This window comes from Perognathus longimembris, chromosome 12 (assembly GCF_023159225.1).
Source record: "Perognathus longimembris pacificus isolate PPM17 chromosome 12, ASM2315922v1, whole genome shotgun sequence".
Lineage (NCBI taxonomy): Eukaryota > Metazoa > Chordata > Mammalia > Rodentia > Heteromyidae > Perognathus > Perognathus longimembris.
The window spans coordinates 61,175,474-61,311,947 of NC_063172.1; the positions used below are offsets into that span (position 1 = coordinate 61,175,474).

The 136,474-nt window shown below is 41.9% G+C and overlaps 1 protein-coding gene and 4 long non-coding RNA genes across 6 annotated transcripts; 1 reads left to right on the forward strand and 4 right to left on the reverse strand.

Moving 5' to 3' along the window:
- Nucleotides 1-28,093: 28,093 nt before the first annotated feature.
- On the reverse strand, nt 28,094-48,473 carry LOC125361073. The gene is made up of 3 exons (XR_007212874.1): nt 48,105-48,473; nt 29,319-29,322; nt 28,094-28,146 (listed from the first exon to the last, which is right to left on the reverse strand). It is a non-coding gene; the product is annotated as an uncharacterized LOC125361073 (long non-coding RNA).
- Nucleotides 30,856-115,414, forward strand: Rab2a (RAB2A, member RAS oncogene family). Of its 2 annotated transcripts, XM_048359309.1 has the most exons (12): nt 30,856-31,164; nt 56,635-56,706; nt 65,257-65,324; nt 76,512-76,594; nt 77,198-77,290; nt 81,438-81,549; nt 101,702-101,770; nt 104,105-104,206; nt 113,031-113,040; nt 114,099-114,102; nt 114,818-114,820; nt 115,400-115,414. In XM_048359309.1, exons 1-8 carry the CDS (start codon nt 31,119-31,121, stop codon nt 104,198-104,200), a joined length of 639 nt encoding a protein of 212 aa, XP_048215266.1. In that variant the 5' UTR covers nt 30,856-31,118; the 3' UTR covers nt 104,201-104,206; nt 113,031-113,040; nt 114,099-114,102; nt 114,818-114,820; nt 115,400-115,414. The 2 variants fall into 2 exon arrangements, with proteins under 2 accessions (XP_048215266.1, XP_048215265.1); XM_048359308.1 differs by lacking the exons at nt 113,031-113,040; nt 114,099-114,102; nt 114,818-114,820; nt 115,400-115,414 and having other exon boundaries at nt 104,105-104,999.
- Nucleotides 60,426-61,290, reverse strand: LOC125361072. Its single transcript, XR_007212873.1, has 2 exons — nt 60,939-61,290; nt 60,426-60,710 (listed from the first exon to the last, which is right to left on the reverse strand). It is a non-coding gene; the product is annotated as an uncharacterized LOC125361072 (long non-coding RNA).
- On the reverse strand, nt 65,407-67,486 carry LOC125361070. The gene is made up of 2 exons (XR_007212871.1): nt 67,317-67,486; nt 65,407-66,595 (listed from the first exon to the last, which is right to left on the reverse strand). It is a non-coding gene; the product is annotated as an uncharacterized LOC125361070 (long non-coding RNA).
- On the reverse strand, nt 73,475-98,819 carry LOC125361071. The gene is made up of 3 exons (XR_007212872.1): nt 98,807-98,819; nt 86,761-86,766; nt 73,475-73,642 (listed from the first exon to the last, which is right to left on the reverse strand). It is a non-coding gene; the product is annotated as an uncharacterized LOC125361071 (long non-coding RNA).
- Nucleotides 115,415-136,474: the final 21,060 nt, after the last annotated feature.

Below are 136,474 nucleotides of genomic sequence, written 5' to 3' on the forward strand. Positions count from 1 at the left end.
CATGCTAGCCTTGAGCAAAAGAAGCTCAGGGACAGTGCCAGGCCTTGAGTTCAAGCCCAAGACTGGCAAAAAAAAAATTTTTTTAATATATATATATAAAGAAAAGAAAAAGATCTCTCCCAAGAAGAATCTCATGATATGAATATTATCACGTGCTGTACCTATTAAAGAAATTCATTTCATTTTTCAAAATCTGTCCACCAATCAAACTTCCATCCCAGGTGGCTTCTTGTAGGATTCTACAAACATTAGAGATCAAGAAAAATAGTAATAATACCATCCCCACTGAGACTTTCACAGAAACCCAGCTACTTCGAGGTAGAGATTGCAAAGTCGGGGTTCAAGGCTAGCAGGGGTGGGAAGCCCATGGCCATCAGCGGGGCCCTGAATCTGTCCCCAGATTCCCTCCTCCGAGAAAATGTTGCCATGATTGGATTGGACCCCCAGATAAATAATCCAGCCTCCGACCTGTTCACGCCTATATCCCAGAGGAACGGATCACCGTGGGAACGAGCTTAGGGGACGAGGCTATGACACACGGGAGGGACCGGGCAGGTGCGGGCAGCCCAGACTCGAACTGTCGTGAGAACCAAGGAGCCTGGAAGCTAAGGCCTGGGCGTGAAGCCCGATCAGGTCCAGACGCAGCGCTGACTGCACACGAAGCGGCTGGCTTTGACACGGAATGCTGAACACTGTGCAAAGCCCATGTATGTGCACACGAGTCTGGTACCGGCGCCATTGGCCACCACCTTCTTCATGGGGGATTGGAGAGGATTTGGAACAAATTGACACAGAAGCAAGAGAACAGGCACGGCGGGCCTCCTCCCTGGCGCGCCGGCCTCTCCGGTGTCCAGGTTCCACTCTGGGGGCCCTGGAAACTCTGCAGCGAGCAACAGCCCGATGCTTTGGGTGGGGCTTTGGCCTCCGTGTCAGGGCAGGGATACCTGCTCCCTCTTTTCTCTGGGTCCCCACGTGGCTCAGGGTCACAAATCCAATGTAAATAAAGCATGAGGGGGAAAAATTAGGAGTCTCCATCTCCACAACAGAAGCACGGTGGGGCACACCTGTCACCTGTCATCGACACGGGGATTATAGAAGCCCATGCTAGACCTGGCATAAAGACCCTACCTCAAAAGTAACCAATGCAGAAAGAGAATAGGGGCACGGTTCAGTGGTAGAGACCCTGTAGCAAGTCTAAGACCTAAGGTTCAATCTCCAGTACAATACCAAAAAATTACAATCATCTTTACCCATAGATGATATCATGCATATAGAAAATGCAATCAAGTCCACCACCCCCCCACCCGTGTCTCACGCTTGTAATCCTAGCTACTCAGGAGGCTGAGACCTGAGGATCAGGGTTCAAAACCAGCACAGGCAGAAAACGCTGTGAGACTCTAATCTCCAATAAACCACTCAGAAAACAGGAAGTGGCACTGTGGCTCAAGTGGTAGAGTGCTAACCTTGAGCTGAAGAGCTCAGGGACAGCATCCAGGCCCAGAATTCAAGCCCCATGACTGGGGGGGGGGGGAAGGAAAGAAAAAGAAAAAGAAAATTCAATCAGCCAAAAAAACTACTAAAAAGCATAAATCAATGTAGCAAAGCTGCAGGATCCAAAATCAGTATGCTCATTCTAATTGTTTTTCTACATACACTCATTGCTCAGTCTCCCTGGGGGATTGATTCTAGAACCCCTAAGGATACTCATATTCATTTGCTTGAATCATGGATATAAAATGACATAGTATTTGTATATACTCTGTATACTTCCTCCTAAGTGTTTTATTATTTATAATCCACAATAAAATGTAAATGCTATGTAATTAGTTATTATACTGCATTGTGTCAAAAATAATGACAAAAATAAGTCTGAAAAGAAAGGAAGCAAGATGGGAAGGAAAGAAGTCTTCTCATCTAGAGATGTAGGAGACATCACACCTCACACCACTGGTGTAAAATAATACAAAACACTAAACTCTTCACGATGCCTCTCCGACTTCAGGGCCCATCTCGAAGACAAGTTGAGCTGAAGCCACATTTTTACTAAGATTCTCAGGCTTATCAGAAAGAATAATATTATATCATTTGCAGGGGAAGTGGGTGGATCTAGAACAAATCTTAATAAGTGAGGAAAGCCAAGCTCAGAGAGACAAATGGCACATGTGTTTTGTCATGTGTGGAAGTTAGATCTAAAATACAGTGGGATATAATAAAGTATACAGGAGTCTAAGCATTCACACACAGTGAGACCAAAGGAGGCTACTCTTAGGGGAGAAATACCAAGGCCCAATTGAAATGAACTCCAAGAAATGGAAAGAGGAGGGTTTCTTTTCTTTGTTGTTGTTTTAGTTTTCTTTTCTTTTTGTCTTGTTTGTTCAGTTATCTGTCATTGGGGAGGTAAGAGGGGCCACAGAAATAGAGAGTCAAAGGGTGAACAAATGCAGCAATGGTACTTACCAGACACTAAGTTGAAAATGAACTATGGGGGCTGGGATGTAGCTCAGTGGCAAAGCACTTACCTAGCAAGTACAAGGTCCTGGGTTCGATTCCCAGTACCAAAAAAGAAAAAAACAAAACCTGAAAATGAACTATGTATACAACTTGTGGGTGGAAATGGGAGGGAAAACTGGGAAAGCAAGGAAATTGGTGACCTGGTCCAAAAAGAAATGCACTCTTTATCTGACTTAGGTAACTGTGACCACTCTGTATATTACCTTTAGAATAATAATAGAAAAGCTTTTATGTTTGTTTGTTTTTGTTGGTTGTGGGGCTTGAACTCTGGGCCTTGGCATTGCTCTTGAGCTCTTTCGCTCAAGGCTAGCACTCTACCACTTGAACCACAAGGCCACTTCTGGTTTTCTGATGATTAGATGGAGATAAGAGACTCATGACTTTTTCTGCTTGGGCTGGCTTTGAGTAGCTAGGATTGTAGGCATAAGCCACCAGCACCTGGCTTTAAAAAAGATTCTTAGGCTTCAAGCATTTAAGCATGTGAAAGACACTAAATTCCATCCCTAGCACCACAAAAAAATATTACTGCATGCACTTTCCATGTCATGGTTTATGGTTTACACAATTTTTCTGAGAGTACTAAAAACTATGGTATTTACATCTAGGTGTTCTCTTCCTATCAGGTCTGTACAGCTTAAGAAACAGAATCAAACACCTAGAATTGGTGCGAGTGTACAGCAGTAGTAGGGCTTGAACTCAGATCCTACACACAATACCTTGGCCTTGCCACTCAAGTCTGGTGCTCTACCACTTGAACCACAGCTCCACTTCCAGCTATTCTGTTAGTTCATTTGAGATAAGTCTCAGACTTTTCTGACCAGGCGGGTTTCAAACTGAAATCCTCAGATCAGCTAGGATTATGTCATGAGCCACCAGCACTTGGTTGCACCTGAAATTTTATTAGTATTTTTTAAATGTCTTTTAGGTGTGTGGTTCAAATGTTTGAGTCCAGAGTCCAATACTTCGTGTTTGACATCCAGTGTTATTATTTACTAGCTCTATTCCCTTAAAAAAAAGTTACATAGCCTTATGAATTAAGTTTTCTGCAAAAAAAAAAAAAAATGAAGGTAATAATGGCACCTCTTTCATAGGATTAAATCAGCTCAATCCAAAGTGCTAAGAACTCTACACATTAACTTGAAAAGGTGTTGTGTGTGGTGATCCTAGCATTCAGGAGGCTGAGGCAGGAGGATTGGCAACTCAAGGCCAGTCTGAGCTAAATAGCAATACATTGTCTCAAATATACAAAAGTGCTAACAAACTCAACACTGGCTTCTGGAAATCTGTACCTAATTGTCACACACACGAAGTCTGCAGGACAGTCAAGTGCGTGTGAGCTATCGTGATGTCTTTGGAACGTGACGCTCCTCCTCTTGGCTCAGCTCTTCCCAGGTGTCTGACGCAAGCTTCTTTAGTTGGCCCAGAAATCCAGGTTCAACCTTCTGCCTCGCAGTGTGAACACATCCAAGTTGTCTTCCAGACGGCTCAAAGCAAGGTCTGAGAATACAGTCACATTACGCCCATCCCAAAGGCAATCGTGGGACAGATACAATGTTCTGATTAACCCTCCCCGTGACATACCATCACCTGGAGGCATGCTCAGAAAGGAAAAGTAGGTGAAATGCTAATGAACCTATGAGTCCTGATACCAGGAAGGAGCAACACTAGGCCAGTAAGGCTACACACATCAAACTATCATTAATATACATTTTTATTGATGGATCTCCAATTCCTGGACTGAGAGGTTGCTTAGCTCCATTCAATGGTAGCGTCTTCTTGTATAAGGGCAGAGCTTGGTGCTTGGGAGCATTGTGGTTAGCTATACTGGGTGGCCATTACAGAGTCACTGAGGGGTTAACACTAACAGAGGGAGGAAGCAGTACGGAGCAAGGAGAGAGGTGAGGACACAGTGCTATCCCAGGGATGACCAGTGCAAACCCCCACCCTCCCCCCGTCCCCCACTGTAGGGATCTCTGGAGCTGAAATGGCTCTTCAGCCCACTCCCAAGTTGGCACAAGAATTTTTCTTTATATTCTGGCATGCACTAGTTAGGTGTGCAAAAACTACTTAGGGATGAGAACAAGATTTTGAGGAGGGCGACGGTCTTCTGTTGAGTAGATTTTTAAGAAGACATACAGAAAAGACTTTCCTGGAGACAGCAGGGCCAGTGGCTAGGGATTCAAACCAAAGGCATGGGTTAAAAACCACCCCAGGAGCACAAAGGTAGCAGTGAGACGGCGAAGCTTTGTCTCCACTACCAACATGCAGAGGATACCACTTTAAACAATCATTTTATGTTTGAATCTAATCAATAAAAATTGGAGGACAAGGAAGCTGAGTTGAGGAAAGCTTTGTACTTTTTGCCTCAAGAGCCAAAACTGCGACCTGGGCTTTGCTTGAGAGCCCATTTTTTGTTGTTGTTGTTGTTTCTTGTGGAAATTCTTAGTCATGATGGTAGCTGTCTGAAATCAGGGTACTAATTTCTAGGAGACAAAACTGAGTGGAGAGCACCTGCAACCCGGAAGTGTTCATGACTCTCCAGGCTGGAAGTAATAGCCAGCACGGAAGGCTTATGGGTGCAGCCATGCTATGTGGTCCTGGCTGGATCGTCTCTGGTTGATTGATAGGATATTTAGTCAGAAAATGGGCTCAATCGTTGCCACTGTGGTCTAGTGCCTGGAACTCGCAGATTCTGATTTCAACAGAAAGCCAGGCCTCCTCCCAGTCTGGGGATGGGGTAGGAGGTAGTGTCTCCCGTCACCTTCCAGGCCTATCAGGATTCATGATTCCCACAGGTCGCCAGTGGAAGGTCCTTACACACGAGAAAATGGCAAAAATCCAGAGCTTCGATGAAATGAGTCTGTAGAGGTAGGGGATAAACAACACCACCAGAACTTTGACATACTGGAAGCAGTGGTTGGCCAGAAGCAGAAGTAGAAAAAATACTCAGCTGCTGAGCCAGTAAGACTCAAAGTAAATAGTTTTAAAGGCTTAGAGTTCATGTATTAATCTCTAGCTGATTAAGTATTTGGGCCATTTCCAAGTACTGAACATCAGAGGTGAAAAAATGATTCAACAAGCTACCACAAATCTGTGGCACACCAACGCTTAGAATGTATTTTTGCTTAGGACAAAACTGTGCAACAAAAGAGGGTTTTGAAGATTAAGTGCTGGTTTTCTGGTCTTGTTTTTTGTTCTTGTCTTAGTTCTGGGGTTGAAGCACACACCTTATCACCCATCCCTAGCCCCTAGTTTGTTTTTCATTTTTAAAATCAGAAAATTCCAAGCACATATATTTTCTATTCATCTTACATTTTCATAAGAAAACCAGAATTTAAAATGAGTCAAGATTTGAATTCAAAGAATGTCAAAATGATCAATACCAGCCTTATGTTACATGCTATGTAATCACAATAGTTGAGGAGAAATAGAAAGAAAGGAAAAACAACTAGGTAAGAAGAGGATAGAACTAGAGTGATTTAGGCTCCTTCTTCAGCTCTGTCCCTTGCTACCTATGTGGCTTTAGGCGAATTTCTCAATCCTCTTAGCCTGTTTGGTGATCTGTGAAGTGGAGATAACAGGTTACTTTGTCTGGGGATGTAGTTCAGTGGTAGAGTGCCTACTTAGCATGCGTGGAATGCTGGGTTCAATAGGCAACACCATTGGTGGAGGGAATGAGGGGGGAAGGAAGGAAGGAAGGAAAGAAGGAAGGAAGGAAGGAAGGAAGGAAGGAAGGAAGGAAGGAAGGAAGGAAGGAAGGAAGGAAGGGAGGGAGGAAGGGCTATCTAAATGGGATGCTGTGAGTATTCAATAAGATGATATGGGCAAAATGTTAGTGTAGTGCCAGGGAAATAACTTTCTATGAAGACAGGGACTGCTGATACCATTATGTTGATGCAGTCCTTGTCAATGTCATAGAATAGACTAGAATATATAAAATAATAGGATAGAATCATATCTAGCCCAAGATAATAATGTCCTTGAATAAAAGGGGGCATGATGAACATATTTCAAGAAAATATTCTCTAGAAAATTGAGAAATAAATTAAAACAAAGATTTGTTAAGAATTCTACTTTTTCTTCCTTTCTTTCCTTTTCCCCTTCCTTTTTTTTGGGGGGGGGAGGCGTGCTTCAAGCTTGCTAAGCAAATGCCCCCATGCCACCATCCCCCCTTTTTGCACTGGTTGTTTTAAGAGAGAGCCTCAGTTTTTGCCTGGCACATGTCTACATAGTGATGCTATTCATTTATGCTCCCTTACATAGAGGGAATAGCAGGTGTGTATCACCCACCCTGATTCTTCCATTAAGGAGTCTCACTCACCTGTGGTCCAGGCTGGTCTGGAACTGCAATCCTCCGGATCCCAGCTATCTAAGCAACTAGGATGATGGAAGTGAGAAACCAAGTCTGCTCCTACCTTTGTCTTCACTTGCTTTCCTCTAGGAAATACCTTCACAGACACGCCCAGAAATCCACTACACTATGTCTTAGTTATCTTCACAATTCTATCAAGTTAATAACAAGATTAATCATCACTTGAGAGGCTGAGGCCAGAGTTTTCCAAGCTAGTCTCAGCCATATAGTGAAGGGAAAATATTACTGATTATATAGTATAATATAGTATAGAATAAGTGATTAAAAAAAATCTGTGCTCATTTTGTTTGTGTATGCTGGTTCTGTGCTGGAGCTTGAACTCAGGGCCTGGGCACTGTTCCTGAGCTCTTTTGCTCATGGCTAGCACTCTACCATTTGAGCCACACCTCCATTTCTGGACTATTTTTTGTATTTAATTTGTGATAAGAGGCTCATGGACTTTCCTGCCTGGATGGTTTTGATTCATTGCCCTCAGATCTCAGCTTCTTGAGTCACTAGCATTACAGGCGTGAGCCACCAGTGCCTAGCATGATAGATGAATTTTTACTTCGTATTTCTGATCATGACCATCTTCTAAATTTTCTCTACAAAATCATACATATATATGCATATATATATGTATATATATATATAGTTTTTATCAGTACTAGGAAATGATCTCAGGGCTTTCACTCTAATTCACCTTTAAGGTCATAACTGATGCTCTATTACTTGTGCCATGTCTCTCTAGCTCCGATATTTTGCCAGCTAATTGGAAACACTCATTTCTTGGATGTGTGTGTTCATGCTGGCTTCAAACTGTGATCCTCCAGTTTCAACCTCTTGAATCTGTAGGATTGTAGTCCTGAAATTCCAGAGCTTGGGTTTTGTTAATAATAATGGAATTGAGTGTTTTTGTCCTATTCTGGTGCTGAGGATTGAACATGTTTGGCTTTATGCACACACTCTTGCCTGTGACCTACATCCCTAGTCCTAAATTGAAGATTTTTTAAATGATGTAGCAGAAAGAATGGTAGAAAAACCATTGTCAGTTATTCATCTAAAAGAAGATTAATATCTGTACTATATAAAGAACTCAAAACATTAAAAACCTGAGGAATAAAATCCAACCAATAAATGGACAAATGAGCTAAACAGACCCTTCTGAGAAGGAGTACAAATGGCCAATAAGTACAAGGGGAAAATGCTCACATCTCTAGTCATCAGGGAAATGCCAAACCACACAGAAATTCCATCTCACTCAGTCAGAACACTATCATCAAGAAAATCCCAAGCAAGTGCTGGCAAGAACTAGGCAAAAAGAAATCCTTATGTTATATACTGTTGGTGGAACATAAATTAGTACAGCCTCTACGGAAATCAGTACAGAGGTTCATCAGAAGACAAAAATAAAGCTACAATGTAATCCAGCTATTCCACTCTTGGGTGTATGCCCAAATGACTCAAAGTCAACATACAATAATGGCATCAAAATACCCTTAGATGATAGCCAGTTTATGAAATCTGCATAGGTGCCTATCACCTGGATGAATGGTATGTACACACAATGGAGCATTATTCAACAATAAAAATAATAAAATTATGTCACTGGGCGTCAGGGGCTCAGGCCTGGAATCCTAGCTACCCAGGAGGCTGAGATCTGAGGATCATGGTTCAGAACCAGCCCAGGCAGCAAAGTCCATGAGACTCTTAGCTCCATTGAACCACCAGAATACTGGAAGTGGTGCTGTGGCTGAAGTAGTAGAGTGCTAGCCTTGAGCTGAAGAGCTCAGGGACAGTGCCCAGGCCCAGAGCTCAAGCCCCACAACTGACAGGGGGCAGGGGTGGAGGGGGTGGAGGGTGGAAATGTCATGTGTAGGAAGATAGCTGGAACTGAAATCTTTATGTCAAGCAAAAATAAATCACACTCAGGCAAGCACTGAATGTTTTCTCTCATAAGTGTCATCCAAAAAATAAAAAAAAATAAAAATTGTATAGAAACAGGATCGTATTGGAGGGGAGGAAGAGAACCAGGAGGAGGAGGAATAAAAGAGGATAATGGGGGGGGGATTAATATGATTAAAGTGCATCGCAACCATATATGAAATGTCACAGTGAAACTCTTTACTTTGTTCAATTTGCATACACCAATAGAAAACATTTTAAACAATCTACCATCTGAAGTAATAATATTTACCAAAGAATTACAAACCCATGCCCATGGCCAAGATTTAAGGAAATACTAAAGAAAAACAAATGTGCTTATTCTTAGAATTTAGTATTCCCATAGTAAGATGACAAGATTACAAAAGCATAATAGTTTCATAGTGAAAAAGGCCTATCCAAAATAAAATTTGGCCATACTTTTTTTTGCAGAATAAAAGTGTTGTGCAATGTAAGAGTATCAGAACTTACAGTGCATGTCACTTAGCATAAAGTTCTCAAATGTTAATTGTTTGAAATAAAAATGTTATTCAGAAAAAAATGTATTAGAAGTAGGAGGATCAGAGACAGAGATTCTAGCCTGTCGTGAGGAGCTGGCTACTTAGGGAGAAACTACTAGAAGGGAACAGAGTCAAGGATGAGGTTTTGGTTTGTTTGTTTTTAAATGAGTCTTTTCTAATCGGGAAAGGGCATAACAAGACACCCACACAATCCAGCACTGACACAATATACTGTGGAGACAGACCATGTCATAGAACGGCCTCTGAGCAAGTCCCATTATCTTTAGAAGCTTCCATGACTCATCTCTCTTAGAAAGGTGACTCCAGCATCCGTCTGCTGCTTTGTCCAGTTTTTCCTTGGCATGCACCCACGCATACTCCACAGTAGCCGAGGGCTTACTCATCATTGCAAGCACAGCATGAACTCTGCTGCTTCCCTTCGGCTGCTTCCTTTCAGTCTGGACTGTTGTGCAGCCTTTCCCTCCCCTCAGAACAGAAGCAGCTTAACTGCCTTGCACTCCTCCACCCCGTGCCACATGACTAGGACACCATCATCTAGCTCCATTGTCTTTCAGTTTCCTGTGACACCTCTCTCCCTGGATAATCTTCACTCTTTACCCAGCTTGGATACTCCACAGCAGTGAGCACAGTGCTTCTAAATGTTTGTTGACTTTCCCTGAAGGTGGCCGCAGACTGAAGGTACCAAATAGTCATAGATCCATAACCTTGAAGACTTGTGCAGTGGAGGGATAATTAAATTAACCCCAGATTCAGATGAGTTACAGAAAAGAAACCGCATTTGTGATCTGTTCTACAAAGAAATCCTTTGCACTTTGCAGTTAATAAATGATACAATACAGAAATGTCTACCAACACAGAACTCCAGTATAAATATAGCCAAATTAAGATGTATTTAACCTTGGCATAATGATTTGTACCTAGAGTCCCAGCACTTAGAATTAGGCAGAAGACAGAAGATGAAACAGAGGATGGGAAATTACAAAGAAGCTTGAGCTGTACACTGAGCCTATCTCAGAAAAAGAACAGATAACCAACTTTTGAAAGATCTATTTAAACATTGTTCACAGTTTCTTCTTTTTTTATTAGAATACATTCGTTTTTTTGTTTTTTCCTGGGGTGTTTCAATGTAACATGTCCACATATACAATGTATCAACCATACCCCTGCTATTGCTTTCTGCTGTCCCACTCCCCCCTTTCCAAAATAGATTCAACAGGCTTCTTTGTTCTAGTTCCATACATGTAAACTACTTCCACCATATTCATCCTCTTTCACCCCCAACACTACCGCCTGCCCCTGCCCAGCTCATCTTCTTTCTTATTGAAGTAGCACAACTTTCAAATCTATATGTTTTTAAGTTACGTTTACAAAAGCCAATTCTAGTTACTTTTTCATTTTACTACTAAATACCATATCAGCATACTCTGTGAGAAAAGGTCTGGCTATATGTATATATGTAAATATACGTACATACATACATACATACACACATACATACATACATGCATGCATGCATACATATATACACACACATGGGGTTCTGCGAATGACAAATTGGGTAACTATAAAAATATATGCTGGGTGCTGGTGGCTCATGTCTGTGATCCTAGCTATTCAAGAGGCTAAGATTCAGGGATTGCAGTTTGAAGTCAGAATAGACAGGAAAGTCTGTAAGACTATCCCCAATTCGCTACCAAAAAAAGCTGGAAGAGGTGCTGGCTATGGCTCAAGTGGTAGAATGCTAGTCTTAAGCAAAAAAATCTTAGGGGCAGCTTCTAGGCACTCAGTTCAAGCCTAGGACCAGCGCACGCACACACACACACACACACACACACACACACGTACAATTGTGATGTCTAATGCTTAGGCATATATACGCCGTGTCTATACTGCCTATACATCAGTGACCTGGAAATCACAAAATGTAGGCTATACAGTAAATGTTGTCTAACTGTTTGTGTAAAGCATTCTTCTTGCAATCATTTAGTATGTTGCAGCTTGCAGGGGTGGGGAGGGGGAGTGTCCAAGAAGTCATATACAGAGAGATCCTCAAAAATGTAATCAAGGCTGTCATGGCAATCTGAGGTTAGTTCCCAGTAGGTGGCCAGCTCGATCCCCTGGTCTTGTGATCTTCTAACTGTCTCAGCACCACAACCCACTCCAAGAGAATCAGGAAGCCCCTGATCAGTCAAAAGACTCATGAAAAAGAATCCCCTGTTATGTGGAGTGGTGTGGACTCCGCAAGGCAAGAAGACACAGCAGGCTACAAGAACAAAACCAGAAAAACCAACACACTGTGGAAAGTTGGAGAATCCTTTCCAGAGAAAATCTATTATTTGCATGAAATCTGAAAGAAAAGAAAAATACAAGGTAAATTCTAGGCAGAGAGAGGGAAAAGAGAGAGAGAGAAAAAGCCTTTGCTTGAAGGGAATATGTCTTTAAGAAATAAATGAAGATTATTTCCATGTGAATCTTCACCAAATTATGAATCATATAGAAAAGAAAAGCCTATGTATTATGCATACTGATGTATTTTGTATGGTAATAGTATAAGAAAATGAAAGCCCAGAGCTAAAACTGATGTCTATTCTTGCTTATTAATATACACTTGCTATTACGAGCCATCTGTGACACAAACACATTGTTCTGGGACCATCTGTATTGGTCTTAATCTAACGGTTTAAATAATGGCTTGTGCCCTCATTAGGAGATATTAGCACCTCAAAATGTATTTGCTGGAAATGGCAAGATAAGATACTACACTGTAAACTAATACACCTAACTACTGGAAGAAAAGGAGCCAACAGACCTTGAGCCCCTTCTGAAAGCCAGGACATTTTTTTTATCTACTGATCATCGGAGAAGTCTCATGAACAAGTATTATTCCTTCCTTACTAAAAGAAAGCAAGTTTTTCGAAGCTTCATTAACTTACTCATGATCACACCGCTCAAAAATGGCAGAGCCAAGATGTAAATCCCAGGCTCCCTGACTCCAAAGTCTATGGTCTCTGCGGAAGCTGCTGTTAGCTGCCTTCCTTGCACTGGCTTACCCTTCCTTCTAGACTTTGGTTTGAGCATTTACATCCTCTCATGAAGCTAAGTGAGGGAACTTCAAGGGTAGGTCTCTGGACTGTAGCAGAATTTCTTAGCAACAGGTGCAACTGGTATTGCAGGTTGGCCTGTTCTTTGCCATATAGGGAGGTCTTATGCATCTTTGGAGATTTAGCATTACTGACCTTCACTAGAAATCATTTTATCATCTCAAAATGCACAGTGCCAGCATGCTGCTTGAAAATGGCTATTCCACAGGGTGGGCCGTGCCTCGTGACAACGATGGGTTTTACCCAGGAATTTACCGAAGCATTTGAAAGGAATTTCTGTCCCAAATGACTAGTCCAGGAGTTGGAAAGCAGTTTGGGCCAATGAAATCTCTGCCCGGGACCTAGACATTTCAAATATTTGCACACACACACACACACACACACACACACACACACAAAATCTTACCCAACTTTCTGTTCACCATTTCAGTTTCTTTCTGCATCTGCCTTCCATGTTACTCCCTCCTCTCTGTCGAGGTTCCCTTTCGGGTTCAGGGTACATTTCTTTGCTCGCCTTTTTGATCCTGCCACTTCTCACTTCCAAAGAATTCTCTGCCTTAAGTATTTTCGCTTTTCTTAACTCTGCAGCCTCTCCCTTTCTGCTGCTCTCTCCCCAAACCACAGGAATACAGCCTGACTTCTTCTCTCAGTTACCAGTCTTTCTCTCCCTCTCTTGCCCTTCACAGACAAATTCCTACAAATGACATCTCCACCTGCTTCTCCTCAGTTAGACCTTACTGTTATCTCATTAAGGCCTCTCATTTGCCTAATGAAACTACATGTCAATGTTTACCAATTATCTATTTGCCCAATAAGAGTTTTCATGTTTCCACTACCTTCTACTGTGGTAGCCAGTTCCTCAGTTCTTTCTTCCTGTGGCGTCCGTACCACCACTGCTCTGCATTCGGTTAAGCAATAATTACAGGAGGCACTTCTTTGGGACTAAGCCCCTGCAGTGGGCCCCGGGAGACCAGGCTACCAACCAAAATGGAGTCCCTCATGCTAAAACTGCACATTACCAACTGCTCAAAGCATCTTCAGGGAAATCAGAGTTAGAAAGATAATAGCCAACTTCCCAAGTATCCGAGTTGGAATTGACTTGATAAGAATGTTTCCTCTACTTTAATCTTTTTCTTTTCTTTTTTTTTTTGCCAATACTAGAGTTTGAACTCAGGGCCTGGGCACTGTTCCTGAGCTTCTTTTTGCTCAAGGCTACCATTCTAACACTTGAGCCACAGTACCACTTCTAGCCTTTTCTGTGTATGTGGTACTGAGGAATCAAGGCCAGAGCTTTGTGCATGCTAGGCAAGCTCTCGACCACTAAGCCACCTTCCCAGCCCCTACTTTAATCTTTATATAGAAGTAATCTGGGGGGAAAAATCAGTTATTTTGCTTTTGTTCTTTTTGTTTGTTTTTTGTTTCTTTTGTTGTTGTTGTTGTTTGTGGTGGGGTTTTTTTTGTTTGTTTTTTACCAGTCCTGGGCCTTGGACTCAGAACCTGAGCACTGTCCCTGGCTTCTTTTTGCTCAAGGCTAGCACTCTGCCACTTGAGCCACAGCGCCACTTCCGGCTTTTTCTGTATATGTGGTGCTGAGGAATTGAACCCAGGGCTTCATGTATACAAGGTGAGCACTTTACCACTAGGCCATATTCCCAGTCCCCTTTGCTCTTGTTCTTTCTTCCTGCCTTATGGTAAAAGGAAAGTAACTTTGAAATGATCAGTTGTCTTTTGGGGGATGGGGAAAGGGGTTCTTTTGGTTTGTGGTGCTTTATAAAGCCAGTTTGTCTGTCACTTGAGCTGCACCACCAGTCCTTTTTATGCTGGTTATTTTTTATTTCTTCTTCCTTTCTTTCCTTTTTTTGGTCAGTCATGGGGCTTAAATACTGAGCCAGGACTCTGTCTCTGAGCTTTTCAGCTTAAGGCTAGTGCTTTACCACTTTGAGCCACAGCACCACTTCTGGTTTTTCTGGTGGTTAATTGGAGATAAGAGTCTCACAGACTTTGCTGGCTTTGAACTTTGACTTTCAGATCTCAGCATCCTGAGTAGCTAGGATTACAGGCACAAGCCACTGACACCCCGCTTTACTCTGGTTATTTTTGAAATAGGGTCTTGAGTTTATCCCAGATTGATCTGGACTGTGAATCTCCTGTTTATGCCTCCCGCACAGCTGGGATGGTAAGTATGCAACAAAGCACCAGCTATTTCTTTTAAGATGGATCTCTGTGGCCTGGAAAGTGCAAGGCCCTGAGTTCTGTCCTCAGCTCTGCAAATTAAAAAAAAAAAAAAAAGAAAAAAAAAAAGGGCTGGGGATATAGCCTAGTGGCAAGAGTGCCTGCCTCGGATACACAAGGCCCTAGGTTCGATTCCCCAGCACCACATATACAGAAAACGGCCAGAAGCGGCGCTGTGGCTCAAGTGGCAGAGTGCTAGCCTTGAGCGGGAAGAAGCCAGGGACAGTGCTCAGACCCTGAGTCCAAGGCCCAGGACTGGCCAAAAAAAAAAAAAAAAAAAAAGATGGATATCTGGAACTTTCCAGGTATTTTTCTTGTTGCTTTTTGGTCAGGCTTGCCTGGAAACCTTGATCATCCCAATTATAGAATGGCAGGTATGAGCTATGACATCTGCCTCTATTCAAGCCTTTTACTGTCTATAAAATCAACCTTTCCTGCTTGGCTCACACTTGTGTCACCTCTACCAAAACAAAGGAAATCAAGTAAATAAAACTAGGAAGTTTTGAAGGAAAGGTACTTGATTGCCTGATTGCAATGATCACAAAAGATGCTTCTAGAACCACAAGCCTGCACAGAGGCCACCATAACCTTATCTAAAAAGTACTTCTGCAAGGACATCCACCTAGTCACTGCTCCACCTCAGAGTACAGTCACCAGTGTGACCCAAAATTTCTATTTCAAAATACCTGACCAGAGGCTGCTCATTTTGTCTTTAACATCTTCCCTTAGGCTAAGGGTGTGACTCAGTGGTAGTGTTTGCCCAGCAGGCACCAGGCCCTGGATCTAATCTTCAGCAGCGAACACACACATACACACACACACACACACACACACACACACACACACACACACACACACACATCAGGCTGACATAAAATTTTATGTTTTGAACCATTTGATAATTTGAATATAACTTAATTGCCTTGTAATACTCTGGTTTTATTTGGAGCCTTAATTATGCTGAGAAGATATCCAGGGACTTCACCAGATTGCCGAAGGATCTGTTGTTAAAAGGGGGAAAAAATGAAATAAACAAAAATATTGCCTCATGTTTTCTGCTTTGTGTTTTCTTTGGTGCTGGGGATGGGACTCGGGTCTTTGCATGTGTTAAACATGTCCTTACCACTAGACTTCACCCAACTCCACTGCCTATTCTTTTAGAATAACTTGGATTACTCCTTCTTGATCCAGTTTTTTGTTTGTTTTATGTTTTGAGCCAAGGCCTCATCATGTAACCCAGTGGGGCCTGGAGCTATACATGCTCTACCTAAGCCTCCTGAGTGCTACAATTACAGGTGCACATCACCACCCCCAACTACTCCTACCAGTTTTGAATATGAGGCCCTTTGCCCCTTGCCTCTCCATCGTGTGCACGCGCACACGCCAGTTCTGGGGCTTGAATTCAGGGCCTTCATCTCTCACTTGGATTTTTTGCTCATAGCTAACACTCTACCACTTGAACCACACCTCTAGTTCGCAGTTTGGGCTTGTTAACTGGAGATAAGAATCTCCCAGATTTGTTTACCTGGGCTGGCTTCAAACCTTGGTCCTCAAATGTCAGCCTCCTGAGTAGTTAGGATTATAGATGAGAAGCACCAGCACCAAGCTTCTCCCTATCATTTTTAATTAATTAATTAATTGATTTACTTATTGATTTTTGGCCAGTACTGAGGCTTGAACTCAGGGTCTGAGCACTCTCCTTGGCTTCTTTTTGCTCAAGGCTAGCACTCTGCCCCTTGAGCCACCAGGCTACTTCTGGCCTTTTCTATATATGTGGTGCTGAAGAATCGAACCCAGGGCTTCATGTGTATGAGGCAAGCACTCTTGCCATTAGGCCATATTCCCAGCCCCTCATTTTCAAATCTTCAAAACTACCTGGGACTGATGTTATAGTCACTGTAGCTTACAGCAATGCTTGGGTTAACAACTTGAAAAAAGTTTGTATGTTCAGAATTAATGTTACAAAGCAGCATATGTGTGTATGTATATACACATACATGTTCATATACACACATATATGTAATGTCAGATATATAACTGCAGACTAGTGCTGCATGCTTCCCACACCCTAGGCACTGAATAGAAATCTTACCATGGATAAGATTCTGAAGGTTAAGAAACTAAGATACAAGCGGGGCACTGCAATCCTAGCGACTCAGGAGGCTGAGATCTGAGGATTGCAGTTTGAAGCCAGCCAGTCAGAAAAGTCCAACTTAGCAGAAAGAAGCCAGAAGTATAGGTATGGCTGATGTGGTAGAATGCCAGCCTTCACAGGAAAGCTAAGCAAAAAGCAGAAAAGTCAAGCAAGATTGCCCCTTGTTCAAGCCACAGTACTGGCACAAAAAAGGAAAAAACACAAGAAAGGAAAAAACCTGAGGCACAGATGGGATCCATGGCAGGTCATTTGGTCAATAATGAATGAAGTTAGATACCTAAAAGACAGCAAAATGAAGTTATGAGAAAGATGAAAGTTCCAGGTTGGCTTCCATGGCTAGAACTTAAGGGTAATTGGAGTGAATTTTTTTAAGGCATCTTAAATGTCTATGAAACAGTAATGAAGTTGTTCAGCCTTAGTCCTTACAAGAAAGATCTGAAGCCGGGTACCAGTAGCTCATACCTAGAATCCTAGCTACTCAGGAGGCTGAGAGACCTGAGGATCATGGTTGAAAGCCAGCCTAGACAGGAAAATCTATGAGACTCTTACTTCCAATTAAGTTGTGTTCAAGAACGCTCTCACCTTGAGCTTACGCTTAGGGAGACTGCCCAGGCCCTGAGATCAAGCAACAAGACTAGCACTAAAAAAATAATAATGGGAAGAAAAAAAAAGAGTTCATCTTCTGGGAGTGGAGGTCAATATAGAGCACTTGTTTAGCATGTTCAGTGCTGCGAATTCCATTCTCAGCATAGAAAAGTAAAATCGTTATTATCTGTTGAAACACAAGTCAGAAGAGGGCCTTTTCTCTTCCTTCTTGGCTCTAGGGATAGAAATACAGAGCTTCATCTGCAGCTCAGGAAAATATTTTATTCCTCCACCTATTGGGTACTAGATACACCTATAGGGCCAAAGTTACAAATGTTTTCAAAGGTCAAAAGAGTCAAAGTGAGATAATTGGGGCTAATCAATATTGATGAAATGAGAGAAGAAATGATCCAATTAAAGGCAGTGGCTTCTAGATTTTCTTCCTACAAAGGTCATCCAAAAGGGCAATGGCCCAAACATTGTGCTGCATGGTTTTAATCCCCAGCACCTAGGAGGCTGAATCAGGAGACAATTTGAAGCAAGTCTGGGCTACATAGCAAGACCTTGTCTCAAACATAAATAACAAATAAATAATTCTTATTCACTGCATTTATGGTTGTTAAATGTTCCATACACTCCACTCTTCTCCAATATAAGAAAGAGAAAGAGAGAGAGAGAGGTAGGGAGGGGAATGGAAGGGGAGGGAAGGGAAGGGAAGGGGATCTGGTTGTATGCATTTTGCCTATCTCTGTCTCTGGAACAGTGATTTTTCATTACAATTTGACCTTCTGTTTTGAAAATGCAGTCTCATAAACTAGGCTAATGTAAGTCCATTCCTGAAAGATGGATTTGCTTCTACTGTACAGAGAAATCCAGTTTTTAAGCCTGATTTACTGCATGTACCATCCTGTGAGTTCTCTTGAGAGACTCAATATATCCCTTCTTTTCTAACACAAAGCATACATCATTTCCTTCTGGAGGACAAGGATGTTCTTCTGTGCTGTGTGCAGATAACTTCCAAATATGTCTGTGGAGGTCAGAAGTTTCATTAAACTCACAGATCCAGCCTTGAATGCTGTCCTGACATGAGAAATTATTTAACCACCTTAAGCTTCAGTCTCTTACTCTATATCATAAAGATCATTTAATGTATCATTTGCTGCAGAGATTATATGATTTGGAGTGGTTTCTTACACATTTTAATCTATGTTAAATTTAGTGGCAATTTCTGGCATGGCTTATGTAGTACAGTGAATTCTTAGCAGACAAGACCCTGCATTCCAAGTGCTTATGCCAGTACCACCACACCAAAAAAAAAAAAAAAAAAAAAAAACCAGGGAATTTTTTAAATAGTTGGCAGAGGCTCAATAGAATACACAAACAGATAATCTGTAGTTGAGGGACTGCTAACATCTATCAGACTTAACATTCAGTCCCCACCAAAAAAAAAAAAAAAAAAAAAGTGGGCTGGGAATGTGGGTTAGCAGTAGAGTGCTTGCCTAGCATGCTCGAAGCCCTGGATTTGAATCCTCAGCACAACATAAACAGAAAAGGTCAGAAGTGGCGCTGTGGCTCAAGTGGCAGAGTGCTAGCCTTGAGCAAAAAGAAGCCAGGGACAGTGCTCAGGCGCTGAGCCCCAAGCCCTAGGATTGGTCTTCTCTCTCTCTCTCTCTCTCTCTCTCTCTCTCTCTCTCTCTCTCTCTCTCTCTCTCTCTCTCTCTCTCTCTCATAGGCTAGTACACCACCCCCAACTTGTTTATTGAGATAGGGTCTCCTAGCTTTTTTCCTTATGTTGACTTCAAACTGTGCAGCTCTTATCTGGACCTTCTGCACAGCTGGAATGCCAGGTGGAAAGCACCATGCACTACCTCCCTTTTACGTTCTCTAGCCACTGTCACCGCTACCACTAGTGGAAGAAGCACCCTGCTTCTCATCCACCTTTGCTATCCCTGTGCTTATGACCTTATGGCCACCATCACTACCACACCCTTCTCCTGCTGCTAGCTGGGATTCACCACCGACATCAGCAGTTGCTGCCAAGATGACTCCAAACTCTAACAATCACAGCTGCCAGCTCATGCAAATGAAGGCTGCAAATGGTTTCAGGGTCATTTAAAATTCCCTGTGTCAGCTGTTTGCTGGGTTAGTACTCTCAAGAGCAAGAGTGTGTTTTGAGTTCAAAGCCACCGGCACCAACACGGTTGCAGTCTGGATGCCTGGCTAAACATCAGTTCTTCACTTAAGGCAGGCATGGCCAGGAAAAGGTCTAACAGCTGTCAGGAAATCCAATGTGGCTGCCCGCTAACATCTCCATATATTTAAAGGAAAATATCTACACGAGGGTGGTTACCATAAAGACTTGTCTTTCACGTTACCAGTGTTAGGTTAGTCTTTTATAATGCTCTAACAATGTGTAATTCCTGCCCTAAAGCCCCAGGGAGATCTGGGTCCTGACCACCCGTATCAGTAGAACGTAATCTAAGCAGGTGTGAGGCTCTGGGGAAAATTCCTAGCATCAAAGCCCAAACAAAAACAATGGTTAAAAAAAACTAAGCTTAATGGACCTTAAAATATTAGGGTTACCAGAAATTTGGTACATGTGTCTGGCAAGAGAAGAATTCAGACAAGTCTAGAACATAGTCAAGGCGATAGGAATATAGGAATATTTATTAGAAAAACAGCGTGTCACAGAAAGAGAACACGTGGTATAGACATGCCAGAAGACAGCACTTCTGGCCATCTCAGCCATCTTTAAAAAAAATATATTTATATTCTCTCTCCCCCCCCCCCGCCACCCCCAGCTCCTGGATCTTGAACTCGGGGCCAGGACACTGACCCTGAGCTTCTTTTTGCTCAAGGCTACCACTCTACCACTTGAGCCACAGCACCACTCTGGCCTTTTCTGTGTATGTGGTACTGAGGAATCGAACCCAGGTCTTCATGCATGCTAGGCAAGAACTTTACCACTAAGCCACATTTCCAGCCTGATCTCACACATCTTGTATCATCGTTGGGATTGCAGAGATTGGCTTTGGGTTAAACAGGAAGAATTGCTTCCTTGTAGATGACACTGTGATGTGTCTCCTTTCTGTTCCTTAGATGTATGTGGCACCCAAGATTAGTGACCTGCCTTTATGTAACAAGTGTCTTACTTCCTCATTCTTTTGTAGTCCTCTGTCTGAATTTCCTTGATGGTCAGGTTTTGGTTTATCACCTTATCCTGCCATCTGCAAGTCTAATAGGCCTGACTGCCTGTTTGTCTACTAACTCCTATCATTTGCAACGCCTGGTCCCTGCTAACAAAGATAATCAACAATGTAGACTGCAAAATACTACTGATATTCTATGGTTCTGTATAACTCAGTGTTCCCATGTGGCTGTATTTTTTGTTGTTGTTATTTGATTTAAACAACAACAAAAAAAAAATCCATAAGTTCTTGCTATGTAGCTCAGGCTAGCCGGAAGTCTACAACTTTTGGCCTCAGCCTCCTGAGCGCCGTTAAGAAGTCTATCTTTAATGAACACAGACATAACTGAGACTCATATATACGACAACTTAGTGTAGATTTTCTCTTAGCAATATTGTGCTTTTCCAGGTGTCCTCATATATACATCTACATGATTCTATTATGTTGGCCTCTAGCATTCCTATCTCTACTGAGCAGAGGATAAAAAGTTTGGAGAGGATATTCTCAAGATCATTTAGTTAGTGGCAAGAAAGAAATTTCAATTCAGGACTCCTAGAATCCAATACTAGGCCTTCCTTCAGATCACTTTCACAGAAAGCACTAGGCAAATTGTAAGAATTCAGACAAAAATCATTTAATACTATTTTTTGGCCTGTTCCAGAATTCGAAGCTTGAACTACAGACTTGAGCACTATCCCTAAGCCTTTGTGCTCAAGGCTAGCACTCTACCACTTGAGCCACAGTTCTACTTTAGCTCTGTGTGTGTGTGTGTGTGTGTGTGTGTGTGTGTGTGTGTGTGTGTTTAATTGGAGATAAGAGTCTCACCGACTTTCTTGCCCAGGCTGGCTTTGAACAGAGATCATCAGATCTCAGTAGCGGATTACAGGGACCAGCCACCAATATACCCAGCACTATTCTGTTGTGTTGTGTTTTTTTTTAACTCTTGTCTAATTTTTTTAAATTATCACTTAAAAATATTTGATAAAAGTTATATTTTCAAGCACCTTTTTATACAAGTGTGCTTCTTGTTATTCCAATATCAGTTACTCTTCAGGCACCTAAGTCAATCTGCAGAACTTCCTAATGGTCACTTTATTAGCAAAAGGAATAGGCAACATTTAAAAGAAGGTTTCTAATACTAGGAGCAGACCTACTGACTAAGGACATGAATTTGCTAGCATTGATTTTTGTCTCTTCAAGTAAGCTTTCAAAGGAAGAGTGGAATGGAAAAGAGAAAAGTATTTTCTGGCTTTGATGACAGGTCACAATTAGGTCAGGAAAGGAGATATAAAGCAGGGAATGGCACAAATGGAATGCTGTCCAACTGCAACAGAAACTGGCAGATAAGGTGGATAGTTGAGGAAAACAAAGCCTATCAAGAGGGTGTTGATGTGCTTAGAAAGATTCGTGAAAGCCATTGCTATAAAAGAGAATGCTCTTATATGATCATATGTACATAGCTATTGAGCTATTGTGACCCTCTGTAAGGACTATCCTAGACATTTATTAATTATTACCAATGAGGGAAATCATGGAATCTATGTTTCTTTGGGTCTGGCTCACTTCATTTAAAATGATTTTTTTCCAAGTCTTTCCATTTTCTTATGAATGGAGCAATGCCATTATTTCTGATGGAAGCATAGAATTCAAGTGTGTGTGTGTGTGTGTGTGTGTGTGTGTGTGTGTGTAAATTTTTTTGTTTGTTTTTTGCCAGTCCTGCGCTTGAGCTCAGAGTCTGAGCACTGTCCCTGGCTTCTTTTTGCTTAAGGCTAGTACTCTACCACTTGAGCCACAGTGTCACTTCTGTTTTTTTCTATACATGTGGTGCTGAGGAATTGAACCCAGGGCTTCATGTATGTGAGGCAAGCACTCTACCCACTAGGCCATATTCCCAGCCCCCTCTATCTATCTATCTATCTATCTATCTATCTATCTATCTATCTATCTCACATTTTCTTGATCCCCATTGAGAGGCATCTGGGTTGGTTCCTTATTTTAGCTATGGTAAATAATTCTGCAATGAACATGGTTGTGCTGGTAGCTTCAGTATGGTCCTGTTTGTGATCTTTTGGGTAAATGCCCAGAAGTGAGGTTGCTGGGTCATAGGGGAGCTCTATGTTTAGTCATTTGAGGAAACTCCATACTGCTTTCCAGAGTGGCTGAACAAGTTTACACTCCTGCCAACAGTGTAGTAGTGTTTGTTCCCTTTGGGCCACATACTCGCCTAGCTGGCTCTCTTTTACATCCCACTCCCCCAACATACTTAAAATGCATTTCAGCAGACCTTGTCTTTGTTCAGATGGTTTGTTTAATGTTACTGTCAAATGTAGCATCCAATTTAGCAAATTACAATATTTCTAGGGAAAGAGTCTGATTGGCCTATTTTGGAATTAGCGATTCCTATTGGACTAAGCATCTAGCATCTCTGTCCAGAGTGAATAGGATGCATCATTCTGACATGAGCAAGATAAACTGAGCTAAGAGTCAGCCTGCAGACATTGCCATCATCATTGTCATTTTTGTTCATATAGTTTACCTTGAAAACGTTATGATTTATAATGCTCTGCAATTGGGTTTTCTTCTAGTCTTGGTACTCTAGCATCTTTAATTAGATTTTTAATAACATTTATTTCAGCATTTTAATCACCCTTATTTTTATTTGTATCATATTTATCAGTCCATACACATGTGAGATACAAGTGCCCTAGGTTATGTACTGACTAGTACTCTTCACTGTTCATAGCACTCTTTCTTCCTGCCTCCCCCATCCCACCATCCTCAAGCCTTAGGTTTAGAATGTCCAGTGTCCATCCATTATGCAGTTCTATCTCTACCCTTTTCAGCTCTTTCTACACTGTAGACATGACTTCTTGAACAGCTAGTATTTGTTCCCTGGCCAAGTGCCCGAGAGGCTGGAGAGTGTCAGTACTGCCAAATAAAATAAAAGATGGCCATGGGTATGGGGGGTGAAGGAGGGGGAAGGAAAAAGAAGGCAGTTAAGAAATGGGGGCTTAACAATAAACCTATTAGGAAATGGGCAAATGAGCTAAAGAGAGACTTCACGAGAGAAGAGAAAAAAATGGCAAAGAAACAGATGAGGAAATGCTCAACATCCCTGGTAGTAAAGGAAATGCAAATAAAAACCCTGAGATACCACCTCACTCCAGTTAGAATGGCCTATACCCTGAACTCAGTTAACAACAAATGCTGGAGGGGGTGCGGGGAAAGTGGAACCCTTCTCCATTGTTGGTGGGAGTGCAAATTAGTACAACCACTTTGGAGAACAGTATGGAGGTTTCTCTAAAAGTTCAATATAGACCTACCCTATGACCCAGCCATACCACTCCTAGGCATCTATCCTAAACAGCAAACCCCAAGATATAAAAAAGACATTTGTACTTCCATGTTTATCGTGGCACAATTCACAATAGCCAAAATATGGAAACAACCCAGATGCCCCTCCACAGATGAATGGATCCAAAAAATATGGTACCTATACACAATGGAATACTACATAGCGATTAGGAATGGTGAAATATTGTTATTCGCAGGGAAATGGTCAGAACTTGAAACAAATAATGTTGAGCGAGACAAGCCTAGAACACAGAAAACAAAGGGGCATGATCTCCCTGATATATGACTGTTAAGAAAGGGAGACGGAGAGACAGTAGAGACCAGGTCTGTGAAACCAAAAACTGCTTGTCAAATAGTATTCCCCACAGGATTGGGGCAGCGACCCAACAGTATGTAACTAAAACCAAACAATTACTCAACATATAAAGGTCAAAAATTGACCTCTCAGGGGAATACAATAGCTCAAAATCTATGTATGTACATTCATATAAGACTACTGTCGGCATATTGTCTAATATCAACATTACATTTAAAACCCTAGGCGAACTTTCTTGGGCGTGGCCACGTGGCTACTGTATATGTTCTTGGTACATTGGGTATTGTATATATGTCTACCTGACCTAGAGAAGGGATAGAAAAACAGGGCATATGATATCACAAGAAATGTACACACTGCCCTACTATGTAACTGTACCCTTTTTGCACAACACCTTGTCAAAAAATTTGTGTTCAATTAATAAATAAATTAAATTTAAAAAAAAGAAATGGGGGCTTAACCTGGCATAACTGTTACTGGTTTTGGTACCCTGGGTATTGTGTATGTGTTTATTGGAACTAGGGAAGGGGAACATCAAAGTGGAGAGACGAAGGATATAAGACAAAACAATGCAAAAGCAATACTTACAAAACTATGTGCTGTAAACCAACTGTACAACTCATGGGGGTGGGGGAGAGAAATGGGGAGGGGGAGGGAAATGGGGAGGGGGAAGGTGGGAGAAAAATGAGGGAGGAGGTAACAAGTTGGATAAGAAATGTACTCATTGCCTTACGTATGAAACCATAACCCCCCTGTATATCACTTTGACAATAAATAAATAAATTTCATTAAAAAAAAAAGAGAGAATGCTCCAGAAGCGCAGTGTAATTGGTTCTCCTTCTGTAAAGCAACCCTTATTTCCCAAACAAAATTATTTCTTCTAAAATAATAAAGCACATCACCAGTAATCTGTATCTGGCCCAAACTATTTAGCACTCAGCATAATGAAACTAATCTCCTTTAAGTTGGCATCTTTGTTGAGCTCAGTTCACTCCTCTGAGATCTAAAGAACACAGGTTGACTGGAGGTCAGGGAGGGAACTGCCATCAGTGTTTATCATCTACTGTGCTCTCAACGAGGTGCAAGACACTTTCCATAGGCAACCTCATGGGGAAAACCCAAGTTTCCAGACTTTAGTGACTTACCCAAGATTGATAGTGACTTATCTAATTGGTAAGGCAGAAAGGTCAGGATTTGAATCTACTTCTTTCTTCCTCTAAAACTGGTACAGAGTTTATTAAATATTTACTGGAAAATGAGTCCTGTCTTATTACTTAGAAACAGTTTTTGTTTTTTTGAAAAAGCATTTCACAGTGATTCTTCGTTTTTTCTGGGATAATGGTCCTCAGTAAGAATCCCTCCCATAAAATTGTATACATGTAAATAGAGACATCATTTTGCATACGATTGTGGGCAGACTGGTTACAGAACCATGTAGAACGAGGTAAGACACTGAAAATTACAATCTTCCAACCTGGCATTTTCTCCCTTCTCACAATCTGAGAGTAATCAAAAGCAGAGAAAATGGAAATATATGCAAGTTCAATTGGAAACAAGAAGTTCAAAATTCTAATGTAGTCCTGTAGTTTTAAATGTCTAGAGGACTTGAATAAGGGACATTAGAAAATATAGTCTTAGCAGTCTTAAACTTATTCAGGTTCCCTAGAACTTGACCATATACGATGTAAAACTGTGAGACGAGGTAATTGGAATTTAACCCCAAGAGGATGAAAAGTAATTGAAAACAGAATCCAATGGAAAATCCCAGTAGGCATACTACCACTTAAAAAAAAAAAAGAGGCATTTATTTCTGTCACTTCATCTGAAGATTTTTTTCTGAAAAGTGTGTTTGGATTTTATGGACTTAATACAATGTTTTAAATGGCGTTTATGTGGTTTTTATTTATATCCTCTATTGTCTCTAAGAGGATTTAGGAGAGTTTATAGGCTTAGAAGAAATATTATGAAATATTACAGATTACATATTTTTTAAAAAGGAAGCAAAAATAGAGCCAGGAAGGGGATTGATTTTAAAACACAAACTTATACAGTGATTATACATTACTCCCTTCAAAGTAATTTCAAAAAATTATATAGCGTTAAGTTTTGTGTACTATGTATTTTTCATTGTTTATAAGAGCTTCCACATACATTACCTTATTTGATCCTGACTTGACTGTGAGGCAGTTAGCATCTACATGTTTCAAATAAGGAAACACTGTTTGGAGAAGATTTGAAATCAAAGCGGTTGCTGTTTTCATTACATTAAGCTGTGCAAAAATTTATCTCTACAGTTCTGGGCGCAAAGAAATAAGAAGTCTGTGCAAACACAGAGCACCACACGTTTTCACATGGGAAGGATTACCACCTTTGTTATAGGTGGCTTGAGATCTGGAGGGTTAGAGAGACACAAATTAAAGGGATTCAAACTTGGGATAGGCCTTGTAAGTAATCACCATCTGTGTTTTGCCTATGAGTATACCTAAGTTATGGGAGGCCAAATGACTTGTCATAATCATCCAGTAGTAGGGCCAAGGCCAGAAGCTAGATTTCCTATCTTCGCACCACACTGCTTTTGTAAGCTGCATATCTATTTCTGTGTGTGTGTGTGTGTGTGTGTGTGTGTGTGTGTGTGTGTGTGTGCGCGCGCGCCAGTCCTGGGCTTGAACATTTAGGCCTGGGCAATGTCCCTGTGCTTTTATGCCTAAGGCTAGCACTATACCACTTGAGCCACAGATCCACTTCTGACTTTTTGGGTGGTTAATTGGAGATAAAGAGTCTCAGAACCTGGCACAGGTAGCTCACTCCTGTAATCCTAGCTACTCAGGAAGCTGATATCTGAAGGTCGTGGTTCAAAGCCAGCCTGAGCAGGAAAGCCCATGAGACTCTTATCTCCAATGAACCACCAGAAAACCGGAAGTGGCTCTGTGGCTCAAGTGGTAGAGAGCTAGCCTTGAGCTGAAGAACTCAGGGATAGCACCGAGGCCCAGAGTTCAAGCCCTATGACCAACAAACACAAACAAACAAATAAAAGAGTCTCATGAACTTTCTTCCAGGCTGGCTTCAAACCATGATGGTCGGCCTCCTGAGTTTCTAGGATTTCAGGTGTGAGCCCCCAGTACCTGGCTTGTATATCTATTTCTGTGATTTCTATAGTTCCAATTTTGACCTTCTTTCCTTTGGAATTTCCCCTCCCAGTTTGTACTGGGTAAAATGTTAGGTGCATGCTGACATGGCATGCTAGGCCCTATGTGGTTCACCAGAGACCTGGCCACCTAGTCATTTCCTTAAACAACAGGGGAATGCTTCAGATCCCTAGAGATGCTCTGCTTCTGTGTGACATACAGGTATCCTGTTGAGGCTGTGATGATAAAGGCCACCCCTGCCAGTAAGCACTTCAGTTCCTGGCCCGATGTCTAGGAGAGACTTTAGTGGAGCCACTTAGGCAGAAAGGACTCTGAAACCTAAGCAGAGACCTCCTCTCCCTCAAATTAAAAATGAACCAGGGGCTGGGAATGTGGCTCAGCAGTAGAGTATGTAGCCCTGGGTTCAATTCCTCAGCACCACATAAACAGAAAAACCCAGAAGTGGCGCTGTGGCTCAACTGGTAGAGTGCAAAAAGAAGCTGAGAAAAGTGCTCAAGCCAAGTTCAGTCCTCAGAACTGGCAAAAAACAAAACAAAACAAAAACAAAGTGAATCAGTGCTGGGAATATGGCCTAGTGGTAGAGTGCTTGCCTCCCATACATGAAGCCCTGGGTTCAATTCCTCAGCACCACATATACAGAAAAGCCAGAAGTGGCACTGTGGCTCAAGGGGTAGAGTTCTAGCCTTGCTCAAAATGAAGCCAGGGGCAGTGCTTAGGCCCTGAGTTCAAGCCCCAGGACTGGCTAAAAAAAAAAAGGTAAACCGGATTTTGCAATTCTGAACAAATTTCCATGTCACATTCTTGTGTGATATCCCCGAACCTTTAGTAAAACTGACCCCAAATATTCTAGGAAAAAAACCTTGTGCATTGCTACTTGGCAAGACCATCCAAACCATGGAGAGATCAACCATAGCTAGCCTAGTATGCTAGTGTCAGCAATTTCACAAGACAAATCCCCAGAGGGAGAAAATACTAGACAGCAGGAACTAGGTCCACTAAGTCACTCTTCATCCAGCAATGATTCTCTTTGCATTGTTATCAGCAGATGATCCATACTAGTAACATAACTTTCGTATTGCAACTTGAAATTGCTTGAGGGGGGATTTATATGCATATATGAAAATAGAATAATAAAATGTCAAAATCTGAGGGCCAAGGGACATGTCTCAATGGTAGAGCACCTGCCTAGCAAGTGCAAGGTCCTGAGTTCAAACCCCAGTGCCACAATAATAAGAAGAAAAATGTTTAAAGAAAGTACTGTGTGCACGGATTAATCAAAGTACATTGTGTACATGTATGGAAACATCACAAGGCAACCTCTTTGTGTAGTTAATATACAATAATTTAACAGACAGAAGAAATTTCCTGGACAAATCTATGACTTTTGCCTTAATTCTCCTCCTGCATAATCTTATCTGTTCCTCCAACTTTTATACTTTTGACCAATTTGTATTCATATTCCTGGTTCAGAAATCATCTCTCCTAGGTAGCTTTCAGACACATAAAAAACTTCTCCTCTACCTTTTCCAAAACCTGAGATTCTTTTAGTAGCATGCAATAGTCATACAAGGGGTTTCATTGTGATGTTTCCACCCATGTGCATAATGTATCCCAACTCAACCTATCACTCTCAACTCCCTACCTCTAAACATGTTTAAAGGTTTTGTTTTTGTTTTCATATACCCAAATAAATTCCAACCATATTCATCCTTTCACCTTTGTTCATTCTGTCCACCCCTACACCCCTTGTGCTTCTTTAGAATAGGGTCTGCCTCTAGTTGCAATAACTAGCAACACACAAAACATAGTTTGTATTCAATTAGTATTAGTCGAATGCATAGGTATCACTCTTTTCCTCTGCCACTATTTTGAAGTAATTGGTGATTGTGGGAAAAGTTTTCCCACTGCACACACAAAACTTAAATTAAGAAGTAGCTTTCCCTTCGATCTCATCTCATCCCTTAAAATGAGTTATCGTGTACATGGTACTTCAATGTTTGGCAATTATTTTCATTTTTGGCACTATTGGGGCTTGAACTCGGGGCTTCAATGCTTTCTTGGGTGGCCTACCACCACTTGAGACACACCTCTAGCCTGGTTTGTTGCTGGTTATGTTCGATATGGTAGACTTTTCTGCCTGGGCTGGCTTTGAACTGCGATAAACTGAGAACCCCTGGATCCCAGCCTCCTAAGCAGCTAGAATTAGAGGCATGATTCACTGGCATCCAGCTTGTCTCTCCCTCTTTGGTCGGTTATAGGTCCTGAACTCTGTGCCTGGGCACTGTCCCTGTGTGCTCAACTCAAGGCTAGCGCTCTACCACTTGGAGCCACAGCGTCACTTCTGGTTTTCCTGGAGGTCCGAGAGTCTCACCGACTTTCCTGCCGGGGCTGCCTCTGAACCACCATTCTCAGATCTCAGCCTCCTGAGTCGGGAAGCGAGGATGACAGGAGTGAGCCACCCTCTCCCGGCTCTTTCTTCTTTCCACATAATAAACACGTTCATAGACTAAAGTGTGCTTTACATAAACACAGCATAGCTCGTATGATTATGTGCTATGACATGCGAATAATATATATGTATATATGTGTGTGTATATATATATATATACATATATATACATATATATACATATACATATATATATATATATATACACCCCTAATCTGAGTATGTATTCATGAACAGAACTGTCTTCTGTGGTTGTCAGGTTTATTTCTCAGGTGGTACTGGTGTGTGAACCTCGCTAGGCAAGAATTCTACTACTGGCGCCCTCGTCCCTCCCCCACCCAATGTCCTTTTTGCTTTTTTTTTTTTTTTTTAATATTTCATGGGCTGCCGGTGGCCTCCTCCCCGCCCTCTTGGCACGGAGATCCTGCGGCCCGCCCGCTCCTCCCGCCCGGCCTGGCCTTGAAGAGCAGCAGCACGCTCCACGATTGATCTGCCATCCGATTCCAAAAACAACACAAATACACCAAAACCCCACTCTGGACTTCTCCCCGGAAGCCGCGGGCCCGGGCACCAGCGCCGTCGGCCGCCCGGCTCCCGCCGCTCCAGCCACACCCAGGGCGGCCGCGCCCGCTCCGGCCCTGCCCGGCCCGGCCCGGCCCGGCCCGCCCCCATCGCCGGGCCTCGGGCCTCGGGCCTCAGCGCCGGCGCGAGAGGCGGCGACAGAATCGAACCCTCATTTCTCCCCCCCCCCCCCCCCCGCACCGCCATCGTCATCCGGCCGCCAGGGCTGCCCGCTCAAACGTGCCGAGAGATCGGGACTCGCCTCGCCCGGCCCGGCTCGGCTCGGCTCGGCTGGGGCGCACGGGGGAGGACGCGGCCGGCGCGGAGGGGCGGGGCTCCGGGGGACTGGGCGGGGCTCCGGGCCGGCGGGCGCGGCCGGCGTGCGTGGCTCCACCTCTTTCCTCCGGCTGCGCCGGCGGCTGCAGCACTTCCGGGTCGGCGCGGAGGCGGGGCGAAGGCGCCGCGGCGGCTGTTATTGTTCGGCTGGGCTGGGCCGGGCGCTGTCTCCCCTGCTTGCCCGCGGTTGTCAGTTCGTTCGTGCTTCCTCCCGGCCTCGTACTCGCGGCGGCGGCGGCGGCGACGACGACGACGACGGCGGGCGGGGCCTGGCGTTTCGCGGCTGAGTGGCGCCGGGGTGAGGGGCGCGGAGGAGGAGCAGCCGCGGGAGGAGGAGCCGTGTGCCCTGGCACGGAGCGGCCGCGGCCATGGCGTACGCCTATCTCTTCAAGTACATCATCATCGGAGATACAGGTGAGGGCCCCCCCCCACCCCGGGCGCGGCCGGGCTGGGGTCGGCGGCCTCCCGCTCCGGGGCCGGGAGGCAAACGGCGCCGGGCGGAGGCGCGGGCGCGGGCTCGGGCTCCGCCCGGCGCCTCCCGCCCGCCCGCCCGCCCGCCCGCGTCGCTCCATTTCCGCAGTGCTGGAGCTGGTGACGTGGGCTGTGCGAGCGGCCGCGGCCTGGCCGGGCCCGGCCTGCCACCTCCGCCCCGGGCCGGGCCTGCCGCCCAGCCCCGCCGCGGCAGCAGCCGTTTGCCCACGCCGAGGCGGGAGAGTGTGTCACCGACCGCACGGGTGACCCGGCCCGGAGCCGTCGGGGCTCCGACCCTTTCCCCGGGGCCCGTCCCCTAGGTCTCTCGCCGGCCCCCTGCAAGGGAAGCGGGAGGCCGCCCAAGTGGGGCCGGTGACAGGGCCGGGGGTGGAGGGGCTGGTTCCGGCACGAATCCGACCGAGGCCTAGGCCGGGCGCACCCCGACGTGGGCAAGCCAGCTGAGGAGAGACACCTTTGAAATGCTCATTTTTTTAACCCCTTCGGCTCCCGAGTCAGAATAAGTCACATCACGTGACTTGATGGCTGCGCCATCCCTTTAAAGCACTGAAGAGTTCTTGGGCTTGCTTGCCACGTGTAACCTGGAGTTCTTGGCCTTGGTGGTGAAGCCGGGCCGATCGGGGTGCAAGTGCCCTGGGTGTGTGCATTATATATACTGTGTATGTGCAGAGGTCGTTGATATTTTTTAGTTGGTCAAGTCTGTGGTCACAAGATTGAAGCAGGGGGGAAAAAACGTCTCCCAGAGAAGAAAATAAAGCAGTTGTAAAATATTTTTTAATACCTGTGATTTGGACCTTACTTTGAACCTAATAATAAACCTAAGGCAGGTTGCAGGTGTTACAACTATTAATATACCAGAGTCTGATTTCAGTGGTGACTCTTGCACAACTTTGGACCCCTTTGCACAACTTTGGAAATGTAAGCAGCAGCCTTGTGGTTGCACTAATGATGAAGCATGTTCTATAAGTCATTGTGGAAGCCGCCTAGAAGAAAACTTTTCTGCCGCAAATTTGTTTTTTTTTTTTTCAGCAAGATTTCTTACGTGTGTGTTGGTAGGGGCTGGGCAGTTTTATATGTAAAAGTGTGAAATCCTGGATAAAGCAGTGTTTTGCAGATGTTGCAAATTTAGAAACTTTTAAAAAAAAAAAGGTTGTACTGTATTTGGAAGGAGAAGGAAGGAGGGTTCGAAACCATTTAGGTTATTAAAATAAAGTTGGAGAGAGATGTTGAGAAATAGAAGAGTGAGTCTGGCCACTTGGTTATATGAGCACCAGCCACCTTAGGCTTTGCAGATTGTCTTCCATGTCTCTACATGAGTAAATAAAGTATTGCTAGGGGAGTTTCGGGGTTCCCTTTTCATGAAAAGTGTTATTAAATGAAAAGTGCCATTAAAATGGAAGACACTCCTTTCTTGGCATTGCTGCATCCCATGACCTAGTTCAGACATTGAATACTTGACACTGGACTGTGTGGGGTATCACTTCCTCCCACTCCAGTTCAACCAGTACTTTTCACTCATCTTAATCTTCCTGAAGCATGGGTGTCAGAATGTCCTGACATTTTTCTAGTTTGCTCACTCACATTTTTCTAGTTTGACCTTCAGTGAACTCCGTGTTTTAGTCCCTATCTGCTTTCCCTACTCCTCATCTTGCTTCTGCCAGCGAAGTCTAGCCATTGGTTTCTGGGGATTTCTCCCGGTATGTGGAATGCCTTCTGCCACAGTTCTCCCTGTAAAATAGTATCAGTCCTTCAAATTCTTACCCAAGGTATACATCAAGCCATGACTGTATGCCAAAATTCTCCTGGTATCCTGGTTGCAAGTGACTCTTTCTTTTCTGAAGTTAATGTCTTTCAAGTTGTACCATTCTTCTAAATGTCATACCCAGACTGCTTTATTTTCTGGATACTTGTGTAGGCATCCATATTTGATCATAGTCTCGTTAGCTCTGTTTCAGAAAGAGCCAAGTAAAAAGTAGACCACATACATGTAGTTAAATTAGTAACCAGATGCCACTGTGTTCCTGTTAATGTACATTGATAACTTACAGATTTCTGTAGCACTTTTCTGATGTTTTCTTGCTTATTGGTTGTGCTTAAAATCATTTACTATATTTACTTAATTCCAAGTATACCCCTAGTTGTAATATGGCCCTTCTTTGAAAAAATGATATTAAATCAGTATTTTGTAGCCCAATTCTGATTTTAAAAAAATCATAGCGTAAAAAAGATGCATCTTAGAATGAAGGAAATTGCTAATTTTCCTGTCACTCACTTTGCCTAGCCTTAAATCAGTCATTCTTGGCTTTTCCTGCTGTCAGAGTATGTGCTGTAAAATGAGAATAAATGTGTGAAAGTGCTTTGTTTTTTTCTCTGTAGAGGAAGATATATGCATTTTTCCTTACCTAAGACCTCTCTTTCATTGAAGCAGTTTTAGCCACCTGTGCTTTTTTTTTTTTTTTTTCTTTTTTGCCAGTCCTGGGCCTTGGACTCAGGGCCTGAGCACTGTCCCTGGCTTCTTTTTGCTCAAGGCTAGCACTCTACCACTTGCCACAGTGCCACTTCTGGCTTTTTCTATATATGTGGTGCTGAGGAATCAAGCCCAGGGCTTCATGCATGCAAAGCAAGCACTCCTACCACTAGGCCACATTCCCAGCCCAGAAGCAGTTTTAAAACTTTTACAGGAACATGATGATAACTGTATTCTTAGTATACAACTAAATACAGTTTTAATGTAGGTTTTATTAGTAGTGTCTTAAAATAAAATAATTTAAGACAATATCATTTAAATCTAGATATGTTTTTAGATATATGTTTTAGAAATTTGTTGCCATATCTAGATATGGCAACAAATAACTGTCAAGAGAAAAATTGGAATAAACCTTTTATTTTTGCTCCTAAAATTTCTAGCATCTGTGTATTGTTTTAACTTCATAACTAACTCTTTTTGCCCTTTAGCTAGATACATAAAGGCACAAACTGATGGCGTCTTTACTTCTGTCTGAAATGCCCTTGCCCTGCCTCAAAAAAGAAGAAAGATTGTAGAAACCTTGTTACTTTTTTATTCTTACCTTTTTGTTCTTTGTTTTTGTTTTTGTTTTTTGTTTCTTGGTTGAAGACAGAGTCTTGCTATGTAGACAAGACTGTCCTTGAACTGGATATTTCCCCATCTCCTCCCAAAGTGCTGGAATTATAAGCTCTGGCCACACTGGCTGTTTTCTTTCTCTTCTTTTCCTTTTCTTTCTCCCTCCCCTCCCTCCCCTCCCCTCCCTTCCTTCCTTCCTTCTTTCCTTCCTTGCTTCCTTCCTTCCTTCCTTCCTTCCTTCCTTCCTTCCTTCTTTCCTTCCTTCCTTCCTTCCTTCTTTCCTTCCTTCCTTCCTTCCTCCTTTCCTCCCTTGCTCCTTCTCTCCCTCCTTCTTTCTTTCCTTTCCTTTTTTTTGTGGACTGTGAGGCTTGAACTCAGGCCTGGGCACTGTCCAGTGGCTCAAGGCCAGCGCTCTACCAATTAAGCCACAGCACCACCTCCAGTTTTTGAATGGTTAATTGGAGACGAGAGTCTCATGGGAACTTCTCTGATCCTGCTGGTTTTGAACCAAGATTCTGATTGTATCCCAGCCTCCTGAGTAGCTAGGATTATAGGCATGACCCTGAGCCACCTATGCCCCAGCTCTTTTTTTTTTAAGATAATGACAAACTCCACCTTTCTCTCTTGCTTTACACTAGTTCCGTCTTCTTTACCCTCACTCATTCTCTGTTCCAGTGCCTTTCCTCCCCTATTTCTGCTGGGGTTTTGAATAATTTTTATTAGAAATGTTTTTGACTGTGTTTTAGATAATAGTGGTATGCATTTGGTGATTTTTTTTTAATAAGCCTTTGTGCCCTTGGGGGAGGTGCTGCCAAGCTTTATTGAGAAGATGATGTTTGAGCTGAAATTAGAGCAATGAGATAAATTTGCCACATGGGCCTGGGAGAATGTCTTTAGCTCAGAGGAAGTATGCATTTGAATCTAGGAGAGTAACCTGGGTTAGAGATTTGGGTACTAATAAAAGGAACACTCACTATGGGTGAGTTCATCATTGGAACTGTTACAGTTACAAAGTTTTAGTAGGGAAATAAACACTTTTCTTTTCCTGACAGTTGTGGGGCATGAACTTTGGGTCTGGGCACTGTCCCGAGCTCCTCAGCTCAAGGCAGTGCTCTACCACTTTGAGCCACAGTGCCACTTCTTGTGTGCTGGTGGTTAATTGGAGATAAGGGTCTGTCTCACTGCCTTTCCTTCCCCGGGCTGGCTTTGAACCTTGGTCCTCAAATCTCAGCCTCCTTCCTGAGTAGCTAGGATTACAGGCGTGAGCCACCAGCTCCCAGCCATAAAAATTCTTATAACAAGTAGTTATTAATAAACTACTCTGAGAAATGCCTCCCCAGATTTACTTCTCTACCTGTCCCCTTCCTTTCTTTGGCATAAAGGCTCGTTGATTATAACGTTTCAAATAGCTGCAGAGTGAAATTATATATAATACTTCCACAATGCAAGCTCTTGTTTATTTGATGAGAATAATTATGGAGCACTTGCAAAACCATTAACAAATGGAGATCTGATCGAGTTGCCTTTCTGAAATAAAATAGGCGATGAATATTGACAGAGAAAGCTTGAGTGTGATGGTAAGGAATGTGATCAGGTGAGGAGACTTAGAAGTATGAATCAAATAGAAAGACCTGGAATTACAGTATTGAGTCTACAGAAGAGACAAATCCAGAGAAGGAGTGGTCACAGTGTCAAATGCTCTAGAAGTCTGAGACGGTTAAAATGGCTAGAGTGCCATAGTATTTTGCACTGTTGGATTAAGCAGTGAATGACAAACCAGTGTGGTGGTTCACCTCAGTAATCCCAGCACTCATGAGTCTGAAGCAGGGAATCTTGAGTGTAAGGTTAGCCTGGGCTACACAGTAAGACCCCGTTCCCTAAACACAAAACAGAAGTGAATAGGGCAGGGCAAAATAAGTTATAGAAGTGTAACATATAGTTTGATTTGTGTTTTTAAATTAATTATGGATTTTTATGTATGCAGTATTAATGTGTAGAAAAATCCTGAACTTTATAGTTAGTTACTTTTAGGAATGAGAAAATTCTACTTGTAGGAAAGCTGGTATTGATGAGACAGGCCGTTTTCTGTTGTGAGGTTTCTTCCTTTTTGTTTTGAAGTTTTAAGGAATATCAAATACAGTGTCCATACATTTAATGAAAGAGACTGGAAGTTGATCTGGAAAGCATGGGCTATTTCACTGAAGAGTGTGTGTGAAATTTTAAGAGTAGAAAGACTTGGTTGTAACATCAGGTTAGCTAGCAGTGTTTGTACATGCATGTATTTTAAGATAGAAAAGGCTTGAGATTGAAAGTTTGAAAATAGGTGAGTAGTGGGGAGGAACAAAATTCCTGGAGACTTGAGGAAGGAATGAGAGTAGATTCTCTAGATAGTGAAGGGTGGGGTTTTGTTGTTGTTACTAGTTTTTATAAATTCTCTCTCTCCTTCCCCCGTCTGTCTCTTTGTCCCTTCCTCCCTTCCCGTCTTTTTGGTAGTTATTTGGATAAGAGTCTCTTGAATTTGTCTGCCAGGACTGCCTGTGAACATCTGTCACGGGATTACAAGTGCTAAATGCTAGCACACACACACACACCCCATAGCTCAGTACAAATTTTAAAGAAAAAAGACTTCTTTTGGAGATTCAGATTTGAAAATTTCAGGGTTTGTTGTTGTTGTTTTGTTTTAGATTTTGTGAGTCACCTAGGAAAATAATTCTGAGGTAAATTTTGGTGATGGTTGTACAGCATCATGAATGCACTTATTACTTCTGGACTATATCCCTAAAAGTGCTTAAGATATTTAAACTTCATTATACATATTTTACCACAATAAAAAAGTGAAAGAAATAAAAAGAAAAATGCTTTGGTGACCCAGTGCCCAGAAATTTTCATTTGTTATACTTGAGATAGAGTTCATTGTTATATTTATAGCAAGAAGCACTAATTGTCTAACTACATGAGCAGATTTGTTAAAAGTATTTTTAGACAATTGGAAAAAATAAGCTGGGAAGTTTTATTCTAAGATACATCATGTATATAAAGAACAATATAATATGCATGCTTAGTGTTAATAGTTTTATAGAATAAAAAAAGATCCTATGTTTAAAGAATATATATCAACACACCTCTTCCTCATTTCTGCTAGTTTAAGTTTTATATTAATCCACCCAGACTTTTTTTTTTTTAGTGATAAGATTTGGAGATTGAACTCAGTGCCTTGTTTATGCTAAGCAAACTGAGCTACATTCCTAGCCTTTGAGGTTTTGAGATGGGCCTTCATTGAGTAGCTGTGGCTGACATGGAATTTACTGTGCAAAGAAAAGCTAGCTTTGGACTCAAACATCCTGTTGCCTTTGCTTTTTCTTTTCTTTTTTTTGGCTAGTCCTGGTGCTAGAACTCAGCGCCTAGGCACTGACCCTGAGCTTCTCTTTTGCTCAAGGCTAGCAGTCTAACACTGCCACTTGAGCCACAGCACCACTTCCAGCCTTTTCTATATATGTGCTGCTGAAAAAAATCGAACTCGGGGCTTCATGCATGCTAGGCAAGCACTCTACCACTTAGCCACATTCCCAGTCCTGTGCTTTTCTGTATATTTGTTAAAGCATGTCTAAAATAAACTATTTAGTTTTGCTTTCATTTAGTGTATTTAGTTGTTTGGTTCATAAGATAAAAATTAAAACATGCATAAAACATACCTCCTAATATCATCTAGAATTTAGATGATATGCTTCTTTTATACTTGAATTTCTACTGTGTGTATGTCATGTGTAGTCTGAGATTTTGTTGTTGTTGTTTCTAGGGTTTGTTTTTTTTCCCTAACCCTTATTTTGCTGCTGCTTCTCTTGAATATTTGTTGCTCCTGGAACTTCATAGTGAACCATAGAGGCTATTGGCCCTTCTCATTTCTTTTTACCTTTCCTCCCATAGTGAGCCTCATTTCAAAAAATGCCCCTCTTCTTCCTTGTTGGTACTCTTGTTCTTTTTCGTCCCACCTATTTCTGCTCTAGCAAGAAATTAATTTTCTCCTTTATCTCCTTCCATTTCCCTTTTAATCTCTCTAAGCGCTCTAATTTTGTTATGTTTGCGTAGACCCTGATTTTCCCAACTCAGCTGTTTTTTGCTTTCCTTCTGGCCCAGCTGTGCTTGCTCCATTTTGTTATTCTCTGCTCATCCTCTTGCTGTGAGGCCATGTCTTCTTTTTCTATAAAAGAGGCAGCCGTATGTGGAGTTCCCTTCACTCCCTTACTTCTGCTTTTCTGCGTAAAACATTCCAATTTGAGTTCATCAACTTTATTTTCAGGTTTTAAAATGCTCCATGTTTTAGCTGTTATTCTTCACTTATAAGCAAAGGATATCAAGAAGATGCTTGCTCTCTGTGATACCACATGAAACTAGTTGTCCCCTTTTAGTTCCTGCCATGTTTCTCACTGGAAACCACTGGGGTCCTCTCAGAGATGCCCTTTGGGTAGCTCTACAGTAAGTTCTGGACATGACTATTTTAAAATATATTTTCAAATAAGCGTTTTTGTAATAGTAGTACTATAATATTCCTTTATTGTCAGTCCTTTTTACCTGTTTTTCTAAAATTAGTCCTTTCTAATGTCAAATTTTCTTCTTTCTGAGGTTGTATGTAAGTGATCCTGAAGGCATACCAGGATGGATTTATACGGAATTCTCCATCATAGTAGCTTTAGGCATTGTCTCAACAGTGGATTCTCATGAGAACTTGTTCACACTTTTATAGTTCCTTATTTTTGTTTTCATTTTTTGCCAGTCTTGGGGCTTTAACTTAGGGCCTGGGCACCACCTCTGAGCTTCTTTTACTCAAGGCTAGCACTCTACCACTTGAGCCACCTTCCCAGCCCCTTGTAGTGCCTTATATACTGTCAGAGTTCTATTAACCACCCCCTGTCCATGCTGAGAAGGTATTCTGCTTTGGAGCTACATCCGTAGCCCTTAGTTTTATGAGTTAGGGTCTTGAAATGTAGCCCAGGCTGGCCGTTAACTCCACCGTACTGGAATCACAGACTAGTGCTCCTATAACCAGTGTCAAAGGCCTGCTAAAATCCATTAATAGTTCATGTATGAAGTTACAGTTTTATAGATTAAAAATTATTTTTACTAATTGGTAGAATGAAGAGTTAGGGTTGTGTATGGCAGGGCTATAGGGTAGCCTGGTTCTATGTCCCTTTGTCTTCTTCACCCCCACCCCTCTTAGTTTTTATGTTTCATAGCTATGATGAAGTTTATGTTTCTCCTAATTCTCTCTTTAAAATGTTTGTTTCAAGTATGGCTGTTTTATGGCCAAATCTGAAGGAGAAAGGAAAAAATGAGTATTGATGGCTACGTGCTACAGCCAGCTCTTTGAAGGCAGGATAGTGCCTGGTATGGTTAATGCTTCAGTGAATGATGGGTGTGTGCTAGGTAGGCTTTGCTGAGTAGGCTTGCATGGATTGACCAATTTATTTCTTCTTATTTCCAGGAGGATTTAAGAGCATAAGAAAATTATGATTTTTATATAAAAGGGAAGTTTTCTATTACTGTAATAATAAACTGTCAGAAAATTAGCTCAAACCAAGTTAAAACTAAGGTTTCGGCAGGGTGATTTTCCCTTCTAACAAGTCCCTGATTTCATGTTGTCGGCAGAGTTTAGTTCCACATTGCTGTAGAGTTTTGATTTCTGTTTCTTTGCTAGCTATCATTTGAGGGCTGTTCCCACATGCACACATTTTTTTGGTCACTGGGTCCCTTTCTTCACCTTCAAGGGCAGTAACATGGTCCACATTGTTCTTGTTTCATCTCTCTAACTCCTCTTAGGTCATCCTATTTTTCTTTAAGAAGGGTTCACTATGTCTAAGGATTAGGTTGGACTCACCTGGGTAATCCAGGATAATCTCTATGTCAAGGTGTTTTGTTTTGGTTTTCGTGGCGCTGGCCATGGAAATGGAATTCAGAGCCTCACCCATGCCAGTCGAGTTACATACGCAGCTTTTCAAAACCTAATCTTTTTTTTTTTATTTTTTAAAATTTATTTTTATTTTCAAACTGATGTACAGAGAGGTTACAGTTTCATACTTTAGGCATTGGATACATTTCTTGTACTGTTTGTTACCTCCTCCCCCTCCCTCTTTCCCTTTCCCCCCAAGAGTTGTTCAGCTCATTTACACCAGTTTTGCAAGTATTGCTTTTGTAGTCCTTTGTCTTTTTACCCTGTGTCTCTCGATTTTAGTATTCCCTTTCATTTTCCTAGTTCTAATACCAGTATACACGGTTTCCAATGTACTCAGATAAGATATAGTGCAGGTACAACCACAGAAAGGGGATACAAGAAGATCATCAATAATAGAAGCTACGGTTACACATAGCACGTTGAAAGTAGTTACAACAGTTATATAACAATCGTTTCCATAACCTGGAGTTCATTTCACTTAGCATCCTCTTATGTGTTCATAAGGGCATAGCTATTGGGCTCTTGTGATCCTCTGCTGTGACTTGCCTAAACCTGTGCTAATTATTCCCTATGAGGGAGACCATAGAGTCCATGTTTCTTTGGGTCTGGCTCACTTAGTATAATTTTTTCCAAGTCCTTCCATTTCCTTACGAATGGGGCAATGTCATTCTTTCTGATAGAGGCATAAAATTCCATTGTGTATATGTACCACATTTTCCTGATCCATTCGTCTACTGAGAGGCATCTGGGTTGGTTCCAGATTCTAGCTATGACAAATTGTGCTGCGATGAACATTGTTGTGCTGGTGGCTTTAGTGTGTTCTTGTTTGTGGTCTTTTGGGTAGATCCCCAAAAGTGGAGCTGTTGGGTCCTAGGGGAGGTCTATGTTTAGCCTTCTGAGGAATCTCCATACTGCTTGCCAGAGTGGCTGAACCAGTTTACATTCCTACCAACAATGAAGTAGGGTTCCCTTTTGGCCACATCCCCTTAACAAAGACCCAGAAATGCGACAAATCAAAGAAAGGATGGACAAATGGGACTGCATCAAACTGAAGAGCTTCTGCAGGGCAAAGGACATAGCTCGCAAGATAAAAAGAATAATGGACAAAGGCCTCATATCTAAAATATATGCAGAACTAAAAAAATTACATTCCTCTAAATCAAAACCTAATCTTAATTTACAAGGTTCCTTTTGCCTTTTAGGGCAACATTTACATAGGTTCCACTCTGTACTTTTTCATTCTTTTTTCTTCCGTTTTTTTTAAATTACTTTTTATTGGGAAATAAATATTACAGAAGCCCCTCATATAACATTTCATCTTTCTTCTTCCCAGAGATATCTCTTGAATTTAGTGTTTATTATTCCTGTGAAAGCTTCCATACATTTTACTATACATGTATGTGTCTATGTCTAAAATACCTGCAGTAGTGGCTTTTGTATTTTTTTTTTTACTTAATGGAATGTTATGTTCTCTGGTGCTTTCTTGTTCAGCATTTTGTATACCTATATCCATTTTGCTCCAGTTCATCAATATTAATTGTTTGATTGGCTTAATTTTAATTATATTTGGTCTGCCACAATTTTCTCGTATTTCTTTGCTTACAGAAATTTTAGGATTGTTATTTTGTTGCCAGAGACAATACTATGTGGAATATTCTTGTATCTACCTCCTTGAGATGTGGGCTATAGTTCTGGAAATATAGCTTGTGGTAGAATTGTGGATAGAAGTGTATGGACATTTTCAGTACATACCTTCAAAATGGTTATCAGTTGACTGTCGTTCCTATCCTGTCTGCCTTTTCCCCCCTTAGGCCTGTATTTTTTCAATCTAATCTATTGTTATATAGGTGTCTCACTATATGGCTCAGGCTGGCTTTGAACTAACTAGCTGTGTAGCCCAAGCTGGCCTGGATCTTGTAATCTTCCTGCTTCAGTCTCTAAAGGCTGGTGTTATAGGCATAAATCAATACATGCAGCTTCCAGTTCTATATTTCTTAAAAAAACTAAATGAGGTTTTGGGTTTTTTTGCTGGTGCTGGAGCTTGAATCCAGGGCCTAGGCACTGTCCTTGAGGCTCTTTGTGCTCAAGGCCTAGTGCACTGGAGCCACAGTGCCACTTCCAGCTTTTTCTAAGTAGTTTATTGGAGATATGAGTTCAACGGACTTTTCTGCCCAGAGTGGACCAGAACTGTGGTCTTCAGATCTCAGCCTCCTGAGTAGCTAGGATTGTTTGTAAGCTGTCAGCCCCCAGCTCAGAGTTTGTATTTTATTGAGAAAATTTAATGTTGTTTTATATGTTGTAATTATTAATGAAATTGGATTTATTTCTACTATCAGATGGCACTGTGGTTCAGTCCGATAGTCAGGGATCAAGCCATGGGTTACAGGAATGCTAGGTAAACATGTCCCACAGAGGAAGCAATATGGTGGTCACATTTCCCAAGATATGTATTGTTCCTTTAAGTTACTGTAGAAATAATCTTATGGTTTGTGGAATTGAACATTTAATTTAAATTCTTGAGATTTATCTTTAAAACTCAGGTGTCAATTATTTCCTGCGTTTACTTATAGTATATAACTGTGTAAGTACTGTATTCATGTTTGCTTTATTGCTCTCAACATTATTAAAATAGATGAATGACTTTTGCATATGCCCATCTTTAGCAATGAATGATAAATATCTGTGAGTCAAAACAATATATTATTCCAAGTCCTCTCTGGTTATTTTGCTTAGCTAACGTTCTTGGATATTTTCCAAGAGTCTAGTATTTGTAATTAGACTATCTTGATTAGTGTTATGACTCTAATGCTTATTTATGGTAAAGTTCAGTACTCTTCATCTTCAGATTTCTCTAAGAGAAAAAGCGGTAGTAATGCCTGCCTCATCTACTTCACAGGGTTTTTGAGAGCTTGGTGTAAACAATGTGTGCAGGTGTGTTGTAAGCTGCAAAGTGCTTTATTTACTGCTAATACTAATTTTTTTCTTTCTATTGAGCCTCCTAAAATTAAGTTAGTTGGATAGGTTTTGACTGTAGAAAAAAGCTATTCATTTTGCTGACTTCAAACTAATTGCTTGAAGTGGAAGAAATAAGATCGTGTGTAAATTACAGAATTAGCAGCTTTTTGATTCTGATACCACCCTGGACTCAGTAAAAGAAAAAAAGTCTTTTCTATCTCAGATCTCCACATGCACCATTTGAAATTGAAAAGATGGTTAAAAAAAAACAAAAACAAAAACTGAAGTGGAGCATTTTTAGGAACGATATAAGGCCAGTAGTCATCTACCTTGGTTTTGTCTATGCCCACTGTTGCTACCATGTGATAGATATTGCTTATGTGATCTCTCTCTGTCTCTCTCTCCTTTTCTCTCTCTCTTTCCTCCCTGACCCACCTACCCACGTTCTCTCCCCTCTCCTTTCTCTCTCTCTCTCTCTCTCTCTCTCTCTCTCTCTCCCTTTTTCTCCTCCCCTTCCCACCTTCTCTCCCCTCTCCTTTCTCTCCCTCTCCCACCTCCTTTTTTGTGAAGGTCCTGGGGCTTGAACTCAGAGCCTATTTTGTACTCAAGGGTAGCACTTTTATTACTCGGAACCACAGCTCTACTTCCTGGCTTTTTTTGGTGGTTAATTGGAGAAAAAAGTCTCATGGACTTTGTGTCTGGACTGGCTTCAAACTGTGATCCTCAGATCTCATGCTCCTGTGTAGCTAGGATTATAGGAGTGAGCCACTGGTACCTGGCTTCTCAATTTTTTTTACCCCTTTGGGAAAAGATAGTTTCGTAGATCTACAAAAGACAAGTTTGTAGGTCAATGGTTATGTTATCACTTTGGATAAAGTATTATTAGTTCAGCTTCATAGACTAAAGTTCACATGTACCAGATTATTTAATGTGCAAAGCTCTACAAGATACAAGAATTAATAAAGGCTGAAGACTAAAAGTGTGGTTCAGTGGTAGCGTCCTTACCTAGCATGTGTGAGATCCTGAGTTGAATCCAGTCCCTTGTTAAATAATCATTCATAATTTAAAATAATAATAATGACTATATGACTGGAGAGTTGATTCACCAGTCCTGTAAGTAAAGGAATTAGTTATACCCTGTAACCTTGGATTTCAGGTAAAGAAGTTCTACTGGTTTTCAGCTAAGCATATATTTAACTGATTTAATAACAATAGATAGAGGGCTGGCCAATAGATAGAGGCAAGCTGGAGGAAGCTAGCTGCCGCATGTTTTTGCTTTTAATATTAGGAAGTTGGATAAAATCCAGTTTGCATGAAAGAAATAACTTGGGTTGACAATCGAAAATGACATTCATAGCCTGACTAATTGGCAAAGTGGAATTTGATAAAAATGAAGTTAAAGCCTTTTTAAATAACTATTATACAAATACACAGTGAATGACCCCTGGTTACATAGCAACAGATGTCTAAAATTTATTAAAGTCTTATGTATCTTGATTTTTATGCATTAGATTGGTAGTAAAACCAACAAAAGTATAAATGTAATGTTCAGTGAGTAAAAATATATCACACATACAAGGCAAAGTAATAGTTCTACCTTGCCAGGCCTAACTGCAAGTCAGTTATAGAAACTCAAGTTTCAGAGAGAAGTCTTAAAACTGGGGTCCATTCAGGAGTCCAATAAGGATAACATGGTTATATCAACCAAAACGTTACAAAATCTTAGTCATAAGTATTTTAAAGAAAAATATAGGGCTGGGAATATGGCCTAGTGGCAAGAGTGCTTGCCTCCTACACATGAACCTCTCGGTTCGATTCCCCAGCACCACATATATGGAAAATGGCCAGAAGGGGCACTGTGGCTCAGGTGGCAGAGTGCTAGCCTTGAGCGGGAAGAGGCCAGGGACAGTGCTCAGGCCTTGAGTCCAAGGCCCAGGACTGGCCAAAAAAAAAAAAAAAGAAAAATATAATGGCTTTCAGATACCCTGTATGACTTTTTTGGGACAGAACCAGAACCATGAGTAGAGGAAAGATCATATACTTTATGAAATGGAAAGAGCTTGTTAAGGGGTGAATTGATTTATGACTAGAGCTTTGCAAGCAGAGGTTTTGTTATTACTTATTAGAACTTAAAGAGTAACGTTTACAAAATGTAGAGGGATTTGATTTCTATTATTTTAAAATAAATTTTAAGTCAGTTCTCTTAAAAAAGGCTATTCATTAAGAGCAATCTTGAACTTCACCTTGATGGGCGAAGGAATCACGACATGGAAATCCTTTAGTAAAAACTTAACTGACTGGCCAGGTGCCAGTGGGTTACTCCTACTCCTAGCTACTCAGCAGGCTGAGATCTGAGGAGCCCAGTTCACAGCCAGCCTGGGTAGGAAAGCCGGTGAGACTCTTCCCTCCAATTAACCAACAGCAACGAAGAGTGGCGCTGCGGCTCAAGTGGTAGAGCACTAGCCTTGAGCTGTAGAGCTCAGGGACTATGCCCATGCCCTGAGTTCAAGCCCCACTACAGACAAAAAACAACAACAAAAAAAACACCTTACTGACTTAAAAGTAAAAGATATTCCTTTGAGTTTGGAAAATGAACAAGACTATAAAGGGAGAACAGTTTTTCACAGTAATTATAAGCAAATATTAGATATTTGAACTAAGTACTGAGGATACTATTTCTAACTGCAAATGGCTCAAAATAGATTCGATTTTCAGTAAGCACTTACTCTGCACATGGTTAATTTATTGGAGATAGACTCTTGCTAGATATCCCCAGACTGGGATAAAATCTGAAGTCTTCCTCCTCAGCTTCAAGTGCTGGGATTACAAGTGTGTGCCACAATCCCCAAATCTATTGAGTACTTTTTGTTTGCAGAGTACTGTACCGTGGCTGTGTGATTCACATTCTCCAGATAATCCTCCTTACCCATTAACCTATTTTACGAGTGAAACCTGCAGATCTGTTCTTTTTTTTTTCCCAGTCCTGGGGCTTGGAGTCAGGGGCTCGGGCCCTGATTCCAAGCCCTGGTCATTCTTTTTTTAATAATTCTTTACCTAATAATTCTATATGATTAGTGTTCTCGCCCTTCTTCAGGTCAGTTATGTGGTAGCAACTGAGCTGAGTTCCTCTTACTTATTTTTGCTACGAAGGTGTAATGACTTTAACAAGGGTTGTTATACAAAATGTGGTAGTCATAGAGTTCTTTAAAGAATGGGGGAAGTCAGAAGAGCAGAGGGTACAAAGACTACAGGAATCTTGGTACTATCTAGTGAAGAGTATTGTGTGACATAGGCCAATGAATTGGGTTTATCCTCTAAAGAAGCTTTGCTCCCCATTTTCTAGAAAGGCACTAGAAATTTGTGTAAATTTTTAGTCTTTGCTATGAATAAGTTGTTAAAAAGTAATGGAGGGGGCTGGGAATATGGCCTAGTGGCAAGAGTGCTTGCCTCGTATACATGAAGTCCTGGGTTTGATTCCCTAGCACCACATGTATAGAAAAGGCCAGAAGAGCCATTGAGCAAAAAGAAGCCAGGGATGGTGCTCAGGCCCCGAGTCCAAGCGCCAGGACTGGCAAAAAAAAAAAAAAGTAATGGAGAGGCTGAGAATGTGGCTCAGTGGTAGAATGCTTGCCTAGCATGCATGAAGCCCCGGGTTCAATTTCTCAGTACTACATATACACTGTGCCTGGCTTCTTTTTGCTAGCACTCTACTTCTTGAACCACATCGCTATTTCCGGCCTTTTCTGTTTATGTGGTGCTAAGGAATCGAATCCAGTGCTTTGTGCACACTTTGTACTGCTAAGCCACATTCCCAGCCCTGATAATAGACTTTTGATGTTAAAATAGATCTTAGATTTTTTTAAAGTTCTTCCTTATATTTTACATATGTAAACCTGGTAAACTATGGCTTGTATATGTTCTTCCAGAATTTTTCTGTGCCTATGTAAGTCCAGGGTGGGAGGGAGGTTAGTACATGTATTCATAAGTCCTAATCCCACCAATAAATTGTACAAGTAATATTGTTCCATGCCTTTATTTTTTCACTTAGGTAGGTTTAGGTGACCTTCTATATCACCACATACAAATCTGCCTTGTTTTTTCAAACAAATTCTTCCTAACTGAATCATAGATTAATCAGTTTCTGATTCTGTTTTTCTGAGTTTGTGAATGCCAATAACAGAAAACAGTTCAGGTTAGGTTAAGCTGATTTTATTGAAAATGTGTAGTGGTTAACTGAATTGATGGGTAGGCAGTAAAATCAAGCTTGGAAATGGGCAGTTACTGTTACAGCAGTAAGTTTGCAGTTAAGTTCCTGTGTCAGTATTGCTTGCTTAAGATGACCCTGGGCATGTGCTATTGGATTCTGCCAGATCTTATCTCTTGATGGACCCTGACATTGCAGCACCCTCTCAAGATTCCAAGTTCTGAACAGGAGCATCTGATTGGCTAACCATTGGTCCATGTTTCTTCCAACTACCAAGCAGCTCAAAGAAGTTTACTCTAGTGCTTGGTTGCCATAAACAACAAATAACTACTTTCATCTTTGGATGGATATTTTTATATCTGCTAACAGCATTTTGCTAGCATTCTTGCATGTTTATGTAAAACATCAATTTTCTGTGTCAACTCCTATTTACATTTGCATTTTGATAGTGCCAAATAGCCCGTCATTAGAAACACAAACTTCTAAGTTTAGGGCTGGGAATATAGCCTAGCAGTAGAGTGCTTGCCAAGCATGCATGAAGCCCTGGGTTCCATTCCTCTGCACCACATAAACAGAAAATGCTGGAAGTGGCACTGTGGTTCAAGTGGTAGAGTACTAACCTTGAGCAAAATGAAGCCAGGGACAGTGCTCAGGCCCTGAGTTCAAGCAACCATGACTGGCAAAAAAAGAATATATAAGTTTAGCTTACTACTTTATTTCGTGTGCTTCGATTCAACAGAGTATCCTTAATATCTGTGTTTGTTAAACTGATTACTGCTTTGGTTCTTACTAATTTAAGTCTGTGAGACTTATTTCGTCAACCACCATGAATCCAGAAGTAGAGCTGTGACTCTAGCGACAGAGTGCTAGCCAAGCCCTGAGTTTGAGCCCCAGGACCAGCACAAACAAAAGTAAAAAACAAAAAGAACCCCGAGCTTCCTTCATTAAATTTCTGCAATTATTTTTGTTTTTTCATCCAAACTATTCTTTATTTCCTCGTAGTTTTGCAACTAATGCTTGGAAAGAAGCAACATTCTTTTTCTTTTTTTCTTTTTTTTTTTTTTTTGCCAGTCTTGGGCCTTGGACTCAGGGCCTGAGCACTGTCCCTGGCTTCTTTTTGCTCAAGGCTAGCACTCTGCCCCTTGAGCCACAGCGCCACTTCTGGCCATTTTCTATATATGTGGTGCTGGGGAATCGAACCATGGGCTTCATGTATACAAGGCAAGCACTCTTGCCACTAGGCCATATTCTCAGCCCTCTTTTTTAGTTTATGTTAATTACCAATAGTAGTATATATCTGAGAAAGAACAAATTTAGGAGATTGAGTGGTATAAAGGAGGAAAATATGACAGAATAAAAAGATTTGATTTGAGTTTCAACTCTGCCTCTATGTATGTAAGATCACTAACAAATGACATGATCAAATTTTTATACTTGTCCTTTTAAATGTTAGCTAGAAGAAATATAAGTGCATTTTACATTGCACCCTAAGGTTCAGATACCTGTAAAAGTTCATGTATATTCCTGACAAAATTTTCCAAATAATACTTTTTCTAAACTCATGGAGCAAAGTTTAGTATTTGCTAGTTTGTTTTAGCTTGTTTTTTTGGTTGTTTGGTTTTGTTTTGACCTTACAGGGAAGGGTTTCACAGTTGCCCAGTACATATTCTACAACTTTAGCCACACCCTGTACCATACCTAATATTTTTTAATAGCAGAAAGAATATACTGTAAAATAATGATATTCTCTGCCATTTTTCTGTTTAGCGTCTGTTATAGTACTTTTACTACTGAAAACTTCTATCCTTGCTGGCTTATCCTGCTACTTAAATAGCTGAGATCTGAGGATCATGGTTCAAAGCCAGCATGGGCAGGAAGTCTATGAGACTTACCTCCAATGAAGTGGTAATGGAGCTCTGTTTCGAGTGGTAGAACACTATCCTTGAGCAAAATACCTCAGGGGCAGTATCTAGGCTATGAGTTCAAGCTCCAGAAAAGCATGTGTGCACGTGCACACACACACACACACACACACACACACGTACAGGAAATGAGCCATGTGCCATTGGCTCATGCCTATAATCCTAGCTACTCAGGAAGCTGGGAGCTGAGGATCAAAGTTTGAAGGTAGCTGGGGCAGAAAAATTGGTGCTACTCTGATCTCCAGTTAGCCAGCAAAAGGCTGAAGGTGTAGCTCAAGTGGTAGAGCACCAGCCTTGAGCAAAAAAAGCTAAAGAAAGGCTCCCTAAACCTGAGTGCAAGGCCCAGTACTCACACAAATACATGAAGTATAGGAAAAGCCTATATATAGCAACATTTGTTTAGGTAACACTCTGATACTACAGACTATACACCATTGTGTGTGCTATACTTTTTATACAACTGGCAGTGCAATGGGTGTACACCAGCATCACCACAAAACACATGAATGATTTGTTGTACTTTTGTCATGTCAGACATGACAGCTGTGATATTAGGCAATAGGAATTGTTCAGCTCTATTATAATTTTATAGCATCATCAACCTAATGCACTCCATCATTCAGTGAAACATTCTGTAGTACACGACTATGTATTCATTGCTGTAATATAACATCAGAGATAAATTAGATATTAAAGCTAGTCTTTTAGAGGCCAGGTGTGAGGCCAGCCAGGCATGGTGATTCACATTTGTAAATCTCAGCTACTTTAACAGTAAAGATTAAGACAATTTCTGCTCAAAGTCAGATAGGGCCAAAGTTAGCAAGACCTCAACCAACAAGCTCGACATGGTAGTATACATCGAAGAGGTCATAGGAGGATCTTGTTCCTCAGACTAAGGTTGGGAGCATGGCTTCAATGGTAGAACCCTAGCCTAGCAAACACAGGTCCTGAGTTCAGATCTCAGTCCTGCATGAACCCCTTCAAGAAGAAATGGTCATCTCTTTCTTTTATCTCCTTTACTCATCCATCTCTAATATAGTCATATTTACTGGAGATTAGGAAGATGGTGTGTAGTTATTATACTGGTCAAGAGAAGTAGTCGTAAGGGTCTTCTCAAAGGTAACTAGTCAAAATGAAAAGATTGTAGATAGGAGTTGGAATTAATGAAGGATGTTATAGGAAGTGAGGAAGAATTGAAAGTGAAAAGTTTTCAGGTGATTTTTCCACTTTTAAGGAGTAAATATTTCAAATGCAAGCTCTTTTTCATTTATTTGTTAAATGTTATGCATACACATGATAATACTAAAAAACATGATGAGAGGCTAAAGGGCAGATATGGTAATGGAAGATGAGTGCATATCAAAAGTATTAAGTCTGATTAAGTATGGATGTTAAAACGTTTAAAGAGATCAATATAAGTGTGAACTACACTGGTAAATTTCATCCAAAAGTACATCATGGGGTGATGACAGGGTTCTTTGCTAGAGACCCTGACAAAATGATCAGTCCTGTTGATGGTATGTACTCTTGATGTGATTTTAAAAAAATAGCACTGTGTCTCTGTACTTTTCTTCCCAAACACTGATAACACCAGTCTAATCATGAAAAAGAAAAGAAAATCAAGTCTAGCATAGGATAAAATACCTTAGTAGTAGTCCTCAAAACCGTCAAGATCAAGGACAAAGACTCTTGAGAAACACTCATCACAGAGAAAACTAAGGATGCGACTACTGAATGTAGTATGGTTTCCTAGATGGGATCTTAAATGGCAAAAACTGAGGAAAAGAAAAATGAAAACCTTGAGGAGTTAAAGACAAAGAATTTGTGTAAGGAATACGGGAGACAGTGGTGCATTTAGCTCAGTGGTAGAGCACTTACCTCTAACATGTACAAGGGGTTGTGTTTGATCCATTAAAAAAGAGGGGGGGAAATGTAGGGGAAGGAATAAACTACCAAGTCCTTTCCATTCATGAGCGCTCAGCACAAAGTTGCTGAATTCATAGTATCACTTGCTCTTTAAATGTCAGTTTTTACCCTTCAATGAAGCCTCACTTCATCTATTAGGTAGAACATAGGTCTATATTTTATTTCCTGTTGTTTATACTACATCCAGAATGAGCAAGATAGTTACAGAATTCTGTCAGTGTTCCTTCTCCAGCCTCGACAATAGAAGTTATTGTTTTCTCCTGAAACTAGATAGTTAAATATTTTATATACTCATCCAGAAACATCTCCATATTTAAAAATCAGAATGCTGGGCTGGGAATATGGCCTAGTGGCAAGAGTGCTTGCCTTGTATACATGAAGCCCAGGGTTTGATTCCCCAGCGCCACGTATATAGAAAATGGCCAGAAGTGGCGCTGTGGCTCAAGTGGCAGAGTGCTAGCCTTGAGCAAAACGAAGCCAGGGACAGTGCTCAGGCCCTGAGTCCAAGGCCCAGGACTGGCAAAACAAACAAAATCAGAATGCCTAACTCATTATGAAAGGATGTGTGTGTGACAGAAACTCTCCTTGAGGACATAGCACTTGAGGTAGGTCTTCAAGATTAGTTGCCATTAAGTGGCTAAAAAGCCACCAGCAGTTAAAGATAGAATACTAAATGAATATGTACAATTTAGATAGGTGTCACATGCTTGTAACTAAGGCCAGCAATTGGGAGGCTGAGATAGCAGCCTCTTCACTTTGAAGCCTAGGCTACGTAATAAGACCCTGTCTTAAAAACGGACAAAAAATAGTACAAAGGTTCAGTGTGTAAGAGAGAGCTTTCAACTGTGGTTATCCACTTATGTTCATGACTTTGATCACATCCTAGAAGTATTTCAGTATTGAAGACACTTCAATATTGTATTAAAAAGATACAGAAATAATTTATTTGCATAATGGGAAGGAGGGGTCAATTCTCTTCCTGCACTGTCATCATATGTGTTTCTATACCTTCTAGTTTCCAGGGGAAGGAAGTTTAGGCTTCTTTGGGGGAACTTCTTTTAAATTCTTTGTTGCCAACCTCAGTGCCTAGAACATAGTAGGCATGCATTCAATTATTTTTTAAATGACTATCTCTTCCCTTCCTTCCTAGCGTTCAAATGGCAGACTTCTCACATAAATACACTTTATTGTCCCTATTTCTTTTCCCCTTCAGGACTTATTGCTCATGTTTGAATTTGATTGCACTGGGAATTATGGAAGAAATCAGCAAGAGTAGGCAGACTAATAGTGTTAAAGTCTGAAGAGAGAGGAATGAAAGATACCTCTTATTATAGTATTGTTTTCCTGGCCACTGAAAGAAATTACCACAAACTGTGTCTTCTTGCTGTTCTGAAGGCCAGAAGCCTGAAATTGTCAGGAGGTCAGGGTGAGCAAGGCTCTTGAGAGCTTCAGGGAGGCTTTTCTTGCCTCTCCCAGCTTCTAGTGGTTCTGGTGTTCCTTCGTTTGCCTCTGTGGCTTTATTATCTTTCTCTCTTATCATTAGTGTATATTAACTGCATAAAACAAGTTTCACTGTGACATTTTCACACAGACATGTAATGAACTATGGTCATCTTCCTCTACCCCCACTCTCATTTCCTCCCCCTGATCGTATTCCTCTTTCCTAATAGTCCTCCTTTTATTTTATGTCCTTTTTGTCTTGCTGGATTCTGCATATGAGATTTCCCATGTGAAATAAGTCTGGTTTTATTTCACTTAATAATGATCTCCAGTTCCATCCATTCAGTTGGTTAAATTGTGTATATATATATATATATATCCTTAATTACATCTGCAAAGGTGTTTATTCTAAATAAAGTCACTTATAGGTTCTGGAATTAGAACTTTTACACATCTCTTTGGAAGCCAAATATACTCCACCCAGTACAGTCAGCTATCAGAGCAATGGTATACTGTTAAAATATCAGAAAGCTATAAATTTTTTTAAAAGAAAGAATGGAGAATATTGATCTTCTGAAAGTAAGGGGACAATGTTATGGCTAACAAAGTGAAAACAATTCTGAAATCAGTTGGTTTAAGAGAAACATAATAGACTATAATTGTTTTCTTTTTTTAAATTAAATTTTATTGACAAGGTGTTGTGCAAAGGGGGTACAGTTACATAATAAGGCAGTGAATACATTTCTTGTGATGTCTTACACCCTCATTTTTCTTTCCCTTCCATAGATCAGGTTTTTTAATTCTTTTTTAAGTATGTTACTTTTTTTATTCAGGTCAGATGGGTTTGATTAGAGGTTTTTCTTTCAGCTGTGTTGATCTTGAAGATCCTTAGTTTAACATTTGAACCTCATGATATTTCTTTGAAATAGGAACATCATGTTTTCTTTTTCTCATTTTACAAATGTAGCTACGAAGCTCAATTCCAGCTTATATCCAGACCAGGCTGGCCTCAAACTTGAGATGTACCTACCGCAGCCTCTCAAGTATTGGAATTTCAGGCATATGCTACTACCCTGCCTGGATGGTAACTAGTTTGACAGAAGTCTTTCTTATGAAGTAATGCAGATGGATCCAGGTCTAGCTAAGGCTACAGATTCAGCACATTCCTTTTTTTTAATTCTGTGGCTGCAAAATAAAGGTAATATTTTAAATCCACGCTTGCCAAATCTCTGCTCTTAAATTCTATGCTTCAGGGCTGTCCATTCTTTGGTATGAATTTAAAATTTTGAATTTTTCTCACTGGTACCAAGGTTTGAACTCAAGGCCTCATTCTTCTTGTTTGGCTTGCTCACTCTACGGGACTTTACCACTTAAGCCACATTTCCAGATAAAACTTGGAATTTTGTATGGATTATCCTTTTAACCACTGTAGTATGTTGAAAGTTCATCTAGAATCTTTAGAGGTATGAGGTCTGAGCATAAGTTTGGGCTTTTGTGGTGAAGATGGAAAACTAGAAGGTGATTTAGGATGGGAGTTATTTCACATGGGATGGTAGGGGAAGGCATTTGTGATGTTGGAAAATCAATTACGGAAATCTGCATGGAGAGAAGGGACAGGTTCTACAAAGTCTGTGTGCAGATTAAATACTACTGGGTAGAAATAGATGTATACCCAACTCACTCCTGGTTTTAGTTTATCTTATTACTGCACAGGAATTTAAAAAAAGAAAACTGAATTTTCCCCCCTCCGGTTTCATTTTTTTACTTAGACAAATAACTAGTAGCAATGCAAACATAAGAAAGAGGGATTCCTACGCCTGGGGATGAAGCTTCATGGTAGAGCATGTGCTCGAGTCCTGGGTTTAACCTTCCTCACAACAAAAATAACTATGAAAAGAGATCCTTTTCAGAAGTTTGTTGTAGAAGTTTAAATCCTGCTTTTCTGTCCAGAGAAAGGTTCTGAAGTATGTCCATCTTTGCTCAAAATGATTGCTTATTTTTAATTTTGTGGTTAAAAAAACAATCATGTGATTTGTCTTAATCTTTTTGCTGATTCTTTTCTTCCTATGGCTTTGAGTATAACTGCTGAGAAGTCTCAGATTTGTATCTATTCCGAACATCCTTCCTGAAATATACAGTATACTCATATATTGCCTACTCAGCATTGCTGCTTTAATATGTGATTGACTAAATCACCAAGGAGTAAGGGGAAGAGGGCATGGAATTCTTGAAGGCATTTCAAAGAGAACTGATGAGATTGGTGATAAGTAAAAGGAGGAATCAAAAATGTGTGTTCCTGAATTTCTTGGTAGTGTGATGTAGTGGACAACACGTATAAGTATTTGGAAATATTGGTACAGCTGGATTTAGTTTTCCTTTGTTTAGGTAGGGTGAAAGATTGGTTGGGAGGACATTAGGCAGGGGAGTGGACACAAATAAGGTAAGTTTTAGAAGTTTTTATTGTTTGGTTGCGTTGGCCTTAAACCCACTATGTAGCCCAAGTTAGCCTCAAACCCATGACTCTCTTGCCTCATCTTCCCCAGTACTGGGATTGTAGGTCAGCACTACCAACAAAATCTGTGGTTTCTAACTAATATTTTTCTATATTATATGGAAAATTTATGGTAATTTCCCTTTCATTCTAGATTTTGTATACAGGATATGTTTGTTCAGTATATAGAACAAGTTCATTCCTTTTGTATACTTGGTACCCACTTTAACTTAGAAAAACTGTCCTTTTGTCTTCTTATACCTGAAAGACTATTGAAAAGAGTTTTAAAAAATACTTATTTTTTTCTATGTGGTACTAGAGGTTAAACCTAGAACTTCACATTTGCTGGGCAGGTACTACTGCTTGAACCTTACCCCTGAGCTCCATAATCTTCAAACAGTAGTAACATTTTGAAAAGATAAACTATTTCCTAAAACAAAATCATGTTTACAGGGTTTTTTTCCATTTGTTTTTATTGGGCATTTTGACTATCTCTATAGTATTTGACCCTAAAGCCAATCATTCAGCAAAATTACAAGTGCCTTCTCTCTGCTTGACAGCAAGTGGTAAAAATGTTCATAGTTCCTTTTCTTGCTAATGTCAGTGAACATCCTAGTTTAAGTGCCACTTCTTCACAAAGACCTCCTTTCAGGGCCTGGAATTTAGTTCAGTGATGCAGAAGCCACCGAGCATGTGTGAAGCCCTGTGTTCAATTCCCAAACGAACACACACACACACACACACACACACACACACACACACGAAAAGAAAAGCTCTCTCTTTAGTCTTAAGTTTTTAGTGTTTTGTGCAAAGGCAGGATACTATAAGCATAGACTAGTGAAGGACTGAGGAAATCTTTCTTAGAGGACCTGTGTTGGAAGCAGGTACTCAATATCTGACCCCTTAGAGGTCAAATAAGATGAATATTTAGACACTTTTTTCTTTGAATTTAGGAATTTAGAAGTTATCCATGAACTTCGTAGGGTCAGATTTAGTAGAGCAAAGAAATGAAATTAAGATTGCTTTTGTTTATGAAATGAATTTGCAAGCAAACAAAGCATGCTTCTTTCCCCAAAACTACTACTGGCTTGTTTGTAGGTATATATGATAAACTAAATGGTAAGAAGAGGAACTTGATGCTTTTAAAATACTTCCACTGTTGGAGAGAAAAGACTGTGGTAGAGGCTATTAGGAGGGACTTATGTAGTAGTTTTCTAGGGGTTAAGCTGTTACATCTGACTTTCACATTGAAATGCTGAGTGAATAAGAAATGGAAAAAAAGATATGGTGAAAAATTAGGACCTGAAAAAATAGCAATTCATTATTCACAGTACCAGAATCCTGGCTGCTTCTTTTCCATATGCCTTTGTAGTTCTTCATTTCTGTGAGTTTTGGAACTCACTGTTTGTCTGTTTGTTTTACTTCCAGGTGTAGGCAAATCATGCTTGTTGCTACAGTTTACAGACAAGAGATTTCAGCCCGTGCATGACCTCACTATTGGTAAGTTTTTGTTGTTGTTTTTGCCAGTCCTGGGCTTGAACTCAGGGCCTAGGCACTGTCTCTGAGCTTCTTTTGCTCAAGGCTAGCATTCTACCCCTTGAGCTACAGCGCCACTTCTGGCTTTTTGTCTGTGTATGTGGTATTGAGGTATTGAACCCAGGGCTTTGTGCGTGCTAGGTAAGCACTCTCCCACTAAGTCACCTTCCCACCCGATTGGTAAGTTTTGTAAACGAGAAAAACATAAAAAATTTAAGAGTAGTTTTGCTATGCCAGGGGATCTGTTCTGTTAATATTGATTCCAAAAGTCAGTGGAACTCAGATTTGTTCAGATCTTAGTCTCTATCAATTTCTATTAATAGTACATAGTCTTGTTCTTCCCTCCATTCCTTCCCACAAGGTCTTGCTATATACTCAGGCTAGCCTGGAACTCATTCCTCCTGCCTCAGCCTTCTGAGTGCTGGGTTACAGGCATGCTTTAGAAATAATGTTTAGTAAAAATAAACATATACAGAAGACACCAAATTTTTTTAAGATTTCAGTTGTATTTAGTTAATGATGAAACAAACTTCCCACCACTGTCTCCAGCGCCCCACTGAGGATTGAGCCCAGAGCCTTAGGCATGCTCCTTCCTAACAAGTTACATTTGAGCCACACTCTCAGTCTTCTGGAATTTTTAATTTTGTTTCTGGGGTTGGGTCTTGGTAACTTTGTCTAGGTTGGTCTTGAACTCTTGGTCCTACTACCTCTACCTCCATGTAGCTAGGATTATGGGCATGTACCACTATGTGTATTGAAACTATTGGTAGACAATGTGGCATCATCATGGGAGTAGTGATTCTGGATCAGCTCATTGGAAGCTGAATCAAGTCCTTGCTACTAACTATCTGTGCAAGTCACTTCACTCCTCCATCTCTATTTTTGTTATCTGTACAATAACAGTAGTGCCAAGCCCATAGAATTATTGTAAGTATAAATAAATGAATATTAAATGTAAAGCCCTGGCACAAAGCCTGGCAACTTAATAAATACTGTAGGCTTACCTATCATTATTAACCAAGAAAAATTATCATTAGGCAATTGTGAAGAATAAATAAGATAGTTACTATAAGAAATACCCAGTAAGTAATAGCTGTTATTATTTAGAATAGTGATACTGCTCACTTTTATTAATGGATATAAAATTGAACTGAGTGGTACTCTAATATTAGACACTATGTTGAAAGTGAACTATACAACTTTCAGGTGGGGATGGGAGGGAAAACTGAGAGAGAGCAAGGGAAGGGGTGACAGTGTCTAAAAAGAAATGCACTCTACCTGACTTATGTAGCTATAACCTCTTTGTACATAACCTTTTATTAACAATAAAAAATTAAATTTAAAAAAATTGAAATGAGTGACAATGTAACCATTTTTGGTAATTCTGTTTGTTTAAAACATACATTTATATCCTGAAAGGTAAGGAATGTAAATGGAGATTTGTGTATTCTGTAGCCCATAACAACTAGGAATTTGTCAAATATCAAGAAAAAACATACCCATTTAATGACTCTTCAGTTACCCATGCTCATGGGTAGGCAGAATCAATATAGTGAAAATGGCCATATTGCCCAAATTGTTATACAAATTCAATGCAATCCCTATCAAAATCCCAGCCACATTCTTCACTGAAATAGAGAAACCAATCCATAAATTCATATGGAACAGCAAAAGACCTAGAATAGCCAAAGCAATTCTAGGCTAAAAAAGCAGTGCAGGAGGTATCACAATACCAGACTTCAAGCTCTACTACAGGGCCATCATAACAAAAACAGCCTGGTATTGGTAATCCATCGGAAGACCTATGGATTAGAATTGAAGATCCAGAAATAAAACCGCACTCTTACAGTCAGCTGATATTCGACAAAGGAGCTAAAGACATACAATGGAATAAACATAGCCTCTTCAACTACTGGTTCTGGGAGAACTGGGCAGCCATATGCAGAAAACTCAAAGTAGACCCAAGCCTATCACCATGCACCAAGATGAACTCAAAATGGATCAAGGACCTCAATATCAGACCTGAAACCCTGAAACTACTGAAGGACAGAGTAGGAAAGACACTAGAACTTATAGGCACAGGAAGGAACTTCCTGAATAGAGTCCCAGGGGCACAACAAATAGGGGAAAGACTCGACAAATGGGACTACTACAAATTAAAAAGTTTCTGCACAGCTAAGGACATAGCCACCAAAACAGAAAGACAGCCAACGATATGGGAAAGGATATTTACCAGCACAGCAACAGACAAAGGCCTAATATCTGTCATCTACAGAGAACTCAAAAAGCTAAGCCCCTCCAAGCCCAATAAACCAATTAGGAAATGGGCAAAGGAGCTAAAGAGAGACTTGACAAGAGAAGAAATAAAAACGGCAAAGAAACATATGAGGAAATGTTCAACATCCCTGGTAGTAAAGGAAATGCAAATAAAAACAACCCTGAGATACCACCTCACCCCAGTTAGAATGGCCTATACTCTGAACTCAGGCAACAACAAATGCTGGAGGGGGCGCGGGGAAAGAGGAACCCTTCTCCATTGTTGGTGGGAGTGCAAATTAGTACAACCACTTTGGAGAACAATATGGAGGTTTCTCAAAAAGCTCAATATAGACCTACCGTATGACCCAGCCATACCACTCCTAGGCATCTATCCTAAACAGCAAACCCCAAGATATCAAAAAGACATTTGTACTTCCATGTTTATCGCGGCACAATTCACAATAGCCAAAATATGGAAACAACCCAGATGCCCCTCCACAGATGAATGGATCCAAAAAATATGGTACCTATACACAATGGAATACTACATAGCGATTAGGAATGGTGAAATATTGTTATTCGCAGGGAAATGGTCAGAACTTGAACAAATAATGTTGAGCGAGACAAGCCTAGAACACAGAAAACAAAGGGGCATGATCTCCCTGATATATGACTGTTAAGAAAGGGAGACGGAGAGACAGTAGAGACCAAGTCTGTGAAACCAAAAACTGCTTGTCAAATAGTATTCCCCACAGGATTGGGGCAGCGACCCAACAGTATGTAACTAAAACCAAACAATTACTCAACATATAAAGGTCAAAAATTGACCTCTCAGTGGAATACAATAGCTCAAAATCTATGTATGTACGTTCATATAAGACTACTGTCAACATATTGTCTAATATCGACATTGCATTTAAAGCCCTAGGCGAATTTTCTTGGGCGCGGCCACGTGGCTACTGTATATGTTCTTGATACATTGTATATTGTATATATGTCTACCTGACCTAGAGAAGGGAAAGAAAAACAGGGCGTAATATATCACAAGAAATGTACACACTGCCCTACTATGTAACTGTACCCTTTTTGCACAACACCCTGTCCAAAAAATTTGTGTGCAATTAATAAATTAATTAAATTAAAAAAAAGAAAAAACATACCCCATTAATGACTCTTCAGTGACTGACTGTTTACTTTCTGTTGATTGTATTAAATTAATAGCATGTTGATTCTCATATCCTGTGCTTTTTTGGGGGGGGACGGGGAAGGGCAGTCCCGGGGCTTGAACTCAGGACCTGGGTGCTTTCCTTGAGCTCTTTCTGCTCAAGGCTAGCACTCTACTACCACTTGAGCCTCATGAATCACGCCACTTCCAGCTTTTTCTGTGTATATGGTACTGAGGAATTGAACCCAGGGCTTCATGCATGCCAGGCAAGCACTCTACCACTAGGCCAAACTCCTGGCCTCCTGTGTATTTTTAAAATATCAAATCAAAGATAGAAAGAATAAATATGATTGTTATATCAATAGTTTCAACCAACCATATGCACTTCATGAATATATTGAAGTCTTCCATTAACAACTAGTGTCAATAAAAAGATGTTTTCATTTTGATAGTTTCAAGTATGTATAGTATTGTTGTTTAAAACAATCATATTTCATATTGATCCTCCTAACTTTAACTTTTGTTTTTGTATAGGATTTGCTCACTTTGCTCAATAATTCTGAAACCTTTACAACCACATTTAGACGTGCTGGGAATTTGGCCTAGTGGTAAAAGTGCTCGCCTCATATACATGAAGCCCTGGGTTCGATTCCTCAGCACCACATATATAGAAAAAGTCGGAAGTGGCACTATGGCTCAAGTAGTAGAGTGCTAGCCTTGAGCAAAAAGAAGCCAGGGACAGTGCTCAGGCCCTGAGTCCAAGCCCCCGGACTGGCAAATAAACCAAACAACCACATTTAGACAAGACAAAATCATAAAACAGCTAACACAAAGCCACTGTTTTTAATGTAGAATATGAAATTAAAGTGTTCTTCCTTTTCATCGAAATTTATGTATTTGCCATTCTGTGGCACACCCAATGGAAAGGATAGGCCTGCTGTTGGAAATTGGCATAGGTTGTATTTGTGAAGAGAGATGATTGGATCAAAGACAGTTGCTAGGAAAACTGTAACCCATATAGCTGCCAGCTAGCTGCCTTTGCTACATGCTGGTGGCAGACACTGGGAAATAGAAGGCTTCAAGAAAAAAAAAGCTGGGGATCTTTTTCTGTTACTGTCATCCTAGGTGAACTGCAGATTTTCTATTACTGTACTTGCAGTCTCTTGCCTGGCAAGCCCCACCGATGGTCTCCTAAGTTCAAATAATACCATTTTCTCCCTCCTCCTCTCTGTGTGGGAGCAGCTTCCTGCTTTAGCCAATCTCTAGACTTACTCCCCAACTCTTCTCTGAGTTTCTTGGCTTTTCCTTTATTGTAACACTTCTATTCATTCTATTCTCTTAGTACTTAAATACTTAAATATGGTTTCTCATTTTCTGGTTAGATTCTGATATATCTCCTCCCTCCCTTCATCTAAATCTCACAATTTGTTGTAAACAAAATATCCACCTAACTCATTTTAAGCAAAAGGAGAATTTATTACTCAAGCATTTATTTGTCATAGAAACTGAGGAAAGGGATTGGGGCGGAGGGGTGGTTAAATCTGCCTAGAACTAGAATTTGTAGCTGCTCTTAAGGAGGAAATACAGTCAGTTCTTCCTTAATCTTATATTCTTTGCTCTTATGTCTCATTCTTTCTTCATCCCTCCTTATTAACCAGTGTTTTTGGTTTTCCTCTCTGTGGTAGAGAGGTGATCATTATCAATAACTCCAGAGTTCATATCCCTTTCAGAATAACAGAAATTCTCTTAGCCCAATTCTAAGTTCTTGGACAAGAAAGTTCATTATTTCAAGTTGGTTCAGGCCCATTCACCCTTTTATTGTGCCAACTTTGGCTATGAGTCAAGAGTCACTTTGTACAACATAGTTACCAAATCAGTAATGGTAGGTAATGTCCTTAGCTTCTTTCATTATAATGATCAATTCCTTACTCTGTTTATAAACCAATGGCTCCTGAACTTATGATTCTTCTCTGTCTGCATTCTCCCCTTCTCTTTTACTTTCTCCTAACACATAACAATAATAGATAACAATTTTTTGTCTTTCTGATTCACAAACATTAAAAATACTAATAAGCTGAATGAAAGAGAATTGGAGAAAAAGTGGGTAGGCATAAAAGTGAGTACTTTAAACATTGGTAGGCAAGCTATTTGGGACATACTAAGTTTGACATGCCTAATAGACAGAGAGGAGAAATGCTGAATATGTAGCTGGATGCCCATGGTAGGTAGGGGATTAACTAGAATAGATTCAAGAAAGAGTAGATAGAGATAGAAAATACGGACAATTCATTTTGAGGAATTTTGCTAAAATGAGGGGAAAAAAAGGTTATAAGCCGGAAAAGAAATTGAAAGAATGGAATAACCATCAAAATGGGAAAAATTAATTATGGCCATTGAGAGAAAGAACTGCTGAAGTGGATCTTTAGCCTAAGTGGGTCTTTCACAGGTGGGAACCTGAGAAAGAACTCTTCTGACTTTCCTCTGTTTCTGAGTTAAACACAAACCATAGTTATAAACTAAGAGTAAAAATAAGGAAAGTACTGCAAATTTAAAGAGTAAGAAAGTACAGTGTAGTTTCATGGACAAATGGACTATAAATGGATTAGAACTAGTGTCCATGAATTTAAATATGAGACTAGTTAACATAGCACTGTGTTTTCTTCCAACCATGTTGAGTTGTTGGATTGGACCTGTCGTTTAGCTACAAGAATATGACAAAAGGAATAAAGTGTATTCAGGAATGATAATAAGCAAAAGGAAATGCATTAGGATATCTAGAATGGTATTTAGAGGGAAGATTTGGCCTTCATTATGGGCAGAAGCAAAGGTATATTTAGAAGTCAGGAAGCAGGAGCCTGCACAGTAGCAGAGGGAAAGTTTTGTTAATTAACCCTTCCATCTGCTAGAATGAATGGTCACCAGTGACTCTCCTCATGATGTCAATTCCACAGAGGTCATCTGCTTGCCCACATTGTTTTGCTTACCCAACCTTTTGTATCGGGCATTCTTGGATCAAATCTGACTATGCATTGAAGAAGTCTTGACGCTCACTGAGCAATGTAAATATTTTGGGGCTGTGGTTAAAAGTAAACCCATATCTTGTGTCTTTCTGTCCGTGTCTATATCTATCTGTCACCTCTCCTCTCCCTGCCCTCTTGCTCCTTTCCCTTTCTTTTGTGAGTAGAAACAATAGATTTATGAAAAGGCTTCTGTGTTAAAAGTCTTGTTGGTACATACAACTTTCTTCATTAATACATTCCTTTTAAGTATTATTTAAATAGCATTTATACATACATAGAAGACCAAAAGAAGATACTGTTAGAACAGAAAGGCACAGTGCACATGTGCATCTGACTATACAAAATATTATTTATCAAAATGAACTCTAGAAAATGGAAATGAGGTTTTTTGCTTTTTTGTTTGTTTATGTGTCTTTGTGAGTGTAAGGTAAGGCACAGAAATGCAGCAATGGTATTCACTGGACTCTGTTGAAAATGAACTATGTAACTTGTGGATGGGGATGGGAGGGGGAAAGCTGAGAGAGAGCCAGGGAAGGAGTGACATTGTCCATAAAGAAATGTACTCTTACTTTTGTTCTTTTGGTCAATTGTGGAGCTTGAACTCAGGGCCTGGGCACTGTCCGTGAACTCTTTTGCTCAAGGGTAGGTCTCTACCACTTCCAGCCACAGCTCTACTTCTGGTTTTCTGGTGCTTAACTAGAGATGAGTCTCATGGATTTTCCTGGCAGGCTGGCTTTGAGCCAGATTCTCAGATCTCAGCCTCCTGAGTAGCTAGGAATATAGGAATGGCCCATTAGCGCCGGGCAAGAAATGTACTCTTGAGTTATGTAACTGTAACCCTTCTGTACATCACCTTTATAATGATAATTTTTAAGTTTATACTACACTTAGCCAGTTTTTTTCCCTCAGGTATTTCATTATCATGTTATTGGTAGGTGGTATTTTTATGTGTGTCCCTACCCTGTGGCCTTAGATGTGAATATATTTTATGTTAGTGTTGTGTATACATAATCATATAGGTAAATGCTACAAATGGTTTTATGTGACATGTTATAGTTTTGCATTTTTCTTTCTAGTACACCATGACTCCTGAGTTAGTCTTCTCTAGATTTCCTGTGTCTAAAGCCTCAGAAACATGACGACCATCACCATTTTTTGGCACTGAATGTGGTCTAGAATGGAATAAGTGTTAAAATGTAGAGTTTTATATTGTGGGTAAACAAATTACCTTTCTTACATGTCTTATAGTAGAAGGAATTATAGGAGGGGTTGAAATGGATTTTTTTTTTTTTTGACATAGGGTTTAACTATGTAGTTTAAGCTAGCCTCCAACAGGGAATCCTCCTGCTTTAGTCTACAAAGTGCTGACGTCACAGGTGTGAACCACCACATCCAGTTAACTAAATGAGAATCTGACATTGGGCTGTATATCCTTTTCCGGGAAACTAGAAGCAATTTTTCTCCCTGGGTTACTAACATCTCTAGAGACCATATGTGCCTTTCCATCTTTTACATGATTTTGATGTAAATGCGATTAGAAACATACCTCAGGAAATAATGTTTTCAGAATCTTCTTTTTCTTCTGAAATTATCCCCTGTTCTTCTCCTGTTTGCATAATTAAATGAGTGTTTTCTAAAAAAATGGTAAGTACAAGTAAAAAGGGAAAAAAAGAAACTTGTAAAAGTCTGTATTCCTTTAGCCTCCTTTAATCATTGAAATAGGTAGTAAGTTGGAAAACATATACAGAAAATTAATTCCAGCATTCACTGCTGAAAATATGGAAACACCATATGAAGCAATTTAAGCCTTATTAAGTGAAGACTACAGTCCATCGATATCTAGTATGTCAGACTTTCATATCATTAATATTTTTTAAATGTGTCTAGCTTAAGTTAGCACCTCTGCCTTAACCTAGGTAGTTTCTAAGGATAACAGTTGTATTTGTCTGAGTTGATCTGTATATCATATAGCATAGCATATTCTGGAAATAAGCATTCTGTGTTTTAATCCTTGAATGTGAAATATATTCCAAATATTTTATGTGACACATCATTTTCTGCTCTATTTAGGTGTAGAGTTTGGTGCTCGAATGATAACAATTGATGGGAAACAGATAAAACTTCAGATATGGGATACAGTAAGTATAGCAAAAATAATATTATATAACCACAATGAAAGTACTTTGATGCTTGTTTTGTTTAGTCCTTCCCCCCCCCCCCATTACAACTATTTTAGGTACTAAACCCTACAGCCATGTAATAAAATATAGGAAGAGAAGGTTGTTGTTGGTTTTTTTGTTGTTGTTGTTTTACTTTGGTGGTCTTTTCAAGAAGTCTTCCTCAAGGTATTGGAAATTCGTGTTTTTAAACTCGGGGAGTATTTTGTTATTATGGAAATTGAAATGGTCCAGAAACTTTTTAAGAAAAATAATCAAATGTCTAAAGTATATATGAAGTAAAATAAGAACTTACCATGAAGCTTATTAATTTAAGTATGGTTTAGTCTAACCACCCGTTAAAGCCACCTTGCTCCTAATGTCATAATTTTGTCATTTCCCTGTTCAGTGAGCACCTGCTATCGGCCAGGCTATATGGTTTTTAATTACGGTTTTTCATCTGAAGTCCAAAATATGAAAATGTTTTCTTGGTGACTATTTTTCTTTTCTCCCTCCTTACATATGTAAAGTAACATTACATTATATATACTATGGATGCCCTAAGGTAGCTGTTTTCAAACTTGGTGATTTCAGAACTCAATAATGATCACAAACAGTTTAGCTTATATGGCTTACAGCTATAAGTATTCACTGTATTAAAAAGTAAAGCTGAGAAGTACTTTAAGATATTCAGTCTTTTATTTTTTTCCTTTGTGATTCTGTGGATCTAACCCAGATATAGTTACATATATGGTCAGCAAATGTACCTTACCACTAATCTATACCCTCAGCCCCTGTTCATTTAAAAATAACAGTATTAAACTCATTACTTAATAAGGTAAACAATACAATTTAATAAAAATTAACTGTACTTTTCAAAAACAAAGACCAACTATATTTTGTAGTGAGAAGAGTGGTATCATGTTACGATTTTGAAATCTCTCTACTGTCTACCTAACACAAGACACTGGATTCTCGTATCTGCTTCTGCATTGAGTCTTACATGATTTTAGTTGAAGTATATGAAGAAAATCCAGCCTCACACAAATAGGTACGTAGGAAAAAGAACCACATGAACTCTTAAAGATTCTCAGGGACTCCTGGGGGATCTGAGATCACACTTTGATCATACCACTACTTTAGGGCATTAGGACTTTTCCACAGAACCCCAGATGAAAAACCCCAAAAGATAATCACTAATGAAATAGTAAAATATGGAGTATGTGATCATCTTATATACCCCTGGTCTGTTTCTCCTAGTGACTTAATTTTAGTTTCTGATTTTTTCTGTACAGCAACAATTACAAGAAGGAACTGTGGGAAATGCCTAGTCTCAGAGACTGGATATTTGAGACCCAGCAAGTAAAGGCAATTGAAGGGCCCTAGTTTTCTCATATTTCCTATGTATCCTATAGTTGTCTTTTTAAGGGTAAACTCTGCATCTCTATTCTGTTCAGCTAGAATTCTCTATTGTTTTGTTTTGTTTTTTGCCAGTCCTGGAGCTTGAACTCAGGGCCTGTGCACTGTCCCTGGCTTCTCTTTGCTCAAGGCCAGCACTCTACCACTTGGAGCCACAGTATCACTTCCCAGCTTTTTCTGTATATGTGGTGCTGAGGAATCAAACTCAGGGCTTCATGTATACAAGGCGAGCACTTTACCACTAGGCCGAATGCCCGGCCCCTAGAGTTCTCTATTGAACTCTTAGTTTTCTCGCTTTATGACTTCCTCCTCTCTAGTGAAGATTCATATTATTTCTTAAGTATCCTCCCTGAGCCTAAAGCACCTCAAAACTTGATTTTCATTCTCTCAGAAGGATTTCAAAACTGTTTGAAAGGCTTAGGATGGAGGGGTGTGTGTGTGTGTGTGTGTGTGTGTGTGTGTGTGTGTATCAGAGATAGAATTATGCTTGCCTACATGTTCCAGGTACAAGGTTCAATACCTACTACTGCCAAAAAAAGAAAAGATACATATAACATCTTTTTCTAAAAGTTTAATATTATGACCTCCAACCAAAGGGAGGTAGTTTCTATTTCTTTATTGAGAGGGTTTGTTTTCAGAACTGATTTATGTAAACTAGATTGCTTTCTTCCCTAATGACTTAGTCCCAAACACATCATTTAGGCTAGTGTCGTATAAACTAGACTACTTGCTATGCTTAATAAAGTTTTCATACCTTAAGAACATGACAACTTGCTTTGCTTGACATTCTTCTTTTTTCCTTTTAACACCAACACAGGTTTTCTTTCCTGAAGTCTTTTAGATACCCATGGGAATAGATATTTTTTCCACGATACTTTACCTATACTTTTATTTAAAAATTGTAGTTTTTTGTTCACATATTCATCCTCTTTATGGTGAGGGAAGAAACTAAGTGTATGTTATTTAGTTTTGCATCTTGCATTCTTTGCTCAGTGACAGATACAGTGTTTGGTAAATGTTACTGAACTAATAAGTATAGAATCTCATTTTGAGTTGAAAAGGGTGATATTCATCAAGATACATTCATAAACTACTAAATGGTAGTTCTTCTGTACAACTACAGATAATTTACAACTTAATGTAATTTCTAAAACTTTTTTAAAAAGTTAAGTAGAAAAAAGTTTTTAAGCAGAACCATTCTGTCTAAGCAAGTTGTAGCATCGTTGATTAGTCAGGAAACATCTTCCAAGTGCATAGTTTCAAAAAAAGAAAAATTAATAATGATTCCTCTGCTATCTTTTAGGCACAAACTACCTCATTTTGTAATTGTAGCTTTTTTGTTCTTTTCTTGCCGGGGGGGGGGGGGGTGGTTCTGTAAAGGGATTTAACTCAAGGCTTCATGTTTGCTAGGCAGGCATTTGACCACTTGAGCCATAGCCCCAGCCCTTTGTTGCTTTTCCTTTTTTTTTTTCCTGTCCTTGGCTAGCTTGAACCACAGATGGCTTATATATGCGGCTCCAAAGCTGCGCTCACAGTCTGGTGCCACCAAGCTCAACTTGGTTGAGATGAGGTGCTTCCTAAGTTGTTTGCTTGGACTGACTTGTCTGGAACCAGGATCTTCCCAGTTGTCTACCTTTTGAGTAGCTGATATCGCAGGTGTATGACACTGTGCCTAACACTTGTCTATTGTTCCGTCCTGAAAATATTGCCTAAACATGAGCAAGCCCTTCATTCCCTGGTTTTCTCTTTTGTAAAATCTTGTTCTTAAGGTCTTTGAGTTTATTTTCTTCCAGAAGAGATCTTTAAAAAGGACTCTCAAATAACTTACTAATACCCTCTGTTTGTACTTCCTCTGGGAGGACAGAGTAGTGATTTTCTTCCTCTGTGTCTAGAAGAGAAAGATTCTCATGCCCTTGAACACATCATAATCTCTACTAAAGAATTCCAGAGTTCTTAGAATGCATGGTTTTAGGAACCAGTGAACAATTCCTGATTTTAAAGACTGGTGGGAAACGTGTTATTTTATTTCTTTTGAAAGTAATTTTTTAGCCAAGCATGTTGGTCATGCTTCTTGGTCCAGCACTGAGGAGACTAAGGCAGAAGGCTCGTTAAGTTTGAGGTCAGCCTGAACTACATTTCAAGTTCAAGGCCAACCAGGGCTGAAGAAAAGGAAAGTTGTATTTTGCTTGGCCTGGTAGCTCAAGGCTAGACTTGAGACATGCCTCCAGCCTGGCTTTTTGCTTATTAATTGAAGATGGAATCTCAGAGCCTTACCTGCCTGTTCTTTCTTTGAACCACAATTCCCTGATCTTATCTTCCTGAGTAGCTAAAATTACTTGTGTGAGCCACCATCCATCTGCCCAGCTAGAAAGTTATTTCTTGACACTTTGTTTTAGAGATTTGTGTTCTTCAAAAATAAGTATATATGAACATATAATATATATATATATATTTATATCTGCCAGTAGATAACTTTGGTGCTCTTAATGCTATCAAGTAAGTTTTGCAGCTGGAAGCAACTATAAAAATCTATCAGTAATTCCCGTAAGGAGACTTTTTTTTTTAAAGCAAAGCGAAATGTGTCTTTTTTCAGATTAAGTGAAGAACAAACCCATTTCCTGTCCACTCACTGGTAGAAGAGGGGCAGAGAAGTCTGTTCTCTGTTAGGCCCTATCCAACTTTTTACTGACACTGTTCTCTCATTCATTTTTTGCCTTTTATTACTCTTTCATTTGTCTCCCCAGGACATTGGAGGAAATGTCTAACACCCTCCAAAATTTATAGTATGGAAATTGTAATTAAGTACCTAAGTCTACCAACTTCCCTCTAAACATTTTAGATTTACAAATGTTATGCTCATCAAGTAAGAGCTAATGAAATTATTGGCAAAATTCTGTGGACACTTAAAAGCTGCTTTTCAGCAAATCATGGGCATGTTTTTTTTTAATCTCTTGACTTCTTATATTTTGACCTCTTATCAAAAAGTTGAGTATTTTCTGTCAGTAGGCCTGAAAGGTACCTTGAACCAATGGCTGGAAACTAATCTTGCCTCCTTTTGGTACTCTCCACACAGCCTTACCCCATAGAATGACTTTTGCTTCCTTTGACGCTAGTCATCAACCTTTTCTTAGACAGCTACAAGAACAGGAAATTATCTCAGACATTTCATTCTCTTCTGATGATCACCTTCTTCCTGGGCATCTGGCCTTTTTGTAGTTGTTTGTTTGTTTGTTTTCCTCCAGTTGCCTTTATTTAACAGCAAGCAGCATTTTTTAAAAATCTGAAGTTGGGGATGGTCTCTCTGAAGTCATTTTTTCTCAGTAAATATTCCAGCATTTGTGTCGGGGAGAAGGGTGAGAGTAGTACTGAGGCTTGAACTCAGGGCCTGGGTATTGTTCCTTAGGTTTTCCCCTCAAGACTGGTGCTCTACCACTTGAGCCACAGTTTCTCAAGTGCTTACTTTGAGCTAAGACTTAAAGACTTTTCTGTTCCTAGATCTCAGCCTTTGGGTAGCTAGGATTACAAGTGTGAACCACTGGCACCTGGCCCTGCAACATTTTAAAGCATTCAATAACCACTGTTCTTTCTAGGTATTTACCCCTCTAGTTCATCTTCTCCGAATCTGCTTTAGTTTCTATAGGAAACTTCTTTCAGAGATCCAGATTTAAGTAGTCCAGGTTAATATTTGCCCCATCCTCTCAATAGTGAGGCAGCCTAAAAATCAGTTTGCTTCTCTGAAATTTGTCACTCAGAAGTCTTGCTCATTCATAAAGTTTTCAAAATCATGTAATGATAGGAATTTTACAAGTATCAGAGAGCTAATGCTTAAACAGTGTACAATTTTTTGTTTTGTTATTACCTGTTTTACATAGCTGGAGTTTTGAGATAGACAACTAGAAATGAAAACTAAGAGAAGTATTCTGGTAATATTGACTCACCTAGATCTTAATTTTCTAGTTTTATTGGCTCTTGGATCAATCATGATAACATATTTCATTTCCTACTGTAAATACATTTCATTACTCTGAATTAGACTGTCCCTCAAGGAGAACTAAAGAGGAAAAGCACATTTGAACAGTATGTTCCTTTTTTCCTAATCAATAGTATTAGGACCAAAAGACTTTGCAAAAGTGCTTATAGATATGTGAGGAGAAAATCATAACAGAAAACTATAGTAGGCAAACTCTAGCTTTGTGGAAAAAAAATTCGAGGTTGAATCTAATTCTCTAAGGGAATAAAAATTCTACAGATGGAGGAAGGAGAATAGTTTTCCAGGCAGGGAGTTAAGGACATACATAAAAGCAATAATTGTCAGGTACCAGTGGGGAGAAAATGAATTATATGAAAAAGCATATTTATCTGTATACGTATTTATTGGTTTTTTTGTTTTCTTTTGGTTTGCTTTTTTAAGAGTCTCGCTAGATAGTAAGATAGATATTACAGGATAGCCTTAAATGTATGATCTCCTATCTCAGCCTCCCACACACCTGAGAGTACAGGTATGTAACATCTCACCTGGCTACGAAACACTTATTAAGAAAAAAGTTCTGAAGTCAGATTCTCAAGAGTTTAGAACTTTAATCCAAGCAAGCTACTTTAAAATTTTGGAGCAATGCCACAATCTATGTAAAGTTTTGTCGAGAAAATAGAGGAAAGATTATCACAAGTTGCCAGCCTGGTTACTACAAAATTGATGTCAACACAGATGGGGGAAAGCAAATTTAGGTGAACCGTTAATTTGGCTATTGTAAATAGGGGTTTTCATTTTTTGCGGGGGGGGGGGGGGGGGTTGTGGGGCATGAACTCTGGGTCTGGGTTCTGTCCCTGAGCTCTTCAGCTGAAGGCTAGCACTCTGCCACTTGAGCTACAGCACCACTTCCAGTTTTCTGGTGGTTCACTGGAGATAAGAGCCTCAGGGACTTTCTGCCAGGGCTGGCTTTGAACTGTGATCCTCAGATCTCAGCTTCCGAATAGCTAGGATTACAGACTTGAGCCAGTGGCACCCTGTGTAAGTTTTAAATGATGCAAATGATCAAGTTTCTTTGATTTAGTGACTCTCACTTGGAAAGTGAAGGTCTCTCAAACTTTTGCACAAATGTTCCATCACTGGTTCTAATGCAAAGTGCTTTTGAAAATGTGCCTGCCTATTAGCTGAAGGCCAACTTACTATGCTTATTTGGGTATCATAGTGACATTTTTTTTGTGTGTGTTTTTTTGTTTTGTTTTGTTTTGTTTTTGTTTTTTGGCCAGTCCTGGGCCTTGGACTCAGGGCCTGAGCACCATCCCTGGCTTCTTCCCGCTCAAGGCTAGCATTCTGCCACCTGAGCCACAGCGCCCCTTCTGGCCGTTTTCCATATATGTGGTGCTGGGGAATCGAACCTAGAGCTTCATGTGTAGGAGGCAAGCACTCTTGCCACTAGGCCATATTCCCAGCCCCCATAGTGACATTTTTAAGCAGCCAACCACCATTGTTTTTGGTTTGTTTGGGTTTTAGCTGCAAGACGTTCATGTTCTGTTCACACCCCTAATTCTGGTTGCTTTATTTTATGATGCTTATCCAGCCATTCTCTTTTTCAGTAAATGCATTTTTCTTTTTTATGTGCTGAGCTACTATCAGAAATACCTTATTACGAAGATTTCTGTCTTATGATGAAAGTGAACTATGCAACTCAAGGGCAGTGGTGGGAGAAAGGAAATGAGCAAAAAAGAGGGAACAGATGATACTAAGCAGAAGGAAAGCAATGTACATAGCACCCAATCTGGAAGAAACTGTTTTATTGTAAATGTTCATAGAGTTCATAAGCTTTGTGGATTAGAATGATGATGTCCATCATTGGGAGGTTAAACTGTGTATCTGTGAAATTTACATAGTTAATTTCAATAAAGAAAAAAAAGAGAAACTGCAAAGTAAACCTGTGACTTAAAGTTCACATTTTAGATTATAGTGGAACTGTCTATTATGAAAGAAACACCCAGACTTTGAAGTCTGGAGATTAAGGCCTTTAAGAAAAACCTGTCTTCTTGCTGTGCCATGTACAGGAGAGAGGTCAAAGTGCCATCCACTGGCTTGAGAGCTGTTTAAACCATGAGCAGAAGGGAACGTATTCTGAAGCCCAAACTCCAGGAAACTGTTTAAACAAGCACTGGGCACCTGTAGATCACACGTGTAATTCTAGCTATTTGAGAAGCTGAGATCTAGATCAAAGCCACCTTGGGAAGACAAACCTGAAAGACTTTTATAGTTCAATTAACCAGCAATTAACCGGAAGTGGAAGGCTCTGGCTTATGTGGTTGAACATTATTAATCTTGAGTGAAAAAGCTAAGAGAAAATGCAAGCCCCAGTACACACACACACATGCACACGCACACACACGCACACAACTTCTAAAACCAACCAGCCTGAATTCAAATCCTGGCTTCTCTTATTGAGAATCTTATTGTCACTGAACCTCAGCTTTCCTTATACATGAATGATGGGACACTTTGCTTGTTGAATTGTGATGATTAACTTTTAATAAGCACAGAACACCTTGTGTGTGTACTCAATAAATAATAAATTATTTAGAATAAAACGTAACATTTTTTATAGTGAAGAGAACTAAATGTAGCTTCTATTTTTCTTAAGGTAACATTCCTTTTTTTTGCTATCTCTGGTGCTTTAACTCAGGGCTTGAGCACTGTCCCTGGCTTCTTTTTGCTCAAGGCTAGCACTCTACCTCTTGAGCCACAGCGCCACTCCCGGCCTTTTCTGTTTATGTGGTGCTGAGGAATTGAACCCAGGGCTTCGTGCATGCTAGGCAAGTACTACTGCTAAGCCACATTCCCAACCCGAGGTAACATTCTTTTCCACAATGTAGGTCATCAGTTTAGACAGTTTAGACTTTTTAAAAAACAAATTATTTTGTTTTAGTATGTATGGTCAAGAACATTCACCACTGTATTGCTTTTGGGCAGTTAATTTGGATATGTTTATAGAGAAGCCATAACAAAACACTACTGTACAAGGTTTATCAAGGCTGCCAATAGCATTACCAGAAACCAGGCAAAGTATCTGTTTCTCATACAAGAAGTCACGCTCCTGAAATCTGTAAACTCTTCTGAATATGGATCTTCATTTACTATAAAACAACCATAAATTTTAAGATTCATGGCTAAATTTATAGTCTTTTGTTGAAATGCTTTTTTAAATTTGCTTGTGTTTATATCTGATTTTATATTAATAAGCAAAATCCAGATTCAGGAGTGACATTGATCAAGACGCATAGTACTTATAATATGACATAGGAGATTATAGCTGCTTGTGTAACTGCTTAATAAAACTATTTTTTAAATTCAGATTCAGTGGATTCAGTATGAATTAGTGCATTGTAGAAGTCATTTCCGTACTGGAACATATTTTCTGTTCTTTGCAGAAGAATGTGAATGGTTTATAGGAGTTTGCTTTTTTTTCTTTTCCTAAGTTTATTTCCCTTTTTGTTGTTTTGTCATATCTGATCTATAATGCTAGCTTCAGTTTTACCTATAATAACTTTTTAATTTTGTGTTATTATAAAAGTGGTATACAGAGGGATTACAGTTGCATAACTATAGTAATTTGCCTAGCATATATATTCTTTTTTAACTCCCTTTGTAGAATGTTTCAAGGCTCGGAGCCTAGGTGCTGCTCTAAGCTTGTGCTCACAGCTAGTTCTCTACACTTGAGCTACGGTTCAATTACAGCTTTTTTTGTGCTTAATTGGAGATAAGAGTCTCACAGACTTTCCTGCTTGGGCTGGTGTTGAACCATGATTCTCAGATCTCAGTCTCCTGAGTAGCTAGGATTACAGATGTGAGCCACCACCCAGCTAAGAAGGTTTGGGTTTTTGTTAAAGGACTTTTACCTTTGCTGGATGGTTAGCTAACTGAATGGTAAGAGCTTTAAGCATTTTTTATTTGAATCTATAAAGTATATATCATTTTTGTATTACTTGCCACAGAATCTCTTTTTCTATGTGATTCACAATAAAATGAATCACTTAAATATCTAATCATTAGTTTTCCCATGCTAAGTAATTAAAAAAGGAACCCTAGTCCATTTTAAATTTGTATTTTACAGGATTGTTTAGAAGTGTGTGTGTGTGTGTGTGTGTGTGTGTGTGTGTGTTGTGTGTTGTGTGTGTGTGCTTACAGGCATGATGACTGCCCGGCTAGTGTCATTGATTTTTAACCTCAAAATGTGAAATGAGTTGGCTGTTACTGCAGCTTTTTTATGTTATAGCTATCTTGCTCTAATTTAGCATTAAACATTCTAAGGTCTAACCCCTCTAAGAGAGAGGGGTTAGTTGTATATTTCTATATAAAAGTTATATTTAGCCAGGAGCCTGTAGCTCATGCCTGTAACACTAGCTACTCGGAGGCTGACATCTGAGGATCGAGGTTCAATGCCAGCCTGGGCAGGAGAGTCCATGAGACTCTTATCTCCAATAAACCACCAGACAACAGGAAAAAGTTACATTTGTTGAATATTAACATGACCACCTCTTTAAGTAGAATAGAGGATTGCCAATTTTGTGCACATAGCTAAGACATTTAGATTTGTTCTTCCACTCAGCCAGCTTTCTATATACGGGTGATGTTGAAGGAAATTTAGTTGGAGAGCCAATGAGAACAAGATCTTTGATAGTATTGGGGCAGAACTAGGCTTTATATTTAAATTGGAAAGTCAGAACTGAGAATATAACTTAGAATATAGAATATAACTGAGAATAAACTTGACTTTTTCAAGTCAGTAGATTTTGAAAAAAATGTTAAAACTGTCTTCATGTTTACCTACTTTTTCTCAAACATAGAAGTGATTAGAGCTGAAGATGTTAGTCATTGGTAGGCACTTGCTTATTAGCATGTACTATCCCCCACACTACAAGGAAAAAAATAGTGATTAAAAATATAAAATAACTTCTTGTATAAGCTGTCTTGGTTTTAAACTCAGAAGAAATGGTCATACCCCTCATCAACCTTTCTTAAAAGCAGAATGTTAGTGCTGTGAGTTAGAAAAAATATTTCAGTTTGCATAATCTTCAGTGTCTATTTCATAAGTGGATATAAAGATGACTTACATACTGGTGCCTTTTGACAAGCATTATACTATCAAGTACAGGGAAAATGAGTATACAGAAAAAAATTAGAACCATTTTTTATATAATAAAATGCTTGCTCAAACGATTCCATCTTGTGACTGTTGAAAGCTCACTGCAGCTTAGGATATAACTGATAAAATCTGCATCCTTGGCCTTCCAACAACCTTTACACCAGCAGATGGTGGGCGTAAAGATGTCATTCATCATTTATTTACAATGGGCTTTATTTATTCTAGTGTCAACAGCTGCCCCAGGGAATTGGTTATTGAATTCAAATATGAGGCTCTGGGTTATTTGCTTCCTTTCAAATTTGTCTTCAGAGCTTAGTTGCTAGGAGTCCATTCTGTGCTCTAATAATGATTCGTGTATTGTGAAGCCATTCAGTAAATTGGTTTGTCAAGGATTGCCAAAAAGGGTTAGGGGTCTTGTTTGAGGGTATGAAGAGGGCTGAGGGAATGGCTACCCATGCACCCTAGTGACTTGAGCAGTGGTATTATGTGACTTTTGCCTAAGACTGATTAAGTTTTCGCCTTTATTCTTTCTTCCCTTCTTCCTCATAGACTTAGGTATGAATAACATGCAAATGTAGAGGATGCCATTTTAAGGGAAACTCAACCTTTTCTCTTCTCACAGGCAGGACAAGAGTCCTTTCGATCTATCACAAGGTCATATTACAGAGGGGCAGCGGGGGCTTTACTAGTGTATGATATTACAAGGTGAGTACTAGTTTGCCAATTAAGTACAAGAAAATATTTCTAAATAAGCATGGTTAATAGTAATAAGTATAGCTTTTCTTTATTCCTATGCTACTCACCTTTTAAATTTACTGCAGATTCCTGCAACTGAATTCCTTTTCTCATTCATTCTTTATACCCATTCTAGAGCTTGATAACTCACTCACACACAGCTGACACTCTATCACTTGAACCACACCTCCCTTCTGGCATTTTTGCTAGCTAACTGAAGATAGCCTCAGGAACTTTCCTACATAGGCTGGCTTCAAACCATGATTCTCCAGCTCTTTCCTTAGTGAGTGGCTAGGATTATAATAGTGCTTGGCCCCTTTTCTTATTTTAAATAAGCACCCCAAATTAATCGCCTTGGTTCTATTTATTCACTGCCATTTCCTCATTTGTGATGGCATATAATTTCTAAACTGATATATTTATCAATGTACTCTAATCTCAGACATGATGCATGAAATCTGCTTATTATATAAGTAGATATGACTAAAAATGGTTAATGTTAATGTATATTGTTTATTGTGCAGCCCAGAGGGAATAGTTTGCAAAAGTAACCACTGTACTTATCTTGTTTAGGAGAGATACATTCAATCACTTGACAACCTGGTTAGAAGATGCCCGCCAGCATTCCAATTCCAACATGGTTATTATGCTCATTGGAAATAAAAGGTAAAAGAATGGATTTGGAGCTTACTTGACATTAGTGATGAGCATGTAGATCACTGCATATGTGAATACTTTTTTGTACATTTGCCTACATGGAATTGACTGATTTATTAAAAATTAGGTAAAGTATTTCTTTTGGTTTTTAAAATACATACAATAGACTCTTAGAAATGACTGTTACTGTTAGCATTTGACAGAGTTTTTGTTCAAAGGCATACCAACTTTTTAAATAATCTGAAGGAGTTTTATCTGAGTACTAATTTAAAATAATTTTCATCTATTTATAAGGGAGTAACTGTTAGGAATTATCCAAGTCATATTAAATACTTGGCAGTAGAAATAAGTCTGCAGAATTTAAAAAATTACTACTTCTTTCTTATTATTTAATGTCTATTATTTCAGTTATTAATACTATACAACAATGAAACAAGTGTATTTTTAAAGTCCTAAAACGCTGTCGATGTTATTTAGTAACGATTAGCTTTATATTAGTGTCCTCCTGATGTTATTTTTTAATGTTATTTTACCTGGAGAGTCTTTTTTTTTTTTTTTTGGCCAGTCCTGGGCCTTGGACTCAGGGCCTGAGCACTTTCCCTGGCTTCTTCCCGCTCAAGGCTAGCACTCTGCCACTTGAGCCACAGCGCCGCTTCTGGCCGTTTTCTGTATATGTGGTGCTGGGGAATCGAACCTAGGACCTCGTGTATCCGAGGCAGGCACTCTTGCCACTAGGCTATATCCCCAGCCCCTACCTGGAGAGTTTTTAAAGGGAATGGTAGATGTTGACAATATGACTTTAAAATTTTTATAAAATGCCAAAGCCATATACTGCCATAATTAACTACTTTAAGGGGAACAGAATTGGAGGATTTACTTACTTCGGTACTGTGGATTTTAAATTTTATTATATAAACTACTGAATCCAATATTGACATAACTGTTAGCCTTCTGTTGCTATGGCAAAATATTTAAGGGGAAAATCATTTAAAAAAGAAAAGGTTTATTTTTGGTCAGAGTTTTACATCTCAGGCCATGATAACTTGGCTCTGTTGCTTTTGGTTCTGTGGCAAGGCAGTACATCATGGCAGAAGCTCTTGATAGAGAAAACTACTTAACCTCGTGGTGATGTAAGAGGAGGGTGGGGCAGGGCCCCATTATTTCCCCCCCCCCACCCCCCGCAAGAGCACACTCATCCTAACCTAACTTCTGTCTTGAGTAGGCCCAACCTCTTGCTAAAGTTTGTACCACCTCCCAGTAGCACCATCCGCTAGGGGCTAAACCCTTCAACACATGAGCTTCTGGGGAGCACTGAAGATCCCAGTTTATTTATAACAGAAAATATATCACTGAAACACAGTAACAAGTCCAAAAGTAGAGGTATATCTATATGGTCAATCAATTTTTTAGAGAAGTACTTAACGCAGTGAAGGAAAAGTTCATCTTTTCTTGAAAAGGTGCCCAAATTGTTGAAGAAGGTTACTGCTGGTAGGATTTAAAATGGATCCAACCAGTTTGGAAAAAAAATTTATAGTTCCTCTAAAAAATGGAACATAGATCCACTGTACTATCTATACATTTACTCCTAGATGTTTATCCATATTAACAACAAAAATATATTTACATATGCAAAGAATTGCACACAAATGGTTATAGCATATTTATCAAGGCCCCAAGTCAATTGACACTCCAAATGCTGATTTGTAGATATGTATTTAATTTCAGCTGCTTTTCCATCAGTTATACCTCAATAAAGCTATTCAAAAAGGTGAGGAGAATAAGATTATAAAGTAGTAACATTGTATAAATGTGATTTTAAAGTTTGTTATTAATAAATACTGAGATTTATTAAGAGATAGTACTGGGAGGAGGGAGGGAGGTATGAGGGACAAGGTAACAAACAGTACAAGAAATGTATCCAATGCCTAACGTATGAAACTGTAACCTCTCTGTACATCAGTTTGATAATAAAAATTTGAAAAAAAAAGAGATAGTACTTAAGCAACATATACATTATAAAAAATTAAAATACATAGAGGATAATGTTTACATAAGAAATGTTTTCAGTAATCATAGGTAGGACAATACATAGGAGTCTAATTAATGAAAAAGGACAGAGAAAAATATGTGTTAATTGGAAGACGTGAATTGGGGTAGATATCAGAACAAGGAAGACCCACATTTTAAATTAGATGCATTAAGCAGTAGGAAACCAATGAAGGAATTTGAGAAGGGCAGTTACCTAGTCAGAAGACAGATGGCACAAATTTTTCTTACTGTGTCATTTTTAAATGGTTATATAAGCCAGTTGCTGGTGGCTCACATGTGTAATCCTAGCTACTCAGGAGGCTGAGATCTGAGGATTACAATTCAACCAGCCTGGGCAAGAAAGTATGTGGGACTCTTATCTCCAGTAAACTACTCAGAAAAAGTGGGAAGGGGTGCGCTGGTTCAAATGGTAGTGTGCTCGCCTTGAGCAAAAGGAAAGAAGCCCAGGGACAAAGAGCCCAGCCCCAGAGTTCCAGCCCCAGGATTGGCAAATAAATAAATAAAAGAAAAATGTAAAACAATTGATTATATAGGAAACTGGGAGCAGAATTTCAAAGGATGAAAGGTTTTGTTTTGTGGGTTGGAGAGCCTGGGGTTTGAACTCAGGGCCTGAGCACTGTCCCTAAGCTTTTTTGTTAAAGGCTAGTACCCTACCACTTGTGCTACAGCTCCACTTCTGGACTTGTAGTGGTTAATTGGTGATAAGACTCACAGACTTTCCTGCCCAGGCTGGCTTCAAACTGCTCTTCTTTGTTTTATTTTGTTCTTTGCCAGTCCTGGGGCTTGAACTCAGGGCCTGAGCACTGTCCCTGGATTCTTTTTTGCTCAAGGCTAACACTCTGCCACTTGAGCCACATCACCACTTTGGGCTGTTTTCTATATATGTGGTGCTGAGGAATCGAACCCAGGGCTTCATATATACGAAGCGAGCACTTTACCACTAGGCCATATTCCCAGCCCTCAAACTGCTATTCTTATCTCAGCCTTTTGAGTAGATAGGATTACAGGCATGAGGTACCAATGCCCAGCAAGGAAGAAAGGTTTTAATAGTAAAAGTACTGTAACAGAATCTGAACAAAAAAAGCAGAAAACAGTAGTTTGATAAAGATACATAAGTAATGGAAGCAACTTAAACTGGGTGATGAAAGAAATCTGAAATTAATCTGATAAAATTACATGGCAAGTATAGATGGAATTTCATAGATATTATAAAGTAATAATAAAAAAGTTTTTTAAACTTTCACAAAAATAAAACCCACAATAGATAAAGATGACTACTTTTCCTTCTTCTGCACTAATATGATTCCAATATAGTGAAACTGAGTAGCGTTTCTTCTAAACTTCCTGGCTTGGCCTGGGCTTTGTCTCTGTCCATGCTCTTTACTATAGTTTTTGAAGCGCTTAGATTAATAATCTGATTGTTTCTCTAGCACTTTGGATTGCATTGAACAGTTTCTTAGAGCTTCTAGGAGCTGGAGGGCATACATTTTAACCATATTTCTTAGAAACTCAGGTAAAATGACCAAAAGATAAAAAGAGAGTCTTTGTCTTTCAAGTTGTTTTTTTTGAGCAAAATGTTTCCCTTGGATAACCCCACTGCTCGAAAGCAGGATGTTGAACTGGAGGCTCCCTTCAGAGTTTGCATTCTGCACTTCTTAAGTAGGAATCTTTTTTTTGCTGGATTGTTTGTTTGAAAGTAGACAGTGTATTGTAGGCATTTTGACCTTCAGAGTACTATGAATAATGCACTTATGTGTTAAAAATTAATTGACAAGGGGCTGGGGATATGGCCTAGTGGCAAGAGAGCTTGCCTCGTATACATGAAGCCCTCGGTTCGATTCCCCAGCACCACATATACAGAAAATGGCCAGAAGTGGCGCTGTGGCTCAAGTGGCAGAGTGCTAGCCTTGAGCAAAAAGAAGCCAGGGACAGTGCTCAGGCCCTGAGTCCAAGGCCCAGGACTGGCAAAAAAATAAAATAAATAAAATCAAAATGTTAAAAAAAAAATTAATTGACAAGAATGGTCAGCTTAACTTGGAATTTGCTTGCCACAGAAACCTTGTACCACGTCGCTTAGTAATACGACTCTTTTGTGTCCCTGGTTTAGTGATTTAGAATCTAGAAGAGAAGTAAAAAAAGAAGAAGGTGAAGCTTTTGCACGAGAACATGGACTTATCTTCATGGAAACTTCTGCCAAGACTGCTTCCAATGTAGAAGAGGTAAAAATAAGAGGCCCTCTTTTAAATTTGTGCATCATCTTTTTACTTCCAGAAATGTTTCATGTATCTTAACATTTCTTTACTGGTGCTCACTGCAAAAGTTTACTGGTCTGTGATAATTTTTGAATGCCATAAAGTACTTTTTTTCTTTCCTTTGAAATACCCTGTAACATTACTATGTTTTGTTTTTTGTACTGGTACTGGGGGTTTGAACTCAGGATTTGCACTTGTGCTTGCTAGGTTTATATGTGCTCTGCCACCTAAACCATACCTCCAACTTTCATTCTTCTTTCTTTAGTTAATTTTAGGATCTTTGGCTTGCTTTTGGTCTTGGCACATGCCTGAGCCAATTTTTACCTACTTTAAACTCCCATCATTGCTGGAATCACAGATGTTCTATCTTCCCTCTATGTAGATAGTCTCAGAAATATTTTTTTTCCCAGACTCATCGGGAACTGTGATCCTCCCAATCTCAGTCTCCTGTGTACCTTTAACTGACCAACTTGTGCCACTGTGCCCAGCTGTGGGTTAAAAAGGCGTCACAATCTATAGTTTCTTTTCTACCTTGTCTGGCCTTAAACCATTATCCTCCCCATCTTAGTCCCCAAGTAGCTAGGATTATGAGTGGCCAGCATTCATTTTCTATGAGATTGTTCTCTTCTGAAGCCTTCTTTGAAGCCTGTACGTGTTATTATATCTATATAATATTACTGCTGGGTAACATTTTAATATACATATGTATATATACTTTCTAAGGTAAATGTATTACTGTGTTCTTTATTTTAACAAAAGGAAATCAGACTAAGAAATAAGTAGTTTATTCAAAGTAGTGCTTCATTTCCACTTTCTGAATAAAAACAGCATGAAAATGCAGAAAATTCTAGAAAACAACCAACACTGTATCTTTAACATAGTTCTAGAGTCAGTGCATGTTTTTGTTTGTTTGTTTTGGCAATTTCACTGAAGAGTTATTAAGTAAAATATTATAATTACCTAACTCACCTTGTGATGAGTCTAAATACATTTGGCAATAATTACAACTTGATGATATATGAGTAACATTTCAAGTCATATAGCACACCCAGTAAGAACTGGATTCTACCTTTGTCCAGCTTCAGATAGACATGTAAATACCTGATTCAGAGGTGCTCTTCTCTTAGAAATATTGTATTTGAAAATCATCATAAAGGCCAATTTGTTAGGAAGAAGGAATTCAAGACATCTGAAACATAACCTTATTAATTATTAACAATGTACATCTTGATTTTAAAAACTGAAATTCAAAATGGTCTGCATTTTACTATAACAAGTAGCATTTATTAAGAAGTACATTACCATTTTCCTTTAGATGGACATTTAAATGAAATGTATTCCATGAGTGCTTTGGTGGGACTTAACTAGAAAAGAAATTCATTTATGGTTACTAAAGTAAATAAGCGTGATCTGAGCAGAGATTTGCTTTATTTGTGAGAGAACAGCATTTTAACAGTGAAAATTAATTTGCCTACCAAAAGCCAGATTTTAGGAAACTTTCTTTTTCTTTCTAGCCCGTCCTGGGGCTTGAACTCAGGGCCTGAGCACTGTCCTTGGCTTCTTTTTGCTCAAGGCTAGCACTCTACTACTTGAGCCACAACGCCACTTCTGGCTTTTTCTATATATGTGGTGCTGAGGAATTGAACCCAGGGCTTCATGTATACGAGGCAAGCACTCTACTAGCCCCTTAGGAAACTTTCTGACACAATTTTATTTGTAAAGAACTCATAAATAAGCATCACATATTTACCCATTACTATGTAAAAGATTAAAAATACTTTATCAGGCTGAGACTGTGGCTTAGTCGTACAGGGCTTGTCTAACAGGCATGAAACCGTGGGTTCAATTTCTCAGCACCACATAACTAGAAAAAGCCAGAAGTGGTGCTGTTGCTCAAGTGCTATAGTGCTAGCCTTGAGCAAAAGAAGCTCAGGGACAATGCTCAGGCCCTGAGTTCAAGCTCCAGGACTGGGGGGGGGGGGGGGGGAATACTTTCTCATAATGAAATATTTTAAAGTGATGAGTCAGGTGTTAGGGTACACCTGTAACCTCAGCACTTGGGAGTCTTAGGCAGGAGGATCACAAGTTCAAGACTAGTCTGAGCTATGTGGAAAGACTGTCAAACAAACAAAAAGATGAGGGACTGTTCTGTGATCTATAAAGGGTACAATTAAAGAGGGAAGAAACAGCTAGGATGGGGAAAATGACAGAAGAAGTGACTGATCAAGAAGCAGTTGACCCTTAGACCAATATATAACCCTTGTATAACTTTTTGAAGTTGAGGGGGGAAAAAAATAATTTTTTTTTGCCAGTCCTGGGGCTTGAACTCAGGGCCTGAGCACTGTCCCTGGCTTCATTTAAGGGTAGAATCAAAATTAACTTCCTTCTTTTCATTTCTTTTTATTTTTAATTTTTGGCTGTTCCTGGGGCTTGAACTCAGGGCCTGGGTACTGTCCCTGAGCCTCTTTGTGCTCAAGGCTAGTGCTCTACCATTTGAGCTACAGTGCCACTTCCCGTTTTTGTTTTTGTTTTTTAGTAGTATATGGGAGATAAGAGTCTCACAGGGATTTTTCTGTCCAGTCAAACTTTGATCCTCAGATCTCAGCTTCCTGAGTAGCTAGGATTACAGACATGAGCCACCGTGCACAGAAAGCTTAACACATGAATTCCAGCAATTGCCAAGAGACTTCTACTTCTGCAAAGACAGAGCCAACTTACTCTCCTTCATTCTATTAAGTTCAGTGGAAACCCTAGACATTATTATGAAACAAATACAAGAATTTTCTGAAAGATTTAGAGAAAAAAAAAAGCAAACCAGTTTCAAATCTTGTACCTGTGAGAAAACAGTATTAATTTTCTTGGTTTTCATTTTCGTTTCATACTTCAGAATGCATGTTAGGGAAACTGGCAAATTGGAAAAGACCCTGTGGGCACAGGGGAAAAAGCTCACTCTAAACAAAGAACCAGGAAGTGGTCATGTGGGTAACACAAAGAGCTCTTGGAAAATAACTGTTTTTCCAGGGGAAAAAAAGTGAGACACTATATGCACCATCTCTAGATGACTAAGAAGGTTTCCCACCACTATCTGACAGTAATGAAGTTGACATCCCACCCCTTGTTACAGTGCTATCAGAGGAAGCCGTTTAGAAGGGATGTTCAAGTAAGATGCAGACTTTCATAATGCCTGCAAAATGCCTAAGATTCTAATGGAAATCTCTCTCATTCCTAAAACCAGGAAGATCTCAAGTCAAATGAAAAAGGCTGTAAATGCCAATACCAAGATGAGAAAGATACTAGAATTACTAGACTAAGATTCCGTTTTTAACTTTATAAAGAAAGGTTTGCTTTAGCTCATGATTCTGGAGGTCCAAAATAGAGGGGCCACAGTCGTAATAAGATAGTAGGTGATGAGACACTGGGAGTATATATATGTATTCTTGAGCTAGGATTTTTAAATGCCTCCATTAGGAGTATACTTGATGCAAATGAAAAATAGTCTCAGTAAAGGTAGAAAGTTTCAGCAAAAGGAATGGTGTCCACATGGCCACAATCAAGAGCCATACGTCCAGAACTAGCATAAGAAATCCTGATCATGAAGATACAGCACATAGAATTACAGGTAAGGCCAGCCCAGGCAACAAGCTAGGCCCTATCCCAAACTTCACAAGCCAGGGCTGGTGGCATATGCCTGTAGTCCCAGCTATACTGGAGGCTGGGCTCCAGGATTCTGGGCTGAGGCAGCCCAAGCAAAATCATGTGAGCCACAAAAAAAATGGGCCAAAGATGTGGTTCCAGTTGTAAGGCACTTGCTGAGCAGACACAAGGCCTAAAATGTGTAGTTACTAGACATAGCTGTAAGGTACTTAAAGCAAAAGACTGATAGAATTTATAGGAGGAATACCCATGTCCATATTTACAGTTGGAGATTTTATCTGAGGTGCACATAGAGCATGCACCAAGATGGACCACATGGGAGGCCATAAAATAAGCCTCAGTAAGTTTCCAAGTGTTCAGTCATACAAAGTATGTTGTCTAATCCCAATGGTACTAAATGAGCAATGATTAAAGATAACTGGAAAAGCGTACAAACACATAAAAATAAAATACACTTGTAATGTACATGTCAAAGAAGAACTCTCAAAATATACATTGAATTAAATGAAAATGCAGTGTATCTCTGGCAAACTCTTGAGGCAATCCTATGAAAGAGAAATTTATAGTATTAAAAGCACACGGTAGAAAAGTGTCAAATTAATCATTTTTACTACCTCAAAAACTGAAAAGGGAAATAAAACTTAGGAAAATAGAAGAAATGAAAACATGTCAGTGAAGTTGAGAACAAAATCAGTGAAACAAAAAGCTGGGTCAACAAAGTTAAATCAACAAACTTGTAGCAAGACTGACAGTAAAAAAAAAGGTGCAAGTTAACATCAATAACAAACTGAAAGTTCACTATAGATCTTGCAAACACAAAGGGATAAGAAGAGAATACTGTAAATGGGCCAATTTCTCAAAAACAAAATGTCCAGCCTTATCCAATGTGAAATAACCAAGTTGTATTCTTCTTTGTCAGCCAGTAAGACTAATTCATTATATCCCACAAGTTCCAACATCAAAGGGTCAAGGGTTCTGAAGCCTGTACTATCTCTAAGGCTCCAGTTTATCTCTATCCTCTTCTTCTATGTTCAACTTTTCGTTCTTTATATACCTATAATCACCACAAGGTGGATTCAGCTACTTAGGCATCCTATAATCTGACAGTAACATCAGAATCTTACATCTTGACTTTGTAAAATCCAGTGAGCCCATGCAGACTTCTGACTTTGTGGGGATTTACCCTCGTCTGGTGAAGACTTGTTAAATAGTGGGTGCTTTGGCCTCATCTAGAATGATTTGACTATGTATCTTTCACTATGATTGACCTCACAGGACAAAATATAAAGAAAACAAGTGGCTAGGTAGGTGAAGTACAGGAAGAGTGCTGGGAGCTCCCCTGCCCTCTCCAGGCTCACCCACCCACCCACCCTCTAGTGTCGTCCATGACATTGCCATGAGGCAATGGAATACTTACTTTTTTCCTTTATGAAACTAATACTACCCCAACACCCAAATCAAAAACAATATTTAAAAAGTACAGGCTGATAGTTTTTAATGGACACTTTAACAAAATTTCTGAACAAAGTTCTGACATGTTTTATATATATATTGTATATGTTTGTACATGTAAAACATATACACTATACACAATTGGACTTCTGGTTTTTTGGTAGTTAATTTGAGATGAGAGTCTCAAAGACTTCGTCGTCTTCTCTGCCTTTGAACCATGTTCCTCAGATCTTAGCCTCCTGAATAGCTGTGGCATGAACCACTGGGACCAGGTTGCTGTTTCAAAGTCACGGTCAAGAACAGTATCATGACTTCATCTCAACAAATTGTGCAGAGGTGCACAGCTAGCACATTATAACTCTATGCGGGCAGGAGGCATAGGTAGGAGGATCAAGTTCAAGGTGGCCTTGAGCAAAAATGCAAGCCTCTACCTGAAAAACATCTAAAGCAAAAAGGGCTCCGTAAATGGCTCCAGTAATAGAGCATTTGACTAGCAAGCCCTGAGTTCAAACCCCAGTACTGACAAAAAAGAAAATGGCATATAACTCAAAGGAAGAAATAAAACTGTACTGGTAGATGGCACAATTGTTTTGGTAGAAGAAAATCTCAGGAATTTACAGAGAAAAGCAAATGGACAGCTCAGCAAAGTTAATAGATACAAGATACAAAAATTGTATTAACTTATGCTAGCAATGGATACATGAACAACAAAATACAATATAATTTATAATCATCAAAATAAAATGAAATATTTAGATGTAGCTCTAAGAACATATACAAGATATAAATATGCTGGTAATCAGAAAACACTGATGAAGTAAAGTAGAAAAGTCCTGAGTGGGAAGTTATACTATGTTCATTGTTTTGAATATTCAAGCTTAAAAAGATGACGCTTCTTTACAAATTGATATAAAGTTTTAATATTACTCCAATTCAAACAAAATTCCAATGTGGTTGTGGCTACCAGCAATATTATATTATAAAGTGTATGTGGAAAGGCAAAAGACTTTGGGAGATGAAACCACTCAAAAAGGAGATTAAAACGAAATGAATCAGTCTCCTAGATTTCAGAGTGATGATTGTTAAAGGAAGGGTTAGCAACCGGAGTCTCACACATGACATAAAAGCTAACTCAAAAATGGATTGTGAAGTTAAATGGGAAACAACGATCATTTAAAGGAAAAAAAAACACAGGGGAAAGTCTTTGAGATCTAGTCCTAAGCATTCTTTGTTTTATTTTATTTTTTGCCAGTCCTGGGGCTTGAGACTCAGGGCCTGAGCATGGTCCCTAGCTTCCTTTTTGCTCACAGTGTCACTTCCGGCTTTTTCTGTGTATGTCGTGCTGAGGAATCGAACCCAGGGCTTCATGCACGCAAGACGAGCACTCTACTGCTAAGCCATATTCCCAGCCCTAGGCCTAAGCATTCTTGTCATCAAAAGAATAATTGATAAAAAAAAAATTGATAAACTGGTCTTTCCAAATTTGTGCTTTTTGAAAGACCATTGTGTAGCTAAGTCTACAGGTTGAGAGAAAATACCATGCAAGCCACATATCCAATGAAGAAAACTCAGTGGTTACACTTTCAAAATAATGACTAGAAGTGGAACAAAAGACTTGGGCAGCCATTGCATCACAGAGGGTGTAAAAAAAATGGCACATAAACACTCAGCATCACTAGTCATTTATTAAGGATGTGTGAATTAAAACTTCAACGAAGACTGAAACAAGTAAATTAAGAGAATGGGTGGGGTTGGGAGAGATGGAGGAGAATGATGAAAGATGGCACTGATAAAAATGACATGTTGAATTGAAACACATTTGTACAACAACTGAAAGCAATAAATACTAAATAAATCCTCAGTGATATATCACTAAATGCCTTCCAGAATTGCTAAAATGTTTTCTAAAAACGTGACAGCATCAAATGGCTGGTGCTAAAGGAATGTCACATTCTATAGCCACTGGAAAAACAGCTTATTCAGCAGTGCTTGCACAATAAAAGTGCAACTACCACACTACAACCTAGAAGTTGTGCCCATGGGTACGTCAGAGAAATAAAGACTTAATGTGTAGACAGAAAACCTGTAAGTGACCAAATTAGAGACATGGACAGGGGGCCAAGGAGAATAAATATCCAGTAGGAAGGAAATGGGGTGAGGCTCTAAAAAGAGAAGCAGGATCCTGAGTAATAGGTTTAACAGTTGTAACAATGTATTTTAGTTTTCTAAATCCAGGTAATGGTCACACAGAATCCTTTGTGTTATTTCTTAGATCTGCTTCTTTAAGAACCTGTAATTCCATTTAAAAGGCTTAGTAAAAAATAAATGATGTGCAAGTAATTTGACTTGGATTTAATTTTTTCTTTAACACCACAATGGTAATTTATAAGATTTCATAATGAAGCCTTCCAGCCACAATTAAATATTAATGTTGGAATATGGTTATAAAGATGAAGCTGTTTTGTGACTTCATGAGGAGCACAGCATTTATTTTGAAAGTATTTGTTATTAAATTTTTGTTAAGTGTAGCTGCTTTTTGAGCCTGTCTGTCATATTTTTGCAACAGCACATTTTATACATAAGGTCTTTCTTAAATGTTAAGTGTTTAGCATATGCCTAACATAATGGAGTTAATGTTTTTAATTGTACATACTTTCTTAACATTTCTTAGGAGTTGCTACAGATTAAATGACCTAATATTTATAAAAAATGAAGACAGCTAGAGCATACAGAGACACCTGGTTAGAAGATAAAACAAACTGTTCATTCGTAATGTTTACACATCAGATGTTTATGTCCAATTACTGGCATCATTAAGTAAAAAGTGTTTTGTGACAGTATGTTTCAGTTGAATAGCTTATTTTTTTATATTATCTGTTTAAGAAAGCATGTGATAAGCGCACAGTGAAGTGATATTTTAAATCTCTTTAACCAGTGTTACTATGTGTTGTTTTTGTTTTTTAAAGAAAAGCATTTCTGTAGCATGAGCAAGGCTCTGAATTTAACCCTAAGTAAACAAACCAACCATCCCACACACATAGCTCTGCTGATTTTTATTTAACCCCAAGTTTCCACACATGATTTAGCCATTGCATCCCCAGACGAAAGGGGCAGTTCTGTGACACCTGCTAACAGCATCAGTTTGATAGGTCTAATTTTGTTTATTGGTGTACATCATAGTTGTGTGGAAGGTTTTGTGTGCTATGCTATCATTGTCTTCTAGAAGAGTGTTTCTCAGTGTTCACATAGAAACAGATTGCCTAAGAGTGCTGTTTTATAATTCAGTGTGATTCAGGAAATGGGTAGAAACAGCCCTTCTGCCTGAATGCTGGTGCTGCTGAATCACTCCAGAGTAATGCTCTCTGGGCAGCCCCCGCGTGACGACCTCCCCCCCTTCCTTCTCTCTTGACTCCTGGGGCCTATTGTGCAATCATCGTTTTGACCATCTTAAAGATAAAAACTGCTGAGACTCCTCTTTGGTTCCCTCACAGACAGCGAATCCTACTACTTTCCTTTACCGGCTTGCCTTTCACTTCCAAATAAACTTTCTCTGTTTACCATAAAAAGAAATAAATAAAAACCTGCCACTCCAGTTCTGGATGTGTCGTTCCCATTCAGCTTTCAGAGAGCCTTCTCCAGTTCAGTCTTCATTAACTCCCTGCCCCACAGCCAAGGTCATTCCCACATCTAACAAATATTTTCTTTTAAAAGTCCATGGGAAGGGATATTTGATACTTTTGACCTCTCTCTCTCTCTTTTTTTTTTTTTTTTTTTTTTTTTTGGCCAGTCCTGGGCCTTGGACTCAGGGCCTGAGTACTGTCCCTGGCTTCTTCCCGCTCAAGGCTAGCACTCTGCCACTTGAGCCACAGCGCCGCTTCTGGCTGTTTTCTGTATATGTGGTGCTGGGGAATCGAACCTAGGGCCTCGTGTATCCGAGGCAGGCACTCTTGCCACTAGGCTATATCCCCAGCCCCTCTCTCTCTCTCTTTTAAATAAAAGAAAAAAAAATCTGGTGTAGTACTAGGGTTTGAACTCAGAGCCTCATGCAACACTAACACAGGAGCCTCACTCCTGGCCATTGTAGCTTTAGTTATGTTTAATGCAGAATCTCGAGTAGTTCTGGACCACACTCCTAGCTTATGCTTCTTGCATAGCACCGATGACGTGTGTTTGCCACCCTACCAGCTTTCATTAGCTGAGGTGCTGACAGCTGCCACTCGGCAATCTCTGTGTGAGTATTCTTCAGACATCCAAACTGAACCCAGAGCTTTGTTCTTTCTACTCTAGTCTACAAGTTGCCATCCTCTATGTTCCCTTTTCCCTTCACATTGATGTATTCAATTTGCATCACTTTTAAGCTTATTGTTTCTACTTGCTAAATATCTTTCCCAGTTGTCCATTATGAGAATTGCTTCGCAATTGGACTTTCTATTTACACTGTTGGCTGTAAGTTCTTTCAGAAATTAAGATTGAATGTCACTCCCCAGTGTTACTGAAATTCTTGCCCACAGCTTCAGCATCAAACATCTTGGCAGACCAAGCCCTTGGATTGCCAGCCTCCTCCAATGTGCTCTGCATGAGCAGTTGATAGGCTGTGCAGTGCTTTTCCCCTTCTACCCAAACTGTTCTCTGCTCTTGGAATGCCCTTCTTTCCTTCCTGACCCTTCAAGGATTTGGTCAAGCCTGAGCCTCCCCTGGAGTGCATTGCAGTGAACTCCTCTCTGTATTCACCTCTGACGCCAGCCACTGCACACCTCACACACATTCTGAATTGGTAGAGTCGTTTCTCTGAAAAGACAGCTTGACTTGTCATCCTCCATCCCCAACACGTCATGCAGTGCCTCTCACATACTAGATAACAGAAGTTTTCCTGGTTGAGTGTTGCGTTGTTGGGTTGCCTGTTTGTTTTGTACTATTGATGACTGGCGCTTGAACTCAAGGCCTAGCCTTCTCAGTTGGCTTTCTCACTCAAGGCTGGCACTCTAGCACTTGAGCCACACCTTCACACTTCTAGCTTTTTGCTGGTTAGAGGTAAGAGTCTCACAGTCCTCTCTATCCGGACCAGCTTTCAATGGCAATCCTCAGATCTCAGCCTCCTGAGGAGCTAGGATTGAAACATGAGCCATCTTGCCTGGGTTTGTTGGTTGTTTGCTTCTCTTCAGTTGTTAGTTGGGTAATGCTTTGGTTCCATGTTATGTGTAGATGGAAGTCTATTGCAACATTGTCTTTGTTTTCATCATTCTAAAAGCAGGAGATTTTAGAAAATGTAGGTAAACATATTGGCTCCACCTTTGAGCAGGTGATTCCTTCAAGCATCTGGCTGCTTTGCAAAGAGGTCTGTGTTGAGATGATTCGCAAAGATTATGGAAGGTGTGGACAAATACCCTTTCCAAAAGCCTCACACCACCTTTTTGAAGATGCTAAATATATCCTAGAAGTAATACATTTCCTTCTGAAATTCTGCCTTTGGTTTTCTTTGTATACCCTGTAAATTAATTTATATTTCGTTTTATATTCACTTTAAGAATTCTGAAGTCTTCAGTACAAACAATTGGTATAAACTGGTATAAATAGTGATTAAATATGACATTTGATAAACAGTTGTAATTCTGATATTCTGGGGGGTTTTGTTTTGTTTTGTTTTTGCTGGTCCTGGGGATTGAACTCAGGGCCTTGGCATTGTCCTTGAACATTTTTGCTCGAGGCTTAAGTGCTGTACCACTTGAGCCACAGTTCTACTTCCAGCTCTGTGTGTGTGTGTGTGTGTGTGTGTGTCTAATTGGAGATAAGAATCAAGTGTCTCATGGACTTTACTGCAGGGGCTGACTTTGAACTTTTGCCTCAGATCTCAGCCTCCTAAGTAGCTAAGATTACAGTTGTGAACCACCAGCACCTTGCTCTCAACCTTTCAGCCATTTGATGGGATCTTTTTTCTGTGTTCAGTAATTTTACCTAAAAAAGGAGAAATTCCTATGAAACCATAAAAATAAGGAAATTCTTTTTAAAAAAAAAAAACTTCTGACATAAGTCCCACTCGGTGGCTCAGGGTTCCCTAGAACTCAAAATCCACATGCCTTCCAAGTATCAAGTTTATAGGCATGCACTATCACACGTAGCTCTTTCGTATGCAAGTGTGTGCTAGTGAGCACACATCTGCAGTAGGGATTAAACCCAAGGTCTTGCCCATTCCATACCAGTCAAGTGCTCTGCCACAAGCTACATCCCCAGACAACACCAAAAGCTAAGGCAAAATTCACGAAGATTTGGGAAAGGAATGCTTTCTCTAGCACACTGTAATCTTTGGTTATCTTTTAACAAGTTCTGGTGAGGATGTGAAGAAAAGGAAAGAAACACTTTCACACTGTATAGAAATGCTGTTATGGAGGTTCCCCTGAAAACTAAAGTAAAACTACCATGTAATCCAACTGGTGGGCACTTAGCCAAAATAAATGAATTCAGTACATCAGCAAGACATCTGCATTTTCATGTTTATTGTCTCATTATGCACTATAGCCAAGTTAAAGAAAAACACCAGCCAAAGTGCTTACCAACTAATGAATGGATAAAGAAAAATGTGGTACATATGTACAATGAAATGCTATTACCTCATTACAAAGAAGGAAATTCTATCATTTGCAATAACATGAATGAAACTGGTGATCATTATGTTATATGAAGTAAACCAGGCACAAAAGACAAATGCGAGTTCATCTCACTCATACAGAATCTGAAAGATCTGATTTCACACAAGTGAAGACGCGAGAGGAGTGGTTGCCAGACACTAGGGAGGATACTGGAGAGGGAAAGGTTCTACTTGGATAACAGTGAGGAGGTTTGCTGTACAGTTGCAGGATAGGATGAATATAGATAATCTATATTTCATAAAGGTAGAGGAAATAACTTTTAATGTGGTCACCATAAATAAATAATAAAGTATGGTGGTACACACCTATAATCCCATCGCTCGGGAGGCAAAGGCAGGAAGTTCTGGACTTGAAGCCAACCTTGGTTTTATAGACCCTGTTTGGAAAAAAAAAAAAAAAAAGATAAATGGTAGATTCAACCTGATTTAATAAATTTTAAACAATATAAACGTATCAAAATTTGACAAGGTACCCCACAAATACAATATTTGTTTTTTCATGTATTACATTTTAAAAAGCTTTTGAAGTCTAGTGTAAAAAGTTGTTTGTGATCCCAAAAATAAACTAATTAAAATATCTCAAGCTATTAGAAATCAAGGATAGGGGCTGGGGATATGGCCTAGTGACAAGAGTGCCTGCCTCGGATACACGAGGCCCTAGGTTCGATTCCCCAGCACCACATATACGGAAAACGGCCAGAAGCGGCACTGTGGCTCAAGTGGCAGCGTGCTAGCCTTGAGCGGGAAGAAGCCAGGGACAGTGCTCAGGCCCTGAGTCCAAGGCCCAGGACTGGCGCAAAAAAAAAAAAAGAAGAAATCAAGGATAGAAAATTGCTGGCTTACCTGCTGAAGTAGTACAAATAAAGCCAAGCTGTAATGAAAATACTTCCTGCCAATCCTAAGACAGATGGCACTGTCAAGCTATGATGTCTAGGGGAACTTAGGACTTAATAAGATCTTACTAAGTAGAAGAAAGCTGATTTCAACATCCCTCGCTTATACTTGTGTTTTCCCAGGACTTGGATGTCTACAGACTTAATATGCATTGAGAAGTCATCTTTCTTGGCTTTGTTGTAAGTGGTAGAACAAGTATTTTTAGATAGCTGGAATGTAATTGTAAACTGCTGAAGGCTTTGTGTTCTCTTGAAAGATACTGCTGACTCACCTTAACTACTTCACCTCTACTTGGGCCAGCATTCTTGGGAACTTCATTGGTGACCCAAACTTAATTTCTGAAAGTTGCATCCATTTTCTCTACCCAACCCAGGGCAGCTAACATGTATATAACTATCACACATAGGGGCTGGGAATGTGGCTTAGTGGTAGAGTGCTTGCCTAGCATGCATGAAGCTCTGGGTTCGACTCCTTAGTACCACATAAAAAGAAAAAGCCAGAAGTGGCGCTGTGGCCCAAGGGTTAGAGCAGTAGCGTTCAATACAGAGAGGCTCACAGACAGAGCCCTGGCCCTAAGTTTAAGCCTCAGGACCAGCAAAACAAAACAACTCACACATAAACCTACAGTGTACACATGCAGTTACATAGATTACCAGCTGCCAAGTCCATCGTACATGTAAATGTCATAAACATTAGAATTTTGTCCAGAACTTTTCATTTCTTCTTCAAAACCTACTTTTCTTCCTTTTTAATATACCTAAATTTCTTCCATCTCAGTCATTTAAACAAAAAGTGGAGTGATAAGCACCTTATCATTTTTTACGTAAAATTTACCAACTCTAGTAAGTTTCTTGGGAGTTCATGTTTGATCCTTGCCACCGTCCTAATTCCTCAGATCACTGTTTCTTACCTGAATTACTATTCTAGGGAGCTCACTGGTCTCCATGGTGCAGCCTTGCCTCCTTAACTATTCATCTTCAAAACTGTCCTCCATTTTGTCTCTTGCCTACTTTTTTCCAGAGTTCCTTGTTGCCTACAGGGCCACCTCTAATGGCAGCTCACATATTTGCCTGTTTGCCGCTTCCAGTGGAATTGAGCTTAAAAATCTCAATTTCCCCTCACCTCAGTTGTCCTAGATGGAACTGGAGCTTGTTATCTCGCGCAGAGCTTTCACTTTCTCAGTAGTAGTGATGCAGGTTTCCATGCTATGTTCCAGTTTTAAGTTTTCATTTGTCCTATACTACCACACCCTTTAGGTTTGGGATATTCCTACACCTGAGTACCCATAATACCCAGTACAAAGCAAACACTGGATAAATGAGTGGAAGAACTAGATTAATAAGGAAGCACACTTATCTTTCTGTAGTCTCTGACAGAGACAACAAGAAAGCTTTAAATACTATGTAATTCCCAAGCCCTTTTAATCTAGTAGTTGCCAGTTCTTGTTCTGCTAAGATTAGAGAGAGAGAGGGACAGAGGTTTCATGGAGTGAACCCAGCATCTTACACATACTAATAAGCACATACTTTCCCACTGGGTTGTATATACTTCCAAAGATACTGCTAGAAAGCTAAAATAATTTCTACTTAAAATTTTTCTTTTTTAATTTTTATTTTTACTGGTATTATAAAAGTAATGTACAGAAGGATTGCAGTTATATAAATCAGGTTAATGGATAGGTTGTTAGTTTGTTGTGTTGGTTTGGGGGGTTTTTTGCGTTTGTTTTGTTTTGTTTGCCGGTCCTGAGGCTTGAACTCTGGGCCTGGGGGATGGCCCTGAACCTCTTTGTGCTCAAGGCTACTGCTCTACCACTTGAGCCACAGCACCACTTCCAGCCTTTTCTGAGTAGTTTATTGGAAATAAGAGTCTGCCCAGGCTGGGTTCAAACCGAGATCCTCAGGTCTCAGCCTCCTGAATAGCTAGGATTACAGGTGTGAGCCCCCAGCACCTGGCCTTTTGGCCAATATCACTCTGTCCCTTGAGCTCTTGGAGTTTTCTTTTTAAATTATAATTATTATCACATGCTAATTGTGCAGATTAATAGATTTCACTGTGACGTTTTCATAAGTGCATATATTATACTTTCACAGTATGTGTACCTCCTAGCTTCTCTTTCCCCACCCCCATCTCTTTTCCCTTACTAACAATCTCACTTAGCTAGAACGTTTGTGGAAAATACATGCTTTTTATGTTCAGTTTAAACGATGACATAAATGAAAATTTCCTTTGTCTTGTAATATTCAAAGATAAGTAGTCCTAAAAAAAAGAAAGATAAATGTGGTGAGAATATTAGATTCTACTCCTGCTTCTGATATAATTGCATGTGATCTCAGGCAAGTCAATTGTTTTTTTGCAACTCAGCCATATGTATAAATGAGACTGGCAGTATGGATCAGCAGGAAACACCAGGAGACTATGAAAGAATCTGTGGCGTGAGAGACGAGGAAGAGCTCCCTCTACTGAGCTGTCCCTGCTCCCTGCCTCATCTCCAAAAGGCAGCCCCAGCAGAATTGCCTTGAAATACAATCTGAAAAACCGTGTGTTACAAGTCTTCTTCCACTAAGTTTAGCTATATGAAATGAGAACCAAGTATTTTTAAATCACAGAATTTGGAGTGTTGATTTACGGCCCCTAATGTTTTCATAAGGCTTACCCTCCTTGCATAACGGTCTTATCTCAATATATCTTATTCTTTAGGGCTCATGCTACACATGATTTGCAGTTGATTCACTCTGCTGAGGTTTTGGTTTACTTAGTCAAGGTATTTGAAGTGAGTAAAGAGCACTGTGTGTTTGCAGGGCACATTGACACTTTGCACCTATGTCCGGCCATAGTCCTAAAACATTGCTTAGAGCTGACCACACTGAGGAGTCAGCCCTGTGGAGCCAGTACCATTAGTCCCCGCATTTCACAGACAGGGGAAGCAGCTAGCCCAGGATGAAGCTGGAGTTTGAATCAGGAAAGGCTGGTTCACCCTTAGCCATTCGGTTCATTCTGTAGGCATACTTTCACTTACAGCCATGTTTTCTTAAAATCATTTTTCATTTTTAGTATTTATATACATAATTTAAATCTTTTAAATCATTAAAACTATGAGGGCACTTGATATAGCGACTAATGCATAGTAAGTACTTGATAAATACTAGTTCGCTTAGTCAAATGGATACCTGTTGCTTTCAGCAGCTGAGAAAACTGAAAGGTCACCTTGCAAGATACCTTCCTTTCTAGTAACTGTTCAAGGTATTTAAGGAATTTTAGCAAGCCCAAGGCTCTGAGTTCAAACCTGGTGGTACCACAACAGACAGAGAGTACGGTTTGGGGGTGCAGGGGGAGAATGAGTTAAATGGAGTCCAAGAACTTCCCTGGAGTCTTAGGTAACAGATGCCATTGTTTTTTAATCCTGCCACCAGGTGGCAGCATGTTGACTCCATTGAGAACAGTTTTTCAGATTTTTAAGAATTGTTAAACCCAAACAAGTGCTCTGTGTTCCGAACCCCTTGCCTCTTTCCAGTCAGTCCTGAAGGCCTTGCACATCCCTCTGGTAGCTAATACAGAAGATCTTTTCTTTCTCTTGAGCTGACATCTGAGCCGGTGTGCTTAGAGTCTCCTGGTTTCGTCCAGCCACTGTCGGGACTGCGTTCCTTGTTTGTGTCTTCCATGGGGTCCAGAGAAGTTCTCAGTATGTGGTAACAGTAACTGTCCAGGCCTGAATGCCAGTGACACCTAAGATGCACAACAGCATGTGAATTCACTGAGTATATGTTTGAGTCACAGCCCGCTTACTGTGTTTTGTGCTTATATTTATTTTAATTTTTGCTGGAGAAGTCCCAGAAATTTTATCTGAAGTTTAGGTCTTATAAGTGTACTGTTCAGGTAATTGATGTCAAGGGTTCAAACACCATTGTCGGAACTGCAAAGCAAGAGGATCGATGGCTAACGAAGAAAATGAAGGTAAAGCACTGAACATGGCAGTTAATGAAAGGGTGGTAAAAGGGGGAAGACTGGCAGCTGGACTTCCGGCACTGGAGTGGAGCACTCGCTACACGAGAAGCAAGATGATCGATCATCAAGGTTAGCTGCTGCATGGGACTGGAAATCTGTTCCTACTTGATCAAGGTTCTGCCTAGACAGTGTTTCACAGTGCTTATAATGAAATAACTTGACATCAGTATCCCAGCAATTTTTGTCCTACACTTAAACCTATCAGTATTACCTTTTGCTTTCCCTTTAGTAACACCTTAAGAAAACTTGCCCCCAGAAATGTATACATACATAGGGAGAGACTAGCATTTCATAGACGCCCAGTGTGCCCTTTACATACTTACTAGGAATAATTGATTTCAAAGTCTCCTAAGTACTTACTTGAAGCATTGTGTTGGAAGTTTTAGAATTAAGCTTGTATTGCCAGGCAACAGTGGCCCATGCCTATAATCCTAGCTACTCTGGAGGCTGAGATCTGGAGGATTGACATTTGAAGCCAACCCAGTGCCCCTCACCCCTCACCCCCCCAAAAAAGAGCAACCTAGAAACATGTCTAAAGTAGTAGAACAGGAGATATGAGAAAGAAACACCAGTGAGAACACAGGGCTTGAGGTCAAGCCCCAATACCAGCACAAAAATAAAATGCTTATCTCCTGATAAACTACTTTTGAGGAAATAGCTCAGCCTCTCAATTCTGTGAGAAACATTAGAGAAGCATTAGCCTTGAGCACAGAATCAGGGATAGCACCGCTGCCCTACGTTAAACCCACATGCAACACCAAAGAAAAGAAAAAGGTAATGGCATGCTTTCAAATGCACAGTACATCTTAAGTTCTTGTGATTCAGCTATGTTTTTGTTTTTTGTGGGGTTTTTTGTTTGTTTGTTTTGTCAGTCATTGGGTTTGAACACCGGGCATGAGTGCTGTCCATGAGCTCTTTTGCTTAAGGCTCACGCTTTACCACTTAGAGCCACAGCACCACTTCTGGTTTTCTGGTGGGTAATTGGATATAAGAGTCTCTCAGCCTTTTCCTACCCCAGTTGGCTGTGAACTGTCATCACAGCTTCCCGAGTAGCTGGGATTACAGATGTGAGCCACTAGCATCTGTCTCAACTATGCTTTTAAAAGTGCTTAAAACAAGCATTAAGTGGTATGTAGATATGCACACTTACTGATCCTGGGGCTTGAACCTGGGCGCTATCCCTGTGCATTTTTGCTCAACACCAGCACTCTATCACTTAAGCCACAGCTCCAGTTCTGACTTTTTTGGTGGTTAACTAGAAATAAGAGTCTCCCAGACCTACCTTGCTGGTCTGGCTTGGAGCCATGATCCTCTTGAGTAGAAAGGATTACAGTGCCACTGGCACCCAGCTTGTTTTGTTTTGTTTTGTTGATAGTCCTGGGCTTGAACTCAGAGCCTGAGCACTATCCCTGGCTTATTTTTGCTCAAGACTAGCACTCTGCCACTTGAGCCACAGCACCACTTCCAGCTTTTTCTGTATATGTGGTACTGAGAAATCGAAACCTGGGCTTCATATATACAAGATGAGCACTTTACCACCAGGCCATATTCCCAGCCACAGCTTTTTGTTGTTGTTGTTTGTTTTTGTTTCCTCAATCCTAGGGCTTGAACTCGGGCTGGGCACTCTCCCAGAGCTTGTTCTGCTCAAGGCTACAACCCTTATCATTTGAGCCACAGCACCACTCTGGCTTTTTCTGTATATGTGGTATTGAGGAATCGAACCCAGGGCTTTACGGATGCTAGCAAGCACTCTACCATTAAGCCACATTCCCAGCCCAACACTCAGCTTTTTTAAGCCAATTTTAAAGAGATTGATCAATGGATTGGAGTAAAAGACAATTTATGTGCATGTATTAGCACTTTTAATAATGACTCTGCTGTATAGAACTGCTTGTTTATATGAAGCTGTGGCTCATTTGCAGGACCTTGCAGTTCTGGTCAACATTGCAGTGGAATGGGCACGTGGCCCCTAGAAGGGATTCCAGCATTTTATGGAAATAGTTATATCTGGAGATTGATGTTTGTTGACTTCAGTATTTACTTAGCCTGGTTTCTCGGCCATCATGGTAATTGACATGTTATTGGAAATAAAGCTATTTTTTTCCTTATTTATAGCTTTAAGTTCAGTTTTGTGAATCAATTCATAGTTGGCTGAAAGCCAATTTCCCCTTTAAAGCCTGCATACACATGAAAAGTGTACGCCCATCCTAAGTGCCTTCTCAATCTGCAGTGATTAATTCTTCTCATTATTTTGCTGCAAATTCTCATGACCCTCTGTGATGATTCGATCAGCCACTTTAGACTTGATGCATATTCATGTTTCTGTGCTCCTGCCTCAGCCGTGCAAGTCTCCTGCACTGACTGGTGTGTGCTTGGTGCAGTAATTGAGCTGCAATAGATTGATTACTCTAGGGAGCTGTAAGGACTTTAAAGGTGAAAACATATCAGTCCTGTTAATTAGGGGACAAAAGCTCTGATAGCAAATTCAATAGTCAAATGTTTTCAATGTAAAAAAGATGAGGGATATGATTTCCTCTGTAAGTACTATTTCTTTACATTTGAATGAGGTCTTTGTCTGTGGTATAAGTGAGTAACTTTCTTTTTTATTACTCAAAAGAAAGCTACTCTCACCATGGTACATAGGCTACCTACATGGCGTGGATGCTTTTTCCTTCTTTGCATTGTGTTTATCCCCTCTCCTTGGTCATCAATTTTCCTTTTATCAATTATAATTCATACATCATAAAACTTCGCCATTTTAAACTATGCAATTTAGTGAGCTTTAGTTTACTCACAAAACTGAAACTGTCACTACAATCTTAATTTCAGAATATTTTCATGACTCCCAAGAAACCCCACAGTTCTTAGCTGTCCCGTTTCCTCCTCTTGCTAGCCCCGAGAAGCCAGTAATCTGCTTCTGGTCTCGATTGGTCTGTTCTGAACATTTCATGCGAATGGAGTTGTACTGCGTGTGGCCTTTTCTGTCTCATGTCATTTGGCATGCTTTCAAGATTTATAGCCTGAATCAGCACCTCCTTGCTTTTTAAGGCTGAATAGTATTCCATTATATCAATAGCCTACATCTTTGTTTTCATTTATTGATGAATGAATGTGTTTCTACATTTTGGCTATTGTGAGTAATGCTGCTAACAGAGCTCAGTTTCCATATATCATTACTCTCTACTTGACCTTTGGGAGAAATAAATGTTCAGTCTTCACAATAGAGTATGATGTTAGGTATGGTTTTCCTTGTTGCGGTTTATGAAGTTGAGAAAGTTCCCTTCTCTCCTAATTTGTTGAGTATTTATGATGAAACATTGTTGGAGTTTCTTGCATCTATTGAAATGATCAGGTGTTTGTCTTTTATTAATTGAGTGCCTTTCCATGAAATGATTTTCATGTGCTGAATATTATGGTACTCTAGACCTTTGATATATAATGGTTATTTACATTTGTGCTTTCTTTATATTTCAGGCATTCATTAATACAGCAAAAGAAATTTATGAAAAAATCCAGGAAGGAGTTTTTGACATCAACAATGAGGTATATACATACAAAAATTACTGGCTAATATTAATTTAGAATTTGCTTTTACTATTTGGAGTCATCACTTACTATTTTTAAATTTCTGAAGTGGATCAAGGATAATCCTTTAACACATTCCAACTAGAAGCTTGTGATGTATACTACAGTAGTTACATGTTGGTAGTCTCTTGTGTCCTCATAGAGGATGGATCACTTAAGTAAGTGGCCCTATTTATTCCAAGCAATGCAAAGTGTAGAAATCCCTTAAGAGCAAAGAAAACCCACTTTTGCCTACATGTCTATATGGTGACATCTGCCTTGGGGAATAATGTTCTGGTACATACAGTATGTCACTATGCAAGATGCTCCCTTTTCTGGCATGAAAGAAGGAAATTCCCAATTTAAAATTACTCCCAGGCTGGGAACATGGCCTAGTGGTAGAGTGCCTGCCTCCTAAAAGTACTCCCAGTATAGCAGAACATCTTTTCATGAGACTAAATTAATGCACATAATTGGCCAAGGTGGGTTTTCTTTAATGTTACTATGAACCCATTTTGTTCAGCACAATTAGAATAATATATAAAGCCTTGGAAAATATAATTCAGAAAGTTTACAAGGGGTGTGTGTGTGTGTGTGTGTGTGTGTGTCCATTGTAAGGCTTGACCTCAGGGCCTGAGTGCTATCGCTAAGCTCTTTCACTCAAGGCTAGCACTCTGCCACAAAACCACTTCCAGTTTTCTGCTGATCATAGACTTTTCCTGTCCGGGCTGGCTTTGAACCATGATCCTTCAGATCTCAGCCACCTACCTGAGTAACTAGGATTGCAGGCGTGAGCCCCTGGCGCCTGACAGCTGAGGGATTTTTACCACAATTCCTACTCCACACTTATCCTTATTTATTTCACAATATTTATGTGAATAGAATGTATTATTTACTTATACATAAATATTTTTGACAATCTATATTAAGACTTGTGGCCTCCAAGAGAGAAGCCCTTGTTCAGAGTGTAGTTGCAGCTGGAAGTGTTTTCTACTTGAGGCTATGACAGTAATAATCCATCTCCTGGCCTGCACACAGATGAGACTCAGCTCCCCGCCTCAGTAGTTCTCACTGAAATGAACAGCAGTTTGCCTGAGGTTTACAAAAAAGTATTTGACTTGCACTCCTTCATGTCCCTGCACCCCAGCCCCTTTTCTTCTCTCCTGCGCTCTGATGGTACTGAGGTTTGAACTTCCAGCCTCAGGCTTGCTAAGAAGGTGCTCTACCATCCACACCATGTTCCAGCCTCTCAACCCTTTCCAGTCGGAATAATAGAGTCCTAAATCCTATCCTCTAGATGTACATGGTGCTACTTCTTGAGTTAATTTAAAGGCAACACTATCCAGATACTAATGCCCTATAATGTGAATAGTCATCGAGCCTCTGTTTAAGAGCACGTTTTGTTTCTGTCTGCTTTCATATAGTATCTGACTGCTTTACCATGCCATTTGCAGCTTTGATTGTAATCTGCTGTCAGGAGCCAACAGGCCATGCTAGTTATTTGGCCTAATGCCAAGTCTGACTCCCTGATTCCTCAAGAAGTTGCTACCAGCCCAGAGGGGGCAAAACCAATGAGCCATAGGGCATGCTTTTTATTAAAGAGGAGTCAAAAGAGCGAAAAGAAACCACATCAGCTGCTGTCAATACTGAGCCAGTGCCAGAAACCCCAAGGCTACTACTGTTGCAGAAGCACTGCCAAGCACTATAAATCTGAGATTTACTGTGACGTAAAGTTTCCTTAAGAGCTTAATTTCTGAAGCTACTGTATTACTTTTCTCAAAGTGTTGTATTTTTAGGTAAAATCCACTTGAGGGAGTGAGGGTTAAGACATAAGTGTGAGTTTGATGAATGAAAGAACTACTCTGTGTGTGGGTTCTTGGCAACCTGCCATGTCTTTGGGGATCATAGAAATTATTGATGACACAGAACACTCATATGCCCGTAGCCTGTACAGCTGATTCAACACGGAACAGAAATGCTGTCTAGAGAAAAGATTTTACGTCGTCTTAGAGCAGCAGGGTCTTTGGATATTTTTGTCCTTTAAATGTTTCTTGTAATAACTGTTTGAAACAGTTTCTTCATCCTGAGGATTCCCTGAAAAGCAGCATTGCCCCATTTCTGTTTGCCTACCGTGATAAAGAATTATTTTCAGAAACATTTCACAGTGTTATATTTTTTAAAAAGAAGGAACAGATTGTGACAGTTGTTTCCTAAATCTGCTTGTTTTTCAGTTGTTTGATTGTTTTTAACCTAATTTACTTAGTGTCTGCTCAGGCCCCCTGGTATTTACTATCCTATTCTTTTATGTCTCAGGCAAACGGCATTAAGATTGGCCCTCAGCACGCGGCTACTAACGCGACCCACGCAGGCAGCCAGGGAGGGCAGCAGGCCGGGGGCGGCTGCTGCTGAGGCTTCGCGCGCGCCGGTGAGCTGCTCCTCCCCCTCTCCTCATGCTCAGCTGAGACATGAAACTGTTCGAAATGGCTTTATGTCACAGAAGACTTTAATCCTTCAAATTCTTGTATAACTTTGAATAAATGGTTAATGTTCACTTAAAAGACAGATTTTGGAGATTGTATTCCTATCTATTTGCATTTGATTTCTAGGTCAATCGATGTGATTATTTTTGTTAAATGTTGTCTTGTGCCCTTAACTAAGAACTGAGTTGTATTAAACACTACAAAGTCATCTTGAGTATTTAAAATCAGTTTGTGTAGTTAGGTTTCCCAACCCTGGTGGTTACCTAATGTTTAATATTACAGAACTGTCCTCAAAAAGTTTGTCAATTTTCAAAGCTATAAGGAAAACCAGAAGGACTTTTAATTCTGTATTTATCATTTACTTTCTGTATATATAGTTTAATAACCTGCTTGGGTGTAATTTGCCAAGCTTGACTTCTTTAATGCATTTGCATAAAACCTATACTGTTTAAAGCTTGAAGCTACAGAAGCATTGTTAGGAATTGCTTGGACACCGAATTTTAAACTTTTTGACATTGTTAACAAGCATGTTCATCTTTTCTTGTCACTAGTCCAAGAACAATATGCTCAATGTATATTACTAAAGGCTATGTCTGTGTTAACCTGTTTTAATGCCAAAAGTTTGCTATTTGTCCACAATTTCCTTAAGACCTCTTCAGAAAAGGATTTGTTTGCCTTAATGAGTGCTGTTGGGTAGAAAGGCAGTATGATGAATGAACGCGCAGGAGCACCCTGCCGCAAGCAACCCTGAGGGGAGGGAGCACCACATGGAGATGGCACATTATGAGGACTGTAATCTTTCTTTAACCACAATAATGTTTTCCTTTTATTCACATGATTTCTAAGTATATTTTTCATGCAGGACAGTTTTTCAACCTTGATGTACAGTGACTGTAAAATTTTTCTTTCAGTGGCAACTTATAATCTTTAAAATATGGTAAGCATCTTGTCTGTTTTGAAAGGGATATGACAATAAATCTACAAGATGGAAATTCCTGTTGAAAGTAGAAAAGCTTTAGTAATTTACTCAGTGTGGTGGTTTTATCCTTCGTTTTCCTTTTTCTCCCTTGGTCTATAATGAAATTGTTATAGCAGTGCAAAATAAAATCCTCTGTATAAAAGTGTTCCTTTTTTTGTGACACATCTTGTTTTTTTAAAGACATACGCATTTTTAGTCTAGTTACAGCCTTTACATGTATTTGAGCATGTTCTTTTCTCTGGGTCAGAATGCTTAAAATACATTCAAAGTTTTATTGAAACATAAAACTTTCACAGAGTGAAATTCCAGTTGACACGAGGCAAACAGGCACTTCCTCCTACGGAGCCAGTGGAAGACCTTCCTGCAGTCTGGATGCGCGAAGCCCGGCCCCGGCAATGCTGACCTCTCCCGGTGTGCTGGGCTGTGCTGGGGCCTCGCTTCGCCGCCCTCCTGGAGAGGCAGGCCTGCTGGCAGCCTGCACAGCCCTCTTGTGGGGAGTTGCCCAATGCTGTCCTAGTTCTGCTTCCTCAAGCTCCTGGAGGGCGACGGAAGGGTGGAAAGAAATCTCACGCCACGACGTAGTTGAGTTCCAAGCTTTCCTTCCCCTGAAGTAGTCAGGACAAACTCTCTGAGCTCTGGTCCTTCCTTACTGATAAATAGAGCAAGTTAGGACAGCTAGGAGGTCATACCTGCTGTATACCAAGAGGAAATGACTCTTTAAACATTTTTTAACTGTGGTTAACTTTTCCAGAAGTTTAATGCACTTCTTTTCATGCTTTTATTTCCTAGATCTTTTTTGAGTCAAGCTAAAGAAAAATTAATACTAACAAGCAACAGATGACCCTGAGGTTCAGTTCCCACCGCAGCCCTAATGTGCCTTGTGGGTAGCTGAGCTAGATGCCCCATGGCTGCCGCCACTCCATACGCAGGCATTTCCCCTCAGAGAAGAATGGTAGGAGTCCATGAGTCGACAAGGCGTGTCATTAATGGCTTCCACTCCGTGCTTGTTTTAGTCTCCTTGTCATAAATACTGTAACTTTGGACCTACAATTGACTCTTGTGCTGTAATTGAGGGAGTGTGTGTGTGCGTGTGTGTACACACTAGTCCCTTGGACTTGAGGCCTGGGCTCTGTTCCTGAGCATTTTTGTTCAGGACTAGAACTCTCCCACTTGAGCCACAGCTCCACTTCTGGTTTTATTGGTAATTAATTGGAGATGAGAATCTCAAAAGACTTTGATGGCCGGGCTGGCTTTAAGCTGTGGTCCTCAGCTCTCAGTCCCCTGGGTAGCTAGGATTACAGGCGTGAGCCACCAGCGCCTAACTATAATCGAGTTTCTAATATTTGATGATTTTGTGTTTGTGTTTGGAGCTTGAACTGAGGGCTTAGGTGCTGTTGCTGGCTTTTGTGCTCAAGGTTAGCATTCTTATCTCTTGAGCCACAGCTCCACTTCCAGCTTTTTGGTAGTTAATTGGAGGTAAGAGTCTCACAGACTTCTCAGGTTGGCTTCTTCAACTGTGATCTTTAGATATTAGCCTTCTGTGTAGTAGGATTATGGGTATGAGCCATTGGTGCCTGGCATTGATCAGTGGGTGGTGGTGTTTTGCCAGTCCTGGGGTTTGGACTCAGGGCCTGAGCACTGTCCCTGGCTTCTTTTTGCTCAAGGCTAGCACTCTGCCACTTGAGCCACAGCGCCACTTCTGGCCGTTTTCTGTATATGTGGTGCTGGGGAATTGAACCCAGGGCTTCATGCATGCTAGGCACACACTCTACCACTACGCCACATCCCCAGCCCTTGATCAGTGTTTTTTAAAATCTATGCATTGGATAGCTTGAAAATCAGTCACAGGAAAAACAAATGCAACTTTTAATGTCTCAACATGTAACACTCCGGGACTGGGAATGTGGCCTAGTGGCAGGAATGCTTGTCTCATATACATGAAGCCCTAGGTTCAATTCCTCAGCACCGCATACATAGAAAAAGCCGGAAGTGGCGCTGTGGCTCAAGTTGGCAGAGTTGTAGCCTTGAGCAAAAAGAAGCTAGGGACAGTGCTCAGGCCCTAAGTTCAAGCCCTAGGACTGGCAAGAAGAAACATGTAACACTCTAAATTTGTATTCTTCCAAAAGATTGCTAAATCTCATCTCTGAGACTAGAAAATCTAACAGCAGTATGGCAAAACCCTGTGTTCTGGGTAAGGCACTCTTCTCTATAAATTGGAAGTATTTTGTTGGACAGGAGCTGGGGCAGTGTTTAATAAAAGGACATATATATTTGCTACTGACCAGCAGTCTCCATCGCAACATTCTAGTGACACTTCCAACCGTGCAGAAGTTCCCGTGCACAAGGTTGCTCATTGCAGCATTGGTAGCATTTGCAAAATCCTAGAAGTGACCCCAGTGTCTGCATAGGAGAGTGATTCAGCGGCCAGTGGCCACATGGCAGGGTCTTAACACATCTGTGAACTGCTGTGACTTAAAGCAACCTGCAAGAGCACCAGTGCTTTACCATCCTTAGTACACGGCTGTTTAAGAACGGGTGCTTATCTGTGCAAAATAAACCAGCAACTGGTTCCCTAGAGGCTGGATAGACACGGGCGAAAGTAAGAACTGGGAATGGAGTGGCTAGAATGAGGAGGGCCACCAATCTCAGTAGACAATTCTGTACAGCCCTGACTCCAGTCTTGCCATGTTTCATCTACTGCATAATTAAAATCAGCTGTGATGTCACAACTAGGAATCACAAACGAATGCATGCACCCAACTTCAAAGAACAGTACCACAGTACCACAGTACCAACACGTGTAACTGGAAAATCGCGTGAACACTGATGTTGTAAGGCTAAAGACAAAAGGAACAATACACCCATGGCTGCCACAGTAAAGAGAGGCGGATCGACAATTCCCAAGCTGCCTTTTACATATACTGAGCACATAAATAAGCTGTAGTATGGGGGGAGGGGGGACGTTTGCACACGCACACCAGTCCTAGGACATAAACTCAGCACCTGGGCTGCTTTTGCTCAAGGCTAGTACTCTTACCACTTGAGCCATAGCTCTGCTTCGGGCTTTTCTGTATAGTTTATTGGAAATAAGTTTCCCAGCTGGCCTCAAACCATGATTCTCGAATCTGAGCCTCCTTAATAGCTAGGATTCCAGGTATGAGACACCAGCACCCTGCGCTTTCTCATTTTGGAAAAGTGCAACTAAGAAATGTTGATGATAGCCAGGTGCTGGTGGTTCACACCTGTAACCTAGCTTCTCAAGAGGCTGAGATCTGAGGATCATGGTTCAAAGCCAGCCCAGGCGGGAAAGTCTGTGAGACTCATCTCCAGTTAGCCACCAGAAAACCACAAGGGGTGCTGTGGGCTCAAGTGGTAGAGCACTAGCCTTGAGCTGAGGTGGTCAGGGACAGCACCCAGGCTCAGAGTTCAAGGCCCACAACCAACAAAAAGAAAGAAATGTTGTCTAGAATGAACCCTGTAGTGTCAAATACTGCATGTTTGTAGGTTTTATAGTATGTACAGATGCGATATACAATGCAGGTGAGTATGAATACACAATCCCTAATTCTGACCACATAGAGTCCAGAAACAAAACCTAGAATCAATGGGCATACCGATTGCCCAGATACTGGTTTCTAGGTACCACTTGCTAATAAAGAGAACGAGGACTCTCTGGAGAAGTAAATAATTCCTAGGCTGAGACAGAGAAATTAGAAAATATGCCAGAAAAATCTTATGGTATCAAGGAAAAGGAAGTGTGGGGCCAATGACAGTAGGGACATTTGCCAAAGGAGAGGTCATCTTATGCCAACTCAGGCAATTTAAGAAGTAATGGGTTGCAAACATGGAATGAAACAACTAGTGTGCCCATGACAAAAAAACATTGCACACTCGCAGTATCTCCCCTCAAGGCACAAAAAGGAAAACCAGTAAATTTGGAAATATCACCTTCATCAAGTGATCAGTAAAACCTAAGGACTAGGTGGGTACTAATGGCTCATTCCTGTAATCTTACCTACCACCCAGGCTGAGATCTGGAGAATAGCAGGAAAAAGCCATTCCAGGCAGAAGTGTTCGAGAGACTTCGCCTCCAAATAATTGAGCAAAAAGCCAGACTGGAGGTGTGGCTCAAGTGGTAGAACACCAAGCAAGGACAAGGCCCTGAGTTCCAGCTGAAGAATGGGCAGGGGTAGGGCAATCCGCTTGAGGATTACAAGTACCTTCTTAGGATGTGCGCTGAGAAGGGAGCATTTTTGTGGTCTTGCCCAGAATACAAGTTCTCTCAAGTTCTCCCATGAGTGGGAGAACTTGAGAGAACCTCAAATTGACCAGTGTTCTACAAAGTGGCCATTGCTCCAAAATTACCAAAATTGTGAAAGGCAATACACTGTAGCAGGTTGGAGGTGGTAAGGAGACATGACACAGGAATGTAGGCTGCTGTCCTGAATCCTGGGCCCATGTTAGTCATATTTAATCAGTGTTAATTTCCTGGCTTTGATGACAGTTCTCTGGTTACTTACAGTAAATTGCATTAAAAAATATATAGAAATGGGTGCTTTTGCCATTTTTGATAGGTCTGTTTTTTTTTTCTCCTTTTTTATTGTCAGGATGATGTACATAGGGGTTACAGTTACATGCTTAAGGTCAATTGTCACTCTAATCTACAATGCTTATGTCCTCTATGATTAATGACTGTAAAACAATTCCTTCCAGCTCAGGTGATATATACATCTCTTTTCTTTTGCTTCTTGTAATCTGTTCCTTCTTTTTCTCTAGTTTTCCGCCCTCCCTGCTGCCCTTGAGTTGCTTAGTTTGTTCTCAGTGCCTTTTGCAGCTGTTGGGCCCTTTCTACTGTATCTCCCCCCCCCCCCCCATTTTCCATTCATTGTGTCCTTCCAGCTTCTTTCAGATGTGCACCTGTGTACATCTTGAGTGAGGAAAAGAGTAGAGGGTCCTTTAGTTTCTCTAAGATTGATTATGAGGAAGTCCTTTATTTCTTTACCTTTGGTGTTCTTTACAGCCTGGATATTCAATTATGTACATATGAATTTATGTACATATAATTTAGAGTTTGTGTTTCACTTTTGGGTGCCTTTCTCCCAAAGCAGCCCCACTCTTTTTTTTTTTTTTTTTTTTTTTGTCTCCCTGTGTATTGGTACCTTGGCTCCTGCTTTCTTCATCATCTTTCTTTTTTTTTTTATTTCTAACATCCACATATGAGAGAGACCGTGCGCCTTTGTTCTCTGTGTTCTAGGCTTGTCCCACTCAACATTATTTGGTCCAGACCTGTCCATTTCCCTGCGAATGCCATTATTTTATCATTTCTAAATGCTGTGTAGGATTACATTGTGTACATGTACATTTTTTCTGTAGTGGGGCATGTGGGTTGTTTCCATATTTTGGCTATTGTGAATTGTGCAGCGATAAGCATGGATGTACTGGTGTCCTTGTGGTATCCTGGATCATGTTGTTCAGGATAGATGCCTAGGAGTGGTATGGCTGGGTCATAGGTTAGGTCTATGCTGAGCTTTTTGAGGAACCTCCATACTGTTCTCCAGAGTGGTTGTACTAGTTTGTACTCCCACCAAAAGTGAAGAAGGGTTCCCCTTTCCCCACACCCCCTCCAGCATTTGTTGTTGCCTGAGTTCAGAGTATAGGCCATTCTAACTGGAGTGAGTGGTATCTCAGGGTTGTTTTTATTTTCATTTCCTTTACTGCCAGGGATGTTGAACATTTCCTCATATGTTTCTTTGCCATTTTTATTTCTTCTTCTGTGAAGTCTCATTTTAGTTCCCTTGCCCATTTAATTATTGGTTTACGAGGTTTGGAAGGGATTCGTTTATTGAGTTCTCTGTAGATGACAGATATTAGGCCTTTGTCTGTTGCTGTGCTGGTAAAGATCCTTTCCCATATGGTTGGCTGTCTTTCTAGTTTGGTGGCTATGTCCTTAACTGTGCAGAAACCTTTTATTTTAATGGAGTCCCATTTGTCGAGTCTCTCCCCTATCTGTTTTGCCCCTGGGACTCTGTTCAGGAAGTTCCTGCCTATGCCTAGAAGTTCTAGTGTCTCTCCTACTCTGTCCTTCAGTAGTTTCAGGGTTTCAGGTCTGATGTTAAGTTCTTTAATCCATTTTGAGTTGATCTTGGTGCATGGCGTTAGGTTAGGGTCCACTTTGAGTTTTCTACACGTACCCAGTACCAGTACCAGTAGTTGAAGAGGCTATGTTTTTTTCCATTGTATGTCTTTAGCTCCTTTGTCAAATATCAGCTGACTGTAAGAATGCAGTTTTATTTCTGGGTCTTCTACCCTATTCCATTGATCTTTGTGTCCATTCTCATGCCAGTATCAGGCTGTTTTTGTTATGATGGCCCTGTAGTAGAGCTTGAAGTCTGGTATTGTGATACCTCCTGCACTGCTTTTTTTTTTTTTTTTTTTTTTTTTTTTTTTTTTTTTTTGGCCAGTCCTGGGCCTTGGACTCAGGGCCTGAGCACTGTCCCTGGCTTCTTCCCGCTCAAGGCTAGCACTCTGCCACTTGAGCCACAGCGCCGCTTCTGGCCGTTTTCTGTATATGTGGTGCTGGGGAATCGAACCTAGGGCCTCGTGTATCCGAGGCAGGCACTCTTGCCACTAGGCTATATCCCCAGCCCCCTGCACTGCTTTTTTAGCCTAGAATTGCTTTGGCTATTCTAGGTCTTTTGCTGTTCCATATGAATTTATGGTTGTTTTCTCTATTTTCAGTGAAGAATGTAGCTGGGACTTTGATGGGGATTGCATTGAATTTGTATAACATCTTTGGCAATATGGCCATTTTCACTATATTGATTCTGCCTACCCATGAGCATGGGAGGTCTTTCCATCTCCTTGTGTCTTCTTTGTTTAACCTTATTAGATTTTTATAGTTCTCATTAAATAGATCTTTTACATCTTTGGTTAGGTTAATCCCTAGGTATTTTATTCTTTTTTTTAGCTATTGTAAATGGTATTGTTTTCATAATTTCCTTCTCTGCTTGTATATTGGTGGTATATAGAAAGGCTGCTGATTTTTTGTGGATTGATTTTGTATCCTGCTACTTTGTTAAAATGGTTTATTAGTTCTAGGAGTTTGGGAGTGAAGTTTTTGAGGTCCTTCAGGCATAAGATCATGTCATCTGCGATTAGGGATAGTTTGATTTCTTCAAACATTTCTTTGTTTTGTTTTTGGTAGTCATGGTGCTTGAACTCAGGGACTGAGCACTGTTCTTGGCTTCTTTTTGCTCAAGGCTAGCATTCTACCTCTTGAGCCACAGCGCCACTTCTTGGTAGATCTATTTGAAAATACTGGGCTAAATGTCCTGAGGCCAACAAGAAGCCAATGCATTAAAATAAAATTTCAATGACAGTTTTTTCTCCTAATGTTAATTACTTGCCCATTTTCAAATACTTCCCCCCAAATAGAAGGGACCTACACACATGTACACACACACACACACACACACACACTCAAAAGCAAATGTTCCAAATGCTTTTAAAATGTTCTAGAACCAAGGTGCCTACTCTCATAGCGGTGTTTATTTGCATGCATGCTAAAACATGGATGTCCTGAAGTATTATTTTCATCCTGTTTCACAAAGCTTCTCGAGTTCTTTTTATCCAGTGATTCCCTTATCTTCTGAGGCTGACACAAGGTACCTTAACTACAAGTTGGACACAAATTCCTACCCTTGATGTTAGACGTCTCGGCTACCTCAGACCCAGGTGTGAGCGATACTGCGTGCCTTTCTTGGGTCGTATGGGATCGCCCACGGTCTCGCCTTCCGCAGCCTTTAGAAGTGATCCACATTGCTTGGCTGGTGTGCTCTTCCTCCAGTTTGCAACCACCAATGGCCGTTTGAGTTGTCCTCAGCACGTCGTTCTGCCATTGCTTTCTCTTCTCTCCCTCTTCCACTTTTAAGTTCCTTTCTCCCTTATACTTTTCAAGTCCAGCCATTAATCTAGGATACTCACCCACTTCCAGGTAAACTGATTGGCAAACTAAATTCCATCGACAAGCTTCCTTCCTCTATTCTGTGTAATATAACATAATCAAAGGTTGGGGGGCTGGGAATATGGCCTAGTGGCAAGAGAGCTTGCCTCGTATACATGAAGCCCTGGGTTCGATTCCCCAGCACCACATATACAGAAAACAGCCAGAAGGGGCGCTGTGGCTCAAGTGGTAGAGTGCTATCCTTGAGCAAAAAGAAGCCAGGGACAGTGCTCAGGCCCTGAGTCCGAGGCCCAGGACTGGCCAAAAAAAAAAAAGGTTGAGAATGTGGGTATCTTTGGGGGCTTCTGGTTTTCCTACTCCACTCAGTGTCTTCCTTTTTTTCTTTTAACTATTGGGATTTAAACCTGGGGATTCATGTGCTCCATCAGATGAACCAATTACCCCTTCCCAGTTCCTTACTAATCATCCTTCTTAAGGGAAAAAAAAAACACAGTAGTGCAAAGAATACATGGTACCTTTTCCTCCCTTGACAACCTTTCATTTGATCAATACATTTCTGCTGGGCACCAGTGACACACACCTGTAATCCTAGCCACTCGGGAAGCTGAGATCTGAGGATTGTGGCTTGACACCTGGGCAGGAAACTCCATGAGATTCTTATATCCACTAAACTACTGGGGGGGGAAAAAAGGCCAGAAGTGGCACTGTGGTTCAAGTGGTAGAATACCAGCCTTGATAGTGGCCAGGCCCAGAGTGCAAGCCCCAAGACTGAGAAAAGAAAAAGATTCATTTTTCTACTGAGCACTGGTGACTCATGCCTATAATCCTAACTGTTGGGGACTCCGTTTTGGCCTTGGTGGGGGAAGGGAGCCAAGCGCGAGACGCTGCCCTTCCCCCAGCCCTGGGACTGTGTAACAGCGAGCCACTCCCACCTTCCAGCCTCAACCGGAAAAGAAGCCCCCCGCCCCTCGGGGGGCGAACACATGCGTGCCACCTTGATAGGGTTGTCCAGCCCACAAAGGAAGTTTCATGACATCACCTGATGGTCAGCCCGGCTTAGCCAATGGCCCAAGTCCTTCCCTTTCCCGCCATTACTGCTATATAAACCCCCCTCCCAATTAAATCCTTTGAGACTCATTCAACCATCACGGCGTCTCCCTGATGCCTTCTTCCGCCTCCGCTCCTGACATGTGAGGGGACAGGGGGAGGGGAGGCTTCAGCAACCTTTCCTCAACTTAGCGCAAGTCCACGAGAGTACGCCTTGGCCTTCTGCCGGCGGAAGGCAAGGCCGAGTGCTCTTTCACAGATTTTGGGGTTCAAGCATTTCCCCCGGGAGATCGGGGAGAAAGGGATCCATCAGATCCCGACACTACTCAGGAGATCTGAAGATCCTGGTTTGAAACATCCCTGTGAGACTCCAATTAGCCACTAAAAAACTAGACATGGAGCTGGCTTAAAGTGGGAGACCAGAAGCCCTGAGTAAAAGCTTAGGGACAGCACTCGGACCCTGAGTTCAAGCCCCGTAAGCACCAAAAAAAGAAAAAATTCATTTTCTTATAAAGGAAAGAACTACGTACGCACAGGTGTATGCAGATTAGCATAACCAGCTTTTGAATACTTACAGTTCATTTAATGGAAGATTCATATTTGTGTTCCTTTTATTTAAAAAAAAAAAAACATGAATAAGAACAGGGAGCTGGATAGGTTATTTTAGCTACTCAGGAAGCTGAGATCTGAGGATCATGATTTGAAGCCAGATGGAACAGGAAAGCCTGAGACTCTTGTCTCCCACTAACTACTAAAAACAACCAACCAAACCATACACAAAAACAAAAAAGCCCAAAGTGGAGATGTAGCTCAAGTGGTAGAGCACCGCCCTTGACCAAAGTGCTGAAGGACAGCACTGCGGCTCTGAGTTAAAGCCCAGTGCCGCAGCGCCGGCCCACGCACACCAAGACCCTCCGGGAGACCCTCGATCGTGTCTAGTGACGGTGTGTGCACTGGATCATGAGCTCTCGGGAGGGAGAACCTATGTACCTCGCGCTCAGACACAGCAGGGCTTCTGATCCCCTACTCCCCTGCAGGAAGCTGGTGGTAAGCATGGAAGCATCCTCGGATGCTCACAGCCAATGAGGGGAAAGCAGAGAAACCCAGGTCTCACGATGGGCCCAGGTCCCCGGGCAAACTGGAGCTCCCCCTTCCCTGGCTCGTGCGCAACGTGGGAGACTCAAAGTCGGTGGCCACGACTTGCCGCAAGATGAATGAATGAATGAAAAGCTAGTGCTCTGACTACAAAATAGAAATGAGGGGTTACACATGCGAAAGGGGGCTGAGGGAGTCCTGTGCCCATGCGCCATCTGGGTCTGTGTGGGTGGCAGGGGAAATGGAGCTCGCAGATGGTGGTTTGCATGTCAATGGCTCCTGACAACAGTGCGCACCCAGCTTCCCGTGCCCTGTACGGCTCAGCACAAGGAAGGTGGGTGCCCCAAGGAATCCGTGCTAATATTCCCGTCAGAAGAAAACACAAGTGTAGTCAATGATTTTATTAGGATTTTTTTTTTTCTGCAGTGATGTAGATTGATTCCGGGGCCTCGTGCATGCTGCGCAATCACTCTGCTACACCTGTAGCTCGGTTACACTTTACAGAGGAGTAACTTCTGCTTGGTTTTAAGAAAGATGGATACAAAGTATTTAATAGATCCCCATAATTAAATGATTCAATTACTTGCTACTCAGGACTTTATGTTGCAGGATTTATTTACTTAACTTAAAAAGTAACCTTGGAGCTGGGCTCTGGTAGCTCATACTTGTAAGCCTAGGTCTCAGGCTGAGATCTGACAATCACAGTTCGAAGCCAACCAAGGCAGGAAAGTCCATGAGAATCATCTCCAGTTAACCACCAAAAAGCTGGACGTGAAGCTATGACTCAAGTGGTAAAGCACTAGCCTTGGGCAAAAAAGGTAATGGAAAATGCTCAGGCCCTGAGTTCAAGCCCCAGTACTTGCACATAAAGAAAAAAAGCTGGGTATCGGTGCATTGAGCCTGAAATCCCGACTGCTCAGGAGCTGAGCTCCAGACCTGGCAGCAAAGTCTGTGAGACGCTCACTTCCAATTCACCTCTCGACAGCCAGAAACGGAGCTGTGGCTCAAGTGGTAGAACACTAGCCTTGAGCACTAAAAGGTCAGAGACGGTGTCCAGGCCCTGAGTTCACGCCCCAGCACTAGCACCAAAAGAAAGAGAGGTGGGTGCGTGGAGGGAGAATTGGCTCAGAAAACCTGTAAGAACTCATCTCCAAAATAAGCAAAACAAGTTGAGCTGAAGACCCGGCTCGCAGGACAGGGCGCCAGCGGAGCGAGCAAGAGCCCTGAGCTCAGCCCTCGGCACCCAAAGAAAAACAAGGTGCAATCCGTGGGGAGTAGATGTGTGACCGCGCCTAGTGTGGGCGTGTGGCGGTGCAGTGAAGGGAGGCCGTGCACTCAAGAGCTCGGGACAGCAGAGTGCAAGCCCCACGAGCCCCCCCCCCACACACACAGCACATCCTCGGCCAGAGGAAACAGTGCCGACGGAGCCCCCCGTGTAGGACTCCCTGTCTCAAAACATGCTCACCTTTGCACCAATACACGTCTACCAGAATATCCAGTGCCGTGTGTATTATGCCTGAGCCGGAAACGGGCCTGGTGGCCTTGGGGAAAGCCGATGAGTTGTGGTGTGTTTCTGTCTCCAGGTGAGGCACACAATCATGAGCGTGAGCTGAACCACACCCACTCAGGAATAGAGGAACTCGGAAAATGGTGAAAAATAATGAGAAGAGCACGTGTGGGGTTTGAACACAATGGCTTGCAGGGGAACCCCATCTGACAGGCATCCCAGTGTGAGGTCAGCCAGGGCAACCTACTTCCAAGACCCCCTAGCTCAGCAGAAGAAGTGGGGGGCGGGGGGTACCTGCCTCTCATCCCAGCTGCAGCAGGAAGTGCAAATACAAGAATCAAGATGCAGCTCAGTGAAGAAGCAAACCCTATCTCAACAATCGCCATCTTAAACTAACAAGTGCAGAAATAAGGCTGGCCGCATGTCTCAAGTAGAGGAAAGCCTGTCTAGCAAGCATGAGTCCGTGAGTTCAAACCTCAGCACTATTAAAGAACAAGGAGGAGATCCAAAAAATGTGCTACCTGTTCACAATGGAATTCTACACAGCTATTAGGAAGGATAAAATAACAGCAGGTCTAGAACAAATCATGCTGAGCAAGACAAGCCTCGAACTCCAAAGATAAGGAAATGAAGGACTTCCTCTTAATTAGTCTTCTGGTATTCAGCGGACCCTGTGTGTTTGACCTCACATATGGTGTATACACTGCACATTGGAGGGGAGCTGAGAGCAGAGCTCAGGATGAGTGGAAAATGGGGGAAATACAGCAGAGGGGGCCCGACCGCTGCAATGGACACTGATGAGAGCAAACGAAGGAAGTCAAGGGCAGCGGGGGAGGAGGGAATGAGAGACAAAGAAGGAACAGATTACACCAAGCGAAAGGAAAGAGATGTGCATATCACCCCCCCTGGAAGGAATTGTTTTATTGTTAATAATCACAGAGTTTGTAAGCATTACAGACTAGAATGACACTGTCCATCAAGGGGAAGATTTTTTTTAAATGATGAAAGCAAGGGGGAGGGTTAGGGGGAGAGAAGGCAGGAGAGAAATGGGGAAGGGGGTCGCAAGTATGACAAGAAATGTATATGGATTCACTACGTTCAGTATGTAACTGTAACCCCTCTGTACATCATCTTGACAATAAAAGAAATTTACATTAAACAATGTTTTTCATTACCTCAGGTGCTGGTGGCTCACCTCTCTACTCTGGAGGCTGAGGTCTGAGGATCTGGTTCGCAGCCAGCCCTGGCAGGAAAGTCTGTGAGATTCGTATCTCCCATGAACCACTAAAAAGCCCGAAGTGGTAGAGTACACTGTCCTTGAGGAAAAAAACAAAAGCAAGGAGGGCCGGGGGGAGGTTAAGTGAACCAGAGAGCCGGGAGGAACGGCCCTGGAGACAAGGCGCCTGTGAGCGGAAGAAGACTAAAGATGACGGAGTGCTGACCAGGCAGCGAGCTGAAGCTCCGAGGGGGAGCAAGGCCCCGCGGACACTTGGACTTCCTGCTGCTGGCTCCAAAGCATCCACGTGTGTTCTTCTCAGCCATGCATTGGTGCCACGTCAAGGCAGCTCTAGAACACGAGGAGCTGGGCAAACAATGCACGATACACAGCGGCAGCAGCAGGCGTCTGCCGGGCGGGAGCCTGTGCGCACCGCGTGGCAAGTGGAGCCCAAGCCCGGCCTTCCGGGGGCTGCGGAGCTGCCTTGCCGCGTGACACCGGGAGAGCTCATCTTGACAGAAGCAAAATGAATCTCTTGGGATATTATTTTTGCCTCTTCTGGTATACAAGAATTTAATTTACATACCAAGATGCTACTGAGAAGATGAATGCATAAGAGCATTTCACGCACAGTCATGGCTACGACCCACAGTGCTTTATCATGCCATGTGAAAGGTAGCATTTTCTGTGTTGCTTGTGCCCAGAATCCAGTTTCAAATGGGAGCAAAGGCCCCGTGTGGCACGGTGGGATCTATGACGATGGCCAAGATGGCCTGGGAGAAATAAGCAAGTCCAGGAAGGGCGTGGATGCTGGGGTGCGGCTGGGCTGCCCACCAGAGCTGTGCTGGCGATTCTGCCATCCTCATTTAGGATGACGGGAATATTCTAGCAAGGTGCCAGCGTCGAGGCCAACAGTGGAGATGATAGCTGCCGGCCAGGCCACCACTCGGGAGAAAGCCACGCTATGTTGAATTTGACAATTAACTTTGCATTAAAATAGCCACATTACTACCCCTGTCCCCCACCATGAGACCACAGAGAAACCAAACAGGCAGGGACACAAAGCCTCCCTCCATCTGCTGCGTCCTCGTGCACGTGCCCAGCGGGGGCCCAGAGCTGCCCCTGCCCCCTGTCAATCACGTGGGGTTTGCACTGGGATGCGTGTGTGTGTGTGTGTGTGTGTGTGTGTGTGTGTGTGTGTGTGTGTGTGTTGGTCCTGGGGCTTGAACTCAAGGCCCGGGCACCTCTCTTAGCTTCTATTGCAGAAGGCTAGTGCTTTACCATTTGAACCACTGCTCTACTTTTTGCTTTCTGGTAGCTAATTAGAAATAGGCGTCTCACAGACTTCTGCTGGACAGGCTTCAAACCTTGATTCTCAGATGCAGCCTCAGGAAGTAGCTAGGATTCGAAGAATGAGCCACCAGCACCTGGACAGGTGTGGTATTGGAAACTGTTTCAATCCACAGTTGGATAGTTGACTCCAAGGACACACAACCCACAGGTCTACAGAGGCCAAATCTATGTCTTTCTATGAAATTGCACACAAATGTGTCTAACCAAAATACAAGCCCATCCCACGTATAATCTTCTTAGCTTTTTATACTATATTATGTAAGTCTTTCTAAATGTTTGCCCATGTTCTTTAGTTGTAATGGTTCAGAATGTCAGTCAGGAGCATGTCTCATAGTTCAAATACGGCTCTACCACCTAAGTAGCAGGAGACTGGTCCCCATTCTTAAGTTCCTCGGGTAGGGGGTGAAGTTAACATCACCCCATCTCACAGGGCCACTGGGAGGATGGGTCACGTTCTCCAAAGTTGGCTTGGCACATAGAAATGCCAGATGCCTGGGATTTTCTAATTTTTGATGGCTGTGTGGTACTCATGATTTATTTCATCATTTCTTGCTGGTGGCTATAAATTCCTTAGGCAAAGCAATCGATGGTCAGTTAACATCCCTATTGTGAAATCTACGAACACATCGATAATAATTTCTTTTTGAATGTCAACAATGCATTGAATACACATAACCTAAAGCCCTGTGTGGTTTAGCCATGTGGAGAATCCGCTGTAACAGTGCTCCCAATCCTGGCTTCGTAGCACTGCGACCCAGCCCCGCCATTAGCCTCGGCTAGGTCTGCTGAAGTATAATCTCTTTGGTAGAGTCCAGTTTAAGAGCTGATTACTCAGCTAGGCGTTGGGGGTTCACGCTCCTATGTATTCTTAGCTTCTCAGGACACTGAGATGCGAAGATGGAGGTTCAAAGCCGGCCCGGGGACTTCAGTATGTGAGACTCTTCTCTCCAGTTAACCAGCAAAAAGCTCCAAGTGGAGCCGTGGGTCAAGTGAAAAAGCCAAATGAGAGCCCGAGGCTCCAAGCTCAAGCTACAGCACCAATGCACACACACACACACACACACATTATATAATTGTTACGTAATAATGATTATTACTGCATAGTATAACAAGCATAATATAATGTAAATATAAATAATGTACAGAATATACCATTATATGTTAATTCTAATGCCTATTGTTAATATTATTAATTAAAAGACTGTCTATCTGAAGCTGCTCAGTCCCACTCTGGTCCTGTTGCTCCTCCTCTCCCCGCAGGCGGGATCTTTTGGGGGCAGAGGCCAAGACTTCCCAGGGGACACGCTGAGGTCCTTATCCCTGTGCCTCCCAAGGGGACTGTAGTGGAAGCAAGGTCCTTGAGGATGACACCTCACTGGGCTGCGGGTGGGGACCTCACGCTCCGCCACTGGCTTCCCCACGGGGAGAGGGACAGGGAGCAGGTGCCACGGGACACTGAAGGTGGAGCCCCGCAGGGCTGGAGGGACAAGCGGAGGGCCCCACGCGATTGGACAGGCTGGGGCTGGGAGGCCTCACGCGATTGGACAAGTGGGAGGGCCCCACATGATTGGACACGCTGGGAGGCTCTCGCGATTGGACAGGCTGGGAGGCCTCACGCGATTGGGCAAGCGGAGAGCCCCACGCGATTGGACAGGCTGGGAGGACCCACGTGATTGGACACGCTGGGAGGCCCTCGCGATTGGCTGGGAGGACCCACGTGATTGGACAGGCTGGGAGGACCCACGCGATTGGACAGGCTGGGAGGCCTCACGTGATTGGACAGGCTGGGAGGACCCACGCGATTGGACAGGCTGGGAGGGCCCCACGCGATTGGACAGGCTGGGAGGCCTCACGCGATTGGACAGACTGGGAGGCCTCACGCGATTGGACAGGCTGGGAGGACCCACGCGATTGGACAAGTGGGAGAGCCCCACACGATTGGACACGCTGGGAGGCTCACGCGATTGGACCCGCTGGGAGGCCTCACACGATTGGACAGGCTGGGAGGCTCTCGCGATTGGACAGGCTGGGAGGACCCACGCAATTGGACAGGCTGGGAGGACCCACGCGGTTGGACAGGCTGGGAGGACCCACGCGATTGGACAGGCTGGAAGGCCTCACGCGATTGGACAGGTTGGGAGGACCCACGTGATTGGACAGGCTGGGAGGGCCCCACGTGATTGGACAGGCTGGGAGGCTCACTTGATTGGACAGGCTGGGAGGGCCCCACACGATTGGACCCGCTGGGAGGCTCACGCGATTGGACAGGCTGGGAGGCCTCACTTGATTGGACCCGCTGGGAGGCCTCACGCGATTGGACAGGCTGGGAGGCCTCACGCGATTGGACCCGCTGGGAGGCCTCACACGATTGGACCCGCTGGGAGGCCCTCGTGCTTCCGTCAGCCTCCAGAGGGAGCCCCGCTCTGCCCATCCCCGGGCCTGACTCCAGCAAGCGGGCCGGGGGAGGGAGTCTGTGCCTGCCGTCTGTAGCCGCCAAGTCCGCGCTGCCTTGTCAGGGCGGCCCTCGGGGGCGATGGAGTCTGGACGTGCAGCCCTGGCAGACCCCGCACCCCGGGCGAGGACCACGGACCCGGCGCTGCGCGGCGTGACGGTGCGCGGCGAGGCCCACCCGCGCCCCACTCCCTGCCGGCGTGGGCGGCCGCGGGATCGATCCCCGCCGTCCGCACCACGGGGCCTCCACTGACCTGAGGTGGAGGGCGTGGGCTTCCCCGCCCCCATCCCACCCCCCACCCACCCCCATCCCACCCCCCGTGCCCTGTGAGCCACAGGGTCGGTTCCGGCTGCCGCTGGAATTCTAACTCTGACGGCCCATTAGCCAGATCCTTTTTCCTGGGCTCCAATTTACTGATGAGCAAACCGTTCAAATACCTCGCATAAGGTCATGACGACGAGCGGGTGCCGCCGTGAACAGCTCGAACCTCGCGGCGCAGTTTCCGCGGTCTCCCTAAATCCAGATGACTTGACCTCACGATGGTGCTGCGGCTGGAGGCTGCAGTCTTAGCCACTTGAGAGGCAGGGGTCGTGGGGTTGTGGGGGTTTTCTAGGCCAGCCCACTCATGCAAGTGTGAGGGGTTCTTCCTCAGCCAGTGGCGGGGTGTGGTGGACTCTTGCCCGGGCTATGGGGGCAGCCCTTGGCTGGGCGCGGGCACACGCTCATCACCCTAGTGACACGGGGAGACACAAGCACGATGTCTGCCGGGCCAGGCTGGCCATACCGCAAGACCCTACGTTGGGATGAATCAATGCAGAAATGGAAGGCCAGTGTGGTCCAGTGGTAGAGCGAGCGCCCCTCTGGCAAGTGCGTGGCCCTGGCTCTAATCCCCAGTGCTGCCAAAGTAATAATGGCAGTCACGATAATATTCGTGAAATGAGCACATTTGTAGAGGAAGCCTCAATGTGCTCACGTCTCAAAATACCTAATTATTAAAGCACAGGAATGTATTGCCGAGACTAACAATACGACGGCATCGGTGTTACGTTTGGGTGGTGTTGGGGTGGGAAAATATAAAATTGCTTTATTATGGTAACATTTGACAGTGTGACAATGTATTGCATCAGATGAAGAACACCACCCCCACCCCCGTGACTCAGCAGACCGAAGCCTTTGTTCTTCCAGGACCTAGCCATGTGTGCAATGCAAGGCAATGCAAGCTTGCACTTACATCACTAAGAGAGGTGTACGACTCCAGGCAGCCCCAGCAAGGCCCAGTGCTTTTCACGCCTCTGCTGAGAGCCCTCTTCCCTCAGCCCTGCACAAGACACGCTGAGAGCATCACTTCGGGCTTATTACTGTGAAGAAAGTATTTTTTATTTCTACCACCTGATTCAGTGCTAAAAAATTATTAAAAAGAACTTAATAAAACTCAAAGCCACAACCTCTCCCCGCAAAACCCAATGTGTTGTGTATCATTTTTATTCTTGGGACTCGTTTTATTAGTTTTGGAGCTATTACAAGACTTCTGTAAAACATGTTGAAAGTTAAGAGGAAACAGACTTTTGGCAAGTGTGGAAAGCCAGTCACAGAAGACACGAGGCTAGAGCTAAAGCCTTGCGGGGGGGCTGGAAAGAGTCTGCCCCCCCACCCCCCCACCCCCAGCTCAGGGAAGACAACAAAACCAAGAACCAAAAACTACTGCTCGCTCTCGTGCTCAGCTTCCTAAAACATGCAGTAAAACAAAGTATTTAGCTGTTTTTGTTGTTGCTAGATCATAAAATGAAGTAGAGGACATGCCTTTTCAAGTTAAATCTGGTATAGGGAGAAGGACTATCTTGAAATCACTGGAGAGTGGTTATTTATTATATAAAAAAAAGAAGAAAAATGCTGCTCATGGAATGAAATTACAGAAAATGTTACAATGCTTGACTTCTAAAAATATTAATTCACTGGGCTTTCAGGGCCACAGCTGCTACAGTCAGCATGGCAAAAGCATGTTGTCATGTAAATACAGATTGAAGTTTTGTCTACTTAACTACTGACAAGATTGAAATAAAGGAAACTTCAGTTTTGAAGTGGCCACACTGTGAAAAGGGAGAACGCAGATCTAAAGAAAGAATTCCTGGAGGAAACAAACTGATTTTCAACTAACATCCAACCATTCCTTCACATGCTCTACTTGTCCCAAGTCAGTACCAAATATGTGCCCCAAGTAGGGAACAATCTTTGGCCTCAGGGAACTTCCAGTCTTAGGAAGGTAAAGGAACGACTGAGATATGTATTTTAAAAAATGAAAATAAAAATAAGCTGGGCACAGGTGGCTCATGCTGGTAATCTACTCAGGAGGCTGAGCTCTGAGGATCAAGGCTAGAAGCCAGCCTAGGTAGAAAAGTCCCCATGAGACTCTTACCTCCAATTAATCTCTCAAAAGCCAGAGTGGTGCTGTGGCTCAAGTGGTAGAGTGCTAGCCTTGAGCACAAAGAGGCTCAGAGACAGCGCCCAGGCCCTGAGTTCAGGCTCCACCACCAACAGAAAAAAAAAAAAAGAAGAAGAAAAAGGAAAAAGTATGGTTTGGTAAACTGCAATAGCTTTGGACAACAACATAAAGATAATAATACAAGTTTTTGGAAGTAGAATCATCAAGAAAAAAATACAAAATTTCAATAAAATACAACAAAGTAAATGTAGTAAGAGAGGCAGCTAAGAGGGAGGAGCTTGAGGGCGTCTCGTTTTCTAGTCAGAAAGAAGGGCACACACAGGTTCAGAGTGCAGGAGTGGAGAAGGCTGTCGAGGTCATTTGATGTATTCGAGAAGAGGATGCAGAGAGAGAAACGTGAAGGTTGAAGCAGCAGGACTTGAACTAGCAGGGCCGGGATGGCTATCTGGCTCAGGCCCTATCTGAAGAGGAAATGAAAGGCGTATTAATCTGGGGTTTGCAATGGCTTTCCACAAAGTTAGAGTAAGGAAATCCCCAAAGGGAAGGCTTCGTGTGACCACAACGATGGACTCTTCATCCCCTAGTCTGAGGGGGTTAGTATTCCAGAATATTCCAGAATCTGATCCTGCACTTGGGCCAAGGAAGAGCACCTACCTGTTAAGAGAAATACTAGGACAGGCTGAACATCAGTAGCTCAGTCCTGTAATCCTATCTACTCGGGAAGAAGATGAGATCTGAGGATTGTGGTTGAAAGGTAGCCGGGGTAGGAAAGTCTGTGAGACTCTTATCTCCAATTAACCACCAAAAGGCTGGAAGTGGAGCTGTGGCTCCAGAGGTAGAATGCTAGCTTGAACACAAATGCTCAGGGACAGCGCCCAGGACCAGCACAAAACAAATAAATAAGAAAGAAAAAAACAGTAGGACAAAGATAAATAAAACTAGGTACTTATTAATTTTAAATGTCTTATACAATTTTAGGAGACTCTAAATATAGTCCCAAATGTAACCATGGTCCAACTTACTATTTTTCAACTTGATGAAGGGGCAAAAGCATACACACTTAACCATTCTGTTTTACTTTCAATATAGTGTCCACTCAGTCTCAGGAGCTGTTCCTGCACTTTATTATAAAGTAGGCCCTGTGTGTGAAGCTTCTGTCAGGCTGTATGCTGACATGAGCTTTCCAAGCATACCAAGGGAGGCTCGGCTAAGCTAGGATGCTCAATCGAGCCGTGCACTGAATATAATTGGGACTTAAAGGATTTTTTTCTTACTATAGTTTTGGGAACATAATCCCATCATAAGTACGGGGGCAACCAGGTGCTGGGGGCTCACACCTGTAATCCTAGCTACTCAGGAGGCTGAGATGTGAGAATCATGGTTCAAAGTCAGCTCAAGTAGACTAATCCAATTGGCCTTTTATGCACAATTAATTAGCAAAAAAAAAAAAAAAAAAAAGGCCAGAACAGGAGGCATAGCTCAAGTAGTAGAGCACCAGCCATGAGTGCAAACTCCAAGCAAGAGTGTTAGGCCCTGAGTTCCAGCCTTAGTTCTGGAAAAATAATAAAGCTGAGGAACTATTTGAATGTAAGCAATATTTGCTAGTGAAAGCTTAATTATAGAACTTAGTTTTATGAAAAAGGAAAAAACCCCACCACCACTAGCTACTAAGAGGCAGGTGGTTGTTTCTATTGGGGCGTGCACTGGGGGGCCTCAGGTCCAGCCCAGCCGCGCTCCCCTGCTGCTGTCAGCACAGCTGTGTGCCCCGCCCCCCCGCCTGCTCCGCCACTGGCCAGGGATGAGGAGCAAGCGGGGGGGGGGGGGGGGGGGGGCAGGTGGGAGGGGAGGCTGGGTGGACGCAGCCGTGAGTCCCCCCATGCTCCTAACTTGATCTTAATCACAGAAGTCTGATACACCTAGCCAGCTCCATCTCCAGTGATAATGAGCATCAGAAATCACATGAATTATTGAGTCACAAATGATCCCCCTCAGAATAATTTTATTTCTAACTTTTTAACCTTCCTTATGCCCTGCGAGCATGTAACAGCTGGGAATGATTTGGCATTAACTACTGCCTGCCTATTTCTTGGCAGAACGAAAGATTAGCACAGTGGCCTATAGATCGAGTGAGGGAGCCGGGAACTCTGTAATCCTAGCTACTTAGAAAGTTGAGATCGGGAGGGTTTCAGTTCTAAGCCAGCCTGGGCAGAAATGTAAGACAACTATCACAAACAACAAACAGCTGGACTCAGTGGTGTGTACCTGCCACCCTAGATTCATAGGAAGCGAAAGCAGACCAACTGTGGCTCAGGCTGGTCTGGGCATAACTGTGAGACTCTACTAAAAAAATAACAAAGGAACAAAGGGTGGGGCATGGTTCCAGTTATAAGGTACTGGCTTAAGTGCAATGCCCTGATTCCGAAGCCCTAGCAACACCACAGAGGAGGAGGGAGGGTAGGGCAAGGGAGAGTGAGATCCAAGAAATGCAGGGGGACAGCGCCTCAGTTATCACATGCCACGTAGGCAAAGGTACAGAAAGGTGAAAAGAAGTCTCAAAGAAGCACCGTATCTCAGCTTATGCTATGGAGACCCCTGGCATCCTTGAATCCTCCTTTCTTCTCCATTTTCTAGGGAAACAGACCCTTGGCCAAAAAATAAATGATGGAGAAGGCCAACACTGCTTGTAGACCCACTCACTAGAGCCACAAGAATGACCCACAGATACCGGGGTGCTCTGAAGCAGTACCAGGGTCTCACATGTGCTAAGCAAGTGCCCTACCACTGAGCTACACCTCCAGCTCCTGTCATTTCATTTTGAACCTTTTGGAGCATTTACTCATTCATTGTGTGTGTGCGTGTGTGTGTGTGTGTGTGTGTGTGTGTAAGCCAGCCTTAAGGCCTGAACTCAGGGCCTGGGTGCTATCTTTGAGCTTTTCTTACTCTAGGATAGTGCCCTACCACTTGAGTCACACCACCACTTCTTTCTTTTTGGAGGTTTATTAGAGATAAGATTCTCATGGGCTTTCCTACCAGGACTGGCTTTGAACAGTGATGCTCAGATCTCAGCCTCCTATGGAGTTAGGATTACAGGCATGGACCACCCTGTTTCTTTGCAAATGACCCTCTGTTCCTTTGCAAATAGATCTTTGCCATGAATAGTAAGTAGCACATGGGCCAGTCTTCCCATCCTGGCTTTCCGTTCTCTTTCTGTTTTTATTTCCTTCAAAGGCTGAGGTTCAACTCTCAGTACCAAAACAAGAGAATTTCTAAACAGTAAAATAAGTCTGCATATCTGTCCAAAGAAGTCTGCTCCGAAACAAGTGAAAATACATGCCACACAGTTTTGAGCAGCCAAAATCTCGTCAACCAGAGAACCTTGAGCAAGAGACCAAAGTCTAGTGCTTTAAGCACCATGTTTAAGATATATAATTACACCTACCTCTTTTCAATCTTTGTGATGATTAAGACTCTTAGAATTGTGTTTGGCATATTCCAAGTGCTCCACAAATAATATTCCTATATCTAAATAAATTTGTTATATATGGGATACAGACAAAATTCATAAAGGATCTCAGGCTTATTTTGTGAGGCCCCCAAATAATCTGTATTGTGTTACCGCTGCTTGTGTTTATTATAAGCAACTAAGATTTATTTCACTCAGCTTAACCTCTAAATTTTAATAATTTACTAGCTTATAGTAAAATCAGCTTAATTACAAAACGAAACATAGTTTAAATGTTAGAAGTTTTAATAAAACTAAACAGTCGATTCATGTTTCAAGGGAGAGCCACAATCTTTACCCTGACAATATCTGCTTTTTTATTCTGACATTGTGATGTGATGGTTAAGTGAGCCTGAGGAGCCTGGAAGAACTTGAGGATGATTTGAGGAAACATGCAACAATGTTTGAATTTTTTTACGCATCTATTCCCATCTCCATATCTTAAAAATGAAAAGGGGATTACATTAATACAAACTGGAGACAATTCTGTAAGATAAAGTTAACACCAAATCTAATAAGAATCTCTCTACGCCAAGCACCAGGGGCTCATGCCTGTAATCCTAGCTACTTAGTAGGCCGAGATCTGAGGATCACAGTTCAAAGCCAGCCCTGGCAGGAAAGTCTGAGACTTTCATCTCCAGTTTACCACCAGAAAGTTGTAGTGGAAATGTATGGCTCATGTGGTAGAAAATGGTCAGGGACAATGCCCAGGCCTTGAGTTCAAGCCCCAGATCTCTCTGCTCTGCTACACACACACACACACACACACACATACACACACACACACACACACAGTCTCTAATAAGAAACGTGACCCTATCTCTTTTAATTCTTTTTTGGATGCTTCTGTTCCTGCCTTTGTCATTTCAAGGCTCTTAATTCTTGCTGACTACTCATTTAAAAACATCACTACTGAGAAAAACCGAAGCGCGAAGCTGATGCCCAGAAAACCCTGTGTATCGACATGTCACCTCTAACTTTACAATATTTCCCTGCCTAGTTTGCTTACAAAGCAAATTACTAAGTTCATTTACAGTGTGTTCAGAGTTCTTCCTGGATTCTCAATTTGCGTGTCTCTCATTCCGTGTGTTTCCTTCTCCTTTTCTGTCTGTCCACTCCTTTAGAAATATATACAGTTTTTCAACCTACCTATTCTTTCATACTGGGAACAAAGTAGCCAAGCCGGCCATTCTTTTTATTTATTATGTTTCATTTCTTAGAGAATCGGTTAAGAGGGGAGAGCCCTCCTCCCGCGCTGTGCCTCTGCTCTCCTGATCTCCTTCACCCCCACATGACACTCTGCGGGACACCCGGCCCGGGAGGAGGGCGAGCCGGGGCGTGTGGCCGACGGGGGCGAGCCCGCAGGTCCTCCAGTGTGTGTGTGTGGGGGGGGGGGGGTCCCCCGGGCGCACGCGCGGCCCGGGCTGGGTGCCCCCGCACGCGGGGCCGGGGCGGGGGATTCGGGGGCCCGAGGCGGCCCCCGCTCCGTGCCTGCCCTCCGCGGCGTCCACGTGCAAGCACGCGCTGGTGTCCACACAATGACGTCGCCCGCCGGCCCGCGCGCGCCGGGGCTGTGGTTCTCCCACCCCCCCCTCCCTCCCGCCCACCCCGTCCTTCGGCGCCGTCCTCACCATCCGGCGGCTCCAAACAAATTTGGCGTCCTCCCGGCGCGGGGCTCCCCCGAGCGCCCGTCCCGCGCGCGGCGAGGCCTCCGACGGCCGCGGCCACACGAGGTCCGGCCTTCGCCGCCGCCGCCTCCGCCAATCACAGGCCGGCGCCTCCGGGCTCCGCGCGGCGCCCCCCCGACCCCCGGGACAGCGCGGCCCGGGGCGGCGGCCATCGGCGGCCATCCGGGGCCGGGACGCCGCGACGGGCCCCCCGCGGAGCCCGGGCGCGCGCCCTTCCTCCGGCGCGGACGCGGCGCGGTCCCTTTAAGGCGATCCTCCGGCCGAGGCCGAGCGGCGCGTCGGCGGCCCCGCCGCGGGGGGCAGCGACATCCGGGCTACCGGGCCGGCGACGGCCGCGCGGTCAGCTCGGGGAGGGGGGGGGGTCCTCGCGGCGGAGCGCCCTCGCGGACGGGGACTGCCACGAGGCTGCGGGGGGACTTCCGGGACGCGCGAGCCGAGGGCGCGGCGGGCGGCCACCGCTCCGCGTCCGGGTCAAACGCCAAACGCACAGCCGGACCCCGACGCCCCGGACCGCACGCGGGTCACGGACGCCCGGCCGCGAGGGGCTGCGCGGAGCGCGCCCGCGCGCGCCCGCCGCGGACCCGCCCCGCCCACCTCCTGCGCGTGCCTGGGGGCGGGGCCGTGCGGAGACAGCCAATCAGCGCCTGGCGGCTCGGGCCCGCCCCCGGGGTCCGCGCGGGAGGGGGCGGAGCTCCGCGGGGGGCGCGCGGCGGGGCGCTGAGGCAGGAGCGGGCGGCGTGGAGTCCGGGCGCGGCGCCACGCAGGGAGCCGCGGGCGGAGCGGACGGGTTCGGCGGGAGTCGACGCGGCGGGGAGGTGGGGGCCGCGCGGGAGAACGCGCGCGGGGGAGCCGGTGGTGCGGGCGCACCGGGGCCGGGCGCACCGGGGCCGCACGCCCCGCGCTGGTCGGCGCGCCGCCGGCCGCTGTCGGGGGTTCGGGGACGTCGGGTGCATTCACCCCGAGCTGCTTCCCCGTCGGGGGAAGGGGAGGGGGAGGGCGGAACAAAAGGATTTAGGACGCCAGCTCCGCGCCGGGCTCCGGGTTGCCTCGAGGGTGGGGGGGGGGGCATGGCCCTCGCCGTCGGGGGGACGGGGGGTCCGGGGTGTCTGGAAGGTTCCCGCCGCCAGCCAGCCTTCCCCAGCCCATTCCCAGAAACCCGGCCCGCCCCGTCGGGCCCCGTGGGTGCGCCTCCCGGGAGCGGGGTTCCCCGCCGCCTCCCGACCCCCCCTCGGCCCGAAGCTCGGTCTCCTCCCCAGCCTGGACGGTCAGGTCATGGGGCCCCCCACTCCCCCCCCTCACCGAGCCCGGGCTCCCTCCCGGCACGGCGGGCGGGGGGGGGGGGGTTAAACCCAAGGGCCGCCCGATGCTGCTCCCCCCCACCCCACCCCACCCCACCCCGCAGCTTCCCAGGGTTCAACCCCAGCTGCTTTCTGGGGCCTCCTTGCCTTGTTGGAAGGCTGTCTTTCCCCGGGCGGGGGTGGGGGGGGTGGGAGAGGGGAGGGAGGGTTCGGCTGCCTCGACTGCCCTCAGAGCCCCACATGGGGGTCACCCGAGGTCCCCGGCAGCTCCTCTTGGGCCCTGGCAGTACTGGGTCAGAGAGGCCCGGCTGTTCCGGGAGAAGGCAGAGCCGTCCATTGCCAGGCCAGCCCAGGTTTACACCCACAGCAAAGGAATACACGAAACCGCCCATTCCCTGCTTCTGATTAACTGTGAAGGGAGCAGTCACCCACATGTTTAAGAAATGGTCCTGGCACTGGCTTGATTTTTATTTTATTATTTTTTTTAATCCTGGTTCTGTTACTTTTTTTCCTTTGTTGATGTGAGATGTCAGTGCAACAGATTGAAATTCCCATTTTCCTGTGTTTCCTCCAGCTAGCAATGCTAACACGTGTACCTTCAGATCTGTGGCGTGTTTAAACATAGCTCTGCGACACCCTTTCCTATAAGGTTAAACAAGAAATCTTTGTTGAGCCATGTAATATGCAGAGGAGAGGATAGGGAAATAAATCTTAACTACTGCAAGCTATTTCCCTTCAGCCTGACACTGAAGGAGATCCTTGTTGGTTTTCAAACTGCTATGCAACTAGTCTGTTACCACTGATACACTTTGGTGGGAAGGAGAATTTATTAAACATTTTTTTAAATGAAAGGGAGGGAGGGAAGTTTGTTTAATAAAAGCACAGAGTAAAGATAAAAGTCAAGCAACAATGTACTTTAAGCTAGGGAAAAGAAAAAATTAGTTTCAATACTTTCATGCTAGAATTAACATATGGCCCCACTAATTTAATGAAAACAATCTTTAAAGCACAAGAAGCATGAATTATAATTACTGTTTCTTTAGAAACATATTCTCCGAATATGTATGTTATCTGTTTTCAGGACATACAACATCAATAAATAAATGTTAGAGAAATCACTCCACTTTTGGATGTAGGCTTGTGTAATTTTGAGTTTAGAAAGCATTTTAGATATTGAGTAAAAAGTCTTGTAATATATGCACGTTAGTTACATCTTTCACGTTTTACATTTTAGCTACACCTTGTTTGGTTACAAAATGTTTTTTCCAAGCTTGATTTTTTTTTTTTCAGTCCCGGGGCTTGAGCTCAGGGCTTGGGCAGTGTCCCTGCCTTCACTGTCCCTGTCTTCGTTTTGCTCGAGGCTAGCACTCTGCCACTTGAACCACAGCGCCACTTCCAGCTTTTTCTGTGTATGTGGTACTGAGGAATTCACCCCAGGGCCTCATGCATGCTAGGCAAGCACTCTACCACTAAGCCACATTCCCAGCACCAGTAAATCATTTTCTTAAATGTTAGATTAAAGGTTTTTATCATCAACTTTTAGCAGTATCTATCTAATGGAAACACATTTCAGCTTTATTAAAGCCTGCCAAACTCAATTAGGTGACCAAGCTCCATTATAGTGAGATCTAGATCACCATTTGCCATTTGTTGTTTTTAGCAGAGATTGCAAGTGAACTGGGAATTGAGAAGAGACAGGAGGTAAAGATGTGCAGAGTGAGGATGAGCCTGGGAGGGGGAGAAGGGGGTGTGGTATGGAACTAGATGACTCCGGTTTGAATCCTCCCGCTGTACACCCTTTGCAAGTTATATCTGCTGCTTGGTTTCCACCTTTAGCTTGTGGGCAGACCTTTGCCATCTTGAACGTCTCACAGTGCGAATGTAAGGCTTGAATGAGGGCAGTGTGTAGTATAAGCCTTAAAAAGTTAGACTAACACGTTCCTGGATATTCCACCTTGGACTTAGAGACATTTGGTTGGCATAAAAATAAAACAAATAGACATGCCTACCTATACAGCTGTTCATCACATGATGTTTTCGCGAACAGCGAAACACATAGCGGCGATTCTTAGTTTATATCAACTCACTTTGGTGTTCACATAAGGACAAAATCAACAATGTACTTTGGGGAATGTATCCCTTCATCAAATGTTGTAGGACAAAATATATGTCATATCTAATTCAAGCAGTGTAAAAAATATCCTAACGAGGAAATAAATTACCTTCACATACACCCTGATGAAGGGATTTTTTTTATGTATTTACGTTTGCTCATAGGTAAGAGCTCATGTTCGGCAAACTGAGGTGCTCTAAAAATAACCACAGTAAGTTTACAATTGTTTCTAGATTTTCTTCTCTTCAGGTATTAAACAACAAGCAAAGGAATATTCATGAACAAAGGGAAACGTAATAAAAGTAAGAGAATAAGACAACTATTTGATGAAGTACATTTTATTCAGTGATCACCACCGAAGATTAAGAAGGTGAAATATAGCCAGGCACTGGTGGCTCACTCCTGTAATCTTAGGTCCTCAGGGATTTGAGATCTGGGGACGGCTGTTCCAAGTCAGGCTGGGCAGGAAAGTTTGTGACTCTTTAATTACACACACACACACACACACACACACACACACACAGACAGAGTAAAAGAAGATATTCTCACTGATAGTATTTATTATTGATTTACTTCTTTTGACCAAGACAGATCTCAGGGCTCGAGTAGCTAAGGAGCCGTGAGAAGAGCTGTCTTGGAGTAGCCTTAACACCTCCAGCCAACTCCACAATATTTGACCAGTGGTTAATCAGCCTTCACGGTTTGCCTGAGAACTGTCATGTGCGCAGTGTCATAAAGACACTCTATATAGATGGTCAACATAAAGACAAGAGGTACTTTCTCAAAGAAGATTAAAATGCATTGTGAAAAAAAATTAAAAACCTTTTAGACGTAACCCACTTGTAAGTGAAGTTCCCTTCCGCAAGGGAAGGGGCACAGGACGGGCACTTGACCTCGAGCTCGCCTTTGCAGCCTGCCGGTGCCCTCCTGGCAAGCGCGGCGTGAGCCACTCACTCTCCCCTCCCAGCGAGAGCACAGGGGCCTCAAGCCCAAGGCCTCCCCCTCCCGTGAGCAGCCAGCCCCTCACCCTCAGCCGCTGCCCTCCGCCCTTACAACCTGCTCTGCCCATCCTCACGTCACTGGGCCTGGGCGCTGTCCCTGAGCTTTTGTGCTCACGGCAAGCATTCTACCTCTTCAGTCACAGCTCCACTTCTGGCTTTTTTTAGGGGGATGCGGGGGGGGGGGGGAGGAGGTAATTAAGAGTTCAGGGTCTTCGACTTTCCTTCCTGGACTGGCTTCAAGCCATGCCTCAGATCTCAGCCTCCTGAGTCGCTAAAATTACAGGCATAAACTACCAGAACCAGGATTTTTACCTGTTTAAAGCAGATACTGTCCTTTCCCTGATTAGACCAAAAGAAGGAACAAGATTGGGTTTGTAGGAGAGACTGTGCACAGCAGAGGTGCAGGGACAAAAAAGCCTAAGGATCAAGAGGGGACCAGAGACGCTTAGATGGTCTCACTTAAGAACAGTCTCTCTAGACCTTCAGACTTCCGGGACTGTTGCTCTAGCCCTACCCCTATTCCGTGCCTGCCACAGAATTAAAGTGAACTTGCGTTCTAGAAGAAAAGCATATGGAAGAAAAGAAGACAAGAATTCTTTGTGATTCTGAGCCATTTACGTCTTGTACAGACTATACTCTCCACATTTGTGCAAGAAACTAAACAGTGATGGCCTTTTTCTGCGCAGTTCCTCACTTTCCCTGCGAACTTCCCCTAGCTCCTGACTCTTGTGCACTAATTAAACTTCTACCGCTGGTGGCCAAACACCCTGCAAGCTTCAAATGTGGAAACAACCCAAATGTCCCTCAGCGGATGAAGGGATAAACAAAATACCCTATGTGAAGTCCACACCATGAAGTATTATTTGGCCTTGAAAAGGAATGAAATTCTGGCAATATTATGACCTGCATAAACTCCAAAGACCTCAAGCTAAGTGAAAATAGCTGGGCACACAAATATTGTAGAATTCCACTTAGGCGAGGGACATAGAAAAGGAACAATTCCTTGAAATAGGAGGTAAACTAAAGGTTACCGAAGGCTAGGGAGAGCGAGGGGAGTTGTTTAATGGGTGCAAGGCTTTAGTTGGAGTGGTTGAAACTCCAGAAATAGTAACGATGGCTTCACAATATTGTGAGTGCAATTATTGCTACCAAACTGAACACTTAACATAGCTAAAATGGCAAGTGTTGTATTATGTGCATTTTACCACAATAAAAAAAATATCAAGCAAACGTGGGCAGCCTTTCCATGGATCCCTGGCTATAGAACCTGTTTTGTATGATCTGCAAAACACTTTCCTGGGTAGCTGTTTGAAGTTCCCCCTCTTCATCATAGAGCCCCTCCAAATCCCTCTCCAGGGATCGTCTTCATTGTCCTTCCCATCCATTCCTGCACCCGGTCAGGTGTCCACATTCCCCAAGCCTCCTCACACAAAGCTCTTCCCTGGCCGCCATGGAAGACTACATCCTCATCTCTGGCGCTCACTGGAGACGTCGCTGCGAACCGTCCCATTTGAGAAAGACAGGAGAAAACCACCGCTCCCCATCCTCCTTCCTGTAACTGGTTTTACAACTCCTGCCCTTGAATCTCATAGAGACCCCATTCTTCCCCATATCCTCCATCCGTCCGTTCTCTCCTGAATGAGTTCTTGAACGTTGCTGAACAGTCGCAGTATTGTGTCCAAAGCATGTGGCTTCATTGCCCCTCAACATGAAATTCACCAGTCCTCGGCTGTGAATCCATCGGCGACTTCGTCTGGCATACTTAGTTCTCTGTAACCCCTATCTCAAATGCCATAACTAATGTCTTGTAAGAGAGCACTGCTTTGTGATGTTCCAACATGGATGGGTTTCTGTGATCCACCAATAGATCCCAATGCCTGGAACGCTGTCTCCTCCTCCTCCTCCTCCTCCTCCTCCTCCTCCTCCTCCTCCTCCTCCTCCTCCTCTTCTTCCTCCTCCTCCACCTCCTCCTCCTCCTCCTCCTCCTCCTCTTCTTCCTCCTCCTCTTCCCCTTCCCCTTCTCCTTCTTCCTCCTCCTCCTCTTCCTTCTTTTTGTGCTGGAATGAACCCTTCTCTCTTCTCTTTTGTCTGACAAGCCCTTTATGTTCTTCAAGTCTCAGTGGAGACCTCACTTCAGAGAAACCATTCCCTGGTCCCTACCTCTAGATCCAAGAGGAAGGAAATGTCCATAGCCCCCTCTGCATAATTCCACCATAACCGTATTATCATTTCCCCAGATGTGAGACTTACGAAGGAAAGGATAGTGCCTTATTAATTTTGGCATCCCCAGAGTCTGAGACAGTTAAATAAGTCACTGAAAATATTTTATGATTTTCTTTAATAGCATATATAACTGTGACATTTTCACGGATGCATGCAATGAATCCTGCTCAAACTCATCTGTTTGTTGCTTGTCCTTACACCTTTCCCTCTTTCTTAAGCCAAATTCAACAGGTTTCCTCATTCTGTTATCTACATGCAAATTTCAAACTACTTCAACCATCGTTGGTCTTGTTGATGATAATTTGGCTGATAATTTTGTTTGTACT

Coding starts and splice junctions, on each gene's coding strand:
- Rab2a (XM_048359309.1), top strand. CDS start 31,119: ATGGCGTACGCCTATCTCTTCAAGTACATCATCATCGGAGATACAG. Junction 65,325..76,511: donor AACTTCAGATATGGGATACA/GTAAGTATAGCA, acceptor CTCTTCTCACAG/GCAGGACAAGAGTCCTTTCG. Junction 76,595..77,197: donor CTAGTGTATGATATTACAAG/GTGAGTACTAGT, acceptor TATCTTGTTTAG/GAGAGATACATTCAATCACT.